Here is a 124,179-nt window from a genome sequence, read left to right as displayed (position 1 = left end):
GTATACGTCCATACGAATTTCATGCAGGATACAGATTTAATACATATTGCCAAAACTATATACATAATTGTGCCTACTTCTCATCCTCCAACGCAAGACAAAATCGAACCCGTTTTATTACAATATTTACTTGCTTCTGGTCTGTCGCCACATAATTTCGGGTGAAAACTACCAACACAATAATAAATAGTATAGATGAACAACGTTGAGTCAAATGAATGGTTACCTTCCAACATCGCGAAAAAGTTAAATATCAACGTAATCCAATAATTTATTGTGACGATTCATTTTCAAATATTTTGATGAAATCAGGCATCCCTGCAAGCAGCTGATCGGTGTTGACAAATGAGGGGAAACCAACTAGTAAAAAAACTTTTACATAACACAAGGGGTGTACAGATAGTAAATAGTTCGCGCAGTACAATATAGGTGGAGCTAGTGCATCACGAAAAATTATTTTTTATAAGAATTTACTCATACTGTCATGTCTGTTAGTCTGTGATTGGCTTTTAGTGTAATATCCGTGTATGGACATAAAGGTTATGATATGGTTTTTTTTTTGAGAAAATAAGTGAAATGTGAAATTCTTTGACGTGGACCAAAAGTCACCAAAGGCGAAGTGCAATCTATATGGCAAGAAATATGCGTATACTAGTTTCACAACAAATTTATGGGAAAACCCGCTGCTACTCAAGTATCAATTGATACTTACAGGTATCGATACTTTATTGCCTTTTGATACCTTGTATCGATACCCAAAATTTTGGTATCCCGATACCCTAGGTATCGATACTTTACCTTCCGAGTACCATCCCTACTGTGCAAACTTCCCTGCAACCGTTTTTGTCCTATTTTTCTATAGTTGAGGCTTGTTGTTTATATTGAGAGAGTTCTCTCTTTGCAAGAGCCCAATCCCGCACGGCCTTTTGGCTACCTGAGCAGGCATGGCCATCAGACGGCTGAAAAAACTGATTCAGTGACGGCTGTCAGATCCAATTTGGCCAAACATAGTCGCCCGTATCTTAGTTAGCCGAGCGTTTTCATCTTTTCGCCTTAGCTGAAAATGTCAAAGATTTTAATGTGAAAAAATCCTTGTGGATGCGGTTTAAGGTTGCGTTTATGGTTATGTCTGGCAGCGGTGAGGCAGTCGGTCACCTGAATGGCTGCCAGCCATATTTTGTCTGCTGGCAGCGTTTAGTCAGCCATATGGCAGCCATATGTATGCGAGATACCGCTCGATAGGTTCACTTTATACCACTCCAAAACATCTTTGGCGACAAAGTGACAAGATGCCAAACCAGGCCAGAATAAGCTGCGTAAGAATGATGATAATCACTTCGTTAGGCATTCTTCACCTTGTTTACCGTTCCGGCAGTGGTGAAGCTTTGGCTTGTTCTAGCACAGCTGCATATTGTCTTCCAAACCAAATATTTTTTGGAAAACTTGTCCTAGAATGCTTCTTTACGCCATTCCTTTGCCTGGCAGTATAAAAAGACATTCTGGGAAGCTGCTTAAAGTATTTAGGCACTTAAGTTTCATCGTCCATTATCACGCAGGAAAACTTCGTCGAATACTCACGATACCACTTACGAGCCCGGGTTTTAGTCGTCACATTTAGTTTATCGTTATGTTTCGGTAAAGTTTTCACCTTATCGATGTTATATTGCGCAAGTGCTCGAAAGTGTGCACGAAAGTTGGAGACATTTTTTTAGCCACAGTACGTACCGATAGATCTGGTCTATTTTGCAATATTTACTCCATTTTCACGTTCTTCTGAGATTCTTTCTTGTTCCGCTTCCAGCCTTCTTGGCTGTTGTCAAACGTGAATCGAAATATTTAAGAACGTTATGGGCAGTGCTACAGGAAAACCAAGTTTATTTAGCATGTTTTCTTATTGACAGATCCGGATTTTTATTGCAACCGCACTTGCTCTTCTTTCAACGCTATCTTCGTTCTAAAAGCTTAAAGTATCACTAAAAATTGATTTTACGCAATGAACAGACATATTTTCATCAGTCTCAAAATATTTCACACGTTGATGAAGTGTTTCCAGAGATATACGGGTGATTAGATGTTGTCGCAAACAAGCCTTAGTTCTATACATATATTCGAAAGACTTGAAGGTTTATATTTACATATTGTTTTTACATTGTTTACAAAACGAATAAACGGACGTTCGTTTATTTTACGCAATTCCAGAAGATTTCCGAACCAATCGATTGGTGGGGAAATTCATTCGGTTGTTGCCCGGTAGTCCGCTTTGATTCAGAATTCATACTAAATTCTGCTCACTTGGATTTGGTTCGGTAATGAGAGATAGATTTTACAAGTGACTTGACTATCAGTAACGACCATTTTATTGTTGTGGTGAATGAATCTCTTTCAAACAGTAATCTTTGGAATACGATTGCTCGAAGACTTTTCGTCCGCCGGAAAAAGGCCTATCCGCCAATCCATTTTCGGCTGCTCGATCCAACACGTGCTTTCAACGCTGGACGCAGGCGCCACATTTGTCAGTCGGAGTTTTCCACTCACACGCACACACACACACTCGTGAAAAGTTTTGTGTTTTCCATACCGAACAGGCACAGCTCAGAAAGCATCGTCGGTTAGAAGGGTAGGTTGGGTTGGTTGGTTCATTGGAAAACCTACATCATCTCGTTCTAGGTTTGGGTCTGGTTGAATATTGGTGTTTCAATCATTTCTCGTTGTCACTTCGATCCGTGCGCGTTCCCATATCGGAGGAGGTAGTGATTCGCGTAAATTTAGCGTTTTATGTGTGAAACAAAAACCACCAACTCGTGTGTTATTGATACATTTGATCGAACCATAATGGATAACCTGTTGGCTGAAAGTCGCTGCCGATTGTGAGGAGTATAAGATGTATTAAAGCTGGGCGAGGCGAAAGAAAATTGGGAAAAATTTTACCGATTGTCAAACGGTAGTGGGTGCAGTTGTAGTGAATGAAAAAAAAAATCCTTTCTCTGTTCAACGAGGAAATACGCCAATCATTAAAAGTCTGCAAGAATATCTTAAAATCATATAACGAGTAGAAACGGTGAAGATTTATGTGATTCGATGAGCGAAAATTGATACAAATGTAGGAATATCTCTAGCGGTTCCAGTTACAAGTGAAGTGATTATGCATGTAACAAAGCAACAGTGCTGTCTGTGAGACCGAATCTACCGACGGTGAATAATCAAGACAACCCAGTGCGAAATCGGTAATATCTTGTTGTACGTTTGACGTCTGTTGAGCTAAAGCTCCCTATCAGCAGGCCGTTCAATTTTGTCGATTTTTGAGCGCTTGTTGAACGATATATTGCACGAAATATTCGTGCAATTTGCTGGAACGGTTTGTTGTAGTTTTTTCTCTTGCAAAAATAGTGTGAAAATTAAGTGTTACCGTTCCATAGAAAGAAAATTTGTTGTTATTCTACGTGAAGTAGAAGAATTGTGCAGGTATGTATTGTTAGTTTAAACAAATAAGTGGAAAAAACTTCAGAAATTCTGAAGTAAAGCTAGTCCAACGGGGCTCCAACTCCTCATGTTAAAAATGGCTCAACAATGGACCTCTGTCTGCCGGGTTTGTTGAACCAAAAAAATGGCATTCGGTTCAACGGTCTGTTTCAAAATCGGCAAACGAAGGTCCCGTGTTGGCCTCCCGTTGAACGATTGATTGGACTTTCATTGGACCAATGATCCAACGTATTGGACCAATGAAGGACCACCGTTGAACGTTTTTTTCTAAGTGGGAAGGGTTGCGTTTGGGAGTGGAACTGGCAAAAAACGAGTATTCTCCTTTGGATAGCTTCGGATGCATAGAGTCAATACCCGTTTTGTAATACGCGGTTACGGAGAAAAGGTATGTGTATGACATTTTGACACCCCACCCGTTGTCACACAACACATCTTACTCCTACCTACCTAAGTGGAAAGGAAAATTCACTGGACGATGCTCAGTATTTCCATCTTCGCCTCATTTACGAGTAAACATTGACACTGAGGGGGCCACCGAAAAGTTAGATGAAGCAGAACAAAATGGTATGGTAATTGAACCTATTTTCATCGCACCACCATTCTACATCATTCAGTCAATAATCGCTAAAATTGGTATCAAAATCTTTACCTCGCTGCAAGAAATTAGAATAACAGTATATTAGATCTGAATTTCAAATGGGCACGGTTACCCTTTACATATTTTACTTTATTATGAGGTAATATTTCAGTAATGTTATGTTACCGTCATTTGGACGTGCCATCCGAAGGGATTTGTTCAGTCAATCTCGGATAGCAACATGAGGATGAGAGTAAATCCCGTAAACAAACTCACCATTTTCGCTGATTTCGACAGTATTTCCCTCCCCATGACCGTGCGATAAATGCAGAATGGTTTTGGGTTCAGCCGTTAGTCGAAGGAGACATCGTTCAGGACAAATTTCAACTGAATCATAATATTAATGCTATCATGAGCAGACGCAAAACCTGTCGAGATAAGCAATCGAACCTACACAGTGGGATACCAATGGGGAATTTTGTACCAAACAACAGATCCGTGAGTCAGCGAATGTCGTTTTTTTCAACTTTGATGATCTGTCATTTGATAAGATCCGATGCTGCTCTTTTTTTTCGTATGCATCATTCAAAATAAATTTCTTCCCATGAATATATAAATCACAATTGGTTTATTGAATTTAATTGAATATTTTCACGTTTTGTAATTTAAACTAAATTGTCATTTTTTGTTATGGTGTAGGATCTAGGTAGGCAGGACTTGAGATGACACTGTTTCTCTCGAAATTACTTACTAATTACTGAGAATCTTGGTAATCCTAAATTTGCTAACTGTCAATTATTGCCGAACTTACCAGCAGCAATTTTGCTTTTAGCTCGGCAAAAGCGATCAGGATTGAATCATGAAATACCGAGTCACCAGTAATCGAACGTATAAAGGATTTTGCTTATTGTTGTATGAAATAATTATCACAAAATCTAACGTTGGGAAAAGGGGTGTTTTATTGATGCTCATTTTAATTCAGAATTTGAAAAAGGAAATCATAGAAGAAAACATCTCGTCTAAAAATATTGATTTCTAGTGCTCCTCAACGTTTCTACATGAAAATAAGCAGATATTTATAAGTAGGGTAATGGTACTCCCATTAACCCCCAGCTCCATTAGTCATCCCCTATACGAAAACCATTAGCTAGATTGACCTCAAGAGTAAGATGAAATTAGGTGCATTCGCTTCGAGTTTTCGCGTCGCTGTAACAGCAGTGTTTAACTACTTTTTCTTCGGTATTGCATTTTAGTGCCGTAGCAATTCACAATTCATTGATTGAAGGTCGAGTAATCGGTAAAATAGTATGGTAACTCTACCAATGCGATGATTATTAGTACAATAGTCCTATATATGCAAACTACACGGTTCTTGATATCTTTTATCGCTTCACGAAATGATGACGCGATGCTTTGCAAAACCGACAGGTGACATTAGATGACATGTGTTTCGCTGAATTTCAACAAATGCTAGCACACTGTTCTGCTGACTGATTTGCTGTTTTCGGTACGTTTGTTATTTATTGACAATTTTCAGCAAAACGTTATGCAAAATTTCGGTGAAAATGCGCTTTCCCTCTCACGCTCTTTTTGTTGGTTTTTGAGCGCTTGTTGAACGGCATATTGCACGCAATATTCGTTCAATTTGCTGGAACGGTTTGTTGTTGTTTTTTCTCTTGCAAAAATAGTGTGAAAATTAAGTGTTTCCTTTCCATAGAAAGAAAATTTGTTATTCTACGTGAAGTAGAACTATTGTGCAGGTATGTATTGTTAGTTTAAACAAATGAGTGGAAAAAATTCAGAAATTCTGCAGTAAAACTAGTCCAACGGGGCTCCAACTCCTCATGTTAAAAATGGCTCAACAACCTCTGTCTGACGGGTTTGTTGAACGAAAAAAAATGGCATTCGGTTCAACGGTCTGTTCCCAAATCGGCAAACGAAGATCCCGTGTTGGCCTCCCGTTGAACGATTGATTGGACTTTCATTGGACCAATGATCCAAGGTATTGGACCAATGAAGGACCACCGTTGAACGTTTTTTCTAAGTGGGTTACTACAGTGTTGATGATTGCCGAAAATTTAACAAAGGCTGCTCGATATTTATCAATATTGTATACAACATTTTCAATCCGGTAGAAGAGTGCTACTAGAATTCGCTGCCTCTCAATGCATGACCCGTGAGAGAATGTTTCTACATTTCTTCGTTTTACCTTATACTCTGAATATTTCATGCCCTTACCAAATATATACAGTTTTGCAATGATCGGCGTTGTGTGGAAATTACCAAGAGAGAATCGCCAGTTATCGCCGGAAATCGAATCGATCATTCGACGTGATGATTCTCATACTAGGTTGTAATATTTCAAAACCCTTGTTTGGAGCATTCACAAACATTTTCATAGACACAACTTATACAAAGGTTATATGCACATAGTTAGAATAAGCGGCAATAGTAAAATGATTCTATTGCAATTATCAACTGCCCATACGGAATCGGATCGCGGAACGAGAATAAGCGACCGTTTGTTGCTTCAGAGAGAATCCCCACAGCAGCGAGCTAAACTTTGATTCTCAGACAGATCATCACGAAATATTCGCTCTCGCACTGGTGTCTATTCTATGTTAAATGAACCATGATGGTTTTTTGTTGCTGCGATGATATCCGTCTCTCTTAGATGGCACTGATTGAATCGTGTGAGGAGTTGCTAGTGAGCGTTCTTTGATACGATAAAAGCCATCCTTGCTTTACTGAAATATCAGAATATCGAAATTCGGAAAAGAAAAGAAAAGTGTATTACTGAACAATCAGTAAATTATCTGGTTGCCGATCTAATTCGGCATCATATTATACCGAGCTCGAGAATCGATTTAAAGTGTGTACTGGTACCAGACCCGTACCCAGGATTTCGTTTCGGGAGGGGCCCAAAGATAAAAAAATAAAGTTACTGATTCTAATTCTCAGTGTGCCTTTTACGGGTGTTTTAACAGACACTTTGAACGTTTCCCCACAACAAATCAGTGGTAATACATATACATTATGCCGCACAACAGTGACATATTATACCCTTTGAAATGTCAAAATAAAAAGGAAGACAACGATTGTAAGGATTATTTCAATAATAAATCACTCCTGTAAACGTAAAAACTAATTAAAATGGCAAAACTTCAGTTTTACTTCACGTTTTGCTTAAAAAATCACTAAAAGTAAAAAAATACTTTAATTCTATGTTTACTGTTGAATCGAGAATGAAACGTTTTTCAAACTTGAATAAAATCAAAAACTCTCTTCGGGTATAAACTACCATAATGTTTTCAAACAGTTATGTCAATTTAATATAGAATTAAATGTGGCAACCCTGCACGCTATACAAAAATTGAACAAAGCACGCTGTGTGCTAGGCGGTGGTGTTTTCTTCATCCGTACCAGCACGTACCGATGCGTACCGGTTTTGCATCATTTTATATGACAGTTTGAATGTTTTGATACTCATCGTCTCATAATTTCGGAATTGGATGTCGGATGTGGATGAAATTGCACAGTATTTCAGACACAGACACTGAGAGCTTTAATTTGAATCATGATTTGTGAAAATCGCTTTTCTTCACAATTACCGGTGTGTTCGGAAGCGGAAACCGGGGACTAGTATCCCCAAAGTAGATTTATATATCCACTAACTAACAAGATCTAGATGAATTTACCAGTAAATTTTATAAAAAATTGCCCCTCGTTTCGACATCACTTTTGAAAAATACTCATGAAATTGAAAACTTTTCACTTATCGCGCTGTAATACCGGAACCGGATCTGGATCAATTTTTCGAGGACTTTTTAAGAATTTTATTTGCATTTTAGTTTGTAAAAATCGGTTAAGGAATTTACGAGAAAATTGAGTGCGTATTTTCTCATAGATTTCCACTTTTTTTTTGTAATTCCGGAACCGAAAATCGGATAAAGATAAAGTTCAATAGCGATCTATGGGACTATAAGACCTTTCGTTTGAATATAAGTTTGTTAAAATCGTCACGCCATTTTTGAGAAAATTGAGTTTTATTTTTATTTTTTTGGTGCATATCACCCTGTAATTCCGGAAACGGAAGTCAGATCGGCATAAAAAACTAAGGCATTTCATTTGAATCTGAGTTTGTGAAAATCGGTTCAGCTATCTCTGAGAAAATCGAGTGACATTATTTGTCACATACACACATACATACATACACACACTCACAGACATTTACTCATTTCGTCGAGCTGAGTCAAATGGTATACGGCATTCGACCCTCCGGACCTTGGATCAAAAATCGGTTTTCACAGTGATTGTATAGCCTTTCTATATGAGAAAGGCAAAAAAGTTTTTTACCGCCTGTCGATTTATTCCTCTAGCGTTCAAAATAACCTCAGCTGAACCGAACCAAATTCCGGATCTCAATATTGGTCAGCATATCCTCTTATAAGATTTAACATGATAACACGAAAAAAAAAATTAGAGAGTTGTATTCAAGACACGACCGAGCACAATAACATTAAAAATGAAACGTTTCTAGGGTCTTCATAATAAATACAAAAATAAAGATGATAATGATGATGATACACTAAACTTCACTATACTTCAAAGTTACTTGAAAGCTCAATTTTAGATACAAACAATCTAAAGATTTAAACCTGAACAAATGAAACTATTTTATTTTATGATGATAATTTTCGAGAAACGTACAAACTTATTAATTTGATTTGATTTATATCGTTTATTTACCCCCAGTTTTAACCTAATAATGGTTGTTCACTGGGTGGACTTATTAATGTTATAAACAGTTTATCGATCCAAGAGAATGTAATCTCAGTAATGGTGTAATTTTATTAATCCTTCAAAATCGTCGATAATCTTCGGAAATAATATGGCAACAATACGAGGAAGAAAACATGTGAAACAGTCCGCATAAAATATTTAGTTACTTACATTGATTTTCGCTTTGGCATATTAGGAATATACGGAATGGATACGCAACAAAATTCCGAAATTTTGTTCATATTGTAACTTGATGTTATTAACACATGGATGAACATTGTCATAGTTACAACGCGTGTAGCCATCAGACGCTTATTGTTTTGAAGCAAATAATAATTGAACTGAAACTGACGGTTAACCAAATTCTACGAGGGTTTCTTTTCAAACGATACATGTAAAATCGCAGGTAAACTTACCTTAAGTTTATCTTTGATACTATATGATATTGCATCTAATTGTACTGTATATGTGAGCCTGTGGAACTCATTTATACTACTAAACCGAGGAGGCCGCTTTAAGATAAGTTTCAGAATTTAATTTTGAATCTTTTGAAGCTTTTAATTCCTGGTGGGACAACAACTTGTTCAGTCACATTGTCACGTTTTGTTCGTATGGGAATGGAGATTTAAGTATGCAAACCGATCCGTTGACAAATTAAAACATTTTCAAGCTTACAATATTGAAGCTTTGAAATCATTTGAATTAGGAAAATTCATTAACAAATCATCGAGGAACAAGCGCTGCAAATTAGATCCGAAAAATCTATCGCCGATAATTCTAAATTGGCCTGATAGTTACCAGAGAACCAAAATAAAATACTCAATTCAAACCAATTTTTCAATGGTATGCAATTGTTACAAATGTTACGCGATTAGTTTTGCATGTTTTAAATTGACACCCAGCCCCGGGAAGCGAAGCGTAAGGCATTTTTAATGGCAAAATCGACCAAAAATTTGCTAAATACATGGGATATTTCAAAAGAATCGGTAACCACGCTGATTCGGGTTTTCAATAGCTAGATGTTATATAAGTACTCAAGCGAACACGGTGTTGCACAGACATCAGGAAATTTCACCAACACATAATGCGAAAGCGACAATCCAGCAAGTGAACGCATATACAATCCAATCATCAGCTTACTGGACAAGCTACTTGTTTCATTCACAGTCAAACATCAACTAGGCAAAGAAATATTGTGCAGCCTATATTTATAGATTTCTCTTCATACTACGCATAACGAAACGGTGTTTTTTATGCATGACGCAAAGCCTCCTATGCCGAACAAGAAGTTGACGTCATTTTGTACAACAGGGATTGGTGGATGAAAACATATGTCGATTCCAACCATTTTTTCAATAGTATACTATTGAAATACTGAAAAGACGTCGTCATACATGTTTAAGTTAAAAGTTTCCGAATCGATTGGTTGTTAAATTATAACAATCCATCAACAAATGACCGAGTTATTAACGTTCAAAATTATGACATAAAAAGGTTACGCGACTATTTTTGAAACTTTTAATTGACACCCGGCCCCATATAGTGAAGAGTAAGGCATTTTTAATGCCAAAACACATTATCTTGCATTTTCAAATGATCAGTTCTTGTAATAGATCCTAAAATTCTACAAAATAATAAAAATTAAATGAGTTTTCATAGCAACCTGTGTAAAATTCAATCGTCATCCTAAAGAAAAAATAAAATAATGACGCTTGGATGACGCGTTAGGTAAAAATAGTTCTGTGTAAGATTGCCAATTATTACAGGAATAGAGGCGTTCAGTGCGATGGCGTTAGTACTTTTTGTTTATTCAGTTCTAACCCTAAAGATCATTCGCTCAATGACGTTAGTAGTCATTCGGTGTTAAGACTTAAAGGGAATGATATAAAGACTGTCCCAGAAAGTATGGACGCAACCAAAAACCGCTGCCATTTCGCAATGTTTCAGAATCTGTCAATTTTTATAGCTGCGTCCTGTTGTTTACTCTTCTCTACCCACTAGTGCAATTGTTTATTCGTTTTCATTAGTTTGTTTCGAAATGCGTGGACTTTCAGCAGAACAACGTCGAAAAATTGTGTACAAATGGTGCACAGAACGCGGACTGTCACTGAGAAAGATAGCAAAAATGGAAGGAGTAAGTGAAAAAGCCGTGCGAAATGCAATCAGGAAGTTCGGTGAGGGTAAACCGAAAACGGGTCGAAAAAAAGGTCCTGTTAACCCTCAGTTGGATAAATGTATACTGAAGGCGTTCGAGCAAAAAAAGGAGTAATATTCTGTTGTTGTAGTCTAATATTATCAGTATATCGAATAAAATTTGAATATCTAACACTTGTGAATTATTTACAGCGAAATCAAAGTGCGTCCATACTTTCTGGGACAGTCTTTATTAGTACCGCTATGATCGAAAGAGAACAGAAATAATGTGAAACTGTAATTTGCACATAGAACCATTTCTCATACTCGTCTTTATATATAAAAGATTTCGTGGTCAGAGTGCATGTACGAAGAGTGACGACAGCTGTTCGTTTGAAAGAAATATTTGCTGTCAGTGTCATTCCAAACGAACAGGAGAAATGTTAAATTCAATATAAAACAGATTGCCAACATTTCGGATGAGATGTCAACTTTCTACTCCATACACCCTCTCTGTCGTAGGCTATGTCCTTTAATATATCCGAGATCAAGCTTTTCTTCCGGATACATTCTAGACATAAAATTGTCCAAACTTCCGGAACGTTAGAACGAAAACATGTCAGTACAAGTTTTTCAATCCTTTAACTATATTTACATAATGTTAAACTAATTTTACTTGTTAACACTGAACTATATGCTACCATCAATGTCGATTTCAATTGTTTGTTGATAAAATATGAAAATGAAACTAATTTCAAATAATTCAATACGTAGTTGGAGTATTCTGCTTGCTTGTAACCCTGGCCTACTATTCCATTAAGGACTATTCGCACATTTCAGTTCCGTGACGGTTCAGTGAAACATGGATAACACATGGATCAACAAGTCCCGAGACTAACAATGGAAACAACATTTTTTTTGCAAATTTTTTTTTATTCATCAACATAATCACCTTTTAGGGTGATACAATGGTTCCAACGTTTTTTTTTTTTCGATAAACTGCTTTCTGAATCATCGACTCGTTGCTGTTTTTGTTCCATCGAAAGCAATCGCGGCACCCACTTGGAAAAAACCTTTTTCATGCTCAATTTTTCATGAAGGATAGTAAATACACTTCCATATGATATCTGTGTCATCTCAGCAATCTTACGGAGCTTCACTTTACGATCTTTCATTATAATTTTTGTCACTTCACTCACATTTTCCGGTGTAACAGCTTCCACAGGTCTACCCGAGCGTTCCGCGTCATTTGTGTCGGTACGACCACGTTTAAACTCAGCGAACCACCGACAAATCGTTGCTTTTGATGGACAAGAGTCCGGATAACATTTTTCAGTCCATTGTTTCGCTTGTACGGTGTTTTTACCCATTAAAAAACAATGTTTTATCAAAACACGAAACTCGGTTTTTTCCATTTTTAAACAAACTACAAAACGACTTTACTCCAACCTCGATAACTCAGCTGTTTCTGGTCGGATCGACTTGAAATTTTGACCCGTTTCAAGCAAAGGTTAGTACTCTAGAAAGACATGGCTACTGGTTTACTACGAGCGCCATCTCTGCTTTAGTCTCGGGACTTATTGATCCATGTGTTACATATATTGATATTGATTCATTTGACAACAATTTCATTGTCATAAAAACAATTCATGAAAATCGTTATTTATCCCATTAAACTCATGCAAGTTTTCGTCTCCCTATTTTCAGATTGACAACTATGCGACGCGTCTGGCAGAACTAGAACTGGCTGCAGTAAGATTATGCTATTTCCAATAACCGAAGAACGTTCTTGGTTGACGTCATGGTGCTCAGTACCGAGTGGTCGCAGGTGGAAATTATCGATCTCATCAACGACGGCAATGGTCTGGGGTTCATGTTGGTTGGGGGTCGCAGCACCGGGGTCGTCATTAAGGCCCTAATTCCCGGTTCGGTGGCCGAGCGCGATGGACGACTGCAGAGCGGTGACCACGTGCTGCAGATTGGCGATGTCAATCTGCGTGGATTCAGCTCGGAACAGGTGGCAACCGTGCTGCGACAAACCGGACATCAAGTACGAATTATAGTGGCTCGTCCGGTAGAACCGACTTCACCGGACTATCAGGCTCTAGCGAGTCATGCACCGATCATTCCCACCAAGATGCTAACCGATCCGGAAGAACTCGATCGTACGCTGCTACAAACAGCTGGTTATACGTCGGGTGCGTTTCTACAATCACCGGTCGAGGAATCGGATGAGCTATGTCCTACTCATATCGAAGTGGTCGCAGTGAACAACACAATAAATATCGATGCCAGTAGTCTAGCATTAATATCTCCTTCCTCGATATCGATTCCACAAGTGCTTGGGAAACCTTTGCTAGATATTGACCAGCAGCAGCAGATGCCACCACCACCGTTGCCTCCACCGGATCCCCAGGACTATGTCGACTCACCGGAAACACCAGAAACGGAAACATACGAGGTAGAGCTACGGAAGAATGTGTACGGTTTAGGCATTACCGTGGCTGGTTATGTGTGTGAAGAGGAAGATCTTTCGGGGATTTTCGTGAAGAGTATTATCGAGGGTAGTGCAGCGGAAATGAGTGGTAAAATTCAAATCAACGATCGTATAGTTGCAGTTGATGGGAAGTCCTTAAGTGGTGTAACTAACCACCAAGCGGTGGAGCTTTTGAGGAATACCGATATTGCGGTGAAACTATCTCTGGAACGGTTTCTGCGCGGTAGGAAGTATGAACACTTACAGGTGGCATTGATTGATACAAGTTCCGCGAGTGCAAACGCTGCGAGCAATCCGCAATTGACGCAGTACCAGCATAGGTGTTCGATGGTTCAGTCGCCCTCGGTAACGACATTGTCGATTTGTTTGGCGAAATCCGATGCCGACTCCATGGTAACCGAATGTGGCGATTGTGGTATCGAACCAGAGATGGAGTCAGCTACTACGTATGATTCCAACGTGTTTCTGTTGGAAAATGGAGATTGTAGTGAGAATGGTTTGTACGAAAATGGAGAGATTATTGCGGCCATGGCTGCCTCCACTGCTGCAACACCGATGAAGGAAAACATGGATCTAGTGTTAGATGGTCAAGGTGACACAGTGCGAAGTGCTTCACAGCTGGTAACTCCAATCGTGGAATTGGACCCGATCATTGAAATGTGGCAGAAACAGATTCCGTGCAGTCAGGTAATATTTGCTGATATACAGAAACTATCTGGATTAGGTATCAGCTTGGAAGGAACGGTGGAAGTGGAGGGTGGTGTTGAAGTGCGTCCTCATCATTATATCCGATCAATTCTGGAAGACGGTCCCGTAGGACGTGATGGAACATTGAAGCCAGGGGACGAGTTACTGCAGGTGAACGAACATCGTCTGCAGGGCCTAAAACATATCGATGTGGTAAAAATTCTCAAAGAACTCCCCGCAAAAGTGAGAGTGATTTGTGCTCGTGGTTCTTCCGCACCAACTGTGATCAACACCTCCCAGAATGCGGAGGCTTTCGAAGCTCGTAGTCTCCTAGCCGGGGGTCTTCAAAGTCTTCAAAGTTTGCAAGGCATTCTGACAAAGGCTCAGTCAGAAAGTTCACTGTACACCTCTAGCACGGCCACACTGACCGATCAGCAACGCTCCAAGTCCGTGGAACAAGTGTCCGGTTTGGCCTTGTGGACCAATGAGGTAATCTACTGTGACATTGAGAAAACGGAACGGGGATTCGGGTTCTCCATATTGGACTACCAGGATCCTTTGGATACCGAAGGCACAGTAATTGTGGTGCGTGGTTTAATCCCTGGTGGATCTGCCGAAGCCACAAACTTTATATTTCCCGGTGATCGGCTGGTGTCGGTGAACGAGCACAGCTTGCAGGGGGCTACGCTGGATCTTGCGGTGAGTATACTAAAAGGAATTCCCCTCGGTACCGCTCGAATCGGTCTGTGTCGACCGTTGTCCACGTCGGACAACAATCTGTCTTCGACACCGGAAACACCCACCACATAACTACAGATAATTGATCTGTTTTTCGAGTTGGACATCTAGCAAGGCTCGACACATAGACTAAAAGCAGATCAGTTTAGTTCGGATTAGTAGAATATGTTCTCTGAAATATGTTAGTGACTAACGTAGGAATCTTGAGTGCGCTGGTTACGGTTTGATTAAGTCAATTCTGGCAGTAGTAACGTGCTTAACGCCTAATTTTGAGCTCGATCTATTTATTGTATTTTGTACTAAAAGCAGAAGAAAAAAGAAATCAAGGGAACATCCATGGAACTTTCCTATAGGATTAGTGATTGCAGAGTAGAAAAAGGATAGAAAATAGTAGTAGCAAATACTTGTAGGCCTGTTCCCGTAGATGCACAAGAGGTAGAGTAGAGGAGCTACTAATCTCTATTGCCATTCACTACGGTTAAAGGATTGGCGAAATTCCAATAACTTTTTGAAAGATGAAATTATCGAATAGGAAACGCGAACGAAGTTTATTGTCTCATCTCAGGGATGCTCGTTCTGATACTGAATAATTTGTTTATATGTTTGACAAGAAAGATTTCGGTGTACATACCTAGAATATCATTTTATTTTATGAGGGTAAGTAAAATTGCAAATATGACTGCTATATATTTTAGGTTTAGCTGTACAAATCAAAGAAAAGTTCCTTAGTGCTTATTTAATATAGCAACATTGTATAAGTGCAAGCTAATTTTCCTTTAGAGTCAATATTTGCAACCGAACAACCCTGAGCGAAGCGTTTTGCCAGGAACATTTTTTCCTTGTTGGATAAAACGCAGTTAAAAAAGAAAACCAAGTACACATGAATCGTTTTCGAATACATGACGGAAGGAAAAGTTTCGTTTCGAACATTATCGTATACACTCATCCAACTAGCACAAGAGTGTACCCTCTAACCTTGAAATGTTTGTAGAAAAAAAACGAAAGAATCGATGAGATATACCGGTAGAGCAAAAAAAATAGGAGCAGGCTTTTCACTTATAAAAATAAAGTACGTCACAGATAGATCCAAAAGTAATGAGAATATGAAGTCGTTTAGAGACTCCTCCTTTCCACTGAAAAAGCGTTCGGATGCGATAGGGAATGCCAAAAAAAACAGAATATGCAGCACTGCCAACTGCCGTCAAATCTTCAATTTTAATCTACTCTGTGACTCCTCTTCCCAGAACCGCCAGGCAAATCGTCACCGAGCGGTATATTGCACCATTCGAAAGAGAATGAATTTTTCAGCCGTCTTTGGAACCACGCCGCGCGGAACAGAACAGAACAGAAATGAAATGAAATTGGCGTCATGTGATTTGAAGGAAGAAAAATAAACTGATCAACAGATTGTTCGGTGTTTCACCGAAAAAAAACTAAACTGCAGTCGGTGAAAATCCGATTGTATTCTAGGTTCAATCACGTTATATCTGTACGGAGGAAACCGTTTTCTTCGAATAGTCAGTTTGGATTGAAACGTAGATAACTACACACTTAAAACCAGTTCTCGAGCTCGGTAAAGCAAAATGCCGAGACAGATCGGCAACACACAATTTTGCTAATCGGTCAGTAATCAATTTTATGTTTTCCGAGATTGGTTTAAAATATTTACTAATTTTTTGGCAAAGTGCATCTTTTTGCCGAACTTTGTCATAACTTGGCAGTGAATAACGATTATGCCGGAATCAGCAAACACGTTTGCCGAAATTTCGAGATATGTGTTAGCTTTTACCGAAATTCGGCAAGACAACTGTCATTTACGCTTTACATTTTCACTTGAAAGGAAGCAGTTATTTTCTGACGCAATATTTTGCAGAAGTTTTCCGATGATCACTCGAAAAAATGGAGTATATTTTTGAAGTAGTCCAGAAGAGAATCTACTAACTTTTCAGTGAGTATAATAACTACAAATTGTTATTTATGGAAATCGCCTTCCATAGCCTGCGTCTACTGTCAAGAAGTTATTACGGGATGCCGAATTACGAGATACCACGACTGGTAGTAATATCAAACGAATTTGATGAAGGTGGTTGCTCTCTGGAGAAAATCCCTGAATCCCTATTGGATCGAATATGTTCTGCATTTACTGTTGCATGATTTTCACTTGTTGAGCTATTTTTATTTTCTTAACGCTGTTAACGCTGTTAACGCTGTTAACGCTGTCTACCTCAAGGTAGAGGCATTGAGTACTACCGGTAACAAATTCTTTAATATAGTCTATTCATTTTTCTTCTGTATTTTTTTACGAAAATAAAACGAAATATTTATAATTTCGAAAAAATAAAACCGATTTTATTTTTATTTCCCAGCTATTGAATCTCGGTAATTCACATATATCACTTGCTGAACATACAGTAAAAGTTTTGCCGGATGTACAGTCAACTTTTTACTAATATTTTCGGTAATAACTGACGTTTGTCAAACTTGCGGTTGCCGAGACTCCGCAATTTTTTCTTTTACCGAGATGATTACCGAGTACTCGGCTGTGCAAATCTCAGCAAATATTTTGCCGAAATTCAGCGAAACAGATTAAGTGTGTACAAAACTGTGTAATTTCTGAATTCCTGAAATCTCCAATACCCGCATACGCTTGGCTGCCAGATGGCTGATTAAATTAGATATTTTCAAAGAAAATCGGTATTACCCTGTATAAAAAATCTGTTTATCTGTATTCACTAATAAAATGAAATTTCTACAATGAAATGATGTTGAACGGTATCTCAATAGATTATGGTTAACAGAATGAGAGTTTCAATGAGCATATATTTTTTATCTTCGTAGTTCACAAAAATATGTAAAGATGAAATTTAATATGAATGGTTTTTCAACCACAATTAAATTTCAATTCCTATATACTTTTCTAGATTTAAAAGTTGACTTAATATGTCAGTCAGGTCATACAACTCTCAGGCCGCAGACAGAATAAACGCAAGAAGCTGAACCGAGCTGGTGGATGACATTAGTAGACCAAAAGAGGGAAGCATACTTTCAGCAAGCCAAAGCGGCCCTATTAGAGTGCAAGCGATAAATCTGCTCAGCTTTCTCTCTGAAAAGGTCCTTTTAATTTACTGTAAGTGCATTACTCGCTTTGGTCAATACCAAGTTTGGCTCTGCTTTATCGTGCTCATTCTGTCTACGGCCTTAGCCTAAAGCTTTTAATTGTAATATAAATGTTTGTTTTTGTGTTGATCATCAAATATCTGCACCCATTTTTTTACTTTAATTTATGATTTGCCGGTTGATTAATAAACTTTCATCTCGCCACTGCAATCAAATACTAAAAGATAGCTCAGACAAAAACAGTTTAATTTTTCTTTATTACTTCTTGTGAAATCTGTATAAATCTGTATTGAATTTAGAGAATCTGTATAAAATCTGTAGTCTGTATTAGATCTGTATAAGGATGTAAAAATCTGTATTATACAAATAAATCCGTATAAATGGCATGAGAAGATGAAAACGCTCGGCTAACTTAGATACAGGCGACTTTGTTTTGTCAAATTGAATTTGACAACCGTCACTGAATCAATTTTGGTAGCCGTCTGGTGGCCATGGCCGCCCAGGTAGCCAAAACGCTATGCGGGTATGGTCAGTCCAACACAACCCGTGGACAACTTGACAGCTCCCATACATCGAGAATATAAGTAAAAGTTTTGGTTCTCTGGTACAACAATGGCGTCGTAAATAGAAGGCAGGTCGTACTTTGTATTTTGTGATTGAAATTTTTTTTACTAATCACTATTCGCTATGCAAAAAATGTTTCAGTTGCAAACAGCGAATGAGATTCCCTACCTCACTCCTTACTTCCATCGAATTATTGCCGCGCTCTTGACGTCAGCGCTGCCAACTATACCTATGCTTGACGTTAACATTCAGTCGAGTTAAAGATGAAATACAAACTTCGTATTCACGCGTTTCATTTAAAGTTTTATTGAATCTGAAAACGCTGAACACAGAAACAAGGGCACCCGTTTGTTGCAACATTTGCCATGCTTTTCCTCTCATATCATGTAGGATGGAGACGCATGGCAGTTTTGCAGCAGTTTCAATCCGTTTTACCACCACATCATTATGTTGACAGCTTCATCATAAAGCCAGAGCTAATGAGGATTGCTCTGTGAAATGAAGTGTGTTATTTAATTAAAAACTAATCTGAAATTTATCCAGCCATTCAGTGATTAACAATAAATGATCCAACGCGCCACAAAGTTATACATTAGCCCAATGTCAATAACTTAATAGCTCTTTAATATACTCTCATTGCTTGAAATTTGCCACAATTCCCTTTTCTCCATACAAACTACAACAGGGCACAAACATTATAATCGTATAAATTTCAACCTACAGAACCGCTGGCTGAACTGGGCAGAAACTTCCACGTATAATGTTACGATGTTTGAATTTAGTTTCAGCATCGAGTTAATGAGTAGAACGGGACGAAGAACATATTTTTTTAAAGTGTAACTTTTGCTATGGCACTGATTTTTATACTATAAAACATATTCTAATCCTTCTAATGATGTAATGGCTTCTTTCGCATATGCTCGAATGTTGCGATATCGTTATGATTTTCGTTTTGTAGTAATCGTAAAATTGGGTTGTATGAGATTTTGATATGTACAAAGAACCATAGCACCGAATTGTAGAGAAAATAGAAATCTAATGGTGGTTGAAGCGATCTGTTGACTTTAACATTCCTTCCAAACATCGACGTGGCGTCTCTGAAAATGCTTTGAAAGCATTATTCAGAATTTATTGCTCCATAGAAACCAAATCTAACAACCGTCATGATTTTCGTGTCCGGTGAACGTTTCAAGTTTCTCGTTCCACTTGTAAAACATTCCAGAACCGAACTTCTAGCAAGTTATCGGTGGTGCTCCGTCATGTGTCTTCTGTTTAGCTATGGCGAACCCTGCAGTACAAGTTCGACACTCGTAAAAGTCGTACGCACTCACTCTGACATGTTGGGCTTCACTGCTACTGACTGGGTACCAGTCTCAATTGCTTCCTTCATGAAAACAACATTTCTGCTCTTGAAGACATCTTTTGTCAACACATTGTTGAGACGGTACTCCCTCCTCAACCCGCCTTCTCTTAACCTTCGGCTCTCCTGCGTGACCGTTCTTTTCATTCGTTCTTTATTACCGTTATTGCCACAAATCATTTTTCCACCCGACTATAGTGCTTCGAAATTGGAAATCTTGTACAATTCGTCGTCTAATGAATGAATGAACGAAAGCACGAAATGGCTCTCCTGTCTCCGAAAATACCGGAAGAATTGGCTTCTATACGTACCACACAAATCCTATTTTCCTTTTCTTATTTTCCAGCTTAGTAGAGTGCCTATAACTAGAGTGAAAAAATCTCATTCGTAATGTTGGCAACAATTCAAAACATTTAATCCGGCAGTTCCATCAGCTTTACATTGTATTTGACAGGTCGGTTGGCTCATTCCAAACGAACAACTGTCGTCACTCTGGTTATAAGAACTCTACAGCCACGTGTAACTGGACCTGTCAAATGCAATGCGAAGCTTTCAAAATTGCCAATATTTCGGTTGAAACAGTTTCCAATATTACTCTGAAAATAATTTGCACGCCAGCATCATGTGCAAAGCATTTGATATGGTTATGTATTGAAATGAAAACAGCACATTAAATTGCAGTGCAATTTACATACGAATCGATCGTACAAATTTTTATCAGTGTACGAATGAGAGTTACTCTATCATCATAGCCTACTTAGTTTGCGTTTTTTCAATTCACATTTCCAATAGTATCGGAGATAGTACAAATTCATGTAACGCTCAGCAATTTAATAATTGTTTATTTATAAGTTTATTCTGAAAAGTTATAAACTACCGGAAATATGTTAACTATCAATATTGCGGAACTATTTGACTGCAAATCTGCTAATAATGGAGACATCAAGTTATTATTTTATACATTTTCTTTGAGACTAGTATATTTAAAGTGAATGTAAAACTTTAGTCATTTAGAATCGGGACGCAAAAAAAACTTGGAATAATGTTTATCTCAGAACCATAGTCCAATCCACGTGCGAATGTGTTGGTGTGGCTATTCTCAGTAGTTGAAAGGTTAATGCTAGTGTGAGTATGTCGAAATAACCCAGTGAATTTTGTCGAGCCGCATCGTGTCAATTATTGAAGACATATATGCAATAAAAACACTGCAATGCCAAGAGAAGAGTTGAGAAACACATAAAATCGTTCATGAAACTCTATATCACGTAATGGAACTGTCTTCTATTTGGTTCATTAGTTCATAACTTACGAAATTCTATATGCATTTTTCGCAGTGTATGATTATGAGTCAAAAATGTTTTACCTCAGTGTAAAATTGAACCCACAACAAACTTTGACTTCGGCTCGCACACATTCTAATTTCGTATATGAATAGATCTGCGCACTCTGCATCAGTGTGAGTAACTGAGACGTCAAATTGCTTAATGTTAACTAAATGACAATGTTGAGTGCTCAAAATGAAGGTCATTCATTGCATTTGGTTCATTTGGTTTCGATAAAATTTCGAACTTGTATTGGACACTCTCTTGGCTAACCTTAGCAGTCATTTGGTTCCACCATCTCTTCACCTCTGTCACATTCCGAGCTATCCTTTCACTTTCTTCAGCTTTTGGTCGACCAGAGCCAAATATTTCTCAATTAGGTGAAAATTACCACAGATAGGTGGATTGATGTTCTCCTCGATGTCTCGAATCCACTGTAGATCAGTAGACAAATACGGCAAAACTTTACAGGTCCATTGTAAGCTTTATTGTAATGAAGAAAACGCTTTGTCTGGTATCCTTGCCCCGAAAACCTGAGTTTTTTGTCCGCAGCTGATCCCGGTTTAGCGGTCCAATGCATAGAGCGCTAATCTTACAAGCCAGATGTCACATGTTCGAGCCCCGACGTGGAAGGAAGCTTAGTGTCAGTTGGATTGTAGATTCTGTACATCAACAATCGGCTGCGAAGCCTGTTCGAACAGAAAAGCAGAATTCCACAAAAGGAATGTAACGCAAAAAATTTGCTTTATCCGCAGCTGCAAATACCTTGCCAGATCATTGGCTTTTTTTTTAATTTATCGGTAAAAATGAATGAACATCACCTCGACCACCTCCACCACTAGACCACTAGAATTTGTTGCTTATTGCTTATTGACTCAAAAAAAACGAAATCCTTTTCTGATGGTGCTTTAACTGGCATAGAATTTCTTGGTGATATCATAATCCGAAAGATCTGGGTTTGCCCTAATAGTCTTCAACACTTTCAAATACAGCTTCCGATGTTTGCTCCTGAATGTTTGAAAACGATTCTGTTCGATTTCTTTGAAATAAAATGAGTAGTTACGAAATTTGTAGCGTTTGAAGAGAAAACATATCAAAACGAACTGCTGTCTAAACATTCTAGATCCGACAACTAGAAGCGCTACTGCAAAGATTCTAGGCAAAAATTTCAAATATCTTGAAGTATAGTTGAAAAAGTCTGTAAACTCAGAAAAAAGTCTGCGGACTCCAGTTCTCTATTAGGAATGTAGTATGAAACTGGATTAGCAAGCAAAAAACCTGTTTTAATCCACCTAGTGGTGTAATGATGCCTTTCTCATATCAATCATACTATCATATATAATACTGTGGTATTCTTCAAAATATTTTTTTTCGATTCCTAAAACAATAACCGAAATCGGTTTGTTTGACCGTCTACTGATAAAAACTATCAATTGGAAAACATTTGAGGTCGATTTAGAAATTTTTTTAAGGTTTTTCCCCATTTTCAGTGATGGTATACAATTTTTAACACACTTTACCCTATATTTCCGGATCCGGAAGTCGGATCCGCATGAAATTCAGGAATTACGTATGGGACCACAGGACCTTTCATTTGAACCTAAGTTTGTGAAATTCGGTCGCGCCATCTATGAGAAAAGTTAGAACATATATTTTCTTTTTTTTTGCACATTTTACCCCATAACTCCCGAACCGGAAGTCAGATCCAAATAATATTCAGGAATTTTGTATGGGACCTCAAGACCTTTCATTTGAATTTGAGTTTGTGGAAATCGGTTCAGCCATATCTGAGAAAAGTTAGTGCACTTATTTTCACAATTTTTTGCACATTTTACCCCATAATTCCGGAACCGGAAGTCGGATCCAAATGATATTCAGGAATTTTGTATGGGACCATAAGACCTTCATATGAATCTAAGTTTGTGAAAATCGGTTCAGCCATCTCCGAGAAAAGTTAGTGCAAAAAAACGTTACATACACACATACGCACATACACACACACATACATACACATACACACACATACACACACAGACATTTTGCGTACTCGACGAACTGAGTCGAATGGTATATGACACTCGGCCCTCCGGGCCTAGGTTCAAAAGTCGGTTTTCACAGTGATTGCATAACCTTTCTATATGAGAAAGGCAAAACAAAAGACCGCGACAATTTTGAAAGCCTGTAAATTTTGACGAATATCTGTGAATTTCTTAATTTTCAAAAAGTGCGCAACAAAAAACATGTTTGACAAATCTGCAAACCTGGCATCTGTGCGCTACAGTAAATAAACAGCATATCCAGATATTGAATGACGCACGAGGGGACCGGAGTGTTAACCCCCTCGTGCGTTATTTGATACCAGAAAAGATACTAGTTTATTATGACCTATCTTGAATTGGTTTATTGAAATACTATTAGAAGAATTGGAATTGGATTGAAATGGCAGCAACCAGAAAAATTGCTATTGAAACTACTTGAAATTCACACTTTAAGGGCTGAGGCCAGTAGGTCGCGTAAAACCACGTGGCTCGCTGTGCGTATTACATCTCTCTCCATGCTCTTTCGCAAATGTGTATAATGACTCTCGATGTGGCCGGGTGGCCAAGAAAGTTTTGATATTTTCGGTTACAAGTTTGACTACATCACATAAAATCCAAGAAAGATGCCGCTTGTTTGGCAGCCTTTTTAAGTCGATTTTATTTCTCTCTCATATTTCGTTACGTTACCAGGGAACCAAAATGGCGCCGACATAGGAATCGACTTACCTCCACAAAAATAACTTACACTTCATTTTCATCGCGTCAACATATACGTTTTTATGCACTAATCGCATCTAAATAAAATTATCTAGACATTGTCAGGATAGATTTTTAGTCCATGCTTTTGAAGGCGAGATATTCAATGAACAAGTTGAAAGTTGCCGTTTTCAGCTATGCAATTCTTCCTTCAGTAAAAAGACTTTTCCGACAGCTAAAGTCAAACAATCATTCTGAAATTTTCGCAGAATAATCTAAACTAATTTTCTAAAAGGTTGTCAGTTGGGTTTTTTGATATTCGTCACCGTTTCTGAGAAAATCAGATTTGAAGCGTGAAAATAGCCCTTTAAAACGCCCTAAAACACACTGGCCTCAGCCCTTAACAAACTTACTTTCAAGCAGTTTTGATAGTCAACAATTTAAAAAATTCTTCGCGAATGCTTAAAGAAATCAAAACAAAACATAGATATTATTTCCAAATTTTTAATGGAATTTATTTTATTTCAAATTGATAAAAATAGTTGCTAGATGGCTTGAAATGATCGATAGAATCATATAAAAATTCGAGAAAAAAAGTTTGGATTTGATGGATATTTCTGGATTGCACAAAGAATTTTGGCACGCTTGCCAGAAGCGATGTGAATACAGAAAAAAAATCGGCGGAATGAGAAAATTTCAAGCAGATTTATTGTGGAACTAACTGAAATTTGGAAGTGTAGTTCCCCTCGATGACGCAACTAAAAAGCAAATCGTATTCTAGTGTTGTATTCGCTTAGATCAATTGGTATATTAAATATATTAAGAACTAGCTATCCCTTGTTTTGTCGATAATAATTTCGCCATTTTGCACCATCAGTTTTGAGCTTAGCGACTGTCCAGAGACTATCTACAGTTCCGATTAGCTAGCATTTAGAAGTAAGTGTTCAACCATGCATGCAAATTAATTGCTTGAGGTGAAATTTTCGGAAATTTATTATCCAAAATTAATTCCAGCAATGATGGTTACAGCCCTACGCTTGTTGAGAAGAGAAGGGACATTCAGAACAAATTGTATTCTGACAATATATTGTGTAGCTATAAGCTTCTGACAAACGCAGTGAACCGCATTGAAACTACAAGTGGGATGACCCGATCGGTACAGAATAGCAAAAAGACAAGAAACAGTCGTAAAATTTGTAATTATCAGAATTGTAGCTTTGTTGCTGTTTTCAACGTAATTTTTCAAATAGTTGTTCCAGTTGAAGTTTCCTCAGCTGTTCAAAATCTGTTTCAAGATAGTACTCGAACAAATAAATAGCATCCAAGCATGCTGATTTTTTTTTCCTATATGTGGATCTAACAAGCCAAGCAAACGCATGTATTAAATATCATATTTTGATACACTTTTAGTTCTAATGATCAAATCGGGACTCATACAAAACGTGTTCCACAGTGCGACCAAGTTTGTTCGCCGCGGGCAACTGAGTTTGCAAAAATGCAGCCTTGCACATTGTAATTTACAAAGAGATGCATGAAATTGCTAGAAGTGGTATGACTGTTTGCATCTGCATCACCTGTTATCTAACGACCGTTGTGTAGTCATGTTTTAAAGTGTAGGGGTTATCACAAAACCAGAGCAAGTTAGAATGTTGAATTTTTCTAAACAGAATCGTTGGACTTGAAATGATTGGAATATTTTGATTTTTGTAGATTTATTACTATATCAGGTCAAATTTAACATAAATTTGGTCAACCAATGAAATTGATTTCTTGAAAATTGACCGACTAGTTTTCCTACTAAAATGTATTCATGTTCAGGAGTGTTCTATAGTTCTAGAGACATGTCAATTTAAAAAAAGAGGAAAAATTTATTTCAATTTCAACTGGCAACCTTCGCAGCATTTTACTCGTGTTTTGAGAGCAAACTTAGCAGCTAGAATTTTTATATGGGAGATCTATAATAGGACTGAAACTGAAACAAATGTAACCCCAGCAAGCCGTTCTAGTTTTATTTATTCGAACAGTTCTTCTTTCAAATTTAAAGCTGCCAGACGATGCCGTTTTATTTTTTGTGGTTTTGAAACAAGAGTAAATGTTTTTCTTGTTTGAGAATCCAGATTTAAATTTTAAAACTGACATAAATTAGAACAAATTGAGTAGCTGCAAGATTCATATGGGTGGTCTATAATATAACTAAAATTGAAACAAACGTATCCCCAGCAAGCCGTTTTAGTTTTATTTATTCGAACAGTTCTACTGTCAAATTTAAAACTGGTATATGCTGCCTTTCTGTTTTTTTTCTATATTTGAAACACAGATAAAACGCTGCTAAGGCTGCCAGTTTATTTTGTTATAAATTCTAGATATAAATTTTAAAACTGACATAATTTATGCATACATTCGATTCAAACACTTTTAACTTGAACAATGAAACAGAGTTAAGGTTTCTCAATAGTAAACCGAACAATCTCTTTGAATCAATCCTTATTTTTGTGTGCCAATCAGAACACGTTTTCAGTGCAGTCAGAAAACTGTATGTGTGTAAAAAGTAAACGTCGTTTTCTCCATTATTCGTCCTGAAACGGTTATTGCAGCAGAACGGGTGCAGTGGAAAATTTTATGGCACCTGTTTCGAGCTGGAGATTTGCGAATATTTGCTCGGAACAGACAGCGATATGGCTTGGAACAGATAAGGGGTTATTGCTGCAGGATGGGCGAACCGCATAATTTCGACACTCGTTTGGAACAATATTCTGCGAATATTGGCATCGCGAAGTCGAAATCGCTCTAGCGTCCAACAACTGTTTACTTTTCCAGAGTACTGATATGGTTTCCCAAGAAGCCATCAGGGGTGGCATTTTACATCTCGATTCGTTTCGTGAAGATTTTTCACGGTTTTTGTTTCGCCGATTAAAATAACGGTATACAAAATCGGATCCGGATGAAATTTAGGAATTCAGCATGAGATCATTAGATCTTTCATTTGAACGTAAGTTTGTGAAAATAGGTGAAACTATAACTGAGGAAAGTGACTGTGATCCATTTCAGCGCTTGTGGCCACTATTTCTGATGCTATATGATATGAAGCCGGGAAACGATATAGCCGAAATCGGTTCTTTTAGCCATCAACTTTTGAGGTTTGTGAGAATCGGTTCAGCTATCGCTGAGTTATGTGAGTGAATGATATGGAATTATTTTTTTACAATCATCACCCTGTGAATCCGGAACCGAAAAACTGATCCTGCAAAGTTTAGTAATAGTACTCTATTACCTTTAATTTGAATTTTGTGAAAAGCTGTGCAGCCATTTCCGAGAAAAGTTCATTGTTCGCACATTTTATGCCATAACTCCGGAGCCAGAAGTCTAATCTTTCTATACGAGAAGAGTCAACATGGAATCATGCAAACGAATTGCTAATTCAGTTCACTTCTACTCGCTCAATTTCGACAGATTTCCTAACCAATCGGTGGACGTCAAAATTCATTTTGAATCAGTCGATTTATAAGATTCTGCGTTGATTTAGAATACAAACCGGAGTTCCGAAGGAATATTTTTTCGCTCAGTCGGACTTCATTCAGAATTCATGCTGAGCTACACACGAGGAAAGCTACAGCCAGAAATTAAACAGAAGAAATTCCTTTGGTGCTTTACAATTTTATGCAAACGTCAAACTCATTTCAAACGCTATCATAAGTTCTACTAGGATTGGATTGGGGCTTAAATTTGTTACTCTTGGAATTAATTAAATGTTGGTAGCAATCGAGCGAAAAGTTTTCCTTTTCGCATACTGTTTTGTATTTTGACAGTTGGATTCCGAACCCTTCTCATAAGTTAAACGAAGTGTGTATCCATATTCATGTTATTTGTTTGAGGCTTTAAAGGATTCTTCAGTATGCAATTGACAGATTATATTGTAAGTAGAGATTAAATGGCGCCGACTAGGTTCCTTCACTCATGAAATCAATTTTACTAATGATTTCAATTGCTGGATTAAATGGGCTAGCTCATGTGAATATGGGGTAAACTAATCAAAAGTTCATAGACACCAAAATTCACATCACATAAATATAATAAGAAATGAGATATGAATATTTTAACAACCTCAATTTTTATGGTTCGTTATATACATAGGTATATACATCGACACTCAATTAAATAATAATTTGAAAGTAAACTTTATTATTAAAAGGTGGTTTAGTTTCAGAGTTTCTTAGAATTTTTGTGATTATTCTGACATTTATTTTAAAAGGCTCTGAACAACAAATATTAAAGTCCCAAAATGTACGAAACTGTCCGATAAATCATGTTTAAACAAAGCACATAATGTTGGAAGAAAGAATCCTGGGAAAATCAACCAAACCAAATCTTAATTGTCAAAACAACGCAAACAGAACTCAAATCACACTCTACTAATGTTTTCAACGAGCGCCCAGCAACGCTGTAAGTAAGCAACCTACTTCTGCAAGTGGCAACAATCCTAGAGTAACAATAATCTGGAAAATGAAAGACATCTGTCTGGTGCAGTATGACAGCCTCGCTATTACAAGTTCAAGAGGGAAATCTGTTTCACGGTGGTATCATAAGGCATGATGAATGGTCCTATTCAACGAAGCGGACGGTGTTCCTATTCTTGCTCCATGTTACAGTCTTCACTTTTTCAAACAAGACTGATCATGGATGTGGGAAACTTCAGAGAATCATCGAGAAATTAGTGACTATCAGGAGAAGTAACAATTATTTGAGTTACTACTTTCCCATGTTGCAAATGAAACCATTAAACAAACAATTTACTAATTAATGTTGTGAACAAACGTGAAAGAACAACATTCGCAACGTGCTTGGTACCAAGTAAAGAATTCAGTTCGTCAGGATGTTACAATGAACCATTGCCTAACTGCCATGTTGCATTTACGTGATGATAGCTAGCTACATTGTTTACCCAAGTTGTTAGCCGGCTATCATACACTGAAGAGAAAAAGCAACCTAGGAATGGAATCCCACAGCAAGAGAAATACACAACAATCTAAGAATGCTTGCATTTCAATCTGTGTACAAAAGTTGGCGGTTGTCATTCTCTCTTTACGGCATTCTGATTAAATTCTGCCTTGCTTCTTGGCAAACCGCTGCCAAAGCTGCTCCATCTGAGATTCTAGCACATTATTCATCTCTGTAATTTTGTTTTGTTTTTGACTGACAATCCGGTGTACATACCAAAGCCGCAAATGAAATATAGATTGTGCTCGTCGAGGCTCAATATGTCCCGGTTGTAGTGAATGACGTTTAATGATTGCTTGTTTTCGTAGAAAACTTGTTAATTTTTCACCTAACCGAAACAGCTTCAATGATGATTTTTCATCATTTCTATCTATCCAAGATTGTTTCTATGCAAATATGCGTTCACTGGGGCACTAAAGCTTCTAATGTTTCTCCCGCCTACTTGATATTCGTACTGTCATCAACGAGAGAGGTGTTTGTGGAATTTAAACTTTGTCATTATCGTTGAATCCTCTGGATAACATTCAGTCTAGTTCAACTTGGAATGAGGAGTAACAAACAAAGGATAAGTAAAGTACTCAACGTAAAACCGCAACCATCGCAAGGGTGGTAATCATCCATTATTTCAACAACGCACGGTGGGGCAATGTATTCTGCTGAAAAATAATGAAAACATTCGATATAATTTCGAGTGCCAAACACTGGGATATGATGTCGCTGTACTACGTCTATAGACGATTATTTTTAACGTTTTCGTTTATTACACTACATTTCACCGATATGTAACCGATTTCACTAGCTGAAATGTCGGTAATACAATCAGAGCTTTTCTTTTTGTGATATGACAGAGACGTACAAAAGAAGAACAGCTATGAAATTGTTACCGTTTCAAGCATTTGAATTGTCAAATGCTAAACAGAAGAATGGAAACCTGATAAAACACATTAAATGAAATTTTTTTTTTCCATAAATACGTTTATTTCTTAAGGCAGTTTACATAAGTTTTTCTTCGCCGTAGCATCACTTTTACATAATATTCTTATCCTAATTTAATTCTAACATAGTCACAACGTTTTGAATTTATTAAAACATATTCTCTTATAGCTTAAATATCATCTTAGGTAACTCGTCATTAATTATGAAATCTACTCGGAAATATTATTTGAACCAAACGATTAACTTCTATAAATTATAAAATAAGCTGTTATTTTCAGACATTTTGTTGATAATTTCATAAACTGTTTCGAGTTTGTTTGTATCATTACATAATTTTTATTCTAATTTAGCTATTGGTTGAACTCATGGATGCAGCTGGGATCAGAACTAAGTCTTAAAAGGGGCCTTTATTAAATTGAAACTCCAATTTTCTTTATGAAATGATAAATAAGTTTCATGTATGAAAGGTCACGACAAGCAAGAATGTCTCGAACTGGGATATTGGATAGTTTATCTAGGGTACGCAAAGAATTTATTAGTTGAGATCTGACATCACGATACTCCACGCATGTCCAAACGATATGATCAATATCCCGATAACCTTCTCCGCAAGCACAATGATTAGTCTCGGAGAGCCCAATTCGAAGGAGATGTGCATCTAACGTGTAGTGATTGGACATGAGTCTGGACATCACACGAATGAAATCCCTACTCACATCCAGTCCCCTGAACCATGCCTTTGTCGATATTTTCGGAATAATTGAGTGCATCCACCGACCCAGATCATCTCTATCCCAAGATGCTTGCCAGCTGGCAAGTGTTCTTTGGCGAGACGAGCTATAGAATTCGTTGAAAGCAATCGGTCGCTCATAAATTTCACCCTCAATAGCACCACGTTTGGCTAAAATATCGGCTCTTTCATTGCCAGGAATGGAGCAATGAGCCGGGACCCAGACTATAGTGATTATATAATTATTGTTCAATATGTCGTTCAGGCACTGTTTTATTTTGCCCAGGAAAAACGGTTCATTTTTGCCAGCAGCGGTTGAGCGAATGGCTTCAATTGCACTCAGACTATCTGTGAAGAGGAAATAATGGTTTGGAGATAATGTGACGATTACACTCAAACTATAATGAACTGCTGCTAGCTCTGCTATATAAACAGATGCAGGTTCTTGAAGCCTAAATGAGGCCGAAACATTATTGTTGAACATACCAAACCCTGTCGCTTCTTCAATTCGCGATTCGTCCGTATAAAACATTTTCTCAGAGTCAATATGCCTGAACTTACTTGAAAATATTTTTGGGATTTCCGTCGAGCGTAGATGATCCGGGATTCCACGCACTTCACGCTGCATGGATGTATCGAAAAATAAAGTTGAGTCAGGGGCACTTAGGATGCTGACACGGATAGGAATATATCTTGAAGGGTTGATTTCCTGTGACATATGGTTAAAATATACTGTCATGAATCTTGTTTGAGATTGAAGCTCAACTAGCCTTTCGAAGTTATTAATAACCAGGGGATTCATCACCTCACATCTTATTAGCAGGCGTGATGAAAGCTCCCAAAATCGATCTTTTAATGGAAGAACTCCCGCCAGAACTTCCAGACTCATTGTATGTGTCGAATGCATGCAGCCTAAGGCAATTCGCAAACAACGGTACTGAATTCGCTCAAGTTTGATAATATGAGAGTTTGCAGCGGAACGAAAACAAACGCATCCATATTCCATCACTGAAAGTATCGTTGTTTGATACAATTTTATTAGATCTTGCGGATGAGAACCCCACCAAGATCCTGTTATTGTTCGAAGAAAATTTACTCTTTGTTGGCATTTCGTTATCAGATACCTAATGTGTCCTCCCCACGTGCATTTGGAATCGAACCACACCCCGAGGTATTTAAAAGTTAAAACCTGTTGGATCATTCTTCCCATCATATGGAGCTGAAGCTGCGCGGGATCATGCTTTCTTGAAAAGACGACTAACTCTGTTTTCTCCGCAGAGAATTCGATACCAAGATGAACAGCCCAAACGGACAAGTTATCTAAGGTATCTTGCAATGGTTTATGCAGATCAATAGCTTTGGGCCCAGTAACTGAAACCACGCCATCATCTGCCAATTGCCTTAGTGTACATGGGGTTACTAGACAGCTGTCAATGTCATTCACGTAAAAATTATAGAGGAGCGGACTGAGGCATGAGCCTTGCGGGAGACCCATGTAGCTAATTCTGAATGTTGCCAAATCGCCATGTGAAAAATACATGCACTTCTCTGACAAAAGGTTGTGCAAATAATTATTTATAACCGCTGGAAGTCCATGTTGGTGGAGCTTGTCTGAAAGAACATCAATGGAAACTGAATCAAATGCTCCTTTAATGTCTAAAAATACAGATGCCATTTGTTGCTTTTGAGCGAAGGCAATTTGGATGTCAGACGAAAGTAATGCAAGGCAATCATTCGTCCCTTTATTTCTACGGAAGCCAAACTGAGTATCTGACAACAAACCGTTCGTCTCGACCCAAGTGTCGTAGAATAATTTTTTCGAACAATTTTCTGATGCAGGACAACATCGCAATGGGTCTATATGAGTTGTGATTGGAAGCTGGTTTCCCCGGCTTTTGAATGGCGATAACTTTCACTTGTCTCCAGTCAGGTGGAACAATATTTTGCTCAAGAAACTTGTTGAACAATTCCAACAAACGTCTTTTTGCGAGGTCGGGCAGATTCTTCACCAAGTTGAATTTAATTCTGTCCAACCCAGGGGCGTTATTGTTACAAGACAAGAGTGCTATAGAAAATTCCATCATTGAAAATGGGTTATTAATAAAACCATTATTTGGAGGAGATTCCCGTATAATGCTTTGCGTAGGAACAGAATCTGGGCAAACTTTCCTAGCAAAGTCAAATATCCATCGGTTCGAGTATTCATCACTCTCATTGCCCACGTTACGATTCCTCATTCGTCTGGCCGTATTCCAAAGAGTGCTCATTGAGGTTTCTCTTGACAAACCTTCGACAAAATGTCTCCAATAGCTACATTTTTTGGCTCGAAGTATGCTCTTGTACTTGGTTTCTAAAACCATAAGTTTTTCAAAATTCTGAGGAGTTCCTCCTCCCCGTTTTAGAAACGTCTTGCAAGCATTTTGTTTTGCGAGTTTAGCCTCTGAGCACTCTTTGTCCCACCAGGGGTTGGGAGGCCTTCTGTTAGTCGTTGGCCCAGGAAAGCGTTTAGTTTGGGATTGTTCTGCTGCCTCCAGAATCGAACAAATGAGGAAGTCATATTCTTCAAGTGGAGGGAGCTCTTCCATTGAATTCAAAATACTAGAGATTCTACTTTGGTATTTAATCCAGTCGATATTTTTTGTCAAATCATATGGAATACTAGCTGAATTAGCAATACATTTGTTACAGCTAATTGAGATGATGATTGGTAAATGATAAATCAGGCAATATTTTCCAGGTGCAATCTAGTCGAATTGATGTTGAGCAAAGAGATAGATCTAATGCACTTGGGCGTGCAGGAGGTCTTGGGATCCGTGTCATGCTACCCATATTTAATACCGTCATGCTAAAATTGTCACAAATGTTTTGTATTAAAGATGATCTGCTATCATTGTAAACGGAACCCCACATCATTCCGTGCGAATTTAAATCCCCCAGAATCAATCGTGGAGCAGGAAGGGCTTCAACCATTTCATTAAGCTGTCGCTGTCCAACTTGTGCTTTTGGAGGAATATAAACCAAAGCTATGCAAATATCTTTGCCTTTAATGTTTATTTGGCAAGCAACAACTTCTATACTAGAAGTTGAAGGGATGTTTAATCTATAAAAGGAACAGCATTTCTTAATTCCCAAAAGCACTCCACCATACGGAGAGTCTCTATCGAGACGTATAATGTTAAAATCATTAAAATTTAAAGCTATGTTTGAAGTAAGCCATGTTTCGCATAAAGCAAATACATCACATTTTTGACTATGCAATAAAATTTTAAATGAATCAAGTTTTGGCATGAAGCTTCGACAATTCCACTGCAGGACAGTGATTGTATCATTTGCGGCGGGTGATAAATTATCCATCAAAAGATACAAAACCTGAGACAATTGGCCATTGAGCTGATAACTGCTTCAAAAAATTTCTAGCTATTGGAAGGAATGCCATTATGAGGGTCTTTAAGGGTTCAGATATATTGAATGCTGAGAAAATCCATTCAACAATTTCCGAAAACTTCAGTAATCCTGTTGGTGGCTGTGAAATGGAGCCCACAGGATTATTACCTTTTTCTGTGCTAGATCCTGGATTGGTTTGTGAATTTGACAAACCAGGAGGCACAGTCTTTGGTTTTGACTTTTTTTGTTTAACACGGGGATCTTTTTTTGAAGATGAAACTTTAGGTGTCTTTTTTGGTAATTTGGAAGAAGACTTCTTTCTCTTAACTGACCCTTGGGTAGTGATAAACGAATTACCTTCACTATTTTCGTCAGAGTCAGAGTCCTCTGTTTCCTCTAGATTTGAAAACCCGTTTTCGGTTTCCAAAGGGGGGACATCAATGACCGTTTTAAGCATTTCTGCATATGTGCGCTTAGACCGTGCTTTTAAAGAAAGCTTAATTTTGTCTTTGTGCACTTTGAATGCAGTGCATACTGAAATATCCTCATGAGGACTTTCCCCACAATAAATACATTTTTCAATTTCCTTGTTGCAATCATTATCTTTATGAGGTCCTTCACACTTAATACATTTTGGTTTATTGCTACAGTAAGTAGCTGTGTGTCCGAATTTTTTGCAGTTCGTACAATTCATTACATTTGGAACAAAAAGCCGAACAGGGAGGCGAATTTTATCGACATAGACATGGGACGGCAACGCAGATCCGGCAAATGTCACTCGAAACGAGTCTGATGGGCGATAAACTTTTTTTCCCTCTTCATAAACTACTGAGTACAGTTGTTTGCACTCCAGTATTTTCACACCCTCAAGCATAGAGTTCTTGAAACGACCAACACCATGCTTGAGTAAATCATCTACCGAAAGACTCGCTTCGGTAACAACACCGTCAATTTCGACATCTTTGGAGGGTATGTAAACTTTATACTCTTTAATGAAATGTTCCGAAGAGACAATATCATTCGCGTGTTTCAAATTATTTACCACAACACGAATTTTATCGTTATTTACTTTTATGATCTCTTTGATTGAAGAGTATCGTGATGTCAAACCTTTAGAAATTTGGTAAATGTTTAATGGCTTTGATATACGTCTAAAAAAGACTTACCAAGGCCCAGAAGAGCTCTCCTGATATTTTTTCGTTCGTGGGGGTATAGGATTCATGCTAGGATTTACGTCCATGGATTCATCCATCACATTAAAATTTTTAATCAAACTTTAAAATAAAAAATGAAACCAACACTACACAGTACTCAATCAAAAGGAAAAGAAAAAACTTCTACCTTGAAATTGTTGTCTATCTCCGTTGCACTGCCGTGTAGATCCTCGTTGCTCTAGATGTTCTTGTTGGATGTGATGCTACTGCTACCTGACATCCAGCACCACTCGATTTCCGATTTACTTTTGTCTTCGCCAGCTGCAACCAGCGCAGGTCACCGGTGTATACCTGCGTGTTGTATGGCAGTGGAAAGACCGAGTTGTCTTGTCTCCTTCTTCCTTGTGCTCCGCACCGATATGCTTCTGCACCGAAGTGCCTTCGCACCGGTGTGCCTTTGCACTCTCCTGCTTCTGTGTGCCTTTGCACTCTTCTTCTTCAATGTGCCTTTGCACTCTCCTGCTCAGCACTTGTGGCTGTATATTGTGGCCTGGGTAGAGCTTGGGAAACGCCCTTTGTTGTTTCCTTCACCAGCTTGGCCCAGCACTAGGGCTCTCTTATGCAGCACGATTTTACGTTTTAACGGCTGCTGCCAACAGGTCTCTACCTGTAGTTCAACCGTTGTCGTATTTAACGCGTGTAAACTAACCAGCGTTATTAAACTGTACGCTTCTATACACAACCTTCTCGGTTGAACGGCTATTACTGAATGACATTAAATGAAATGGAGAGTTTAAATTTTCGCATATATTTATTTAAAGAGGCATTTTCATCATCCGAAAACATAAACTTCATAACCGGTTCTAAATCGTATCATAGTAGACCAATGTACCTCTCGGAACTTTTTAAGGCTGTGAACCATTTCGCAAAACAATTTTAACTCTTGATTATAATTTGTCAGTCGAGTAGTTTAGTTACTTACGCCATTAAACAATTTGACGTCTTTGTAACGCACACGGATGCCATTTGAACGAATATATTTCGGATCTCGATCGGATTTGTTCGAACTACAGTCAAGGTTTTTGAAAGTCTAATCAAATACAAATAATAATACCCTTAGATCCCATGCAAACAGATTGATATTAATAGGTTCGCCGAAAAAATAAACGATTTTTTTCTAGCCTATTCTTCTGCACAGCTTTGACATGGTGAACTATGTCAAAAAGGGTTTTAACTGGCAACTTTGCTGAAAGTTGCTATGGTTATGTTGATTATGTTATTTTGTTTTTGTTTATAGCGATTCTTTGCCAGGTTAGGCCAAAGCGCTGGATCCGATTTTGTTGCAAATGGGTAATCAGGCGATTGCTTCGCCATGAACATTTGGCAATATGTAGTATTCGTGATTTTTTCAACTGTAGCTTGTGAAAGTCCTAACGAATCTATTCTTTCTCCGGCGCTTGAAAACTATAAATCAAATCGCATGTTCGATTCGGTTTGGTCTAACGAAATGTTGATTATATAATAAACAATTGTACAACAAGTGAAGCGCTGGGTATCTTCTACTATATTGGTCCGAAAGCAAATTTAATTAAGTTTGTTATTGCAGCGCAAAGTTCGGAATAGAATAAGAATGAATCCCAACTTTCCAGAACTTATCCCGACAATAAAGCGACATGAAGAGTTCGTTAAATCTATTGCTTTTTTGTTTCAAGTATAAAGGTAGGGAATCGAACCCAGGTGGGCTACGTGATAGGCATCGACTATCCCATCACGCTATGCCCGTCCCCTGTTCCCATAGTTTTAGATGCCATCGGCGAAGCACAAATTATCACATGAAGAAAGAATATAAATGAAGAAGTTTTGCTTCATAATTTTGCTCGAAATATTTGGTTAAAGTTTTTTTTTTTGCAATATGTTCGTAATACAAATTGTAGATTCAATCACCTTAGTATTGGAGTACCATATGCTATTGTTCGTAATAAAGGGTGATATTTTGCTGGTATCTTTTTGGCAACACTGTTTTTGATAGATTACACATGAATCGTGTCTTGTGTTATTCAGAGATACACAGTTCGAAAAAATATTGTAATTTTACATCTTATAAGATGCACATAATCGGAGCGTCATATTTCACACAAATTTTTATTCAAGAACATGTAAAATTATGTGATTTGAAAATTACATGGCTTGAATTCGAACGAAATAAAAAAAAGTTCGTTAGCAGCATCGCGACTTGAACCGAGAAACATTAGATCACAAGCACATCGGTTACTCGACCGAACCACGGAGCTCATATCTGTTCGTTGAATAATTGATACATATAAATCCAAACAGTGGCACTTGGTAGCCTAGTGCAAATTACATTTGGAGCATGTAAAATTTTATGCGAGTGGAATATTGCGTCATTTGAAAAATTAAGTAGTTGTGAATTGTATCGTTTGTATTTCTAATTCTGTCGCCAGTAAAATTCATAAATTTTGTCGTGAATACGACTTACTTTACTATGGGGTGCCTTTTCAAAATTTACCCTCTGAGAGAGTGATAAGTTTTTGATCGTGAATATCTCTTGTTGTATCTAACGAATCAACATAATTTTTGCTACATGCCATCGGAAATATGATCACAATTTTATGATAAAATTTTCAGTTGTGTGACATAATCTCAAATAATTCAAAATTAAACTTTTCTGAAATGTTTGGTATAAACGAGTATCAAAGAGGATAATTCATAAGGCGCGTTTGCCTTTCTCGTATTTTTAAAGCTCATAGCTCAGTGATCTGTGAAAGGATACCAATAGATTCGAAATTTTTCAAGCTAAACGTGTATAGCAAAATCATTGAAGCATTTCAATAGTACACTATTGAAAAACCTGTCTGATTTGACCCATGTCAACACCAGCCAATCAGAACGCGTTCTGAGGAAGAAAACAAAATATCTGCTGCTGTACAACAAATCGTTCGAGGAAAATGTTCCGAACAGCGTTTAATATCGTAGTGAGTTCCACAATTTGGTCCTTCTGAAAGGCAGGAATGAATCCCGTACAGCATCCTGATAGTTTCTTTCAATGAAATGCAAATCCGAAATGAAATAATCGACATTAAAATTCTGTATGCGGCTATTTTTATAGCCGTTAGGATCGCCCATTAGTGAAAAAGCTACAAACGAAATCACATAAAAAGAAACCTCTTAGCAAAAATTGTATCAGTTTGTATTCTATCGCCACTGCGAGCAGATGTGTTTTGTGTCGTTTGCACAGCTAGTTTCGCTTTCGACAAGAGCGATTACGTCACAGCTGCCAGTCATTAGCATTGGTGAAAAAACAACGGTGGAGAACATTACACAAAATCAGCCGTTCTAATGGCTCTAAAAGTTTTCTAAAGAGCTATTAGGATTTGTTGTTCGCAAATCGTAGGTAAATATCCTCAGTTTAGTGCAAATCTAGAACAGTTTGGTTAGATTTGTGCACTTTTCGCTGTGTGAAATTCACAGTAATCGAGATCAAGTGAAGCCTTCTTTGTTTTGCGAAAAATGTGAAAAAGGGGAATGCTTTCATAATTCATACAATTGTTCAACTAATTGATATTCGGAAGTGTTAAGGAACATGTCAGTTGTTTTCGTATTAACGACATCCAGTTATGTCTCTGACATTACCCACCCGACTTTTTTCTGTGTAAATGTATATTTTGTTAATTTACATGTATTTTCATGCACATTTTTGGAGCAGGAAATTAAACCTAAATTTACTTTACAATACAGTAGGTTTTAATATAATTTAAACGCAAAACTTAGCGTAATTGAAAGATACATTTCTATTCGGTAAAAAATCGATGCAATTCAATCTAGTTTTGCCTCGATGATGGTTTTCAATCAAACTTTCGATTTAATCGATGTCTATTCCATGTTACTATTGGCTTACATGTCAATTTGTAAATGAAAATTTCAATATTTCTTTCGGTGTTGTCAAACTTGTTCAGTTTGATCTATAATTTAATCATGAATGGGCACCGACAAAGTTGGAGCAAGAGCTACTTCTTCATCGAAAAATTGTGTTCAGCGACGAAGCTCATTTCTGCTTAAATGGATACGTCGACAAGCAAAATTGCCACAGTGAAGCCCAGCCAGATGCATTGCAAGAACTACCAATGCATCCCAAAAATGTCACTGTTTGATGTGGATTATGGGTCGGTGGCATTATTCGTGAAATACCGGCCGATATTTTGGAGAGAATGTGCCAAAATTTGACCTTGCGCATAGGTCATCTAAAACGAAGCCGCGGCTATCATTTGCATGAAATCGCCTATCGATTCCAATGAAAATTTCATCATTTTTTTTTGTTTTTTGAAAATCAAATCTCGTAAGAGGCTGACAGTAATCAAATCAGTTGTTTTCAAAGTCGGCTATTTTGACCGATTTTTTCTACTGTTGGAACTTGCTTTTATGGTGAATACACCTTTTTCAAACTTTGCCCTGTACGAGAATAAGTAGAATTTAATCGTGAATATCTCTTGTTGTAATCAAACCAACAACATAAGTTTTGCTTCATGGCATTGAAAATAAGATCAGCAATTTATTATAAAATCTTCTGTAGCATGAAATAACCACAATTAACAAAAAATAGTTTTCTTATTGTTTGGTTTCAACTAGTATCAAACAGAAACTCATGACGTTTGTTTGTCTTTCTCGTGCTTGGACGTAGGTTTTGATGCAACCCGGTTGTGAGGAATTCTGGCAGCCGGCAGAGAGCCTGGCTGCATTCCGACTGCTGACAAAATTGCCCAAGTGAAATTGCCTCAATCAACCTGTCTTGTTTACTCCACTCTTCCTTCTTTTTTTTTTGTTGTTCGACTCTTCCTTCTTTTTTTTTTGTTGTTTTTTTTTGTTTGTCAATCCCGCATGTACATACGATTCTGGATGCGAGGTGAATGAGATTGAAATATTGAATGTGTTTGGCAGTGAGAAAGCAATGTTATTGGCAAGAACATTTTCAATAATAAGTATATATGAAGGGCAATAAGCTATTGCCCTTCATATGTACTTTTGATTGAAAGAAATAAAACCAAGGCGCTAAAAATTTGGAATCGTTTCAAAATGCCAATCTTGTATGACAAGAATCCGAACCATTAATAACCGTTAGGCGAAATTCTCTACCGAAAACGGTTGTTTTATTGTTGCCAGATTTTTTCCGGAATCCTGGCATAATACCGGAAAAAATGGCCGACCGCCACGTACAAGTGGGAGTGAGCGACATTGCATTCTTACATTTTGACATTTGACACTTGGCTTATTATAGCCTACGTAGATGACTTTGAAGGATCAGTGAAATAATTATTGAAGAACCTTTTGATATTCTCTTCCATTAAAATTATTATAATAAATACTGTGTGTAGTTTTGCTGGCGAACAATTTTTGTACTGTCTCATTTATTTATGTTTTAGATGTGTCGTGAATTCAACGTACTTTATTGAAAGTACACCGAAACAATTCTGCAAGTAAAAAATAGAACCTTGCACAATTCACACATTCTTTCGACTTATGAGAACGATTTTAGATATTCAGAAGTGTGCAGAAACGTTTTAGTTTTACTCGTATTCACGTCATCCAGTTATGTATTTGACATCACTCATCCACTTTTTTCTACTTACCACTCAACCACTTTTTCCTGATTAGCTGTGTCGAACGAATTTATAACAACCATTAACAAAAAAAATATTTACCAGGAATGTAAACAGTATCCATGGTGAAGCTGCAATTCAATTTGCAGTGGTACCAGTTTTTTGAAATTTTCTCAATCTGACAATGCGCAAAACTTGTCCTCGAAAATTCGAAAATTCATCGTAGTATTTTGTATTATTATTTGTATTTCGTCTAATCGTAACCTAAATTCAATTTCAAATTCGAACTCAATATACTTCACAACTTACGAATTATGGCAAACAGTAAAACATTCGAAAAAACTGCGAGCCATTAACTAATTGTTTTCAACATATTCCCGCTAAAAATCTTCTCATCACCTGAACTACTTCAACAATTGGATTAGACCATCGTCAAAAATAACCCTACTCGAGAGCAGAGATGGCATTTCACCAGAGTTATACACGCTAGAGTCAGATTTTTGCCACACCGAGGATGAAAAAAACGAAGCACCGCACAAAGAGGAAAGCGCACTTCTTCTCAGTGTCGAATAGACAGCATTTGAGTGTGTGCTTGTGGTTAAAGCAGCTGGCGCGAGTGAAACACATTCTCTTCGCATGAATCGCTCACACGCGCTCTCGTCTAAATACACCCAAGTGACCACTGGCGCGTGATTGTGAGCGAACACTTCTGTGAACTTCAATTAATAGAGAGTAGATCTGGCCTTGCTATGAAAAATTTGCAAGGAAAACCGAAAATTTTACGATAAATTGTTTTATTTTGCTGATTTTGCGTGTCCACGCTTCATCTACGAAAACCATACAGCAGAGTGCTCACCGGCGTGTACACCTCTGTGAAAGTATCTGCATCCTCCTCAGAGAATTTATTAGCTAATGCTCTAGCACTTTGGTGCGATTCAGTGGAAGAGGTAAAAGGAAATAAACAAACGCACTCATGATGCGTGCACACTTACACAACAGTGGTGTATAAATGTGAAAGAGAAGAGCTCTCATTGAAGTTGTCAGTGCGAGGGGAGAAATTTTGCTTGCTCTTCGTCACACAGAGGAGATAGACATCTCTGCTCGAGAGTACCTTATGATAAAAAATTAGAGGGTTGTATTCAAGACACGACCGAGCACAATAACATTAAAAATGAAACGTTTCTAGGGTCTTCATAATAAATACAAAAATAAAGATGATAATGATGATGATACACTAAACTTCACTACACTTCAAAGTTACTTGAAAGCTCAGTTTTAGATACAAACAACCTAAAGATGCATACCTGAACAAATGAAACTATTTTATTTTATGATGATAATTTTCGAGAAACGTACAAACTTATTAATTTGATTTGATTTATATCGTTTATTTACCCCCAGTTTAAACCTAATAATGGTCGTTCACTGGGTGGACTTGTTAATTTTATAAACAGTTAATCGATTCAAGAGAATGTTGTACCAGTAATCTCAGTAATGGTGTAATTTTATTAATCCTTCAAAATCGTCGATAAGCTTCGGAAAGTGTCGGTAAATAATATGGCAACAATACGAGGAAGAAAACATGTGAAACAGTCCACATAAAATATTTAGTTACTTACATTGAATTTCGCTTTGACATATTAGGAATATACGAAATGGATACGCCACAAAATTCCGAAATGTTGTTCATATTGTAACTTGATGTAATTAACACATGAATGAACATTATCATAGTTAAAACGCGTGTAGCCATCAGACGCTTATTGTTTTGAAGAAAATAATAATTGAACTGAAACTGGCCATTAACCAAATTCTACGAAGGTTCCTATTCAAACGATACATGTAAAATCGCAGGTAAACTTACCTCGAGTTTATCTTTGATACTATATGATATTGTATCTAATTGTACTGTATATGTGAGCCTGTGGAACTCATTTATACTACTAAACCGAGGAGGCCGCTTTCAGATAAGTTTCAGAATATAATTTTGAATCTTTTGAAGCGTTTAATTCCTGGTGGGACAACAACTTGTTCAGTCACATTGTCACGTTTTGTTCGTATGGGAATGGAGATTTAAGTATGCAAACCGATCCGTTGACAAATTAAAACATTTTTAAGCTTACAATATTGAAGCTTTGGAATCATTTAAGTTAGGAAAATCCATTAACAAATCATCGAGGAACAAGCGCTGCAAATTAGATCCGAAAAATCAAAAATACTCTATTCAAACCAATTTTTCGATGGTATGCAATTGAAACATTCAAATGACGTTATCTCATAAGTTTAAGTTAAATGTTTCCGAATCGATTAGTTGTTGAATTAAATAAATCCATCAACAAATGACTGAGTTATAAGCGTTCAAAATTATGACAGCAAAATGTTACGCGATTAGTTTTGCATGTTTTAAATTGACACCCAACCTCGGGAAGCGAAGTGTAAGGCATTTTTAATGGCAAAATCGACCAAAAATTTGCTAAATACATGGAATATTTCAAAAGAATCGATAACCACGCTGATTCGGTTCTTCAATAGCTAGATGATGTTGCACAGACAGCAGGAAATTTCACCAACAAATAATGCAAAAGCGACAATCCAGCAAGTGAACGCATATACAATCCAGTCATCGGCTCACTGGACGAGCTACTTGTTTCATTCACAGTCAAACATCAACTAGGCAAAGAAATAGTTAGTTAATTGTGTTTATTTAATTGTTTTTGTGTTTTACAATAATTTTGTACATATCAAGTGTTTCAGCCTGATGGCTCTTCATCTTCAATTTTTCCTTTTACAGTAATTTGTACCGATGTGAATATTTCAATGAGTTGTAATTTACATTGCAAAGTTCAAACTTTTGTTTGTTTTAATTATTATAAAATCCTACCTACTTATGTCTAACCCTAATCTAAAACATTCAAAGTTTGAATTATACCAATTTCTGAAGCTGAGCACCTCTCTCCAAATTTTCTGCACTGATGTTCAAATTTTGTTTCTAGGGTATCCAGGGAAGCCAGTTCATGTACCTCCGTGGTTTTCGTCCGAGGGGGCAGTTCAAGGATCATTTTCAAGATTTTATTTTGAACTCGCTGGAGCTTTAGCCTGTGTGTTCGAGCACAACCCCGCCAAACGGGGACTGCGTATTCGATTGCGGGGTAGATGATTTGTTTGTAGACAGCCATCCGATTCTTCAGGCACAGTTTTGATGTTCTACATATCAACGGGTACAGAGACCTGATGAGTATGTTACATTTGGTGATTATTTTTTCAACATGTGACCTGAAGATCAGATGTCTGTCATACGTTAGTCCTAGATAGACCACTTCGTCGGACCACTGCACGTCAGCGCCACCGAACCGAATTCTGAATTCGTCAGACGGAACAAGTCTAGTTGATCTCGAATGCGGAAACAGGATGACCTGAGTTTTCGCCGCATTGATTACAATTTTCCAGTTCGTGAAATATTCATTTAGAGCATCCAGACCCCTCTGCAATTTGTTCTTCAGAATACTGACGACTCGTCCATCATAAAGGATGGCCGTATCGTCAGCAAACTGTGACAAGACACCACCCCCCGGAAGAGGTGGGATGTCTGATGTGAAAATGTTATACAGGATGGGACCCAGGATACTTCCTTGGGGCACACCTGCAGGGATGGAAAATTTGTCCGATTGAACATTTTGCAGAGAAACCTGAAAAGCTCTATTTGAAAGGTAATTTTTGATGATCTTGATAAGATACATCGGAAAATTGTATCGATGCAGCTTGAACACCAGTCCATCGTGCCACACATTGTCGAACGCTTTTTCGATGTCCAAAATCGCCATTGCTGTCGACTTGGACACCGACTTATTCCGTCGAATGATGTTGGTAACTCTCGTGAGTTGATGAATGGTAGATCTTCCTTTCCGGAACCCAAACTGTTCCTTCAGGAAGACACCATGTTGATCGGCGAATGCAAGAATTCGGCTTTGAATTGATTTTTCAAACAGCTTAGACAGGGCATCGAGTAAGCTGATGGGTCGATAGCCTTTGGATAGGGAAGGATCTTTCCCCGGTTTCAGTACTGGGGTGACTTTAGCTAACTTCCACATTGAAGGGAAGTAGCCAAGGTCCCAGCACCGGTTGAATATTTTTGCAATAAAGTCAAAAGAGCGGAAACTCAATTGCTTTAGTTCGATGTTGAAGATGTTGTCAAAACCGGGGGCCTTCATGTTCTTGGACTTTTTCACAAAAGCCATCAACTCATCTGCAGTAACTCTCGTTTCTTCTGGAACTAAGCTGTCTGATAGCTCAATCTCGGCCACGCCATCGGCAACGGCCCTTTCGTGTGGACTAACAATGTTGAGTCCCAGATTGTGTGAACACACAAACTGCCGCCCCAGTTCGTTCGCCTTCTCGGCAGGTGTTACTAAAATGATTCCCTCATCTGCGCCCTCAGGCGGAACCAGTGGAGGGATTGGTTTTGGTTTTTTGTTCAACACCTTCCCCATCGACCAGAACGGTTTCGAATGGGGAAGGATTTGTTGAATTTTTTGTTCGAAATTTTTGTTTTTTATTTCCACCAACCTTCCCTGGATAACCCTAGTCAAGTTGGTGTAGGTGGTCTTTTAATCAAGACCACCTGTACGTTGATACTGTCTCCGGTAAATATTCCGGAGACGAATAAGATGTTTAGTAGTGCAGTCAATTTGGAGAGAAGTACTCACCCTCTGAACAGTTGGTATTGATCTTTCTCTGGCGATCGTGATTGCCTCCTCGATGTTTCTAATGGCCATGTCGATTTCCACCGGAGTGTCCAGTGGCATATCGACATTGATGTTCTCTTCGGCTAGTTGCTGGAAAAGTGGCCAGTTTGCCCGGTGGTAGTTGTTTCTGCGAACGGTTGGTGATGACACTGGTGCTGTTCCGAAGGACAAAACCACTGGATAGTGATCTGATGACAGTTCACTGAAGACGGCCGGAACGTTGTCTATGTTGATGTTGCTGATGAAAATGTCTAGAACGGAATGGACTCCCGATCTAGACAGTCTCGTTGGAGAATCCGGTGCCAGGATGTTGTACTGGCCTGCTTCCTGGTGTTCGGCGAGGACGACACCGTTCCGGTTACGCCTTCTGTTGCCCCATCTTTCGTGGAGGGCATTCAGGTCACCACCGATGATGTACTTGGCCTGCCGTCGGGTGAGCGTTGACAGATCATTGTGTAGTATTGCAGTAGTACCATCCCGGGTGCTGGATTGCTTGGGACAGTATACTGCAATGATGTTGATGGGGCCTCTCGTGCTCTGGATCTCTACCCCGACGGCCTCCAGTAGTCGCAGTTTGAATGCTGGTAGGATCTTGTGTTTGATGTTCCTCTTGATGGCGATGGCAACTCCTCCTCCACTAGAAGTTGTCCTATCAAGCCGATGAATGCGATGTTCTGGGAGATACACCGAGATGTTTGGTTTTAGGTGTGTCTCCGTGATGATGGCTATATCAATTTCCTTCTCGAGAAGGAACTCGTTCAGTTCGATAGTCTTGCTCCTTAGTGAGCAAGCGTTCCAGTTTAACAAATTTATTATTTCACAGGGCATATTCAATAATAAATTTGCCTAGAATATTAATTTGCTCGAACCGTGTTTTACAGCTCCTAAGTTTGGTTGTCATCGTTTCGAAGATGGTGAATAACTGTTCGGCAGTGAAGAGGTCCTTATTAACTGGCCCTTTATTGAGGTTGCCCCATCCAGATGGAGGAAGTGAGGATGGGCCCGGTTCGGTTCGTGTGCCTCCGCCGGAATTTCCCGGCAGGGGTGGGAAGTTTTCGTTATCCATCTTAGGAGTTGTTTTTCGGTTCAGTTGTTTATGGGTGGTAGCTTGCTGCCGAATCTTCAGGAACTCCGTTCGTTTCGGGCACGATTTACTCGTAGCGGGATGTCCACCTCCGCAGTTGGCGCACTTCGGTTCTGCAGCTTCTTCTGCGAGGCATTCACCTGTGTTGTGAGCCCCGGCACATTTCAAACAGCGACTTTTGATGTGACAGTTTCTGGCACCATGACCATATTGAAGACAGTTTGTGCACTGTGTTACTTCACGATGAACTGGTTTATACTTGTCCCATTCTATTACGATGTGGAATAGCGTTTTAATCATCTTCAATTGGCTCATAGTTGCGGAGCCTTTCTCGAGATGGATTAAATAGAGTTGGTCACGGTATTTGTGTTCTTTATTGTGTCTTCTCATTTTGTAGACGTTCATTGGCTTTAACTTAGCCTCCAACAGTGCCAGTTTCAGCTCCTCCTCTAACATATCCGGCAGTTCGCGAAGAACCACTTTCATCGGTTTGTTAGCAGCAATATCATGCGTAAAAAATTGCGCCTTTGTTTGTTTTAAATAACACTCTACTGCCTTGTAGTGGTTTATTGCCGGTACAACAATTTAGTACCCATCCGAGCATAAGCGAATTGTTGCTTGTAAACCTTTGCTTATCAAGGTGTTAAAATCCGATCGAAGGGTCGGCGGAAATCCTTTAACGTAAAAGGGCGGTAATTTTTCCATCTTCTCTACCCCCTCTTCCGGGAGTAACGCGTACGGATTGTTACCAAGCAGCTTCTTGGCACTACTGTCGTCAGTTTTCCCATCATTGGGACGTTTTTTCGAATGGCCGTTAGAAAGACCTTTTTTACCCATATCGGGTTCCACAGCTTCGCGAGACAACGTGACAACAACTACAACGAATTAACGGTTAAAGAAAACTTGTGGTGGTGATAAGACCGAGAAAAGCACGTCCGAACGTAACGGTGGTTCGATCGAGAATGAGGCAAAGAAATACTGTGCAGCCTATATTTATAGATTTCTCTTCATACTACGCATAACGATACGGTGTTTTTTATGCATGACGCAAAGCCTCCTATGCCGAACATGAAGTTGACGTCATTTTGCACAACTGGGATTGGTGAATGAAAACATAGGTCGATTCCAACCATTTTTTCAATAGTATGCTATTGAAATACTGAAACGACGTCATCATATATGTTTAAGTTAAAAGTTTCCGAATCGATTGGTTGTTAAATTATAACAATCCATCAACAAATGACCAAGTTATTAACGTTCAAAATTATGACACAAAAAGGTTACGCGATTATTTTTGAAATTTTAATTGACACCCGGCCCCATATAGTGAAGAGTAAGGCATTTTTAATGCCAAAAAGAACCGGAATTTTCATTTTAAAATTCCCGCACTTGTCCAAACGGTAAACTTTTATTCTCTCAACGTTGGCAACACTTTTATGCACATTCTGTCAAGTTTTGACGCATATCGTACGATTAGTTTTTTGTTTGGCGTCTATACAAAGAAGTTGAAAAATTTTTGTGTGACGATTTTTATAACGGATGAAAATTTAGAACAACGTGCGTGCATCAAATTTTGTGTTGCAAATGGATTTAAGTGTTCCGAAACGTTGAAAATGTTAGAAAAGGCCTTTGGTGAATCGTGTCTAGGAAAAACACAGGCATACGAGTGGTACCTAAACGCTTCAAAGGTGGTCGTACAAGCTTGGATCATGATGAGATCCCTGACCGCCCAACAACATCTGTTACTGAAGGAAACATTGAATCGGCGAAGCAAATTGTGTTGCAAAATCGTTCTGTACCGATTAGAGAGATTGCTGTGTTGTTGGGCATCTCTTTTTGGATCAGCCGAACACATTTTAACTGATGTTTTGGGTTTGAAACCGCGTCGCTTCTTGGCTGGTGCCAAAAAAGCTGAATTTCATTCAAAAACAGCGTCGTGTTGATGTGGCCAAAGAAATGATTTCCAACGCAGATAGTGACCCCTCATTCATCGAATGCGTCATAACAGGTGATGAGGTGTGGATCTATGAATATGACGTCGAAACCGCATAACAATCGACCGAATGGCGCTTCGAAGGCGAGCCGTTGTTCTAAATTTTCATCCATTATAAAAATCGCCACACGAAAATTTTTCAACTTCTTTGTATAGACGCCGAACAAAAACTAATCGTACGATATGCGTCAAAATTTGACAGAATGTGTATAAAAGTGTTACCAACGTTGAGAGAATAAAAGTTTACCGATTGGACAATCGCGGGAATTTTAAAATGAAAATTCCGGTTGCTTTTTGATCATAAGGTATGGTTTTTGACAGTTCCATGATGATTTTCAGACACTGTATAAAAATCTTCTAATATAAAAGTGCAAATTTCAGATCTTTTAAAAAATCACTTGTATGTATTTTTCTATACTATCTGTTTCAGGCATAAGGTTAGGATATCTTGTTTACCGGTGTAAGCTATTCTGTAGGTTTTTCTTACGCTCTCTGTATCAAAATCATTATACTATTGGTTAAAATTTCATTTCCCGTGCAATTTAATCCACATAACTTTGCATACATCAAATTAACTACTTGATAAAATATAATTTAACAAAAAATCAAAATTATTCGCGAAATGGTTCAGGGTGGCGATTTTTGACGTTTGCGATTAAACTTATAGTATGATTTAAATACTTTTCAATTTCTGCCAAATAATTGCTGGAGTGTTCACTCTAATCCAACATGAACTGAAGCCCAGCGAGCAAACCGTGATCAAAAATTGTGATTGCGTGTGGATTGTTTTTGGCGTTTGAAGGAACAATAATAATTAGAATTATAAAAATGATAGGTTCCATCATATTTGTCCCGCAAACGTTTTCTCGTTCAAATCATACAAATTAAAATAAACTTTTATGCTCCAATAATTTAGTATTGTATTACATGAATATAAAAATATATTGAAAATTTTATGATTGAAATTTCTGTTATCCGGAAAAAATATATCAAAATATAAAGAAAAGAGCAGACGCTCTATAGTCCGATATTGAACCAACATCGAGCTGATAATTACAATGCCTTTCACATGTTTGACGATTGACTCTATTGGTGCAAATGGAGCAAATTTGTTCGATCGCAGCCTCATCGCAGCACTACGATCGATTTATATCATGCTGACGATCAAAAAAAAATAACTAGCGGATCGCCTGGAAAATATTCCAGCGATTGTCGGAAATTTTTCCTAAACTATGACAGCTGTCAAAATATCGCTGACAAAGTTGTGGCATTATTTCACTTAGCAAATTCACCTTTCTTCCATTTTGACTCTTCCGTTTTTCTTCACTTGATTTTCATAAGCCATGCGTAAAACCAAATAAATAGTCGAAGTTTAGAAAATAAATAAACAAGGGGCTGTCCATAAAAGACGTCACGCTTTTTTTGACGATTTTTGACTCCCCATCCCCCCTTTGTCACAAAATGTCACAGAAGCAAAGACCCCCCACCCCCCTCCCCCCTATGTCACATGTCACGAATTCAAAATAAATAAAATTCATCTCAATACATTCTCAATCTGTATGACAAACCATACAAATATGAGGGAAAATCGATTTATTACATGCTGTCATTAGATTAAAATCCCTAAAATCATTAGATTAATATCCCTAAAACTACAAAATCATCGGAATTATTTTATTAATATCAATTATATAAATTAACAAAAGTATTTGGTTGGAATTGATGAAACATTTAAATCATCTGTTTTATTCCTCCTAGGGGTACACAGATATATTGTTGTTTTAGGTAAAGAATAATATTTCCTTAGTGTAGCATACAGGGCTGAGAAAATAAAGACCAAAACCTCATCAAAATGAGATCACTGCCAGAGAATCTTTTCATGATCAGTTGATCAGTGAATTTTAAATCACATCGATCAATATCGATACTGATCATCCGTGATGATAGTAGTGATTTTGAGCTAAAATGATTCTTGATTTATGTAAGTTCAATCATTGGATGATACGAAAAGCTTTGTTGTTGGTGGAGGAAAAGCACATATGATCAAGATAAGACATGACATGGTCTACCTCTGAATTCGTTGATCTCCCGCCCTTTTTCAAATGGAGTACAATTGAATGAACTGCATCAGAATCAGATAAGAGAAATTCTTATGATATACTATTATCAATGCTAGAAAATCAAATTACTGAAAAAATTGTCAGTGCATAACTTAAGTTAAACCGTTTGAAGGCATCTTTTTCTTTTATACTCATATTAGGCAAAAATTTTTAATTTCGCTAATTTACTCGCTCCTCCGTGCACTTTTGCTGATCACAACAGAAATGATTTCCTGCATCATTCATTTCCGAGTTTACAAGAAGAAGCGTTTACATCAACAAATACACGTTGTAAACGTTTATTGTGGAGATTTTTTCAGGAAAAAGAGCAAAGCAGTAATATAACAAGGTATTTCAAAAATGCGCTCATTGAAAATTTTTGGACGTCACATTCCAAAAACCTCCCCCCCCTTCCCCCTGTCACCAAAGGTCACGTTTTATGAAACACTCCCCTCCCCCTTGCAGCGTGACGTCTTTTATGGACAGCCCCCAATGTTATTGTGCACAATTGTCAGTTGACGAAAACTACTGCTTTACATATTCCGTAGCAACATTCTTGCTCATCGGAGTGCCATAAAATCGATTATAACTCAAGGCTTGAAACCAAATTGCTAATTGATCGGTTGCTATCGCCGAGGGAATTATACTACAGTTCCATAGTTAAGCATTAATAATATTCCATCGAAAGGCCACATTGATACGTACTCCCCATGGGCGAATGGCCGACAGTCACGCTCGAAAATTGCAACCTAAATTAGTTTTAGGTGAAACATTAGTATGCAAATTAGCTGATGTCCGACGGAGTACACTGATAGATCGAGCTGTATGTATTGCACTATCAGTCCTTCTCATCAAACAGGAATTGTCCGTTGCACTGAACGAAGTTATAAATTATGTAAGTAGCTGATTGAATGGAAATAACACTGTACCAATATAGGAAACCAAAATGTGTGCAGGCAACAAACTCTGATTTATGTTTTCTGTCCTGCAATACTCAACACCGATAGCTATAGACATAGGTGGATTATACATTCTGAATTGAAAAGGGAGTTCATCGAGTCTTGTGCTCACTATTTAGATCACAATGAATGTTTGAATCGATATTACAACCAATTAGTGTGGTCATCGCAACGCGATTCTTTTTTCACATTTCCAATTAAAACATGTCAATCGCAACGTCTAGATGCGGATTTATTATTGAACACAAAATTGAAACTTTAGCTAATTTTAAACTGTTCGAAAATTTAGCCGAATTGGAAAAAAAGAACAGAATACGGAATTTAATGCATATTCAAGAGTGTATTAGCTTTAGATGCATAATTTATGACAGTTTTAAAATTTAAATCTGGAAATTAACACAAAGAAAACTGGAAGACCCAGCAGTGCTGAATTCGTTTTTCAAATATGGAAAAAATAGACCAAAAAAATAAATTAGAACTGTTTGGAAAATTTAAACTCAAATGGTTTACTGGTGACACGTTTGTTTCAGATTCAATTCTATTATCCATCTCCCATGTAAAATCTCGAATACGACGCGGCTCTACAAAATTCGCTGGGCGAATTTGATTGGGATTCCCAGTTAAATTCTCCAGAGTTCGATCTGGAATTCGTACAGACTCTTAATTGACAATTCGTGCTTAATCGAGACGATGATCGGATCGGTGTATCTCGACAAAAATTCTCTGGCTTGTCGAATCTGATTCGGAATCTATTTGAAAAGCAAATAATGAATTCCGAAACGGATTGACCGGGTGCAACCAAAAGTGAAAATAATTCGCCAAATGGCTCCCACACGTATTCTGCAATTAGAGACCGGGACAAAAAATCTGAAGCGCTCATATGAAGGTAGTTTTTTTCTCTTCCCAAACTGGTGCTCGCACTGCGACAATTTGACTAGTAAAATTAATTAAACGAATAACCTAAGTGGAAACTGGTTCGCAAACTGATTAAATCCTTTCACGACTGCAATTAGTAGCATACCCAATGGCTTCCTAGCACATAACGGTAGCCGGGTAACCGAGACGATGAATTCAGAAAATTAAGTCCAATGTGAGCTAGAGCTAGAACAATTGTCTAACTACTAAATTTTCCACAATTATCAGCAACTGCAAGGCAACCAAAACACCGAACCGACTGGAGGCTGAGCTCGTTTCTCTAAAATGCGCCGTCACTTAGCAGATCACTTTATGCGGCGACACGTAAAGTCGACGAGTAGCCAGCTGGAGCACAGCGATGTGAGAATAATGGTTATAGCATTGGCACAGCCTGCTTGGTCTTCTACCAGTTTCTACTATACTAACGTTAGCGTTTGCCCAGGAAAAGGGTCGTCTGGAGCTGTTACCTCAATTAATGTTAATTATCATTTATCGCAATCTTTGCACATTATGACCCAGTGGATGTATCGAGCGTAGACCACTTGAAGGGACCCATGGGTGGTAATCATCGTCCAATGAAACGCACTGCTATTAGTAACACACTCACTTTGTCAACATTTCTATTGGCCATTTTTCTGCTAGAGTTGTATTAGTTTCAGTAGCTAGCCGATAATGCGTCACAACGGTCTGTTCTGAAGTACCAGTAAATATGTGGCCATCAAGTCTTATGAATGCACTGTATGTGCATACAGAGCGAATACATGCCACCGAGTATTTCATCTGACTTTTAAAATATGCACACAAGACAAACAAATACTATAATATATTCCAAAAGATGATTATTTTATATTAATATTAGATTTATTGCGATGCCGAATTATCGCGACAACTAGATTACGAAGAATCGCTAAAAACTAGTAAAAATATCACCATGAGCAAAGATTTAATCAACTGATTACTTTAGCGAATAAAGTCAGATGCAAGATTCAGTATTCTGTTTGATAATGATAACTTATGACAGATACAGAAAAATTCTCCCCATCGAAAAACATTACAAAGTACAACTCTGCCACCGTTCCAAAGTTTCTCGCGATGATGTTCATGTCATCCGCAAAGCACACAAATTGACTGGATTTCGTGAAAACCGAACACCGGCTGTTAAGCCCGGCTCGTCGCATTATTCCTTCCAAGGCGGTGTTGAATAGTAGGCATGAGAGTCCGTCACCTTGTTGCAGTCCCCGGCGAGATCCGAATGAACTGGATAGTTCACCCGAGACCCTTACGCAGCTAGTCAGCTTCCCAGGAAAGCTGTTCTCGTCCATATCGCATGCCGCCTTGAAGTCGATGAACATGTGATGCGTTGGGATCTGGTTGGTATTCACGGCATTTTTGGAGAACCAACTTTTCTTGGCCCATCTTGATGATTTCAGCTGCGATGCCATCCTTACCAGCTGCTTTGTTGGTTTTGGCATGGTGCATGGCATCCTTAACTTTCCTCGGTGTGGGAGCTGGATCATTTCCGTCTTATGCTGCACTGACGTAGTCGTTTCCTCCGTCATCTTGAACGTTCAGGTACTCATCGAAGTGCTGCTTCCACCTTTTAATCGCCTCACGTCCATCCATTAAGAGGCTTCCTTCCTTATTCCTGCACATTTCGGCTCGCGGCACAGGGCCGTTGCGGGATTTGTTGAGCTTTTTGTAGAATTTCCGTGTTTCTTGAAAGCGGCACAGCAGTTCCATTTCCTCGCACTCCGCTCCTTCCAGGTGGAGTTTTGTCGTGAATACGACTTACTTTACTATGGGGCGCCTTTTCAAAATTTACTCTCTGAGAGAGTGATAAGTTTTTGATTATGAATATCTCCTGTTTTATCTAACGTATCAACATCATTTTCGCTAAATCCCATCTGAAATATGGTCATCAATTAATGATAACATTTTCAATTGTATGACATAATCACAGACTATTTAACACTAAATTTTTCTGAAATGTTTGGTATCAATGAGTATGAAAGAAGAAAACTTATGACGCGTGTTTGCCTTTCTCTTACCCGAGCCGACGATTTTGATGTAGTAAGCAACATTTCATTTCTGCGTTACCCACTGGATAGGTAAAGAATGTTAACACTTGATATATTTCGTTCATTCTTGTCTGTGCAGTTGACTGAACAGGAAATGAAGCAAGTGCATCATTTCGGTTGGTTGGGGTCCACAGCTCAGTTTCAGTTCCAGTATCGAAAATTCAGCTTCTAAATAAAATTTAAGAATATAGTTCTAGATGCAGAATCAAGCATTCAGTTCTGCTGCGTAACGGTTTTTTTGTGCATCGTTTGCAGTGTGAGTTTCACTTCAAACAAGAGCTCTTGCGTCATCTAGCTGCTGGTCGTTTGCATTTGAGAAAAACACAACGAAAAGTGAACAAAGATGGGGAACAATCTACAAAATCAGCCCTTCAAAGGGCTCTAAACGTTATCTAAAGAACTTTTAGAATTACTTATTTATTGAAATAGGCAAATCGGAAGTAAAACTAATTAGTTTAGTGAAGGTTTACAATCTTATAGATTCTAATTAGAAAATTTTCGCATACTTTTCTCGTTTTTTTTACGTAAATACGTCTCACTTTACTATGGAGCGCCTTTCAAGAGCTTATTATATGGGTGAGTGGTAAGTTTTTGATCGTGAATATATTTTGTTTTATTTAACATAATTTTCTTTCCACGTTATTGGAGATGTGATCAGCAATGTGTGATAGAATTTTCAGTAGCATGTGGTAACCACAGTTCTAAAGCTTAGTTCTGAATTCCAGTTCTAGAGCTCGCTTCTGGATATCAGATTAAGAATCCAAGACCCGATTTTCTTTTTCATTTACACAACCCAGATCATAACTTTAATTTCTCGTCCAGAATCTAAGACCAGAATCGAGCTCCAGAATTCTGAATCTGTAGCTGAAACCGAATTTTAGAACTTGATTCTGCGCCTGGATTCTATAACTGAGATCATGGTCTCGATTCAATCTGGGCTCTGGAACTAAACTTCAGAAATGAATTCTGGACTTAGATCTGAATCTTGAAACTGAATTTTGGAACTGAAGATGCTTATCAGACCAGAATTTAGTTTCAAAGTTTCTGTGAGGAGTTCAGAATTCAGTATCAGAATCCTGAATCTGAGTTCTGAACCTGAAGTTCTGGAACTTCAGTCCGAAGTCTAGGATTATAATTCAGATTCAAAATTCAATTGTATTCACAGAATTCAGTTCAAAAATACACTTCAGAATCCATGTTCAAAATTCAGTTCAGTGCATGATTAGAATTTAGCTAAAGAATTCAGTTCTACAATCTAGAAAAATAACTGAAATCTGGAAATAGAATCTGAAGATTTTTGAACTGAATTAATTTTAATTTCGGAGCTGAGTTCGGGATCCGAATTTTAGAACTGAATCCTGAACCGGAATTCCGTAGCTAACACTCAGCTGTAGAATCTAGGTCCAGAGTACATTACTAGGACTCAGGTTGAGAATTCAGTGCCGAGCCAGAATTCTGGTCTCGAATTTAGTTCCATAACACAGATTCAGCAATTCAAAATTAAGTTCTAGAATTCAGCTTCAGAATTCAATTCCAAAATCTAGCATCAAAATTGAGAATTCAGATTCAAAATTCAGTTCTAGCAGCCGGCTTCAAAATTTGGTTCCAGAAACCATGGTCCAGAATTCAGGTTCCTTAATATCAAAGAAACTGAACCATTCATTTTATTCGTATTCACGTCATCCGGTAATGTCTCTGACATCACCCACTCGTCTTTTTTCTCCAGAAAGATGCGGGTCTGCTGTTTCCGCTTCTGTTTGTATCGTTCCACATTCTGCCGGGTTCCATGCTGCAGCATTACCGCCCGCGCTGCGTTCTTCTCCTCCAAAATCACTCTGCACTCTTCGTCGAACCATTCGTTCCGTCGACTCCGTTCCACGAACCCGACGGTGCACTTGGCTGCGTTGTTTATGGCTGTTTTTACTGTACTCCAGCAGTCTTCTAGGGGAGCCACATCGAGCTCGCCCTCGTCTGGCAACGCTGTCTCGAGATTCTGTGCGTATGCTGAGGCGACATCCGGTTGCTTCAATCTCTATAGGTTGTACCGTAGCGGTAGTTGGTACCGTGCATTGATGACGGAGAGTTTTGGGCGCAGTTTCACCATCACCAGATAGTGGTCAGAGTCGACGTTAGCGCCACGATAGGTCCTGACGTCGATAATGTCGGAGAAGTGCCTTCCATCAATCAGAACGTGGTCGATTTGCGATTCCGTCTGCTGTGGTGATCTTCAGGTGAAACGATAAGAGAGGCTATGTTGGAAGAAGGTGCTACGAATGGCCATGTTCTTGGAGGTGGCAAAATCGATGAGTCGTAAGCCGTTTTCGTTTGTCAGTTGGTGAGCGCTAAAATTTCCGATCGTCGGTCTGAACTCCTCCTCTTGGCCTACCTGAGCGTTTAGATCTCCTATGATGATCTTGACGTTGTGGCTTGGGCAACAGTCGTACTCACGTTCGAGGTGCGCGTAAAATGCGTCGTTGTCATCATCAGTGCTTCCGAAGTGAGGGCTGTGCACATTGATTATGCTAAAGTTGAAGGAACGGCCCTTGATCCTCAACTTGCACATTCATTCGTCGATCGGCCACCAACCGATCACGCGCCTCTGCATATCACCCATCACGATGAAAGCTGTTCCCAGCTCGCGTGTATTGTCACAGCTCTGGTAGATGGTATGATTACCTCTAAACGTTCGCACCATAGATCCTGTCCAACACGGCAGCGCTACGATGCCGAACCCGCGGTCTATCAGTAGATCGGCGAGTATGCGGGTGCTCCCGATGAAGTTGAGAGATCGGCAGTTCCACGTACCGAGCTCCACAAATCCACAAGTCCTTTTTCGTCGCAGGGGTCGTTGCCATTGGTCTCGATTCGTAATACTCTCTTGCTAACTCCAAAACTAACCCAGTTCCAGAATCCAATCAATTCCAAATATGAATATGAAACTTCCCGAAATTCCTGAAAACCTGAATTATGGAACTGAATTCGGTTCCAGAACCCAAGTTTCAAATTCAGGTTCTGAATTCTGAATCTGAGTTCTGAAAATGAAAACTAAGTTTGAGAAGTAAATTCTGAAACTGACCATACACTGAAAATCAAGGAAACACTTTGAGTAAACTTACATTTACCTAATTTTGGAGATCATCACTCGTTACCTAAAATTGGAGAGATGCACTTTCGTTGATTATGGGTACGATTTGACCCAAAATTAGGTAGCGGATGGTAAGAGTGTAGGGAGCTCTCCGCTTGTGAGGAATTCTGACAACCGGCAGAAGCCTGGCTGTATTCTGGCAGCGTGTCTTGCTTATTTCGCTCTTTCTTCTTATTTTGTTCGATTTCATTTGATATTCGTCAAATGGATGCATAAAAAATCGAATCTTGAGACGAGGTAAATGAGATTGAAATATTGGTGTATTTCGCGAGAAAGGATTTTCATCCGTACTTCGATGACTCCACGTTGTCACATAGCGAGGGTTTCACTTGTAGTTCAGTGAAAAGAAAGTCCATTGGACTATAAACGAAAGCTAACTGCCAATATAGCTGGCTGCCAGCATGCTGGTGCCAGTGTACTGCCCTCTTAGGCAAAAACGTTCAACTGTGGTCCAATGATCCAACGTATTGGACCAACGAAAGACCACCGTTGAACGTTTTTATCCTAAGAGGGCAGTACACTGGCACCAGCATGCTGGCAACCAGCAATAGTGTAAACGCTACCCCAGTAAATCCGAACATCGGACGCATCGTGCACGAAAGCTTTTGATTGCGTTTCGAGCTTACATAGTGTATCGGTAGAACAAAAGAGTGAAGATATACCAAAGCAGAGAGCGGATGTCTGATACTCAGGGGATGGGATATATCGGGGTTGGATTTCCAACCCCGAACATAGGGCCAGAGTTTTTCTGGCCCTAAGAGGCGAATGACCATAAGGTCAAAGCCTATATGATCGAAACAAAAGAATGTATTTCACACCCTATCGGGAGACGTCGGCTCGAAAATGCCTTGTTTGATGTTCCCTCGCTCTGCTTCTCTAGCGATACATAATGTAAACATAAAGCTTTTTTAGGTCAGCGCGGTTGATGCAAATGGTGCAGAATTGTCCGATGACGGGCCGATCGAAGCGCTACGATCGGCCCTATATCGTGCTCAATCGGTCCGATAATCGGACCGATGATCGGACTTATGCGGGTCTACAAATTTCACTGGGACATTACACTTCTGCTGGTTGCCAGCATGCTGGTGTCAGTGAACTGCCCTCTTAGGCAAAAAGGGTTAAATGGTGGTTCTTCGTCGGTCTAATACTTTGGATCATTGGACCACAGTTGAACGTTTTTTCCTAAGAGGGCAGTACACTGACACCAGCATGCTGGCAGCCAGCAGAAGTGTAAACGGGGCATAAATCACTGTGCCATCAATCGACGTCATCTCAAGTGAGGTGACGCCACCAGAAGTGAAGAAGAAGAAGATTCTCAAACTGAATTCTAGAACTAAATTCAGTTCCAAAATTCTGGTTCGAAGTTCAGATCTAATACTTTGTCCCAGAATACACATAATTACTGATCATATTTCTGATGACATGGAGAAAGAATTATGTTTTTGCAATTAGTACAGCTCATGTATTGTCAGAGTTCTGTTATTAGTTATTAGTGAATATGGTTTGAACTTTATAAAGAAAATTCACCTTCTAGAAAAAAAAACATACTGCTAAACATTTAAGAAGATAGTATGATTCTAAAATTATATCGGTTTCACTTGAACTAACCCAGTTTGAACGCCAACTGCTGTCAAATCTGTATGAAATGTTCAAAACGACGAATGTGGCAATGAGAGATTCTCTTTGTTTACTTTCTCTTTCGATTATTACGGTACTCTTAGCAATCCTTCACTCCCATTATTTACCGATAATAATAACTAAAGTTATCAGCTTCGAATCTGCACTGAAGAAATTAACGGAAAAAATCAGGAATATTCCACAATAATCGAAAGAGAAAGTAAACAAAGAGAATCTCTCATTGTAACACTCGTCGTTTTGAACATTTCATACAGAAATCTCTTCATTTCAGCTGTTTTTCAAAAAAGGCGAATCTTACAGAAGCAAACAAATCGAATTTCTCTCGCCTACCAATAAATGCTTCAAAATCCTGGAATTTTGCCTAAAAATTCGGATTCTACAACCATCTCAATCTTAGCAATACAAAGACTATAAAGGGCGAAACTGTCATTCCATTTGTTTACGTAAGTTTCGCTCTCCGTTTTCCCTAGGGTGATACTTCCAATGCTAGTTAGAAAGTGCGAAACTATTTATTTTCTTCATTTTAGATGGTTTCCGGACCTTGTACTACTGAAAATAGTAATTGAGACGATAAAATTACCCACAGATTTGTCATAGTCGCGAAAATGAACCAATTTCACGAAAAAGGCGCAAGGGCGTAACTTCATAATTCACACAGGAAGTATAAAAGCAAACAAATCGGAAAAGGGCGAAACTCTTTTTATGTTGATTTATTCAGTAGATATAGAGGAAATTTGCATGCCTTTTAAAGATAAACCAACAGTTTGGTTTCAATGTCCAATTGGTGGCAGTGAGTACAAATTCACAGGGAATGAAGCGAAACAAAAATAAATGCTCGGAAGCAAAAAACCTGACATTAAACTCGTTAACCCGGTAGAAAAAGGCTAATTTGCTCACGGAAGCGGCAAAGAAAACTTTCCGATGGTCCGAACGTGAAGCTAACCGAGTTGAAATGAGAACCAATCATATGTCCATTTATACTCACTGTTTGCTTCAGCACTAGAAGATCATAGCGGTCATTCACGATGTAATTGAATGTCCTAGAATATGGTCAGTCATTCATCAGCGAACACATTCATCTGTGAGGTCAGGAGTTAAAGTGTTTGCCCTGCCGTGTGCACAGTGCGTGTACTATTGATTAAAAAGCTTCATCCATCGAAACTAGGACATTTCTGCATTCAGAAGAAAACGATGCAATGACATCAGAAATTGCTGAGATGTACGTTGAAATTAATTTGAACGCTTCCTGCTAAGAAATAGCTATCAGATGACAGCCAGCGGGCGAAAAAGTGGCCGGGAGCCATTTTGATGTCGGACAGACCTACAGGCAAAAATCATCCAAAGGCAGTCTTTCGCAGCCTCTTAATTTAATCGTTTGTTAAATGAACGTGCTATAAATCGTCCAATTCGCGTATTGTTTTATAAAAGAAACCACGATTCACGATGCACATTGTCTCAAAGATGAACTGAGTAGTGAATTCTTTCTCGGATGGTCGTTTCTGATAGCTCAACCAACGCGGCGACCGCGCAAGAGGAGAGGGGGTTGGGGTATTAACCTCCTCACATGGAAAATTTTTCAACATTACGTTCCATGAACAATAGAGTACTTATTATATAAATGTGCAAATAACTTGACTATTCATATTTCGTTCTCAGAATTTGTTAAACAGTGTCAATATTGTGGATGACGCAATTTTCTTTCAAATTTCCCCTTTCCTTGAATTTAGCTCTGTAATTTATATACAGAATTCGAATCTAGAACTCTGATTTAAGTTTTCAACCTCAGAATTTCGGAACAAAATTTAGGACATGAATTTTAGATTCTGGAACTAAATGTTATATCTCTCTCTGAAGCTAAGTTTCGAAACTAACTTCTTCTAAACAAGAATTGAATTCCTGAACTTTGTTCAATAACTTAATTCCTGAATTCAGTTTAAGAATTTTATTCGTAAATTTAGTTTCATAACTCATTTCCAGAATTCAAGTTTAGAATTCAGACCGGCTGCATGCTGAAACTATATTTGGAACTTGGATTCTGAAACTGGAATTTGAAACCTAGTTTAGTTTATTCATTCAAGTTCGAAGTTCAAGTTCAGAAACAAGCTCTAGATCTAAACTCGATCTAAGATCTGAAAATTAGATTCTGAAAATAAGTCCTTTTCCATAAGCTTAGCTCCGACCTGGAAGGATTCATCGTGTCAGACTACGATCCTAGTACTAGCCAGGCCCGTACCCAGGATTAAGTTTCGGGAGGGGCCCAAAGACGTTTCCACTGGAACTGTTACCGTATTACATTTCTTTACGATTACTGTCTTGTTATTTCTGCAACACATGTCTGAGATTTTCTTAATAATTATATATCTGTTTTTGATTTCGGGAGGGGCCAGGGCCCCTCGGGCCCCCCCTCTGGGTACGTGACTGGTACTAGCCTTTCTGTATGCTAAGAATCGGCTGCGAAGTCTGTTGAAACAGAAAGGCCAAATTGTAATGCCAAGACATTGCTTTACCATAATCCTGAAACTAGACTCATGAATTGAATTCTTTATTGGGATTTCGAACCTGAATTTTGCAACTGAATTCTGAGACAGTCCTGAATTCCGAACTTAGTTCTTGAATTAGGTTCCAGTTTCTGAATCCAATGGTCCAGAATTAGGGCTCTGACGTAGATAAATAAGTGATAGCAAAAAGCACTGAACGGTTGTACACATCGGGTGAATTCCGCAAAGCGGCCCGCTTGTGAGAAATTCTGGCAGCCGGTAGGAGCCTGATAAGATTCCGGCAGCTGTCAAAATTTTGCAGACGAAATTGCGCCATTCTCTCGCCACGTCACGTCTTGCAGGATCGCTCTTCTTTCTTTTTTTTTCTGTTCGACTTCATTCAATATTCGTCAATCCTGCATGCACATCCAAAAAGAATTGAAAATACTGGTATATTGAGAGAAGAAGCTTTGCATATCATGTTTGGTAGTTCAAAAGCTGTCTTTGTCCTTCATTTAAATTTTTAATGAAAAAAATTAAACCAAAGGCTCTAAAAATGAAAAACCGATTGAAAACGTGTCTGCCAGTCTTGTATGGCGAAGATCTGGTAGAAACAGAACCGTTAATAATCGCTAGGCGAAGCTCTCTGCCGGAAACGGTTGTTGCATTGTTGCCAGACTCTTGCCGGAATTCGGCCGGAATGCTGGAAAAAAAGCAAAACCTTCTGATGGAGGCTGACAGGCGTCTGGAGAAAATCTTCCAAGCACATGCAAGCGTTTTAAAACCAATAAAATATTCCCAAATGATTATGCGAAATTTCCTCTACTGAGTATGCAAATCTAGATAAGAACTACTAAAAAAAGTTGTGGTAGTGTTTTATTCATTTATTCCCTGTTTTGTCGTGAATACGACTTACTTTACTATGGGGTGCCTTTTCAAAATTTACCCTCTGAGAGAGTGATAAGTTTTTGATCGTGAATATCTCTTGTTGTATCTAACGAATCAACATAATTTTTGCTACATGCCATCGGAAATATGATCACAATTTTATGATAAAATTTTCAGTTGTGTGACATAATCTCAAACAGTTCAAAATTAAACTTTTCTGAAATGTTTGGTATAAACGAGTATCAAAGAGGATAATTCATATGGCGCGTTTGCCTTTCTCGTATTTTGAAAGCTCATAGCTCAGTGATCTGTGGAAGGATTTATATAATCTAACTACCAATAGAATCGAAATTTTTCAACTTAAACGTGTATAGCAAGAGCATTGAAGTATTTCAATAGTACACTATTGAAAAACCTATCTCATTTGACCCATGTCAACACCAGCCAATCAGAACGCGTTCTGAGGAAGAGAAGAAAATAGCTGCTGCTGTACAACAAATCGTTCAAGAAAAATGTTTCCAAAAGTGGTGAATATCGTAGTGAGTTCCTCAATTTGGTCCTTCTGAATGCTAGAAACGAATCCCTACAGCATATTGATAGTCTCTTTCAATAAATTATGCAAATCCGAAATGAAATAATCGACATTGAAATTCTATATGCGGCTATTTTTATAGCCGTTAGGACCGCCCATTAGTGAAAAAGCTACAAACGAAATCACATAAAAGGAAATCTCTTAACAAAAATTGAATCAGTTTGGATTCTATCGCCACTGCGAGCAGATGTGTTTTGTGTCGTCTGCACAGCTAGTTTCGCTTTCGACAAGAGCGATTACGTCACAGCTGCCAGTCATTTCGATGGATGAAAAAGCAACGTTGGAGAGCATTATAAAAAATCAGCCGTTCTAATGGCTCTAAAATTTTTCTAAAGAACTATTAGGATTTGTTTTTCGCAAATCGCAGGTAATTATCCTCAGTTTAGTGCAAATCAAGAACAATTTGGTTAGATTTGTGCACTTTTCGCTGTGTGAAATTCACAGTAATCGAGATCAAGTGAAGCCTTTTTTTGAGAAAAATGTTCCGAGTTTAATATCGTAGAGAATTCCGCAATTTGACCCTTCTGAATGCTGGAAATTAATCCCTACAGCATATTGATAGTTTTTTTCAAAAAATTTTGCAAATCCGAAATGAAATAATCGACATAAAAATTCTGTATGCGGCTATTTTTATAGCCGTTAGGACCGCCCATTAGTGGAAAAGCTACAAACGAAATCAAATAAAAGGAAATCTCTTAACAAAAATTGAATCAGTTTGGATTCTATCGCCACTGCGAGCAGATGTGTTTTGTGTCGTCTGCACAGCCAGTTTCGCTTTCGACAAGAGCGATTACGTCACAGCTGCCAGTCATTTCGATGGATGAAAAAGCAACGTTGGAGAGCATTATAAAAAATCAGCCGTTCTAATGGCTCTAAAATTTTTCTAAAGAACTATTAGGATTTGTTTTTCGCAAATCGCAGGTAATTATCCTCAGTTTAGTGCAAATCAAGAACAATTTGGTTAGATTTGTGCACTTTTCGCTGTGTGAAATTCACAGTAATCGAGATCAAGTGAAGCCTTTTTTTGCGAAAAATGTTCCGAGTTTAATATCGTAGAGAATTACGCAATTTGACCCTTCTGAATGCTGGAAATGAATCCCTACAGCATATTGATAGTTTTTTTTCAATAAATTATGCAAATCCGAAATGAAATAATCGACATAAAAATTCTGTATGCGGCTATTTTTATAGCCGTTAGGACCGCCCATTAGTGAAAAAGCTACAAACGAAATCACATAAAGGAAACTCTTAACAAAAATTGAATCAGTTTGGATTCTATCGCCACTGCGAGCAGATGTGTTTTGTGTCGTCTGCACAGCTAGTTTCGCTTTCGACAAGAGCGATTACGTCACAGCTGCCAGTCATTTCGATGGATGAAAAAGCAACGTTGGAGAGCATTATAAAAAATCAGCCGTTCTAATGGCTCTAAAATTTTCCTAAAGAACTATTAGGATTTGTTTTTCGCAAACCGCAGGTAATTATCCTCAGTTTAGTGCAAATCAAGAACAATTTGGTTAGATTTGTGCACTTTTCGCTGTGTGAAATTCACAGTAATCGAGATCAAGTGAAGCTTTTTTTTGCGAAAAATGTTCCGAGTTTAATATCGTAGAGAATTACGCAATTTGTCCCTTCTGAATGCTGGAAATGAATCCCTACAGCATATTGATAGTTTTTTTTTTTCAATAAATTTGCAAATGCGAAATAAAATAATCGACATTAATATTCTGTATGCGACTATTTTTATAGCCGTTAGGACCGCCCATTAGTGAAAATGCTACAAACGAAATCACGTAAAAGAAAGCTCCTAACAAAAATCTAATCAGTTTGGATTCTATCGCCAATGCGAGCAGATGTATTTTGTGCCGTTTGCAAAGCTAGTTTCGCTTCCGATAAGAGTGATTACGTCACAGCTGCCAGTCATTTCGATGGATGAATAAGCATCGTTGGAAAGCATTATAAAAAATCAGCCGTTCTAATGGCTCTAAAAGTTTTCTGAAGAACTATTAGGATGTGTTGTTCGCAAATCGAAAGAAAATATCCTCAGTTTAGTGCAAATGTAGAACAGTTTGGTTAGATTCTTGCACTTTTCGCTGTGTGAAATTCACAGTAATCGAGATCAAGTGAAGCCTTCTTTGTTTTTGCGAAAAATGTGGAAAAGGGGAATGCTTGCATAATTCATACAATTGATCAACTATTTGATATTCGGAAGTGTTAAGGAACATGTCATTTGTTTTCGTATTCACGACATCCAGTTATGTCTCTGACATTACCCACCCGCCTTTTTTTTAATTGGATAGTAGGACATGTGTGTCGTCAATAAATCGTAAGTCTATAGTCCAATCCACGTGCGAATTTGTTGGTGTGGCTATTCTCAGTAGTTGAAAGGTTAATGCTAGTGTGAATATGTTGAAATAACCCAGTGAATTTTGTCGAGCCGCATCGTACCAATTGTTGAAGAAATATATGCAATAAAAAACACTGCAATGCCAAGAGAACAGTTGAGAAAGACATAAAATCGTTCATGAAACTCTATATCACGCAATGGAACTGTCTTCTACTTGGTTCATTAGTTCATAGCTTACGAAATTTTATATGCATTTTTCGCAGTGTATGATTATGAGTCAAAAATGTTTTACCTCAGTGTAAAATTGAACCCACAACAAACTTTGACTTCGGCTCGCACATATTCTAATTTCGTATATGAATAGATCTGCGCACTCTGCATCGGTGTGAGTAACAGAGACGTCAAATTGCTCAATACTAAGATGAACCGTTACAATTCTGGAAGCGAACCAGCAAAAGTTGCAAACATTCACACTCAACTAATACGAACGATTACCAATATTCGGAAGTGTGATATCTGATATCATATCATTTTTGCTCGTATTCACGTCCTCCAGTTATGTCTGTGACATTGCCCACCCGCTTTTATTGTTTCGAATTCAACTAAAATCAGGCGACCGTTAGTGACAAGCAGAGTTGCCAGGATTTTTTTTGAAAAATTTGGCAAAACTCAAAAATTTATCTGGATTTGTCTGGGTCTACTACTATATACAAGAAAATTTTTGCCGGGCTTCATTTTCAGTGAGCAAAAAAAGATCTCCCCACCTATCGTATAGAGGCCAAAACCGTAAAAATCTAGCGAGATCTAACAAATCTGGCAAATCTGGGAAAATCTGGCAAAAGATCTGGTTAGTTTGAGTATCTGGCGAAGCGAGAAAAATCTGGAATTTGACAGACAAATCTGGCAATGCTGGTGACAAGGAATGGCATTGTACAGGAGCTGTTTGTAATACTTATTAACCAGCTATGGAAACCTCACGGAATGTTTTTCTGTGCGGAGTGATTTCAATAATGAAAGCCTTAAACTTATGTAAACCACCGGTGAAGTCCCGTTAACGTTGACGGAAATTGACTGATAGTCTGAATCGTGCTTAAAACTGTTTAGCGGTAGGTGTTCCGTGATGATACCAACTTTTTTGTCAAAATGATGAATGTGCATTTGTGATTGTCAGTTGCTCTGTTGCAACAACCCGCATAAACTTGGCCATCAGCCGCCTGCCACCTGGCTGGCTGCCATCATCACGCAGAGAAATTGAGCATGTTTAAAATAACAAAACAGTTAGTAAATTTTTGAATTTGATTTATCTTCATTTCAAGCTAGAATATGATTATTATAAACCGATTTCTCTCTTCAAGGAAAACAACGATCTCTGTTCAATTTGAATCAATATTTTGGTCTAACCAAACGAATAATATATTTGTTCCGGCTGAGTTTATTGTTGAAGTAAACTAACTATTTATTACATGTCAACCAAAGTCCTTGTTGATTCAATCCTGCTATATTTTCATATCAAGAAAAAAAGATTCAATTTATCTATGAGCTTATTTGTGAAATGATACATCTAAGTTTGCTGTTTAAATGAATCGTAAAAGTTTTATTTCTCATGAACCAGAGCAATTCTTTTCCGCGTGAATAAACCGAGGCATTTTTAACTCCCGCGGATAAAGTTTGTACGCGTTTCATAAGTGAAATTTTATTTGCTTCTTTCATTTCCTAGGACGTTTTCAACAAATCAAGTGTATTATGTATTATTAATTAAGAATATTGTAGAAAATTGCATAACATCTCATAACACATTTTTTTTCACAAAAAAAAACATTTTTTTATGCAGGATGTTTATCTTGACCGGACTGATGTAGCACCGGATCGTATGAATTCGATCGTCTAGCAACTGCAATGACAAAACGGCTAAATGTCCAAAATTAAAATTGTTTTATAAGAATTTTTAAATAAATATAAATCGAAATAAAAGTAGTATAAAACATTACCTTGTAATTTAAGTTAAAAGAAATCATTTTATTGTTAAAAACTTAAAAGTATGATTCCAACAAACAAAAAGCGTTAGTTGAAATAGAAAAATTTAAAGTAATTTATTTCAACTAAAAAGTTTGCGAATTTAAAGCGCAACAATTCTTGACTTTATCTAAGGTTCATTCATGTATAACAAATTTTCCAAATTGAATTCAATGTGAAATTGTTTGTCAAGATATTGACAGGAACGAATAAGTAAAATATTTGTTGTTTTTATCAAAATGTCGCTTGAAATAAACTAACCCACTGGGTAAAGTTGATTATCATGTTTCGTAGTTTCAAGCAGCAATATTTTCTATACCAAACCAAATTTTTTTTGTCACTATTTCAACAAAAAAAATCGTTGCATGTAACCTAAATTTGGTTATTTTTACAATTTTTTTATCTGCGTGATAGTGTTTGGCTGGCTCACCACTGCCAGACATACATCTCAATTTGAGACCAATTAGTTATATTTAATTATAACTTCATATCTGCTAAAAATACCGACAGATATTTTAATTCAAAACTCACCTGTTTCTTGCCAATCATATGACGCGCTACCTCAACAACACGAGCGGTAAAAATCATCAGTGGGAATGCAAGGGCTACTAGATTACGGGCGAATGTTTTTTGTCATTTTGGCATTGACAATCTTTATACAATGTTTTTTACGTATTAGTAACTAGAACTAGAAAGCAATACAAAATCTTGGTATGCAACAAGGCAACTCTTTGAGCTGGTAAAACCGAAATAAATGTTCATATGCAAACAAATTATTTACCGATCACACTTCTCATTCTTTTGCAATGTTCAATATATTTTGTCTTATCTGCATCGTACCTGCTGGCCATCACTTTGCATTTAAATTTCATTTTACAAGCGATCATTTTCCAACTTATCACAAACGAAACAGTCACCACTGCCAAAACCATAACGCAAGCAAATGTTTATTAAAGCGAGATTAATTCTGGAACACGCCCGGGTTCTAAATATATCGCAAAGAGGATATTTTATTTATTGAAGTGATTAACCCGATCCGGTGGGACAGGACCACCGCGTCCCTTTCGGTTCCATCCGTAATATAAAACATGGTTCTCCCCTTTTTCATATTTATTACCCACTAAAAATGTGACCCGTTAGGTTGATGCTCTTTTTTTGGACACCGTCATCGGTGTAGTAAATCAAAACAAATTCGGTTCAGTCAAAACACTTCGAAATTTGATTGGGATTTCATTATGATTTCTAGATGGATTCTGAATTAGGCACAATAACTCGGACTTGCTTGTTGGGAATCGTATTGCAAATCATTATCGATTTCGAAATCGGTTAATCCATAGAAAAGATTTCAAAGCAAAATGTTTTTACACATATTTTATTATTGAAGCTCAAATGGACAATCTAAGAAACTGGCGCTGCAATCAATCACCCTCCGAAGCTATAAATATGTTTGCGTATTTGTTTTTATTTACCGCAATCGGTACTACCCGCATAGGCGTGACTGGCAGACTGCTCCCAGTTGACAAAATATGCCTGAGCGCTGTACTAGTAGCCACTGCTTCCTGACATACACACCAATAAAAACAACCGTATCCTTCAGGATTTCACTACATCGGTTCTGAGGGAGGCAAGGCTTTAAAAAAGCAGATTTGTTTTTCGTTTGGATACATTTATTTAATTAACGGTCTCTGCCAATGTTTTGAGATTTAACCAAAAAACAAACTGACATGTTTTCCACAAATTATACGAAGTCGGTAGAAATGATAAAATTAGGCGCGTTACTAGAAGACGGGTGAATATTCTATACAATTTTCGCTCAGTGAAAAGGTCCTAGCAGCCATCTGGTCCACAAAGCCAAAGTCTCGCAAAATCCGTGCTGGATTGCCTCCCACATCAAATATAAAAACTGAAATTAAACATCGATTTTCATCGTTTCACATTTAAACGAATCTTGCACATCTTTTTATTTATCCCATCAGTTAATTAAAACAAATATGCTTCAGTTGTTGAATTAAGGAGAAAAAATCATAGCAAGTATTGTAATACTGCCTGTACATCCTTCGAGTAAGATACTTAATCTATCTTTCCCACTATACTCTTCAGTAGTTCTGTATTTCTCCAGTTTACTTCAATGCATTTCAACAGTGATCGTTAGAGGAGAGCTGTGTCCCTTTGTTTTCATTCTGATAAAAGGAAATCCCAAACACTCGACTTTCTATTCAAAATCACCACAGTTGAATATTGCATAACTGTGAGAAAGGGCTGCCGTTAGAAATAAAAAAAAATGAACTGAACCGAGTTCAATTTAGTACGGTGATGGTTGATGTCATAGGGTTGTGTTCATGATAGTTCAACCCCATCATCATACGCACTTCACCTGCCACCCTTGCCGGTATGAAACTGGCACGACGACAAATGCTCTCGAAAGTCCTCCCACTAGGGGTTTTTTTTGTTAGTTTGATTCAGTGGCGAGGCTCGAGCGGATAGCACATTCCAGCTGTATGAAGCTTCTCTGTGTAGCATGTTGCCGAGTACCACGGAACTCCGTTGGCATTGGCGTGATTATAAACAGTGTTTGGTTTGTTGGTAGTTCCTCCCATCGTACAGTGGGATTTGGCATCAGAAAATTTGAAATAATCGATTTTCATCTGTTCGATATATCTCCCTTAGCACAAATTCGTTATTTATAACCAAATCCCCGAATAACCGCTGCTTGTGGTCGTTCAGTATGCTACCCATTTCTTTTTATTTGTAGCGTTACAGAAAAAAAAGTTATCTGGTGGTTCTAGTTGAACTGCTATCCACTGACTTATCGAAGACGGAACGCGAATCAGAATTTATCTACATTCCAATTTATCAGCTAACAAACACACCTGATGCGTTTTGATCAATATTTCCATGAACAGTTCTGCTCACGAATAATAGTTTTACTTTACGACGAGTTCACCGTAAATCGTTACCATATTCAGTCTGCTCCTGTGTCTATATTTGCTTATGTGTGACACATTTGAGAAATCTACCCAAATATTTTCCTACCGCCGTTCGGTTCGGTCGCTTGCACCATGATGTACGTTCTCTGATTTCTTCTGATGTGTGGAAATCCAGCGATGGGCTTTTTTGCGCGTCGATACCGTAGAGAGAGAGGGAGTAACAGATTAGGGGGTAGACGACGAATGATTTATTAGACGTCGAACTGCCGTGGTTTAAACTGGTAGTGCTTCGTATGGAGCTTTGAATGTTTGGGGAAAGTTTATTCCACTCATACCATATAGCATCCCCGTCTAACGAAATGTTAGAGCTAGCACGCATAAATAACGATGACATTTTCGTGACAGGCAAGTTTCACTTTAGCGGGTAAGTTAGAGTACCAGAACACATCGAAAACTCAATGTTATTGTAAACCATTTCCTCGAAATATGGAATCAATGGACGAGTTTATATCATCCCACTGAAGTTAAAGCAGTTAGATTTTGTTGGGACTTTAACGTTTATTTATCGTCATACTGGACGAAAATTTGTTCAGTTTGTTGAAAAGGTTTGTTGTTTTTTTTATAAAAATTGTGTGAAAACATTCTTCATATATTTTTCGATATTCTTCAGGAAAATTAGTCCAACGAAGCTCCAACTCATCATATTGAAAATAGTTCAACATTGAACCTCTGTCTGCCGAATTTGTTGAACGAAAAAAAATGACGAATGATTTAATGGTCTATTTTATTTTCGCTTCGACTCAAATTCGGTTGTAGCTTCCGATTCAATATTCACACAATCGTTCTACATGAGATTGTCACGTAACTAATATAGGATGGTTCTCAAATACGTTTCTCAGGCCATCAGAATGAAATTCTGGTAGGAATCCGGTTGAATTCTTGCGGAAACGCAATAACCGAGAGTCGCAGAGAATTTCACCTTGCGGTTTTCTCTTTCAGATCCCTTGTCGGTAAAGGCGGGTGAACATATTTTGAATTGGATTAATAGATTGTTCGAAGATATCTGATTCTTCTCGAAATTTCAGTACGAGACAATTGCAATGGCCTGGTCTGAAATGTATCGACGATCTTCGGTATGCAAGAGTAATTTTAATAATAATAATGATAATAATAATAATGATAATAATAGTAATGATAGTAATAATAATAATAATAATAATAATAATAATAATAATAACAGTAGTAATAATAATAATAACAATTATTATTATTATTATTATAAAGATTAATCTGTATATATGGCAACCCTATTTTACATGGCATATTTTCACACGACGCCATACTAGTATAAAAATGTGTTCAACATCGCATTGCCGTTCGTAATTGAATGTGTTAGTGACGGTGCAAATTATTTTAACTTCCATCTTGATGAATCTTTTGGTAGGATATATTGAAAGTTTAATTAACTCTTAATGATTATCTGTGGCACTAAAAAGTGCCTTGAATTGTCACAATCAACAAGATCTCCATTTAGATCTAAGATGGTTCTCGTGTTCTACTCATTCAGCTTCAATTGTGTATTGTTTCGGCAACAGTTGCTCCGAAAATGGTAGGAAAACGAGAAAATTCAACTAGTTCTTTAGGATGATCTTTAGCACTGAAAAGTGCTTTGAAAGGGCCTTGCTGGACTTTTTGGCTACCTTTCTACCGTTTTTCGGTGCCATCGTGCTGACGTTGTCTCGTACGTTCAGAGTAGCTGCTTTAACTTAAATGACGCTATTTCTCACATCACATTTCATTTTATACCTGCTACTGGCAGCGGTGTACGGACAGCCCCTTTCCAAAATTCCTTTCTTGTTCGCAGAATGGGAAGCAGTGAGACGACAGGTCCTCGATGTTTCTCTCGTGTGTCTTGTTTCGGGAACAGTTGCTCAGCAAATGGTAGGAAAAATGAACCACCCAACTTTTATATGGATGCTCTTGTATAGATGTAGACATCTCGCGTTCTGATTGCCTGGTGCTGTCATAGGTTGAATCAAACAGGTTTTTCAATAGTGTACTATTGAAAAACTTCAATGTTGTTGCAATACACGCTCAAGTTGAAAATTTTCGATTCTATTGGTAGTAAGATTATATAAATCCTTCCACAGATCACTGAGCTATGAGCATTCAAAATACGAGAAAGGCAAACGCGCCTTATGAATGATCCTCTTTGATACTCGTTTATACCAAACATTTCAGAAAAGTTTATTTTGAACTATTTGGGATTATGTCACACAACTGAAAATTTTATCATAAAATTGTGATCATATTTCCGATGGCATGTAGCAAGAATTATGTTGATTCATTAAATGCAACAGGAGATATTCACGATCAAAAACTTATCACTCTCTCAGAGGGTAAATTTTGAAAATGCGCTCCAAAATAAAGAAAGTCGTATTCACGACAAAAAGTTTTCAAAATAAACAATCGACTTTTTCTTTGTTAGACTCAGGACTTCTCATTTCATGTAGTAGTTAAACATTGGGTAAAAATAAAGCAAAGTATCAATGAACTGTCAAGAATAATACAACCTTATTCTGAACTCAAATGTTCTACTCATTCAGCTTCAATTTGAACTGATGCCAAGCCAATGTTCCGTACGGGAAGAAACCAATTTTGTACCTAGATTCATCGCCCAAGACTTTTCGACTAAAATTCAAGTTATTTCGAATCAGCTGTTTCCCAGTTAAGTCGTATGAATTGGGCATAACAACCGATTCCGATTTGATCTGATTCAGATCCAAATTTGGAAATCATACTGAATATCGAATCAAATTCCAGAAGATTCAACTGGGTTAGCGTTAACCATAGTTGCCAGATATGCGGATTTGTCAGCAAGTCGGCAAATTCTTCCTGAGATTGCCACAATCAGAGTTGCCAGGTTATTTTTTCAAAAATCTGTCAAAACTCAAAAATTTGTCTGGATTTGTCTGGGTCTACTATATACAAGGAAATTTTTGCCGGGCTTCATTTTCAGTGAGCAAAAAAAAAGGTCTCCCACCTATCGTATAGAGGCCAAAACCGTAAAGATCTAGTAAGATCTGACTAAATCTAGGAAAAAATGAAAAGTCTGGGAACATTTTGAAAATCTGGCAAAAGATCTGGTTAGTTTGAGTGTCTGGCGAAACGAGGAAAATCTGGCATTTGCCAGACAAATCTGGCAACCTGGCAACGCTGACCACAATGGTTCAACGTAAATCTCATATTGTCCACACGGGACCTGAACGAAACGGATATTGAAGGATTTTGAAATACCTTTCTTATACTTCTTACTGGATTGCGAGAAATGAAGCGGTAGAAGATTATATTTTCAATATTTGTATTGCAATTCCAAGTTTTAGAACGATTTAAACTCATGAGTGAGTATCAAAAATATGGTTAGCATGATATTATCCTCTTTACTGCACCGATTCGAAAATTTAATTCTATCACAACTGAAGCAAATATAAATGATTTGTATTTGACTGAAGACTGATCTATTTTTCTGGTGTAGAAAAACCTAACTCCTTGTGTGCTACCTTTTGTAATCCATAAACAATATTTTTGTACACCATACTCTCGCTTAGCAATGTAACTGTAGGAATGATAAAAATTCATATCACGTTTATACGCAACCTTCCACTGTATCGTTATTATCTAAGCAAAATATCATCCGCCTCTATCATAAAACCCCGTCCTTACTATTCCCCACAGAGTTCCCGGTCGTTTCGTTCGGGGTTCTCCTGTATTATTGCCAGTGTCTCACCAATAAACTATTGATGGAAGGATAGTTTTCTGTTTCACTTGTCGAGAAGTCACACATGATAGGAATGTACGATGATTACGTAACTCTAAAGATATATTCTCATGTATTAGAAAATAGCTTTGTTTCTTCGGATTTAATGAAAAAAAACAACAACTTAATCAAATTTTCATTTTCTTCTAAGGCTGTGAGCCATTTCGAACTTTTAGCGGCCCTTACACGATCATTAAAAGTGTCATTACTAAAAAGTAATGGCACTTTTCATGATCGTGTAAGGTCTACGAGTTCAGTAATGACACGAGTAATGATGGAATTCCGGATTTTCCATCATTACCAACATTATTTCTTCTTCTTATTTTTTTTGTGGAAGTGCTGAACATCTTCAGAACTATACGCGAAAAAATGACAAAGTGTAGATTTATATTGTTAATATTTCATTAAACTTAACGTTTCAATGGCAAATCAAATTTATTTTCAGCTAAACGAAAATTGCTATTGCTATTGCTATTGCTATTGCTATTGCTATTACTGGAGTAGTTACAAATACTCATCATTAATAATGAACGTGTAATGCTAAAAAGTAATGATGTACAGTAATGCAGTAATGACGAGCGTTTGAGCAGAAGTGTCATTACTTAGTAATGACACTTTTAATGATCGTGTAAGGGCCGCTTTTGGTTGAAATCTGATCCTCGAGCGGTTTTTTTGATGTTGTCTTAAATAGCCCTGCTCGAAAGCATGGTTATTTTTGACATATCGATGGTTATTTTCCGACACTGAAAAAAATCTTACAATACGAATTATAATATCAATTTTTTAGTTAAAATTATTTCCAGTGCAAAATAAACCTAAATAACTTTCCATCCGTCAAACTTTGAAATGGGCCGCAGTTTTAGTTAAATTTAGCTACTCAACACCAAACAACCGCTCAAGTGTCAAATTTCAATCAAAAGTTTAAATTAACCGCGAAATGGTTCACAGCCTAAGACAGTTGCATGAATGCCTCTATAACTATTCTGGTTCAGACGGAAAGCGTTATTGAATTACACTGATTATACAGTCCAGCCGTACAACTTAACTGGTAATTGCGGTACGGGTCATGGAATATTTATTTCAACGAAACTCATATCTATTCGTAAGCATGGCTATTCGAGAAATCTATAATAGGTCCTTAAGAGGCGAAAACTTCTGTGTGTTTGGAATGGTAGAACTCTGTTCCCCAGTCGACAACGACGTGGTAAAACTTTGTGCAGCCCAAAAATTTTCCCTTCTTTTGCACAATTATGAAGGGGTGTTTTTCCGCCGTAACCGCCTTGCGAAGAATTTCATGTTGGGCTTTAATGGTGAAAGAGAAAACCAACCAACCAACTAACCGACGGAACAGGCAAAGGCGAGAAAATCTATTCAAAGCTTTTCCGCCCTCCGGGCTGAATTGAACCTCGATGCGAATCAGTAATTGACTCTTGGTAGGCCATTGACTTAGGGAGCTCAACGATTGCTACGATTCACGATGTAGCAAAATTATTTCTGAAATAGATCGTAAATTGTTTCGGGATACAAGTTCACGTGCTGGATCTGAAAGCTCGACATCGTTTGAAGGGGTGGCGAGGATTCGAAATAAAGAACACGAAGATTATAGAGTATAGTATTCAGCTTGACTACTTCAGAGCAGTAGCACGGTTTTTCGAAACAAAACAAAATCATACCACCCTCTATTCAGAGGTTAATGAGAACTTTACATCAACATGATCATAAACTATACGATATTCCTATCTAGTGGCTATCAAACGTAAAATCAATCAATATGCTAATTCAGGCACAACGAGAGTAGCCCTGTATTACACTTGGGATTCGATTTCATTTCCATGTAAAGCACGCACTAATCAAACTAGGTCGAATTTTACTCATAAATGACATATAATAGAAGAGAAATTGTTTTTTTTTTGTTCAAAATTTGTGTAGCGGAAACATGCCAAGCTCAAAATTACACTCTTGTAGTATTGTGAAATTTATTCATCGAAGAGACATTGTCTTCCAGCTACACTGAAAATAATTTGCACGCTAGCATCATGTGCAAAGCATTTGAACTATCACTTCTTGTAGAACACATGAAATTCATTAAAATATACACTTATCTCATAAAATAAGTGTAAAAACTATTGTTATTTAGTGGAAATCATGCTACATTTATCTGAAACGCACATCAAAACGATAAGATATATCGTTACCTCTAGATTCTATATAAATTTCATATGAATGTCACATTGTTTTCCACATAGATTTCAATTAAAACACAGTAGACCGAATCAAGTGTTTTGCACATACATTTGTGCTGTAGTCATTTCCACTAGAAAACGAAGTGTTTAACACATGTAGTTCGATTCAATAGCAAAACACATCAAATCCAAAGGAAAAACACATCAAAGCTAAGTGAAAAATAAGGGGAACGTGCCATTTGAGCCAATTTGTTCTGATAGTTGATTTGCACATGAAATCTTGAAACAAATCGCTTTGGTTATGTATTGAAATGAAAAAGCACATTAAATTGAAGTGCTGTTTACATATGAATCGATCGTGCAAATTTTTATCAGTGTAAGAACCACACCCAACTGCACCGTTCTTTGCATCTTCTCTATTTCTGATATCGACGAAAGATAGCATTCCTCCACCCTAAGTATGTCTGTCAAAGAACGCTCAAAGTTTCCAAGTAATCAGGGTTCAATATTCAATCCAGCAGAAAATTATTTTGCAGACGTTATATTTCAATTCTAGTCTCCTAGTAAAATGCAAATCAAATTATCACCATCGCACATTTATGAAACTCTCCAATCTACAGATTGGGTGATTCGCTCTTTGGATATAAAACAGGATCACCTTTACTAATGCCAGTGAATTAAATGCTCGGACTTGGACCATTCTTACTACATAACCTTTCAAACAGTTGTTGATGGAGGCGCACTGATTAATTGTATGAAATATTGTGCATGCAGATAAAAATCGGAAGCGACGTCTCTCTCGCCTGATTATGCTGCTCCAGCGAAGTTCACTGTGCACCAATGGTATGTAGACTGTCATGCGATATATTAATCATTCATAATTGTACAAAAATTCACTCCCTTGTAACGTTCAGTGTCAAACCCATTGGTTCTCAAACATACATTATCAACTTTAAGCGCTTTAATATTCCATCGTTATGTGCTTCGATAGTGGAGGCAAGACAATGTATTTATTTATGTTGAAGCACGTGGTTCATAAACAAGACAACAAAATATGTATAAAGTAACATGATTCTATCAGTTGATGTATAGGAAACGGCAGTTCAACTGACGTCGCTCGGCAACGTCGCTGCGCTGGACTGTCCAGCGAATTGCAGATTAGTGCTGCAGCGACAATAACCTCAAATTGTCTTTCGCGGTGACTCCACATTTCTAGTAATTATTAAAAAAAATCCCACAGAAAAAGAAAGATGCAAATGCAATATGTTTCCAAAACACTTCATTTTGCCAGTGTTTATCTCATGTTGCGAGAGAACCAGGTCAATATGAAGTAAAGGCGAATCGACATGGTATGACCAGAAATAGTACAACCATGTTAACACCTACTGCAAAGGATAGTTTCAAAACATAATTTGACCAAAGAAAATGAGGTTACGCAAAAGAGTAAACGAACTCCGCAAAAACCTAGGTATTGTGATTAAAATTTTATCAGTCAATTATTTTGAATAAAGAATAACAGAAAGAAACGTCGCCGCAAACTTTTTCAATTTAATTTTTCGATGATCATTTCTTCTTCGGTGGACTTTTTCAGGCAAAACCAATCTTCAAAACGATTCAAATTCTTTGTCAATACATTCGTTTTAGAGTATGCTCGAACTTGTCATGTTCTTTACATTGGTCAACAAAACTATCGCAAACTTAACACATCACTGACAGTGTTTCACAAGGCGACAAAGCAGCGACATCTGGTAGTTCAACGGCCAATTATCTCAATATCCCGCTTGTGAGAAATTCAGGCAGCCGGCAGAAGCCTGGCTGGATTCCGACAGCAGTCAATTTATCACAAGCAAAGTTGTGATTTTCTTATTTTCTTTTCCTTGGAACATGTGATATGGAATCACTATTAAAATAAACTTTCAAACCGAGGCGCGTAGGTCCGAGTGTCATGTACCACAAACTTAAAATCGATTCTCGAGCGCGGCATTTGCAATGCCGAAGTAGATCGGCAACATGACATTTAGCTGATTGTTCAGTAATCCACATGCTCTTTTCCGAAATTCGTTAAAGTAATATGCTGATATCTCAGTAAAGCGCGTACAGTAAACAACAAATATATCGAAATCAGCACATTAATTTGCCGAGATTTCGAACAGTGAAATAGTTTTTACTGAAACTCGGTGCGACACTTGTCATCTAATGTCTCTTTTCGATTTTGCAAAGCACCACGTCGCCATTGCTCATGGAGCTGAAAAACATTGGAAGAAGGAAAACAGATTTTTGTATATTTCGTGACAAGATAAGTGAAATAAGAAAACCATCTACTTCGCAAATACAATTATTAATATCTACTTATTTCCAGGAAGGTGCGTTGAGGAGCACTAGAAAAAAATGACTCTAGGCGTGATGTTATCTTTTTTGTATGCTAGATTCAAATGGACATAATAAAACGCCATCTTTCTCCAAGCTTTGCTTTTGTAGCTTTGCTTCGATTACTGATGACTCGGAAATTCATGGTTCAATCCTGATCGCTTTTGCCGAACTAACAGTAAAATTTCTGCTGACAAGTTCGGCAATAATTGACAGTTAATAAACTTAGGATTGCCGAGATTCACAGTAATTGTACACTTTACCGAGACGTTTACCGAGCACTAGGCTGTGCAAATCTCGGCAATTATTTCGCCGAGATTCAGCAATAAATTCTAAGTGTGTTTCAAAAGCTTTTTATATGATAAAAAAAACTTGTTTTATTCCTCCTAGTGGTGTAATGAGGCCTATCTCATATTACTCATATTTTTATAAATATCGCTGGAGGATTAAAAAAAAACGAAATTTGAAATTTTAATAAAAACTAGATAGTTCCTTTGGGTTTTGCTGATAGTTTGGCAAAAGCGTTCGGGATCGAATCATGGATTACCGAGTCATCAGTAATCGAGTGTAGAAAGGGTTTTGTTCTATTATTGCACGAACAACTTATCACGAAACCAAAGTTTCGGTAAAGAGTGTATTTTATTAATGCTCACTTCAATTAAAAACAATTCAAATCACGGAAAGAAATATCACAGATAAAAACATTTGTTTCTAGTACTCGCCCTGGAAATCAACAAATATTCAAAAATATATATAAAAAGAACCTTTTAATTTCACTCAGCTTTTCACGTAATACTGAGATCTCTTTTATTCGCCAAATTCATATATATTTTCAGCTCCATGAGAAATGGCGACGTCCGGTGGTGTACAAAATCGATAGTTGATATTAGATGACAAATGTCGCGCCGAATTTCAGTAAAAGCTAACACACTGTTCGCAATCTCCGCAAACGGATTTGCTGATTTCGGTATATTGTTTGTTTACGGACAAGTTCAGCAACATATTATGCCAAACTTCTCAATAAAATGCGGTTTACCGAGATATTAGAACATTACAATAACGAATTTCGGCAATGAGCATGTGAATTACTGAACAATCAGTAAAATTTTGTGTTGCCGATCTAATCTAATTATTTATTGTCTAAATTATCGAGATACAAACAATTCAAGAAATAAAGAGTATTGTGATTTTGAGAGATAAATATGATGAATGTGTCCTGCTTGAAAGTGCAAAAGCAGTGCTATTGAACTTCATAAAGACTTCTAATGGGAAAAAATCTAAACAGAAAAGCCGCTGACGAACGAATCTACGAATCTGGTCTGGCAAGAACCCGGTTGAAACATAATATGGGTAAGAATAAGCATCAGACCCCAGTAATTTCTTACATCGGGCGAATCGCGCGCGAAACTCAAGATCACACACTTTGATTTTTATCCGAATCTCAGCAAGATTTGGTAATCTCGCCGATATTTGAACAGTCAGTCAAGTACTCGTCAAACATTAAAACAACTGAGATTCTCGGTATTATCTAGGTTTCGCCCTTCCTTACTAGCAATTGAAGTATTGCCCCGTTTGTTGTCATGGAACACGGAGGGCGAAACTAACGTAAACAAATGGAATGACAGTTTCGCCCTTTATAGTTCTTTGTATTACAAAGATTGAGATTTTTGTAGAATCCGAATTTTTAGACAAAATTGTAGGATTTTGAAGCTTTTATTGGTAGGTGAGAGAAACTCGATTTGTTTACTTTTGTAAGATTCGCCCATCTTTGAAAAACAGCTGAAATGTGATTGATTCGGTCAAATGACCAATTTCTGGTAAACACGGTAGTTTACATAACGGAAATTCAGTATGACATTTTAAATTACCGAGAAGTCGGAAATAGTAAGCCGAGTATTTTGGAAGAAGCTATCTTAGGCGAAATTTCAGTAAAATATCGCTTCGCGGTTCATTGTCGGCATCCTTTTTCACCGAAATAAAATTAAGTTTTAAGTTTGCATGGTCCACGTTTACATTGTGTCTCTTTTGTGCAAAAGTGTGTAGGAGATAACAAAATAAGAAGCTCAACGGCAGTCCGATGCTCTTGAACACGCTATTGGGGTGACATTGAACTGACAATATCGATGCGTTAATGCGGTTTATGCAATTCATGCATAAGAGTCCGATGAGGGCCCGATCGCAGCGCTACTATCGGGTAAATATTGTACTCAATCGATCAAAAATCGATATCACTCGCATTGGCTTGGCTGTCAGACGACTGGCTTACGGCTGCCAGATAAACACCTCAAACGTTTATCATTTCCAGAAGGATTTCGTCACATCGGTTCTGAGCGAAACATGGCTACCAGCCGTCTGCGTCACTGCTGACAGCCAAAATGACCAGAACCACGTGTGAAAATGTGCGTTCTTTTTCTTATTTTTCATAGATAGTTTTGTTTTTGTACAAGGAAATAATTTCGGATATCAAATAAAAAAGCTCCACTATTCAGCTAAACACTTTTTATTGTTATTATTTTATTGTGTCATTCATTTGGTATGCATCAACAATAGAAATATACTTCTCGAAACCGTCAATTGTGTTCCATAACAGATAATTTATACACACTTTAAGTTCAGTCACTGTATTCTACGTTTCAATGATGCTGTGCTATTTGTTTTGGTATTGGAAATACCTCAATTAGATATGACTCTGCTCATGCGGATCACAATTTTAAGTATTCTGTTTAGGCATTTTAGCACTTAATTCAACCTCACGAATATCACTTTAAGCTCTTTCGTTAGTCGGTGACTAGGGCTTTGCTTTAACTATTTTGTTCTGATCGGGATAACAGTGAATGAAAAATGAAATATTGCATTGATTTTGTGATTGTACTGTCTGCCAAAATAAAATATTTCAGACAAATGCTGCGTAAATTGGCAATCAAAATTTCAAATGTGGTTTTCATATGCTCTTTTCATCCCGTGTTTCACACAAACCACCTACCAGTTCTACAGCTAACGACGCCACAGTCTCGACGTGTTGAAATATGGTGCTGGAAACACTCACACGTGACTAATCCGTCGGAGTCTTGTATAGTGTATTTTCGTAGAAAGCCAGTAATTAATAACACAAATCACGTAGAACAATATTCTTGAGGCAGGTAAATTGGTATATCTCGAATGTTGCTTCTCTGTCGAGATAATTGTCTAAGCAACGACTGATGTATCTTTGGAAGAGGCCTTAACAAGATGCTAGAACATTGGTTCAGTACATCATCTCGGGATTGATTCTAATCCACCCTAATCTAGACGTAACCACAGCATCGCAAACACAAAACGTGACGGAAAGTATTAATAACTTCATTACCGTTCATTATTATATTTCATGCCACCTTCCCTCTTCCCTAAACGGTTCCGTATAGAACTGCTGGCAAACCAAGAAGCCTCCTAAAACATTTTGTTATGCTATATTACTTGTTGGTACGCATTAGGCCTAAGTGATTAAATAGTGAAAGATGGGGAAATATCCGGTAGCATCACCTGGATAAATCGTAGCGTGGATTGCCAAACATGGATGCGAAAAAATCGACGCTCTACATCACGTTAATGACTTTTGCCTTCCATTCGGGTAGCATCCGTTGCTATTTCTAAGAGTACAGGAGCCCGGTATCTGTCAGAACAGTGCGGGCTGAAGTACTGTTCTCTTGTCGATTACGGTCCAGCTGTTTCCGGTTCATTTGATTTTAATTATGTTTCAAAATGTTTGTTAAAGGGGATAAATTCAAATACCTGTATCAAAACAAATAGAATAACTAGTTCCATACTAGTTGAGAAATTTATTTAACTGTTGCCATTTGTTAATATTTTTAACGGGAAATGAAACGGAACTCTGTATTTTCCAACGAATGGCAAATATTACAATTGTTATTCATTTTGCTTAAACGTGTTAACATAATCCAATCACTGAGCCCTCTTTCAATACAAAAAGATAGACAAGAAAAACATCGAAAACCAAAATAAAACGCTATATAAAAGATATTCGGCTAGCAAAACATTATGAATTTCTATCGGAGTTCTGCCAGAATGTTAGTGGCAAATTGTGACAGGCACGTTCAAATATTCCCTTCCATCCAGTCAGAGCTATGTTTCTACCGATCATAGTGACATTCGAGCAAAGAACTTTGATCGCATTGTCTTGATACTGTTATAAGTGACACACCTTTTAGATAAATTTGGCCTACTCAGAGCTATGATAACTTGTCGTCAAACAGTCGTAATTCTTTACATAGCCTTTTTTTCGAAAGCTGAAAATCGGATTATGAATTGGTCACCCTCAGAAACCGTTGTTTCCACGGCTCTGACACCACCACACCGGAAAGAGATAAAGCACTGTGATGGAGGTAAGAAATTTAAACTTCATCTAATTTTAATTCAGTTGAAATTGTGTAGAGGCACTTTCTCGCTGGAGGATTTCGCTTTGTTCGCTTTTCAGGGTGGGAGAAATTTCATTTGTATAACTGAAACGGGTAGTTTTTGTACAAGAAAAAGCATCTGAATAATACGTTAGCATACAGCGGTAGATACAAAACGCAATGAATAAATAAAACGAATCAGTCACCGGGGAGATTCGATGTTCAGTTTTCGTGTTATTGTTAGCAATTTCTTTTTATACTACTCTGAACACTTCACACGGGTAGAAAAATAGGAATCATTTCAAATAGTTCGATTCTAGCTCGAATGCAAAAGAAAAGAATAACAAAGATTTCATTGTTCAACTCTATTGGCGTTTTTAATTGTAGATGAATTTTCGTTCGCTTCTATGAATCAAATCGGGTTAATCAAACTTTCTTACTGGGTAATTCAACACATTTTCACGTTTCGCCTTCGGCTCATCAGTGCATTAGCTGTTTATGCTGAGCTGCTTCGATGCAAAGAGTGTTTTGTACAAAGCATTAACTTTACGTTTACTTAGCGGTTTACGTTGAAACGTTAGGTGGTGTTAGCAGTTCAACATAAACTGCTAATGCACTGATGAGCCGTTGGGGAAATGTAAAAATAAATTCAATGAACCGTTTAACTTGAAACTCGAACCGAACTTCCCACTGAGCACGATTCGGTTTTACATAACTGTATCGGCCAGATCGAAGCGCTACGATCGGGTCGTCATCGGACAATTTTGAACTATTTACATCAACGACGTCAACTTGAAAACGTTTAGAGTGTCGGGCAATTATCGTATCTCGTGTTTTGCTATCTCCTCAATATTTTAACCTAACTCTTATGAGGCACAATACAACCGTCTAACTTAGTCGAAAGCAGTCGTAAAGAGCGATGCCAGATAGTAGTAGTGTCATTTCTGTAGATTGGCATTTTGCTCGGAAGCTCTCTCATCTTTTTTTTTTGCTCGTCAGACAAAACTAGTTTCCGTAGTTCTCCGTTGATAAATTTAAATTTCCGTAGAAAAAAATCCAATTTCCGTAGATTTTGTCTACGGATCCGTAGAAAATTTTCGAATCGACCCATTTCCGACAAATCTGGGAAAACTCATATAACGGGTAAACAACCTGTTCTCAATAATGGGTAAAGCGAATATGTGTCAAAAGTTGAGTGATTTACTACCAGTTTCAAATACGAGAACAAACCGAAATTAGGTAAAAAATTACCCACTTTTTAAATAAATCAGAAATCAAACATGATATTTTTTCGGGTTACTTGGAAAAAATCAAAATGTGTAAGAATTAGTGCTTCAATTTATTGAAATATTTACGTATGTCATACCATTAATTTTATTAGTTTTTCACTAGGCTCTGTGCTATACGTCGTAATTAGGGCACAGAAGCGCCAAATGTAATAACATTGTTGAGGCGAACTCTTCTTTAAGAAAATAAGTTGAAACTACTGAAGCAAAAATCGAACTTGATAAATCGGAACGCAAATTAGAAGAACCAAATTGTTGGAACTTACTGAAACTAGACGAATAGGCATGCACAAATTATGTTGATTTTCAAAATACAATTCTCTCACTTCCAAAATGCATTCCCAAATTTTCAACCACTTATGGGTATAATTTGACCCATTTATTTCGGATTTCGGATTTATTGATGCGGGTCGCATTTCACTAAAAAAATATCTCACTTTTGACAGCTCGTATTGAAGTCGAAAAAGAGTATTTGTGGTACTCAGAATTTTGGGTATTTTATTTTAGCTGTGTAACAAATTGCCAACAATTCGACCGTCCCACGACAAAAGGGCCTAACTTCAAATGACAGTTTCTCGTTGTTTACTTTTTCTTTCACGATTTACTGATCTGATTTTATATTTGACACTTTACTCTTCGCAAAACGTTCAAGGTAAAACTACAAGCTTTCGATTTACATTGGAAATTTTAGAGAATTTGCAATAATGGCTCCGTAATAATAATAAGAGAAAGTAAACAAAGATATGCTCTCATCTGCAGTTGGGCCCTTTTGTCGTGGGACTATCGAATTGAGTTTTACCGAATGGGCAAAATATTTTCAATCGTAATTTAGAGTCCGAATTCCAACATAGCCCACATTGTCACAAAGATGGACCGAGTAATGAATTCTTAGTCGACTGCTCGTTTCTGCTTCGTTCAATCAACCCGATTAGGGATGTCGTAATATCGATCGATTAATCGAGTAATCGATTAATAACCCAGATAATCGAATAAATTTCAATCGAATAGTTTCAAAATTATACTCGATTATTGAATAATCGAGTAACTCGAAATTTTCGACATCCCTAAGTTACCCGATTGATACTAACATTATGTCCAGAGTTGCCAGGTTATTTTTTTCAAAAATCTGTCAAAACTCAAAAATTTATCTGGATTTGTCTGTGTCTACTATATACAAGGGAATTTTTGCTAAGCTTTATGTTTGGTGAGAAAAAAAGGTCTCCCCACCGAGGCCAAAACCGTAAAGATCTAGCGAGATCTGACAAAATCTTGGAAAATCTGGCAAAAGATCTGATTAGTTTGAGTGTCTGGCGAAGCGAGAAAAATCTGGCATTTGCCAGACAAATCTGGCAACCTGGCAACGCTGATTATGTCATTGAATTTTCACTCACTTTATGAATGTATTAGTGTAAAAGTTAGGCGACTTACCACTTTTTAATACACTTCAGCTAGAGAAATGGATGATGATGTCTAATGTAGGCCTTTTCGTTGGTTCCCACGAAATTGAACAGTTTATGCTGGAATTCTAGGAAGAACTGATTATTTACTAGTTCTTTTTATCCGAATTCAATTTTATATATCCAGTTATATAAAATTTTTATTTCGAAATCAACTAAAAATCAACACCAAATCATGCCGAAATCAAAGAATAAACGAATGAACAATTCAGTTTGCTTTTTATTACCCAATTCGGACAGATATCCAAACCAATCGGTTGGAATTCATTTGGAATCTGTTCCCACATTATCAGATCCGAATGGATTCCGAATCGACGAGAAATTTTCATTCGGAATTCCATGTGGAAATCATGTGGAATTCCGAATCAATTCCAACTCCAGTGCAACAACCGATTCCGAATGAATTTCGCCTACAACCGGTTGATTCGGAAATCATTCGGAATTGAGTGAGAAGATGCGGACTGAATTGTCAATTCGTCTTCTTCTTCTTCTTCTTCTTCTTTTTTTTTCCCGATTTTGCACGTTTTCGTGCTGATTTTCAGTTTATTTTTTAAACCAAAACATTATATAACTGAATATACAAATTTAAATCTTCATGTTTTTCGGATATACAGAACTAGTGAATAACCAGTTCTTCGTAGAATCCTAACATACACTGTTGAAATTCGCTGTAAAATAACAAAACGGCCTACCTTAGTCAGCATCATCCATTCCTCTAGCTGGAGTGTAATGAAATGGCTTAGGGCGCCTAAATTTTACACTAACACATTCATAAAATGAGCGAATATTCAATGACATTTATAATGTCACTGTCAATCGGGTTGATCGAGCAGCCATCTCAGACGAAAATTCTAGCACTGAATCGATCGAGCACTAAAAAATCATGCAGTGGAGTAAGAATTCATTGCTCATGCCGATTATGTGGGGGGTTGTTTCACTGCAACCCACATTATCAGATCCGAATGGATTCCGAATCAATTCCGAATCGGCGAGAAATTTTCATTCGGAATTTCATGTGGAAATCATAATGGATTCCGAATCAATTTCAACTCCAGTGCAACAACCGATTCCGAATGAACCGGTTCGCCTACAACCGGTTGATTCGGAAATCATTCGGAATTGAGTGAGAAGATGCGGACTGAATTGTCAATTCGTTTTCTTCTTCTTCTTTCCTGATTTTGCACGTTTTCGTTCTGATTTTCAGTTTAATTTTAAACGAAAACATTATATAACTGTAAATACAAATTTAAATCTTCATGTTTTTCGGATATACAGAACTAGTAAATAACCAGTTCTTCTTAGAATCCCAACATAAACCATTGAAATTCGCTGGAAATTAACAAAACGGCTTACCTTAGTCAGCATCATCCATTCCTCTAGCTGGAGTGTAGTGAAATGGCTTAAGTCGCTTAAATTTCACACTAACACATTCATAAAATGAGCGAATATTCAATGACATTTATAATGTCATTGTCAATCAGGTTGATCGAGCAGCCAACTCAGGCGAAAATTCTAGCACTGAACCGATCGAGCACTAAAAAATCATGCAGTCGAGTAAGAATTCATTGCTCATTCCGTTATTTCGATAATGTGGGAAGTTCCTCGCTTGTGAGAAATTCGGACAGCTGGCAGAAGCCTGCCAAGGTTCCGGTAACTATCAAAATTTTGCAAGCGAAAATACGTCATTCTCGCGCCACGTGACGTCTATCAAGTTCGCTTCTCCGTCTTTTTGCCTTGCTAATATAGGGAGGCTATGCAATCGCTGTGAAAACCGAGTTTTTCCGTTCAAATGAAGCAGTCGATTCGTCAATCCGGCATGTACATCGAAAAATGAAAACGAGTCTCGAGACCAGGTAAATAAAATGAACATACTGGTATATTGAGCGATGAAGCTTTGCATATCATGTTTGATAGTGCAAAAGCTATGTTATTGCCCTTCATTTAAACTTCTAATAGAAAAAATAAAACCAAAGGCGCTAAAAATGAAGAACCGATTCAAAACGGTTCTACCACTCTTGTATAGGCAATAATTCGGCAGAAACAGATCTGTTAATTACCGCTAGATGAAATTCTCTGCCGGAACGGTTCTGGCATAGTTGCCAGACTCTTCCCGGAATTCTGCCTACATTCCGGCAAAACCTTCTGTCAGACACATGCAAGCGGGTCGCATTGATTAGGATTTCATACTGAATTCCTCATGATATTCTGATTGAAAATTTTTCGCCCAATAGGATTTGGTTCGGAATTGAGGTTTTCTATGCCCAGTGGAAAACGAATGGCAGCCCTACTGAAAAATGGGTGGCCAACACGTTTCCTGATGAAAACAAAACAATATGTAAAAGCGATTCACACGCAGCATCAAGCGACTATCACCTGCATGGAATGATTACGGAACAACAACATTAATTGTATGCAATTCATATGAAAGGACACTACGTCAAGTTCACGGAACATTTTAACGTCGGATACGTGAGCAATATTCGGCTAAAATAATTAATAAATTAATCTGAACGTCGACCGAAGTTGATTGATCGTCTGAGTCGCGTTTAATGCATGCGTTTCCTGATGAAAACAAACCAACCTCATTTGCATTTGTGGTTGTAAGTGAGCTGTCAGAGAGCCTAATACATTCTGAACCGATAATGGTTGGTTTTGAAGGTTTTGAGGGTTTTGAGATGGGCGTTCGCTCCTGAACTGGTCCAATGAATCGTTTCAAAAAAGTGCGCTGACAGCTTTTTTCAAAAGAACCGCAGCTCACCGTTCTTCCAAACGTGCATCCAGGGATGCCAGGTCATTTTTTCAAAAATCTGATCAAACCCAAAACCTGTCTGTGAAAATCTGTGACCGTGTTCCGTACCCCAATAGCAGTTCAAAATCAATTTGGTGAAACTCATTACAATTTAGTGAGCAAAAAAAAAAGGTCTCACTACCAACAACACGCTCTGTGCCTTTTTCCTCAACCGCTCTGTACTTTTTGGTGCTAAACTGTGCTCGATTTCCAAAATCTGTGATTTATTCAAGAATCTGTGAAAATCTGTGATCATTTTCAGAAATCTGTGCAAATCTGTGTCATTTTTAAAATCTGTGCAGAAAATTCAAAATCTGGGAGACACAGATTAATCTGTGAACCTGACATCCTAGCGTGCATCTAAGTAAGAATTCTCACCTCTAACGCAGTAGGCTAAGGCACATCCAGGGGTGCCACTTTTACATATAATTCAATTCGGAATTATTAAAAATCTGATTATTATTCTAATTATTTAGTAAACAGTTCGTTGAATTAAAACAGATTTAATTACCAAATCCATACAGTACGATGCAGATGAAGAACACCGATTATAACTTATCAACATATTATCTCATATCTTCCCCTCTTCAGAGGAACGACTAACATGCGGCAATGGCATGAGTGTTGAAATTCGATTCCCTGCGGTGTCTGTAATTTGACTTACGCAATTTGCATATTGGATATTTAATGGCACACTAAGGAACGAAAATTGTTATGATTACTAATGGTTAAGATTTATGGTAATAGCATTTTATGTTAGCGAACCCAAACCGAGTGTAATTTGCATTTTGTTTTTTTTTTCAAATCCCTACATACTCTGTTATATCAAGATATAGATGACATACACAGTGCACTCGTAGAGTACAGTCTGGAGATATTTATTTGACTCGATGATTAATGCTGATGTCCATCGGATGCTGAGATTCCCACTATTTTCTATGTGCGGGATTCAAATTTATGGAAGGTTTCAAATACATCTTTTCTTATCTAATGATTACCTTTAATACTTACCTGATTCGACGATTAAATTCAAATTCGTTGATATTTGATTGTTGTTCCCTATAATAATGTTTCTATGAATTTAAAATTATAACGTTCATAAGATAACATCAAAAATAAGTTGAAGCGAAACGATTGCGTGTTTTCCAAAAGTTGAGCTACTCCTAAGGCAAGTAGCCAAACACAAGAAAAATAATTTCTTTTGGCGAATACAGGGTGGCAAAGAATGACCCAATTTTGATCGGAATGATAGAATTTGCACAAAAACAACATGTTATCATGTTAATCCGAAATTGCTGTTGAACAGCAAACAAAATAAAAACATACACGTATAGATATAAATAGTACGAGGGAGTGAGATTTTACCATGTAACGCTCATAAAACAAGACGTCAACGTTCGAACCCTGTGACTTCACTTGTTGGCTCCGACGAATACCGAAGAGGGTAGAATAATCGATAAAGTCATAAAAATTCGAGCCTTCATTGAAGACACGCACTCGCATCATCGTTATTACTACGTGCTGTGGTTTAGGTACTTTGTACATCTTGAAGGCAAGCAGGTCATGTCGGAGACGGTACACGTAAAATTTTCAAAAGGAAAGCCAATACTCGTAGAGTGATAATTTATGGGAAGGAAAATTAAAATTGTTCCTATGCGAGTAGGGGCCGACAGTGAAAAAGAAGTAAAATGTTTCATTTTTCTGTGGAATATTTGTATGTAAAGAAAATTCGATCACTTTATAAACTGTAATTAAATTTGCATGGGCACTTTGATATTATGAGATTCGTTAGATTCCACTCAACTCTTGAATTCAGTGCATGTAACTTTAATTGAAAATGGAGTGGTGATCTAGATTTCCTGAAATGGCTTACAAAATGTTTTAGTTTTCTCTAATCTATAATCAAAATGCCTACGTGATTGCGACAATAATAAAACTGAAGAGTGAAACATAGCAATTCATTCCAATGTGGAATCCATCATTAGTAAGAGGAACATTTGTTTTTCTTAGTTATTTGCAACAATATCACAGTTAAGTCGTCTTGAATGTAATTGCAATACTTTCAAAATCACATGCAACAACCGATTCTGAACCGTTTGTTGAGACTGCTTTAGAATCAATTTGTAAATCATACTGAGTTCGAATCAAATTCCTGATGATTTAACCGGGAGAGAACGACACATAAAACACTAAAACGATTTGATAGTAGCGCTTTTTGCACTTTTCTTGCAATGACTAACACAGAAGCGACGGACACTCTCCTTGTACGTAGCGGACAGATACAACTTACCAACTACCAGCTTTTGACGATTCCGGCAGTTGTCAAAATAACCCTAACAGAATTGTCTCATTCTTTTGCAGGGCACGTCTTGCAAATTCGCATAGCTGTAGTTAGTAATTCAAGCGGGTAGTTTTGCCTGTCCGGAATTTTTTCCCCCGCATTGTACCAGATTTATGGCAAGAGTCTGACAACAATGCAACAATCCTTTCAGACCAGAGATGCCAGATCTGCAGATTTGTCTGTAAATCTACAAATTTTGTATATAGTGCTGCAGACATGTTTTTTTGTGCAGAGTTTTGCAGACTTTCGTCAAAATTTACAGACTTTTGAAATTGTCGTTTTGCTCGCCAAGTCAGTTTGGCGTGTCATACTTTATAGAGAAATTGCTGCCAGCAAGACATACTTGCTGACTGCAGATTTTTTTCGGATGTACAGACTTTTACAACCCTCTCTGAAGATATTTGAAATTTTTACCTGGCATCTCTGTTTCAGACAGAGTATTTTACCCAGTGGTTCCAATCAGATTTTTGCCGTACAAGATTAGCAGAATCGTTTTGAATCGATTCGTCTCTTCTTTTTCATTTTAATTTTAAATGAAGAGCAATTGCACTAACAAGCAAGTACACATAACTGCACCTCTCATAATCATAATAACCTCATTTTCAACTCTTAATCCGATTGTTTGTGTTTCAAAAATTGAGACAAAATTTTTCTAAGCAATTATGAAGGAATGGTGAATTTACCTTTGTCCATTAAGAGAATGACACAATTCTGTTGGCGTTGTTATGACAGCTGCCGGAATCCGGCCAAGTTTCGGCCAGCTGACAGAATTCCTCACAAGTTTCGAGCAGTTTTACATCTCTGTAACACACACGGATGCACTGTTTACGGGACATATTTGTACACAAAATAAAATTGTGTGCGAATCGCAGTTAAGTTTGTTGGTGGTCAAATCTTAACCTATTTTTTTCCGAATTCCTAATATTCATCAGATTACGGATTATAACGAATAGTGAAACATATGAAAAAAACTTTATGACAACCCACATTAGCAGATCCGAATGAGTTCCGAATCAGCGAGAAATTTTCACTCGGAATTCTATGTTGAAATAATAATGAGTTCCGAACAAACTCCAACTCTAGTGCAACAACCGATTCCGAATCTATTTCACCTCCAACCGGTAGATTCGGAAATCTGTCGCAATTCAGTGAGAAGATGCGGACTGAACTGTCAATTCGTTTTCTTCTTATTCTTAACGGTTTTTCAAGTTTTCGTGGTGATTTTCAGTTTATTTTTGAATTAAAACATTACATAACTGAATATATAAATTTAAATCTTCTCGTTTTTTCGGATATACAGAACTGGTAAATAACCAGTTTTCTTAGATTTCCAGCATAAACTATTGAAATTCGCTAGAAATTAACAAAAAGACCTACCTTAGTCAGTTTTTTTTATATCATTTATTTTACCCCGGCTTTAACCATGTTGGTCGTTCACCGGGTCCTTAGTCAGTAGTCGAGTAAGAATCCATTGCTCATTCCGTCATTTTGATAATGTAGGACTCAGGAACTGCTGGTGCTGTTTCCCACATTATCGAAATGACGGAATGAGCAATGAATTTTTACTCAACTGCTCGATTTTTCAATGCTCGATCGGTTCAAAGCTAAAATTCTCGGTTCTACATTTCAAGCGTCTTGGTTTTATTTTTTCAATAAAAGATACATATGAAAGGCAATAAGTTATTGCCCTTCATATAAACTAATTATGGAAAATGTTATTGCCAATAACATTGCTTTCTCACTACCAAACATACCCATATTTCAATCTCATTTACCTCGTCTCAAGATTTGTTTTTTTTTACGTACATGCGGGATTGAAGAATATCAAATGAAGTCGAAAAAAAAGAAAGAGGTGGGAAATGAACAAGACACGTACGGCGAGATAATGACTCAGTTTCGCCTGGACAGTTTTGACAGCAGCCGGAATACAGCCAGCCTTCATTTCCTATTCTCAATCAGAGATGCCAGATTTTTTCATAAAAAATGTGTATTACTCTGTATAAAAAATCTGTATTTCGATAGTCCCACGACAAAAGGGCCTAACTGTAAATCTTTGTTTACTTTCTCTTCTGATTATTACGGAGCCATTATTGCAAATTCTCTAAAATTTCCAATATAAATCGAAAGCTTGTAGTTTTACCTTGAATGTTTTGCGAAAAGTAAAGCGTCAAATATGAAATCAGTTCGGTAAATCGTGAAAGAAAAAGTAAACAGAGAAACTGTCATTTGCAGTTAGGCCCATTTGTCGTGGGACGGTCGATTTATCTGTATTCACTGATAAAATTAAATTTCAATGAGCAATAATTCTTTCCATCTGTCTGTTGGAACAGAAAGGTAAAATTCCACAAAAGGAAAATCTGTATCAAATCTGTATTCTGTATGCGTATGTTAAAATCTGTATAATACAGATAAATCTGTATAAATGGCATCTCTGTTCTCAATAGATGAAACCATGCTACATTATAAATATTTTGTTGTCTTGATTTCGGTCCACGTGCTTTTACAGGAATTAATAAATTTTATATCTGTAATTATCGTAACTTATAACAATAGAACATCTCTTTCTGGATACATTTTAAGTTGATAGTGAATGTTTAGAAATGAATGTGTTTAAGACTGATTGTTACAAGCTAGTAAAATATCGTATAATTTTGAGTGATTAACATATCGTACGAAAGTTTACATAGCACTGGGGCAGTGTGAACGTCACTGGAACAACCAATCAAAGCAAGAAACGTTGCTTCCGATTTTTTCTGCACGCACAATAACATAAGTATTTGTTCGCCATTAAGAGATGGCTGCCAATCTAATAGCGGTTTTTTATTTTTTTTAAGAAGAGGTTGTCGTGTTTTCAATATAAATTCTAAAAATGTTAGACGATTGGCAGCCATTTATAAAATTGTATGAAATATTTAAATCAGTTTCAGGCCTTAAACATTTTTACCATGAATGGAAAAAAAAATATTTTGACAGATCCTAACCTGGAATCTATCTGATGTGCTATTACCTTGACTAGATATTGAACTTGTTTTGACTGAAATACTCAGAAGAAATGTTTCTACTTCAACAATACGCAATTTTTTGTGCTAATTGGGTCAAATTTGACAATCATCTAATTGATACAGGCATGTTGGCAGTTGCTGGCGATCGAAGTTATTATTAAATAATGTTCAAAGAACAAAATTTCGGTACTAACTTGACTTTGGCGTTAATATATCGAATGAAGGTTGAAGTAATATTTTAACCGTAGTAATGCCTTGTTAAAATCGACCAATTAATTGTTACTGTTTAAACGGCTGATTTGACCATCAAACATTAAATTTATAAAGATGTTATAAGATCTACTGTAAAAAAAAAACAATTTCATATAAAAGAGGTACTATGAAATATGAGTAAAACAGTTTCTATATTAATTAGGTATATATCGAACATTAAACCAACATGATACTCAAATCTTCGAGAACAGCAGATATTATCCTAGCAAATGATTTTGTGTAGTAGTTATCTAACTTAACTGTCGAAACAGATAATTCAAGCCATCATTCACTTTTCTCATATTCAAATTTCAATCGACGTCACTTTTTACCGATGATAGTCATGTTGTTAGTTTCACTATAGAAAATCAAAAATATTAGTGCAGTAATTACTACCGACTCAATACTAAACTGTGACTCGATAAATTGATAATAATCTTAATGAAAATGAAGAAAACTAACGTTTAAACCAACAAAGGTTCATTCCGACGAGCCGTGTTATATAGGAAAATAAAAACGTAACCTATAATCCTTAGTAACAAAAAAAAAGATCATGACTGTTGTACAGTAAAGGAAATAGATGGCTTCTGAATATGTTGCCCAAGTACATAACTCAATTGAGAAGAAAAAAAATCATTTAAAAAATCAAATTACAAAAGACATAAGTTGTCACTAGTTCATAGATATGACATTATCACGCGAACACACCGGCACAGATTAGATAGCGAATTGTTTTATGCTTTATTGATTGTAAATTACACGATTGCGAATACTATCCTCAGTTGTACAAAGCATACACGGCACGAAATGCGAACAAATACTAATTGTGATAAGAACGTGAACTTTTCTGATTTTTACTTCAAGTCTAAGCCAAGCCTAGTGATTACAATAATCTGCGTGAGTTCAAGATCAAGATTCCTCTGATTCTGTTGATGTGTTATTGCTTCCAGCGGTGAACCATTCTAACTAAAAACAAAACAAAGTAACATATCAACTGCGAGGATCCTTTTAGGCTTAGGACCCCCAAAGGGACACACTGTAATGAAGCACCCAGTGATGAAGCAAAATAAACAACGCTTTGTAATGCTTTGATAACGTTCGAGAAAACAAAGAAAACTGTTAAGCACAATAATTTTCTAAAATAGAGACACTTTCTTAAAATGTCACACAAGTCACACAGTTGAATACAATTCTCGCTAGTTAGCAATCAATTTTATAAATGTACAGACGAGTGCAGCGCTCACAGCTAATGCAGTTTCTCACAAGAGCACAAACACTTTGGAACTATATCTACACATTCAAAACGATCATTGTCGCTGACACAAAAACACACTTGCAGGATGAATGCTGTACATTCAAAAACCTACGAAGTAATGATATAGCGGAATCGAAAAAAAACGTGAATAAAAATCAAATTTTGTTCGATGCTAAATATTTAAACAGTCGTTTGTTTGTCTATGGAAACTTCGAAAGCTTCACAACACTGTTTTCGTTTTTTCAGTAAAATCCCTCTTAGGAAAAAAAAACGTTCAACGGTAATCCTTCATTCGTTTTCTGTTTGCTGATTTTGAAACAGACCTAGTTTTACTGCAGAATTTCTGAAGTTTTTTCCACGTATTTTTTTAAACTAACACTACATACCTGCACAATACTTATACTTCTCGTAGAATAACAACAAATTTTCTTTCTATGTAAAGGTAACACTTAACTTTCACACTCTTTTTGCAAGAAAAAACAAAACAACAAACCGTTCCAGCAAATTGAACGAATATTTCGTGCAATATGTCGTTCAATAAGCGCTCAAAGACCAACAAAATAGAACGGCATTACATAATTTCGCATAGAAACTGCAGAGTGTGTAAACCAACATAATACCATAGGTTTAAGGTGAGTATTCTATTTCTGTTAAAACGTGTTAAGATCGGAGAAAAGCCTTAAACTATTGTCAAATATGTTATATAACAGTAGGGGAAGGTGTTCGGTTGCCGGCACCCCACCGTAACTTTTGACAGAAAGCAGATAGCGTCAATCCGACAAATGTCATATGTGTGTGTGTAATAGCAGCACGTTCTTTTTGTGCCGAATTGCGAAGCAAACAGTCACTTGTACTTTTTGCTGGGTTCAAAATAACTTATCAACACAAAAGTTTTTTCTGACTTTTTTTAGAGTATCATGAATTGAAGAGCATCAACCGGAAAGGTGAGTGGATTGAATATTTATAAGGTAAAATAACTGGTGAGCTAAAATAATACATTTTATTAAACATGTTTTCTGATCTTCTTTATTGAACAATCCAATCAGCGTGGTCACCACGAGATAGCGTTATGGTGATTGTTTTGACATATCCCATGCATTTAGAAAATTTTTTGACTAATTTTTCAATTTACTTGAGTTTGAAAGAATGCAGATGGCCAAACCTTACAAATATGGGTAAGAAAAACGATTATTCACGTGTTGTCATCAAACATATGATTTCAAATTGTCCTATACTCTTGACAATCTCGGATGAAATTTGAAATTTTCAGTCCACATACAGATTTGATTTAGATGATAAAACATGAGTAAATAGACTAGTCATAAAACTTTTGATCATCATTTATCAATTAATCGCAAAATCCAACCCAAAAAAAACAAAGAATATCCCAGATATGAAATCAGTACCCAACCTCACTTCCTCGAATTTGGTATTTCATGTTACGATTTCTCCATAAATATCAATCAAACATACCACGGAAAGTTACTCAATCATAAATGATCGATTTTTTTTACCAAATTTTCACACGTTTTTGTATGTTAGTATACGATTCATAAGAAAAAAAAAGGCGGGTGGGTAATGTCAGAGACATAACTGGATGTCGTGAATACGAAAACAACTGACATGCTCCTTAACACTTCCGAATATCAATTGTATGAATTATGCACGCATTCCCCTTTTTCACATTTTTCGCAAAAACAAAGAAAGCTTCACTTGATCTCGATTACTGTGAATTTCACACAGCGAAAAGTGCACAAATCTAAGCAAACTATTCTTGATTTGCAGTAAACTGAGGATATTTCCCTACGATTTGCAAACAACAAATCCTAATAGTTCTTTAGAAAACTTTTAGAGCCATTAGAACGGCTGATATTGTGCAATGCTCTCCACCGATGTTTTTTTTCCCAATGCTAATGACTGGCAGCTGTGACGTAATCGCTCTTGTCGAAAGCGTGCAGACGACACAAAACACATTTGCTCGCAGTGGCGATACAATCCAAACTGATTCAAGTTTTGTTGAGAGGCTTGTTTCTACCTGATTTCGTTTGTAGCTTTTTCACTAATGGGCGGTCCTAACGGCTATAAAAATAGCCGCATACAGAATTTTAATGTCGATTATTTCATTTCGGATTTGCATATTTTATTGAAAGAAACTATCAATATGCTGTAGGGATTCGTTTCCAGCATTCAGAAGAGTCAAATTGCGTAATTCTCTACGACATTAAACTCTGGAACATTTTTCGCAAAAAAAAGGCTTCACTTGATCTCGATTACTATGAATTTCACACAGCGAAAAGTGCACAAATCTAAGCAAAATGTTCTTGATTTGCAGTAAACTGAGGATATTTCCCTACGATTTGCGAACAACAAATCCTAATAGTTCTTTAGAAAACTTTTAGAGCCATTAGAACGGCTGATATTGTGCAATGCTCTCCACCGTTGTTTTTTTCCCAATGCTAATGACTGGCAGCTGTGACGTAATCGCTCTTGTCGAAAGCGTGCAGACGACACAAAACACATCTGCTCGCAGTGGTGATTGAATCCAAACTGATTGAATTTTTGTTAAGAGATTTCCTTTTATGTGATTTCGTTTAAAGCTTTTTCACTAATGGGCGGTCCTAACGGCTATAAAAATAGCCGCATACAGAATTTTATTGTCGATTATTTCATTTCGGATTTGCATAATTTATTGAAAGAAATTATCAATATGCTGTAGGGATTCGGTTCTAGCATTCACAAGGACCAAATTGAGGAACTCAATTTGGTCCGTCGCTGCTGGTTGATGATTCCACTCCCACGACGTCTGCTTCCATCGAACGCACGAAAAGAAATGATCGATTTTTGACCACGGTTCCCCTTTTATACGCATTCAGTTGAAGATATGTGCCTGACTACCTCAAAATCGTCGTCCTTGCGCGAAAAACCCAAGCGAAAGTAAGGTGTTTTCCGCGTTGTTTTCAAATTTTAAGAAAACTTAATTTTTGAGTTGTTTGTGGTTATCGCACACTGTTCAAAATATTATCCTGAATTCCTGATCATATTTTTGATGAAATGGTGAAAGAATTATGTTGCTACCATTAATACAAGTCGAGATATTCACGATTAAGTTCTGCCCATTCTTCCATATGGCTAATTTTGAAAAGGCGCCCCATAGTAAAGTAAGTCGTATTCACGACAAAAATTAAAAATAAAAACCCTGCATTTTGTTCGAATCTTTAAGCAAAATCTGAAAATTATCACCATCGCTTAGTTCGAAGCTCGCCACTCGGGCTGCGCAGCGATCGCAAAAGAATTGGTTGGATTCTTCAATACTTGGCATCATTGCTCGCGTACCTTGCAAAAGTTTTTTCTTTTCACAATGTGCGGGTAGCAACATCAGAATCAGCAGACCCTGTCAGCTTGGAGCGAAATCAATCTTCAGTTCAGCAACGCCATCGCACGACGTCTCATTCAACATGTCATGTGAATTGTATGGGTACGCAGTGCTGCTATTTTGGCGTGTACGAATTTGACATTTCTCTCCCCTACTTCATACCCTGTCAGCTTGGAGCGATCTCAATCTTCAGTTCAGCAACGCCATCGCACGGCGTCTCATTCAACATGTCATGTCAATTGTATGGGTGCGCAGTGCTGCTATTTTGGCGCGTGCGAATTTGACATTTCTCTCCCCTACTTCTATGTACGTGATTCGATGCGGACTCGCCTGAGATCGCCATGGTCGCAAAAAAGGATGTTGCCAAAGATTTGTTCGGGAAATGTGAGAGCTGGATATCTTGTTAATATGATGTCTTTGCCTACTTCTATGTACGAGATTCGATGCGAACTCGCCTGAGGGCGCCATGCTCGCAAATAAGGATGTTGCCAAAGATTTGTTCGGGAAATGTGAGAGCTAATATGATGTCTTTGGAATCAGTCAATCAGAAACTGGTCCATTTTGGAACAAAAGCAGCCCCCCAGTTGTCAGGTCTTGTCTTAGCATATGCCGTGTACATCAGGGATGCCAGATAAATTTTTTAAGCAGATTTTAAAAAGTTTGTGCAATAAAATTGCTGCAGTTGTTCTGCGAGAAACGGACTGTGCAAATATTTTCCGCAAGAGTCTAATGAAGTATAAAATGCGCAATATATCAAAATGATTTCAATTGTATAATAAATGTTATCAATGCCGATAGAGAATATATATACTTAAAATTTTATTTACTAAAGTTTTTTTTATTAGATTATAACTCTTTTTTCGACCAATTTCCAGTAAAAATCTTTACTTGTAGCATAATTTGAACATCGCTTTCCATTGAATAATAAATAAATGCCAAAAAATGGATGAATCTCGCTTGTGCAACTGTTTGGTTCAACTGTTCTGCTGAGAGTTAAAGTTTTAACGCCTTCATAGTCTCTTTGTACAACTTCTCCGTCATTTGATCGTCCTTTGCCAGTTCAGATACGTCCGTTTGCTCACAGTCACTGTAGGAAAAAAAAAAACAAAACATAAAGTAACTTCACTAGTCACCGCTGTCCATAATACTCACTTGAAAAACTCGCCCGATGTTGTGCTGAGTGCCGGATCAGTTGCCAGCCGAACCATCGTCTGGGCCCCTTGGTACGGAGTTTTCATAAATAACCACATCCAAGGGTAAGTGAACACTTTGGCAAACAGTGCCTTCATAACGGGGGAATATCGGAGATGGTCTGTTCCACGAACCAAGCCGGGACTGCACACATTCACTGTGACGGAGGATTTTGCTGTGGAATGAAACAGGTCATTGTGAAATGCAATGCAATATCGACTCAATAACGCTATGATCATAAATTTGGCGAAAAAAGTTTATTTTCCGAAATTATTGGCCTGCACATATATCATGTCATAAGCTTCAAAAAGTTAAGTGCCATTATAGTACGAACGGAACGTGCCCTGTTATGCAACCAGCTTCGCATGGTAGTCTTTGATGAAAGGTTTTCGCAATCATACACTACAAAAGTGACAAATAAGTGAAAAGTGTCATTCCTTTATCCTAGCACTCCGCTTCAAGCAATTCATCAAAGCCAAAAAAATACCATTCGCTCCGAATGCCTCGCAATATCAGCACGGTTCGTTGAAAACCTTTCGTAAAAGCATTAAAAACACGTCCATCGTACCGCAATCACAAGTTCAATAAATCTCATGTACTCACAAGCTTTCAGCTTCCCGGCTAGCGCTCGAGTAGCCATCGTAATGGCCAGTTTGGAATGGGAGAATGCATCCCTCGCATGATACCTGGGCGCCCAGCTTCCAACGTTGAGCGGATCCTCAATGTTCATCTTGCCCGCTGTGTATCCATGGGCGGAAACATTAATTACCCTGCCTTGTTGAGCTCGCTCCAGCATCGGCAACAGCAGCTGAGTTAGCAAAAAAGGCCCTAAAACGAAACGGTTTTCTTTTACTCATAAAAAAAACATGGAAAACGATCATATCTATACAGGGAAAAGTCAAGGAACTGTAGAATCGTTACAAATTGCCATCGTTAGCAGTGCTTCGTTTATTTAGCGAAAGATCTCCAATCAATCGGATTTCTTGTATTGTAATAATTATCATAATCAAGCATTTTGACGTTTATAATTTGACAGTTGACATTGCAGAGTAAAATGTCGTTCAAGGCTATCTTGATAATAGCTTTCTTGAATTCGTTCCTTGTATTAACTCAATCTCTTCATAGCTTATCAACACAATTATTCCTGAAAACAAATCCCTCCAATTCAGTTATAAGAACAATACCTAAATAATTGCACTGTAGATGCGTCTCGAACCCATCGACGGTTTGCTCTTCCGGGTGAAATATGATACCGGCATTGTTAACCAACGCATCGATCTGCGTATGACGTGTCTGTAGCTCTCGTGCGAACCGCCTGATGCAGTCGAAGGATCGCAGGTCCAGCGGCAAAAGTTCCAGCGAAGCACCGGGAATCTCACGAATGATTGATTGCATTACTCGGTCACCATTCTCCATGCTACGGCAGGCCATTATGACGTGAGCCGAACGACGTACGAGCTCTTTACACAGTTCCCTGCCTATGCCACCATTGGCGCCAGTTACCACCACGATCTGGTCCCGGATGGTGTTTGTATTTGGACATACCTGACCACCCATGTACAACCTGGAAAATTAAATTTGTTCATTATTATATTATTTCATTTATTCTTATGTTATTATAAACTCTATTCCGTTAAACAATAATTGAATCCTTCCACTAGCTTTCAACAGTGATCTGCTTCGAAAATTTCGTACTTTTTTGTTTCGTCAACTATAGGAACGTTAGAAATTTTTAGCTTTCATTATCCTGGAAGTCGGATCCGGATAAAATTCAACCTCCCACAATAGATAAGAAGACAATTATTTGAATGAAACTTCAAATCAGATCAGATCCGGATGAAATATAGAAGTTATGTATGGAATCAGTTTGTCAGTGTGTTCAAACTCCGAACAGTCTTTGGTAATGAATTTTGTATGTTTAAAATGTTCATTTAATTCTACTTTTGGCAAACATTTCACAAGGTTTAGAATCTGGAGATTAAACAAATTCTCAATATTTTCTTGCCAGCAAGATCGCTAAGTTGATGTTTTAATATTCGAGAGCTTACAATATTTCCGCATTCATGTTAGTTTGGTCACATCTCTGGCATTGCCCATCCCTCCTTTTATCCAAAGGTATCATTCATCATTAAGCACGGTATGTATAGGTTTTCCAATAGAAGGTGTAATTTTGAGTAGCCAGTTATTTCGGCAGATGTTGCTTTTGAAGTTACAATTTTTTGATATTTGACAAGCTAAACAATTCGTTATTAATAAAAATGGAATTCCGGCAAGAGCCTTTCCGACAGAGAATTTCGTCTAGCGGTTATTAACGGTTCTGTTTCTGTCGGTTTTCTGCCATACAGGACTGGCAGAACCGTTTTCAATCGGTTCTTCATTTTAATGCCCTTGGTTTTATTTTTTCCATTAGAAGTTTAAATGAAGGGTAATAACATAGCTTTTACACAACCAAACATGATATGCAAAGTTTCATATTTCAATATGCCAGTATTTTTCTTTCATTTACCTGGTCTCAAAACTCGTTTTCATTTTTGGATGTACATGCAGGATTGACGAATATCAAATACTTCATTTGAACAAAAAAAAGAAGGAACAGCGTTCTTGCAAGACGCCATGTGGCGAGGGAATGACGCAATTTTGCCTGCACAATTTTGACAGTTGCCAAAATTTTACCAGGCTCAGCTGCCAGAATTTTTCACAAGCGAACTTCATCAACGCATCAAAATTTACTAAATTCACTATAAAAATGATGAAAAAACCAAGGATAATTGTTGACAAGCCTCTCCATGCTGTGTAACTGTTTGGTGTGGTTTATGTTCCGACGGGCTCACAGTATTTTACTTTTTCGAAAATGAGACTGAAGCAACAATTACAGTGAATGGATTGGGCTATCGAGAGTTGTTTGACTATAGGGACCTTGCACGAGGGCGTGGTTAGTGGCCCGGCGACGACAGCGCACGAGGCGGCGAGTGGAAAAAATAATGCTACCATAGCAAAACTTGTAAACTGAGTTTGAAAATACTTTCTAGCGTATTTTCTCTGTGGATTTTTTTCCGAACCCTATGGAACTATTCGCGTGTGGTGCGAACGATCGTTCAACATCGACTGACTATTAAATTTTGAATCGAATTATTCATTCTGTATCTTAATACGGCCACGTCATTTTCTGTCATTGCAGTTGGATTTGTGTATAATATTTGTCATATTCACTCAAATTCAAACACTCCAACGATATTCTCAGCACATTAATGATTTTTTAATCGACTTGACTGAACTCCACTGAAAAATATCTTGCTAAAACATTCTAATTTCAGACCTTTAGTAAAAATTGCTTCTGTGTAATTTCTTTTTATACTTTCACTCAAAGAAAATACCCCAATAAAAAGTTTAAATATTTTTTAAATGAAGTAAGTTTATCTCGAAGTTATTCTTACTTTCGCTGAATTGCAATTATTACACCACTTGCTATTACTTTATTTTCAAAGCAAAATATACCCAAATAATTTTCCATCCGTCAAACTTTGAAATGGGCCACAGTTTTAGATAAATTTAGCTACTCGATAAAGAATAACTGCCCGACTGTCAAATTTTAACTAAAAGTTCAAATAATTCACAGGATGGTCCATACTCTTAGAATGGAGGAAGAAAATAAATTGTAATCGTAAAAATGCTAGCAATCTCACGAGTAGCCAGTCTGACGTATATTGAAAATACGAGTCACGAAGCTAACAACAAATAATCATTTTATTGAAACGCTGAACTGTTTTGCCTTTCTCATATACAAAGGTTATACAAAGGTAATACAATCACTTGAAAATCGACTAGTAAAAATTGGTCAAGTGTCATATGCCATTCCACTCAGTTCGTCGAGCTGAGCAATCTATCTTTGTGTGTGTGTGTTTCTCGAAAATGACTTAATCGATGTTGACCAACTTAGATTCAAATGAAAGGTCTCATGGTTCTACACGGAATTCTTGAATTTCATCCGGATCCGACTTTCGGTTCCGGAATGATAGGACAAAGTGTGTTAAAAATTGTGTACCGTCACTTGAAGAGTCGAAACGAAAAAAGTAAAAAGTTTTCTAAATTGGTCTCGAAAGTATCCCCGGCTTTAGAATAACGACGGCAGATACATACACTCAAAAAAGGATCTCACTTACTTTTACACTTAGTCCGGTATTCCTAATCTTAGGTTCAAATGAATGATCTTATGCTCCTACCGAAAATTAAACATATTTTTTGGTTGCAATTAAAATCATGTTAGTTGATGGCCATACGAACCAACTTCGATTATACGTTCTCGGGTTCTAGTGGCCGAAATACCTACAATAGCGGAACTCACTTCGTTTTCTCTTCGATGTCAGAGAACTGTTTCATTCTGTAGGTTATACTAGTTAATGCACAAACAATCTCTTTGTTTTATTTTAAGAATCAGAGAGAAATATTTTTAATAGTATACCACAGTATAATATAAGAGAATATGATTGATGTGAGAAAGGATCATTACACCACTATGTTGAATTAAAACAGGTTTTTGACTATTTTATTCAGCATGAACATATGGTAACACTGTATAGCTATGGTAGAGTTTTTTCGCCTATTCGCCACTAATGGCGCTACTTGTGATCGTGCACGGTCCCTATATTTGATGGCCGGAATAGGATGCTATTGATCTGCGCATCGTTTACTTTTAACAAGACGGTGCAACGTGCCACACAAGCAATGAAACCATTGATTTTTTGCGGAAAATTTTCCGAACCGTGTTATCTCTTTAAAAAGTAATCACAATTGGTCACCGGAATCATGTGGTTCAACATCTTGCGATTTTTTTTCATTAGGAGCACGCGAAAGACAAGGTCAAGCTAATCCCGATCAGTGACTGACAATTATCCCGAAATCAGCAAATGTCGTTGTCGAAATTTCGAAACATGTGTTAGCTGCTACCAATTCAGTTAGACAACTGTCATTTACGATTTTCTTGACTTCACACAGTTATTTTTTGGCGAAATGTTTCATTTTCCGGTGGTCATTAGAAGAAATAGAATTAATCCATAACACGCAGAAAAATGAAGCACGTTTGAAATGACAAAACTGTTAGTAGATTTCTAAATTTGATTTTAATGATTTCTAACTACACGCAGAGAAATTGAACTTATTTAAAATAATAAATCGATTAGTAGATTCTATATCTGATCAAAGACATCATATTAACAAGATATCCAGCTCTCACATTTCCCGAACAAATCATTGGCAACATACTTTTTGGCGAGCATGTCGCCCTCAGGTGAGTCCGCATCGAATCTCGTACATAGAAGTAGGGGAGATAAATGTCAAATTCGTGCGCGCCAAAATAGCAGGGCTGCGCACCCATACAATTGACATGATATGTTGAATGTGATGCCGTGCGATGGCGTTGTTGAACTGAAGATTGATTTCGCTCCAAGCTGACAGGGTCTGATCTGATTCATGTTAATTTCAAGCTGGAATCTGATTGTTCCAAACCATTTTCTCCCTTCATCATAAACAATGATCTCTGTTTAATGTGAATGAACAGAAAAGTTTGTACGTGTTTCCAAAGTAAAATTTTATCTGGATATTTTCTTGGATTTTGAGCTTTTCAAAATCCAAGCATAAGTATTGAAAATCGATAATATAAGCATTACCGAGACTAAGCAATTTTCATCTTTTGCTGAGATGATTACCGAGTACTCGGTGACTCGATTTTCTGCAATTAGAAATGCCAGTTTCACAAATTAATCTGAAACTGATTCCTCATTCGAACACCTGCACTTATTCTTACACCGCTTACACGCTTAATTTCCTTTACCGAACTCAGTAATATTTTTACCGACCTTTACACAGCTGAACGTTCCGCAATCAGTTCAGTAATTGATTTATTGACGAACGTTCAGTGAAGCTGCAGTTTGTTCGAGCAGTCATTTTTAACCATACTGATCAGTAATTGTGATAAGAATTCGGTAAATATTATACTGTTTGGCCAGCACGGGAACATTCTAAAACAACCGATTAGTTCAGTCATTTCTACAGTCCAGTACAATATGAAATAAATTTTGAATTTAATTTAGTTTAATGTTTGAAATTTCAGAAAATCAAAAGCAAAATAATTGAACTTCGAATGCATTTTAATATTTAATTGGAAATATATGTTGTTTTTATATGAACTCTTCGTCGGAAATATTCCCCAGTTGTAGTTAGCGTTCCGATTCCAAATATTGTATTTATTATGAACAAATAAAACATTTTATCTGCAGAGTGGCTTGTATTTGCATGGAACCAAAGAGCTTAAAGGACTATTCACACATATCCGATCCGGTTCAGTGCCGGCACGACACCGTGCACGGATACTGATATTATTTCATTTGTTATCTGTGCGCGCATTCACTCCGGCACCGTGCCGTTTCAGTGCAGCTCGCCGTCAGTGTAGCTTTCGTCCGGCAAACTCAAATTCGTCGTCGCCGATATTTTTTTTATGTTCACTGAAGTCAGTATGTCCCTGCATTTGCTGTGCCGGAACGGAAGCGGCACGGGAACGGAACGGAAGGGTTACGAAAAAAAAGAACACTAACGGCGGACTGAAGGCACTTTCACTGAACCGTCACGGAACTGAAATGTGTGAATAATCCTTACGGAGCATCATCTGTCGCTGATGCAAGAGCCGAATATTTAGAAACTAGAGCCTGTGCTGCCACATTTTTATAGAACGTACGGCACCTGCGGAAAAGCACCACAATTATAATCACTTTAATCATCATTGTTCTCAACTTATACTTACAATCCATAATTAACTCGAAGATAATCGCATAACACGACATTAAATTTTGTTTAAAATTGAATCCATTTTACTCACTTTGATCAAATTCAACTAAAAACCAATATGGTGTCAGCACGGTGGTGGATTCGTTAATATTTACCGAACGATTCGTTAAAAACTGATAAACTGCTGATGGTTCAGTACTATTTCTTTTGAATCTACCAAATTATTTCAAAGTGAAAACTGTTCGGTACAAAATTACCAAGTTTTCGGTATATTTTTTTTATAAATAGCCGAATTTCGGTAAAAGGCTAAGCGGAATACGTCAATTTATGTAAGAATAGCGGATAAATCGGTGATTTCGATTGAAGTGATGAATTTTTCCGTAAAAACATTACCGAAATGTAAATCCGAAAATATGTAAGTATGTAGTTTTGCGCTGAAAAAATGGCTACTTTGATGAATCACCGAATTTCGGTTGCCTAAAAGCTGTTTACTAAGATTCCGGTAAGTTGATATTATTAATTTGCTGATTTCGGTAAAACTCCCAATTGCTGGTAAACACGGTAGTTTACATAACCGAATATCAGTATAACATTTTGAATTGCCGAGAAATCGGAAATAATAAACCGAGTATTTTGGAGAAAGCTATATTAGCCGATATTTCAGTAGAATATCGCTTCGCCGTTCGTTTTTGGCATCTTTTTTTCAAAATTATGTTTTAGCTGTGCAGATTTCTGAAATCGATCGCAGATTGGCTATGAGCCTCTATATTTTTTCGACTGAGCGTTTGGAAATAGCAAGATCCTTTTTTTGCCAAGATAATTCCGATTAGAAATGGTGTAAGGGGAAGTGCGCACAGATTTTGCACACATATTAAGAATTGATTCCGTTGTTCGTTATTATTTTTTTTTGACAAAAACTTACGGTAATTATTATAAATAATGGATGTTTCGGTACATGAATTTCATTTTACAAAAATTATACAAATTTTTATCAGATAATTGACACTTTGTCGCAAAACTGATTTACCGGTAGCGACACTTGTTAATGAAAAAGGCGGGTGGGTAATGTCAGAGACATAACTGGATGTCGTGAATACGAAAACAACTGACATGTTCCTTAACACTTCCGAATATCAATTGTATGAATTATGCAAGCATTCCCCTTTTTCACATTTTTCGCAAAAACAAAGAAAGCTTCACTTGATCTCGATTACTGTGAGTTTCACACAGCGAAAAGTGCACAAATCTAAGCAAATTGTTCTTGATTTGCACTAAAATGAGGATAATTACCTTCGATTTGCGATCAACAAATTCTAATAGTTCTTTAGAAAACTTTTAGAGCCATTAGAACGGCTGATATTGTGTAATGCTCTCCACCGTTGTTTTTTCCCAAAGCTAATGACTGGCAGCTGTGACGTAATCGCTCTTGTCGAAAGCGAAACTAGCTGTGCAGACGACACAAAACACATCTGCTCGCAGTGGCGATAGAATCCAAACTGATTCAATTTTTGTTAAGAGATTTCCTTTTATGTGATTTCGTTTGTAGTTTTTTCACTAATGGGCGGTCCTAACGGCTATAAAAATAGCAGCATACAGAATTTTATTGTCGATTATTTCATTTCGGATTTGCATAATTTATTGAAAGAAACTATCAATATGCTGTAGGGATTCGTTTCTAGCATTCAGAAGGACCAAATTGTGGAACTCACTGCGATATTCACCACTTTTCGGAACATTTTTCTCGGACGATTTGTTGTACAGCAGCAGATATTTTGTTCTCTTCCTCAGAACGCGTTCTGATTGGCTGGTGTTGACATGGGTCAAATGAGACAGGTTTATCAATAGTGTACTATTGAAATACTTCAATGCTTTTGCTATACACGTTTAAGTTGAAAATTTCGATTCTATTGGTAGTTAGATTATATAAATCCTTCCACAGATCACTGAGCTATGAACTTTCTAATTACGAGAAAGGCAAACGCGCCTTTTGAATTATCCTCTTTGATACTCGTTTATACCAAACATTTCAGAAAAGATTAATTTTGAATTATTTGAGACTATGTCACGAAACTGAAAATTTTATCATAAAATTATGATCATATTTCCGATGGCATGTCGCAAGAATTATGTTGATTCATTAGATACAACAATAGATATTCACGTTCAAAAACTTATCACTCTCTCAGAGGGTAAATTTTGAAAAGGCACCCCATAGTAAAGTAAGTCGTATTCACGACAAAATGGAACTAAGAAAAGTTGGATTCTTCCAACAATGTTCATGTCGGTAGTAGTGTTTTGCATCGAGTTTTTCGTTTATTCAATAGTACAAAAATATATCAGCTATAGACGTAAACTCGGGGTAGAAGAAAATCACTTTTTAAGCTACGGTTAAACATGGAAAATTTTCAGAGCTGTGTCAAATTGAGTAAGGTTAGATTGATCGAGTACCACTTATTTTTGATACTTTATTTGTTATTTTCGAGCATTTTAAAAACGGCGTTCAACCAAGTATAATGCTCAATTCTAAATAAACGTTAGTTTTCCCAAAATAAATTAAGATAAACATTACCACCTCAGAGTAAAAACTTTTTCTTCCACTTTTACTATGATTTTTCAAAAGAATTTGCCCGGTCTTATAAAAAAAATCGTTGAAAATGTGAAGTAATTACAAATTTTCCTTCCGATTTGACAGCTCCTGCTGAAAGTATCATCTCTAAACAAGCAGCCCCTCTACATTTCATTATAGCGGCATTGTAGCAATCAGTTTTACGCATGTTTTCATTACAGAATTCTGTAAATAATATTACAATTCATACAGTAAATCTGAATACTTGCCGAGTACGGTAAAAATCATACTATCCGTATGATAATGTTGTCTTCCAATTACCGAACTTCTGTAAATACTGACTGCCGTCTAAGTGTGTAAGTGTATTTTTATTAACAAAACGAAAAAAAATCTTGAGGAGTTCATCGAATGGATTGAGATACCGGTGCACATGCTTTTAAAACATTTAAACTTCTCAAAGCTATTTTTTACTTATAAACAGAAAGTAACTTAATATCGCTATGTCCACTTGCTGCCAACACATATTGTTTGAGGGTGACTTCTGGTGGACTCGACGGATTGTGCGAAATTTTATCAATAAACAAAATAGTTACCAAACCATTCGTTGGATGATTCCATTTGGTTTACTGCTTGCGTTCAGCTGCTGAAAATTCGGTAAAAAAAATACCGAATTCTGCGAAATATTCTAAGTGTAACCGTGGTGGCCATTTGGCTAATATTGTTTTCCATTATTAAGGGCATACCTTACTCTTTACATTGAAATAAATTCAAAATTCCCATTGGAAAACCTTTCATAATTGACTTGAGTATAATTGAATCTGTAGCAATCATTTCTCCTGGTCACGTAGAGTTTTAAGTATGGTAGTTGTTCACTTCTTATTATTAACATGAACTTTCCATCGTGTTTTTGTTAAATCAGACAACTGTTGTTATGAGAGTTCTGAAACAAAGAAGTGTTCGATATATTTACTCGTCACTTCTATTCACCAGCAGCAGCGAAAACCTATTTCATATATTGTTCACTAACAATTTTTTTTTCACATGCTGACTGTTTTCTTCGATTCTGATTTAATAGATTTGTGACCCAGAAACATCTGAGTAAAAATGAGTATCCGTTGTCGACACGGTTGTCATCATATAGATTATGAAAGCACCGCAACTAACCTCACTGTAGCGATGAGAAACACAATCCCGGAAATAATGAAGGGCCACCAACTGGCAAATGGATCAGCATCCGCCAATGCCGCCTTGATGTCGTCCATTTTCCGCTTCAGGATTGTTGAAAACGAGCAAGATTCAAAATCACTATTGATTGTCGACAGTTAGCCGGATTATGGCTTTCCTTGCAGAAGGCACTAACCGCAGCCAATCAAAAGGTTTGAGGGCTCTTGTCTCTGTTGCCGACAAATGTATTGCACTGAATGATATTTCAAGTATCGGGAAATCACTTCGTGGTTCACTTTCTAGCTAATAACTTAAAACTCAAAATCGGTACCATCAAGGAGTCTCACAGTTCTCAAACTACCAGTTCACTCCATTGCTTCCGTGAAACTCGATATCACATGCTTCTGTCTGGATCAAATCGCTCTGAACATAAAACTCCATTTAGCAAAGTGTACGATGATGGATGATCACTGATTGAGGCTGCACTGCATACTGATGCGTTAGACTCTACTTTCCCATTCCCAATTGAATTACAGTGTCCAATCTGAGCCTATGTGCCGTTATTGGCGTTGCATGCGTTGCTGGGGAACTCGCCTCTCTTCCAGGTTCCAATTCGGATGCAATGCTGAAAAAACGACGAGCACATTGCTAGACTTTGGTCCAATGAAGTCATAGTCTCGTCACAACCGGAAACGTTCAATTGATACTAGCTTGTGACGATACGCATCTGCAATGATTTGTACCACACTAGAATTGAAGAATATAAACAAACATTGCAGTTAAACGTCGCTTGGTTGTCGGAGTAAGAGAAACATGAATTCCCCATGCTCTAGAAAACGATTTGTGTTTAGAATATCGAAGAATTTAACATTCGTTTGCATCCGAAATGTGTTGCATAAATCACACAGCTCAAACCACTTTTTGAACACCGAATTATTTTAACGAATGTCGATGAAGTTTAACTAAAGGTGAACATTCAGTAATCAGTTCAGTAAAAGTTTAATTTACTGAACAATCGATAGTTACTCTGAGCTCCAATATGTCATAACTCTACTGACTTGTACTAACTTCAGACATTCGGCGAAATTTACAAAATAATCTGCGAAGTATTACTGTTTTTTTTTGGTAAATTTTATTAGAGATATGATAAAAGATTGGGCATTTCATTTTTATTCAAAAAATATTTAATTCCAATCAACTTATTTACGCATGAAGGAAGATGGTTTACACCAACTTTCTAAAAATAATAATCACAAATACACCTTGTACAAGTAAAATACACGATGGACAAACATGCTTTATTTTATATTAAACGCATCATTTCACCAATGTAATAAATATGTAGACTATCGAAAAGACGATGTCTAGCCAGCGACTGGCACCGTTAACACTCCTAATACCAAGCCTAAAAAAGTTACGCGAAGCACCAAGCCTCAAAAAAAGTTGGAACGGTAACTTTGAGCTATCATAGCTCAGTTGTTACTTGACCAATTTCGATCAATTTTTCACCCTCGAATGTTGTGAAGTTTGTAGATTATTTTAGGTATATCATTATTGACGATCTTTTAGGAAAAACTAATGAAAATCAGATTTTTCCCATTCCAAGTTTTTTTTCAAGCTCAAAACGTGCCCTATCTGCATTCATGCGGCACCTGCAACGCGAATTGGATATTGAAAACTTTAACTTTACCGAGTCATAACTTTGTTGTTAGTCAACCGATCTTCAAAATATGTTCACCATTGGAAAGGTAACACTTCCAGAAATAAAATGCACTGAAAAAAAAACTAAAAATAGGGTTGTCTACCCAAAGTTATGATGAAAATTGTAAATATATGACCTAAGAAAAGATGAGACTTTTTACAATGATCGTAAATATCTCGAAATTCAAAGCGATGACCTATATATTTTTATACATCATTCGATTGCTAGTGACACCAGCTACAATTTTCGCTCAACTACCATTCCTGCACAATCAAAAGAAAACATTAAACAATCGATGAATTTATACATATATATGAATTTTTCATTTTTTTTCACATGTTTGTATATAACTCAAAAATTAAAGCGATGACATGTACATTTTTTTTATTTAGAATATTGGAATCATTACCAGAATCAATGTATTGATGACCAAAATTATATATCCGTTCAAAGAATTTCAAGAAAGTTGGTACAAATACAGAGAATTTCTATTATTGGGAAAATTTTGACAAACAACATGAAATCAAAACTTTTCAATTTTATGACATATATTTTTTTATTATTTTAGTTGGAAATTTATTATACACAAAATTTACAAAAAAAAAACTGAAACTTGAATTTCACTGAAAAATTAAAATTTTTTGTAAATAACCTAAAACTCTAAAAATAGTTATATTTTTGTATTGGACAAACGATCTAAACAATTTAAATTGTTAAATTGCATTGTACAGTGGTCCGGATCCACAATTTAGGGAGACAAAAACATTTGTGGCTTAACCTTATACTTTAGAGCTGTCTTCAAAGAAATGATCAGTGAAGATAAGCCATATGTCGATGTACATGGTATTAGGGTGGCTCTTATTATTAAGGTGATCCAAAACTTATTTTCCGGATATATTGAGATAGAGTACTGCATTCTTCGGCAAAATTGTAGATAAACTTATATCGAGCAGCTTTGCTGAGGACACCATAGTAGTATCTGCAACGGTTTTAGTGTTACAGCTATTTTTAAAGAGCAACTTAGAATGTTCCTCAAAAAATCAGATTTTTTGCTCTAGCTTTTATATTTTTCTATTTTCGAATAGGTATCTTTGAACATCTTTTAGAGTTTGTTAAAACCAATTTTTTAATGACTAGCGTATTCAGGTAGCGTTTTCTGAACCGAAGTTATGAGCAAAACTAGTTCAAAAACAGGTTATTTTTAAACTGCTATATCTAACATTGAGCAAACGAAAAAAATCCGTTTCTTGTATTTGACAGAAAATATTTTCGAGCATGTATGTAAAATAAGGCGAAGGAGATATTTTTTAAACATTTTTTAGATTATTTTTATTTATTGGGTTTTTTCATTGAAAAATATTCGCATTCTTCGGGGAATGCAGAATGGTGTCGCTTTTGTAAAATCTCCAAGGCCTCTCGCTGGTTGGAGGTTTTAGCAACCGCATTTGGGCACCTGCAGATCGTTCAGCATCCTTTCGGGGATGCAGGACGATTTATTTCTTTATGTTGTGTGCTCACCCAATTCGCAATTCCCTTCCATGTTCCGTTTATCCTTCCCTTCCCATCAGGAAGTTGATTAGAAGCTACGGCAAAGCACAAATCTCCAAATAACTAGGGGAATATGCCACTTGAGCCAATTAGTTCTGATAACATAGGTGTAGGGTTTCCGTCAGTAAAAAGCATTCAAACGAAGAGGTTGTTTTTCGAGACGAAGACAACTTTAAGCTGCAAATAGATTGGTTGGTTGTTGCTAATCGCAAAGGCTGCTGCAAAGCCAATATTCGGGGCGATTCCAGATTCATAAGTGGAACCTGAAATAGTGGAACTCACTTCACTGAGAAAGATGGCCTAACCGATTTGAGAACTGTTTCATTTTGTAGGTTACACTAGTTCATGCACTATCTTTCATGTTTTTCAAAGATCAAACAAAACTGTTTGAAGAATACATTTTTTATATGAGAATAAGAGAGATATGAGAAAGGCATCATTACACAACTAGGTGGATAAAATCAAGTTTTACTTAATTTTGTGTGATTTTTTGTGCTAAATTCAGAATTCTACTTTTTCTGATTTGTTTACTAATAGAAAATTCAAAAAATTTTCGAACTCTATACATTCCGAAATAATTCTAAGTTTGTGATATTTAAATTTAAATATTCTATCGATTATAATTGATATTGTTTAGGATAGCGGAAAATTTAAGATACATGTTTTTGTTCTTAATTGTTTGTAAAACAAAAATCAAGCAATAATTTTTTTTAAATGTAGTTGGTTTCTTTTGCCATGGGTTAGTATATGAAATTCATATAATTTTTCGTTCTATTTCTTATTGTACAGCCATTGAAATAATTTAAAATTTTCGTGTTGTCACAAAATTTATTTTATTAATAGAAACAAATTCTACGTCTCTTTGAAACAGATGAAATCAAAACGGATTCCAATATTTTCACTTTGATTTGCAGCAACGTTGGATCGCAATATATATCAGAAATTTTGAAATTTCCGATCTTCTACCGATTTTTTGAGATTTTACGGAAAACCTAAAACAAAAAACCTAATTTGAGTAGTTATCAATTCCATTTGGGTTGTGCATAAAAATTGTCCAATACAAAAACATAGTTATTTTTAGAGTTTAGGTATATTTACCAAAATTTTTAAGATTTTCAGTGAAATCCAAGTTTTAGTTTTTTTGTAAAATTTGTTCATAATAAATTTCCAACTAAAATAATAAAAAAATATATGTTATAAAATTTCAAAATTTTTTATTTGTTTTTTTTTTTTGGCAAAATTTTCCCACTAATAGAAATTCTCTGTATTTGTACCAAATTTCTTGAGATTCTTTGAACGGATATATAATTTTGATCATCCGTACATTGTTTCTGGTAATTATTCCAATATTTTGAATCAAAAAAATGTACCTGTCATCGCTTTAATTTTTGAGTTATATACAAACATGTGAAAAAAAATGAAAAATTCATATATATTTATAAATTCATCGATTGTTTGATGTTTTCTTTTGATTGTGCAGGAATGGTAGTTGAGCAAAAATTGTAGCTGGTATCACTAGCAATCGAATGATGTATAAAAATATATAGGTCATCGCTTTGAATTTCGAGATATTTACGATCATTGTAAAAAGTCTCATCTTTTCTTAGGACATCTATATACAGTTTTCATTATAACTTTGGGTAGACAACCCTATTTTTAGTTTATTTTAGTGCATTTTATTTTTGGAAGTAGTACCTTTCCAATGGTGAACAAATTTAGAAGATCGGTTGACTAACAACAAAGTTATGACTCGGTAAAGTATTCAATATTTTCAATATTTTCTATGCGACGTTTAAGCCAAAGGAACGAAAATTGGGAAGCAGATAGGGCATATTGGGCGCGTGAAAAAAACTTGGAACGGGAAAAATCAAATTTTCATTGGTTTTCCTTTACCAATCGTCTGCTACAAAGTTTTGGAATCAATCTACGAACTTCACAAAATTCGAGGGTGTAAAATTTATTGAGATTCGTTGAAAAACAGCTGAGCTATAACAGCTCAAAGTTACCGTTCCAACTTTTTTTGAGGCTTGGTATTTGGAGTGTTAAGAAGGTGACAAGCGATTATAAATACACTCTCCTACTCAATGCTTGATCGGAGAAATAGGTATAAAGCGAGAGGACTAGTGTTTGATGGACAGAGAAGATGTTTGGATGTAAGGTGTCGGTCGGGTGACGGCCAGGATGTAGACCATGTTCGATGTACGTTGCTACTATGTCTGTTTCGAGTTTTGGAGTGGCTAAAACAAGATCAGAGTGGCGAAATGGTAGCGCGTATGCACGGAATGCATAAGAACGCAGGTTCGAGTCCTGTCTCTGAGCGTATCTTTTTCCAAAAAATCATCTTTTCTGTTAGTTTTTCTTTCACTTGGCTTCTCCAATATATATTTCCGCTCAGTCATTGCAAAAACTATCGAAAAGATGACAATCGCAAGAAAAATGCAACATATTTCTTGTTTATACTACATTCAGAAAAATATTACAGTAACTGCAACCTGTTCCTCATGGTCATTTAAACTATGCACTCAAATAATAGTAACGACCATGATATCGGATTCTTTACCATCTGTATTGTAACAAGCACTAGAACAAAAAATCTACTACTTGACTATACTATTTGTCTTCATGACTTTTCTGGCGTGTTAATTCTGACAACCATCAAAATAAGAACAAAAAAGTCCCAATGACAATTACAAATAAGGTGAAATTGAACTTTCGGCCACCATAAAGTCACAGACTAACAGACAGGACACTCAAATTAGATTCTTCAATCATTTTAACGGTCATTTCGAATATTCCTTTAGTTGGGACAGTACACGCATATGTCATGATGTCGCCACGTTAGCCTATCAAAAACATCCTGTCTGTCATCTAGACTGTGTTTATTTTTTCATTTACCAACAGAGTTGCCATTCATACAGAATAACCTGTAATGTATTGATTTGTATAAGTCCATGCGAATTTCATGCAGGATACAGATTTATTACATATTGCCAAAACTATATACATAATTGTGCTACTTCTCATCCTCCAACGCAATACAAAATCGAACCCGTTTTGTTACAATATTTACTTGCTTCTGGTCTACCGCCACTTAATTTCGGATGAAAATTACCAACACAATAAAAAATAATCTAGATGAGCAACGCTGAGAAAAATAAATGGTTACCTTCCAACATCGCTAAAAAAGTTAAATATATTATCAACGTAATCCAATAATTCATTGTGATGATTCATTTTCAAATATTATAATAAAATCAGGCATCCCTGCAAGCAGCTGATCGGTGTTGACAAACGAGGGGAAACCAAATAGTAAAAAAACTTTCACATAACACAAGGGGTGTACCGATAGTAAATAGTTCGTGCAGTACAATATAGGTGGAACTAGTGCATCACGAAAAATTATTTTTATAAGAATTTACTCATACTGTCATGTCTGTTAGTCTGTGATAAAGTTGCGAAGTGAGTTTTTCTTCAGAATATAATAATTTTACCTTGCATAAACATATAGTTGGATAGAGATTGTCAAGTTTGAAAGCAATATACATATCAACATAATTTATGTAGAAAGAACATTGTCGTATGGTGTTTTTCAACCGACTATGTATTTTCTCAGTGCGACTATACAAATTGTCCATCAACGCGTCTGCTTTTTTTAGTGCCATATAACAGTTCGGCTGAAAAGTTCGTATCGTTTAATAGAAACACACATTTTTTTTGCCAAAATTCGTTTTTATTATTCAACATAATTGCCATCAGAGGCGATACAGCGATTATAGCGATCTTCCAACTTTTCGATACCATTTTTGTAGTACGATTTGTCCTTTGCCTCAAAATAGGCCTCAGTTTCAGCGATTATCTCTTCATTGCTTCTAATTTTTTTACCAGCGAGCATTCTCTTGAGGTCTGAGAACAGGAACAAGTCAGTGGGGGCCAAATCTGGAGAATACGGTGGAGAAGGGAGCAATTCGAAGCCCAATTCGTTCAATTTCAGCATGGTTTTCATCGACTTGTGACACGGTGCATTGTCTTGATGAAACAAAACTTTTTTCTTCTTCAAATGAGGCCGTCTTTTTGAAATTTCGTCCTTCAAACGCTCTAAAAACGCTATATAATAGTCACTGTTGATGATTTTTGATTTTCCCTTTTCAAGGTAGTCGATGAAAATTATACCATGCGCATCCCAAAATACAGACGCCATAACCTTACCGGCCGATTGTTGAGTCTTTCCACGCTTTGGGTTCGGTTCATCGCGTGCAGTCCACTCAGCTGACGGTCGATTGGACTCCGGAGTGAAGTGATGGAGCCATGTTTCGTCCATTGTTATATATCGACGAAAAAAATCGGTTTTATTTCGATATAACAGCTCCAACACGTTCCTTTGATATCTTTAGGGTGTCAGCTATCTCGATCAACTTCACTTTACGGTCATTGAAAATCATTTTGTGGATTTTTTTCACGTTTTCATCGGTAACAGCCTCTTTTGGACGTCCACTGCGTTCATCGTCTTCGGTGCTCATATGACCAGTACGAAATTTTGCAAACCACTTACGAATTGTTGCTTCGCCCGGTGCAGAGTCTGGATAACACTCATCAAGCCATTTTTTGGTATCGGCGGCACTTTTTTTCATCAAAAAGTAGTGTTTCATCAACACACGAAATTCCTTTTTTTCCATTTTTTCACAATAACAAAAGTAGCTTCACTCAAAATCAGCGTTGCCAGGTTGCCAGATTTGTCTGGCAAATGCCAGATTTTCCTCGTTTCGCCAGACACTCAAACTAACCAGATCTTTTGCCAGATTTTCCAAATTTTCCCAGACTTTTCATTTTTTCCTAGATTTAGTCAGATCTTACTAGATCTTTACGGTTTTGGTCTCTATACGATAGCTGAGGAGACCTTTTTTTTTTTTTTTGCTCACTGAAAATGAAACCCGGCAAAAATTTCCTTGTATATAGTAGACCCAGACAAATCCAGATAAATTTTTGAGTTTTGACAGATTTTGGAAAAAATAACCTGGCAACTCTGCTCAAAATGCAATATCCCCCAAACTAATAATCAGACAGCTGTCAAATTTATACACGTATCTTTTGAAGGTTGGTACTAACTGAAAATGGTATGGATTTAATTCTAGTGGCGCCCTCTCATAGAAACGATACGAACTTTTCAGCCGATCTGTTAAAGCTTCATTACAGCGGCAGATTGAATATTCCAACGACGAAATTGAGATAAATTGAGATATCTGTATAAGTGTTTTATTTTATAATAGTACGCAGTTGTGCTTCTGCATTGGTATTGCAGGTGAATAAATTTCATAATAAATAATGATAAAGAAAAAGTGGTTACAAATTGTCAATCGATACATCGCCAATAATGAATATCTCTAGCGGATATGGAAGCTTATTCGAAAATGATATCCGAAAAATTTGCTGAGTTTTCCGTTAAGTTTCTGTGTTAATTCCTATTAGTAATTTTTATATAACGTTTTTTCTTCACTTTTATAGAATTATTCCCCAAGAAATTCGCTGGTAAAAAACCCGATCGATTTCATAACAAAAACAAAAAGGAAACATTAAAACGTTAAAAAAGCAACGAGTTGGTGATTTTGATTGCCTACAAGCTACCAAAAAACAAGCATAGAAAAGTTGAATGTAACAAATATTCAATATCAAATGCTTAGAAGTCGCTCGTTTCATTGCTGAAAATATTGGCTCAGAATCAGGTATTTCATAAGGCTGAAAAAATTTTGATATAATGTTTATATACAATGTCAAAACAGTGAAAAATGTATTGAGAAAATAGAGCAGGTTTTAATGTATTCTTGTTATTCTTGCATCGAAATTTCAATTAATATACCTTTAGAACCGGAAGTGAAATGTCAAAAATACCATGACACTAGTTTAAACAATAAGTACAATGTAAAAATAAGATTCTATCATGGCTAAACATTCCAATTGTAGTAGTTATTCATACGATATACAGTTCAATATTACTATTCTAGAGCCAATGCTATTTTCAACGCTTTTTTCACTTTGTGCGAAGTTTAATTTCAAAATTTTATTCTCCGATTTAAAAAAATTGACCCTGAGCATTCGTCACTTCTTTGGTGCCCGGAATTTACCTGCGATTTCGGTCCTTCTTTTGCACAGTAATCGCGTTCTAACACATTCGAGTAAAAATTTGAAATGTTTTATTGTATTCGTTCGATATTATGTGTTCGTCGAATAGTCGATACGGACGTAAACAAGCATGATGATACAAAATCAGCGAAAAAAACAAATCAAATAACAAATGATATCAAACATTTTTCATGATCATGGTTTAAAGTTAGATTGGCACTGTTCTTACGCATGTACGATGTTTGAAAGTTGATTTGAACGTAAACGGTAATACGAATTTGACACACTTTCGAACGTATCGCATACGGCCGTAAACAAGAATGAGGGTGATTAATTTTCGAACACCATCCCGTCGGTCTGTAGTTCGCAGATACGTAGCGGCGCATCACGCATCATTAAATGATGTATTCGTTTGTGTTAAGCGACTCAGGCTTGAGTTTATGAGATTAGTAGCAATCATCACAATATCGTGTTCATCATTTGAATGGCTATAAGTTCAACTTAGTTTGGAAACCCCGTTAAAGTATTTTTTAATGCAAAACCTGAATAAAGACATTGAGAGCAAAAGCCGAGCACGAATTTAGCAATGTAAGAATCGTTTAAAAACATCTCTTCTGCAAGAACCGAACAAACAAACTTTGAATACAAAAACCAAACAAAAACTTTACCGGTTCTTTCAAAACAAATGTTTTTATACGGTTTTTGCGTTCAAAGTTCTTATCACAGACTAACAGGCTTTCCACTATGTGTAAATTCTTCTAAAAATTTATTTTCGTGAGGCACTAGTTCCACCTATATTAAACTGCACGAACTATTTACTATACACACCTTGTGGTTGGTATGAAAAAGTTTTTTTACTAGTTGCAAATCAGTCCATTACAGATAGTTCTTTATGAATCGCAACTCTGTTGGTAAATGAATAAAACACAGTCTAGATGACAGAGCGGATGCTTTTGATAGGGTAATGTAGCGCCATCATGACATATGCGAGTACTGTCCCGACTGAAGGAATATTCAAAATGACCGTTGAAATGATTAAAAATCCAGTTTGAGTGTCCTGTCTGTTAGTCTAAGTTAGCCTGCCGGTGTGGGAACGCAGCATAGATCAGGTTTTCCGTATCAAACAAACAAACCATGCTTCGTCCACAGCAGCAGTTGGTTTTTGTATTCAAAGTTTGTTTGTCCGGTTCTTGAAAAAAGTTTTGCATTGCAAAATCCGTGTCCGGTTGTTATTCTCAATGTCTTTATCCGGGTTTTGCATTCAAACATACTTAAACGGGTTTTCTAAATAAAGTTGCACTTAGCCGACTATTACATTCAGCCGTTCATTTATCGCAGCACTACAATCCAACAGATTCGGCACGATAAAATTAACCGGAAGCTACCCACTTAGAAAAAAACGTTCAACGGTGGTCATTCATTGGTCCAATACGTTGGATCATTGGTCCAATGCAAGTCCAATCAATCGTTCAACGGGAGGCCAACACGGGACCTTCGTTTGCCGATTATGAAACAGACCGTTGAACCGAATGCCATTTTTTTCGTTCAACAAACCTGGCAGACAGAGGTCTATTGATGAGCCATTTTTAACATGAGGAGTTGGAGCCCCGTTGGACTAGTTTTACTGCAGAATTTCAGAAGTTTTTTCCACTTATTTGTTTAAACTAACAATACATACCTGCAAAATACTTCTATTTAACGTAGAATAACAACAAATTTTCTTTGTATGTAAAGGTAACACTTAATTTTCACACTATTTTTGCAAGAGAAAAATAACAACAAACCGTTCCAGCAAATTGAACGAATATTTCGTGTAATATGTCGTTCAACAAGCGCTCAAAAACAAAAAAAATTGAACGGCCTGCTGAGAGGATATATGCTTTATGCAAAAATATTATCGAATGAATATGATTCTCACTTAACATCGCATGTTGCAATCGTTTTATACACAACCTACATGGGTCAATTGTTGAAACACTCCGGTGAAAATTCTTACTGGGAGAGAAAGTTAAAACACGTTCCGAAATGATCATAAGGGCATGTTCAGTAGTGTTCTAGTTCTAGATACATAATTGTCAGTTACAAAATTTAAATCTGAATTTTATAACAAGAAAAACTGGCAGCCCCAGTAGTGTTTTACTCGTGTTTCAAATATATAAAAAATAGAACGGCATCGTAGACCAGATTTAAATTTGCCAGAAGAACTGGAATAAATAAAACTAGAGCGACTTGCTGGGGATACGTTTGTTTCAGTTTCAGTTATATTATAGACCACCCATATGAATCTTGCAGATGCTGAAGTTGCTCTTAGCCATAAATTTACTTTGTTCCCGTATCTGCTGCAGCTTTTTCTACCTTGTCATTCGGGAACAAGATAGCAGCGCTGCCAACTATAAATCTGTTTTAAAACAAAATGAGAAAACATTTTTAGGGCATATTCAGTAGTGTTTTAGTTCTAGATGCATAATTTATGCCAGTTACAAAATTTAAATCTGGATTTTAAAACAAGAAAAACTGGCAGTCCCAGCAGTGTTTTACTCGTGTTTTACATATACAAAAAATAGAACGGCATCGTAGACCAGTTTTAAATTTGACAGTAGAACTGGTCGAATAAATAAAACTAAAACGGATTGCTGGGGATACGTTTGTTTCAGTTTCATTTACATTATAGACCACCCATATGAATCTTGCAGCTGCTGAATTTGCTCTTACTTCTAATTTTCTGGTGTTGACGGAAATATAAGGGAAAATTTAACTTTAACAAATATAATTTTTATTTTTATTTATTTTTTTTTTGCAAGATGGGTCAACACTGGCCTTAGCCTGTCACGTTAGTGACACAAAAAAACACATTTTTATATATCTTAATGTACTAAATATTGCAGCGGTTTTCCGAAAACTCCCTGCTGTTTCATAAACTCGTTTGCAGCATGCAGAGAAATTAAGCATGTTTAAAATAACAACACAGTTAGTAGATTTTCGCATTTGATTTATGTTCTTTTCAAGCTAGATTATGATTGTCACAAACCAATTTCTTCCTTCAACAACAACAATGATCTTTGTTTGATTTGAATCAAAATTTTGGTTTAACCAAATGAAAAATATATTTCTGCCGGCTGAGTTTATTGTTAAAATAAACTAATTATTTATTAAATGTTGAGATAATGTTACCGGCAATGCCCTTGTTGATTCAATCCTGCTATATATTTATATTAAGAAAAAATAAGCTCAATTTATCTACGAGCTAATTTGTGTAACGATACAACTAAGTTTACTGTTTAAATGAACCGTAACAGTTTAATTTCTTATAAACCAGAGCTATTTTTTCCCGCGCGAATAAACTAAAGCATTTTTAATTGCTTAACATTAACAAATTTGCATCACAAACAGGAGGATCTTGAACGAACTGATGGAACACCGAATTGTTGAACGCTGTAAAAATTTAAAGAAAAAACAGGGCTTGATTATGGTATGTGAATAATCCGATCGTTCAGTGACTAAATTGCCAAATATCTTTAAAATAAGTCAAAATTAAAAATAATTGTTTTTAGAAACTTTTGTAAATTAGTTTAAAAGAAATCATTATATTATTAAAAACAAAAAAATAGTTAGTTAGTTTTCTTTATTAAAGAGACTTTCAACCGGTGGCTGGTTCGTCTCTGAAACAAAAAAAATATGATTTCTACAAACAAAAACGTTAGTTGAAATAACTAAATTTAAAGTAATTTATTTCAACTAAAATTTTTGTGAATTTGAAGCGCTACAATTATTAAATTTATGTAATGTTCGTTCATTTATAATCAATTTTTCAAATTAAAATTACTGTGAAAATGTTTGTCCAGAAATTTACAGGAACGCACAAGTGAAATATTTGTTATTTGTATCAAAATATTGACTGAAACAAATTA

The 124,179-nt window shown here is 37.0% G+C and overlaps 2 protein-coding genes across 4 annotated transcripts; one reads left to right on the top strand and one right to left on the bottom strand.

The window, feature by feature from the left end:
* The first annotated feature begins 3,253 nt into the window (after positions 1 to 3,253).
* LOC131425716 (patj homolog) lies at positions 3,254 to 96,021 on the top strand. 3 transcript variants are annotated; one of them, XM_058587812.1, is made up of 3 exons: positions 3,254 to 3,865; positions 12,680 to 14,855; positions 77,318 to 96,021. In XM_058587812.1, exons 2-3 carry the CDS (start codon positions 12,774 to 12,776, stop codon positions 77,324 to 77,326), a joined length of 2,091 nt encoding a protein of 696 aa, XP_058443795.1. In that variant the 5' UTR covers positions 3,254 to 3,865; positions 12,680 to 12,773; the 3' UTR covers positions 77,327 to 96,021. The 3 variants fall into 3 exon arrangements, with proteins under 3 accessions (XP_058443795.1, XP_058443793.1, XP_058443794.1); XM_058587810.1 differs by lacking the exon at positions 77,318 to 96,021 and having other exon boundaries at positions 12,680 to 18,234; XM_058587811.1 differs by lacking the exons at positions 3,254 to 3,865; positions 77,318 to 96,021 and adding an exon at positions 3,990 to 4,044 and having other exon boundaries at positions 12,680 to 18,234.
* A 4,046-nt stretch (positions 96,022 to 100,067) lies between these two features.
* Positions 100,068 to 111,511, bottom strand: LOC131425715 (retinol dehydrogenase 12). The gene is made up of 5 exons (XM_058587809.1): positions 110,908 to 111,511; positions 101,585 to 101,964; positions 101,004 to 101,228; positions 100,362 to 100,575; positions 100,068 to 100,296 (listed from the first exon to the last, which is right to left on the bottom strand). The coding sequence occupies exons 1-5, from the start codon at positions 111,003 to 111,005 to the stop codon at positions 100,203 to 100,205; spliced, it is 1,011 nt and encodes a 336-aa protein (XP_058443792.1). The 5' UTR covers positions 111,006 to 111,511; the 3' UTR covers positions 100,068 to 100,202.
* Between the last annotated feature and the right edge of the window lie 12,668 nt (positions 111,512 to 124,179).

The sequence above is a fragment of the Malaya genurostris genome, chromosome 1 (assembly GCF_030247185.1).
Source record: "Malaya genurostris strain Urasoe2022 chromosome 1, Malgen_1.1, whole genome shotgun sequence".
Classification (NCBI taxonomy): domain Eukaryota; kingdom Metazoa; phylum Arthropoda; class Insecta; order Diptera; family Culicidae; genus Malaya; species Malaya genurostris.
This window is presented reverse-complemented; position numbering and strand designations above follow the sequence as displayed.

What these genes read in the sequence shown, in the direction of transcription:
- LOC131425716 (XM_058587810.1), top strand. Translation starts at nt 12,774, where the DNA reads ATGGTGCTCAGTACCGAGTGGTCGCAGGTGGAAATTATCGATCTCATC.
- LOC131425715 (XM_058587809.1), bottom strand. Translation starts at nt 111,005, where the DNA reads ATGGACGACATCAAGGCGGCATTGGCGGATGCTGATCCATTTGCCAGT. An exon ending in TCTACAGTGCAATTATTTAG is followed by an intron (nt 101,229 to 101,584) that starts GTATTGTTCTTA and finishes GTTTCGTTTTAG; the next exon opens with GGCCTTTTTTGCTAACTCAG. An exon ending in ACATCGGGCGAGTTTTTCAA is followed by an intron (nt 100,297 to 100,361) that starts GTGAGTATTATG and finishes TTTTTCCTACAG; the next exon opens with TGACTGTGAGCAAACGGACG.